The sequence below is a fragment of the Leptodactylus fuscus genome, chromosome 9 (assembly GCF_031893055.1).
Source record: "Leptodactylus fuscus isolate aLepFus1 chromosome 9, aLepFus1.hap2, whole genome shotgun sequence".
Lineage (NCBI taxonomy): Eukaryota > Metazoa > Chordata > Amphibia > Anura > Leptodactylidae > Leptodactylus > Leptodactylus fuscus.
In genome coordinates, this window is record NC_134273.1 from 63194269 (window position 1) to 63338447 (window position 144179).

Below are 144179 nucleotides of genomic sequence, written 5' to 3' on the forward strand. Positions count from 1 at the left end.
CTTTCAATGTGATACGCGCTTGGATGCCTTTCTTGAAGAGAAAAATATTATGGGTTATGGATTCTAGATTTTAAGGACACGTTGATCCAGGGTTTTTATACTGACTGCCAGATTGGAGTCAGGAAGGAATTTTTTCCCTGAATTGGGGCAATTGGCATAAGCCTCATGGGCAGTGGCATAACTAGGAACTAGGCCCCGTGGCGAACTTTTGACATGGGCCCCCCCCCAACCGACATCGAAGACCTCGACCAACCCCCTCCTACGCATTCCTGCGCGTTCTATTATGCCCCATAGTGGCCCCTGCACGCAGTATTATTCCCCATAGTTGCCCCTGCACATAGTATTATACCCCATAGTGGCCCCTGCACACAGTATTATGCCCCAATAGTGTCCCCTGCACACAGTATTGTACCCCAATAGTGGCCCCTGCACACAGTATTGTACCCCAATAGTGGCCCCTGCACACAGTATTGTACCCCAATAGTGGCCCCTGCACACAGTATTGTACCCCAATATGGCCCCTGCACACAGTATTATCCCCCATAGTGGCCCCTGCACACAGTATTATCCCCCATAGTGGACACCCATAAACAATTATTATACTCTGGGGTCTTTTCAGACCCCAGAGTATAATAATCGGAGACCCGGGGGAATAAAAACATGAAAAAAAACACTGTTACTTACCGTATTTTTCGGACTATAAGACGCAGGTTTTAGACCTAGGTTTTAGAGGAGGAAAATAGGGGAAAAAAAATTTGAAGCAAAAACTGGTAAAATATTTAATATATGGGAGTTGTAGTTTTGCAACAGCTGCAAGGCCACATTGACAGGTGACCCTGCAGCTGTACGGGGATGCATAGAGCGTTTTTTTTTGCGGGGCCAGCTGTACTTTTTAGTTATACCATTTTGGGGGATATCTATTGCTTAGATCACCTTGTATTGAAAAAAAAACAGGAGGTGATTTAGAACTTTTATTTATTTCATATTTTTAAAGCTTTTTTTTTTTTTTTTACTATTTTATTCCCCCCCGGGGGCTTGAACCTGCGGTCACTTGATCGCAAGTCCCATAGACGGCAATACAACTGTATTGCCGTCTATGGGACATTCTGTCTATTAGTATTACGGCTGGTCATAGACCCAGCCGCAATACTAATACAGCAGTGACAGGCCCGGGAGCCTCATTAGGCTCCCGGCTGTCACCCGAATAGGTCGGCTCCTGCGATATCGCCGCGCAGGAGCCGGCCTGCAACTTTACAGGTATGGGGCCGGTGGGGACCGGCCCCGGGGGAGAAGGGGCCACCGATACTGACCCGGCATCCGCTGTACTAGAGAGGCAGATGCCGGGGAGGGATAGACGCCGGGGCCTGAGACATCGCTACGATCCTCTGCCCTGCCTGAAGCCAGCGGTGGGGGAAACGGAGGAGCGGAATAGCATCACTCCTCCCGCTGCTGCTGGCTTCATGCAGGGCAGAGGAGCGCAGCGATGTCTCAGGCCCCGGCACCTGTAATGGCGTCTATCACTTGCCGGCTTCCGCCTCTCTATTACAGCGGATGCCAGGCGCCACCTTCAGACTATAAGACGCACCCTTCTTTTCCCCAAAAATTTTGGGGAAAAAAAGTGCGTCTTATAGTCCGAAAAATACGGTACCTGTCCCCCGGCTCCTACGCTGTCTTCTCTGCTGCCGTCCTCCTGCTATGACGTTGGACGTCACATGACCCAGGACGCAGGCCGGGTTCATGTGACGTCAGAGACGTCAGAAAGGATGACAGGAAGGAGGCCTGTCAGGATCGTGGAGAGGTAAGTAACATGTTTTTTATGTTCCCTTACCTTTCCCGGTCTGCCAATCATTATACTCGGGGGTCCGAAAAGACCCCCTAGTATAATGATAGCAGCGGTAGCGGCTGTCACCGGGCCCGTAATGTCCCGGACCCTGTGGCAGCTGCCTCCGCTGCTATGGCGGTAGTTACGCCACTGCTCATGTTTTTTTTTGCCTTCTGGATCAACACTGTAGGGGATTGTAGGGTTCTAGGTTGGACTTGATGGACAGATGTCTTTATCCAACCTCATCTACTATGCAACAATGTAACTATATGTAACTATTTGTGTCAGGAATTAGCACTTGTGGATATCCTGTAATAGAAGTTTTGCATAAGACCCCTTGTTACATTACTGCTGTTTATAGGATTTCTCTAAGCTGGTTGCTGTGTTACAGCGTCCTGGCAATGTGTAGGATAACAAAGTAGAAAGAGAATGTTAAATGACAGGGTGTACGGTTACGACTAAAGAGGCCTCAACAAGCCATGTGAGATGGAGAGCGCAGCCTGTTTTACAATAACATGTAACCTGATGCAGACATTGTCCAAGCAAGAGTGTGTGCTTTATGTGATGTCTCCTCCAGGTAAATGAGGAGGTGAAAGAAGCCGAAAAGGGGAGCCGTATTTAACCGGTAAGCGATCGCTGCCATCTTTACAAGTATTTCTTCAAATATGATCATTTTAAATGATTCTTTATCACTCATCTTGTACCATGGGGGTGCATTAAGTTATTTATATCAAAATATACCACTTTACCCTGAAGAGCTAGTTATGTCACATAGTATAGTGGAGGCCAATTCTTAGCTCAGGTTCATGTGTATATGACATTTATATCAATAGACTCCATAGAAATCGCCGTAGATTAGATATATTGTACTGTCTTTATCATTACTGTTATAATAAGCCAGGTCTTGTCACATGGTTTATTGTCAATGGGTTTGCAATCCATTTTTAAACCAGACTAAGTTGCATTTATTTTTATAGCTTCCATGTGCAGTACAACACAATAATTCTCTAAGGCTAAGGCCGCCATGTAGCAGGCTACAGCAAAAAAGTGCTGCAGGAAAAACCGTAGCGGCGACGCATCAAAGTCCGCAAAGATTTCTTCTATGGACTTTCTGCTTCCATTATACCCATAGGGAATCTGCCAGCGTTTCTATATGTATAATTGACATTGTTGCAATTTCCAAAACCGCAACAGTTTCGGAAATCACATCCACTTTGCAGCGACTGTAAAATGTGCGGCTTTTTGCATTTTGTGTTTACGCAGTCAACAGCCATTGGTAGATGGACACCTTACAGCGCTGACGTCAGAGGAATGAGTGCTGCAAAGCTTAAAATTGCAAAAGAGCTAGAGAATCTTAGGAATAGGAGAGTTTAGTCAGATTTAATCAATTATAGGGAGATTAGTGATAGAGATTATAGATGGGATTGGGGGAGAATATCTGTGCTGTTGTGAGCCTGACTACAGCAGCCTACAATAACACATGGCAGTTAACCCTTTCATTGCCAATAATCTAATTTTGTCAAAATCCACCACTCAGTCAGACATGTCCTGTGGCAAACTTCCGAATCGAAAACTCCAGCATCCAAATTCCTTTGATTAAAACTTAACTTTTATTGTGAAAAGTTTTTTCTGAACATAGAATGTTCAATAAAATATCAACAAGTATTCATAATGGCAGAGTTGGATACAGCAGAACGTCTGACTGACGCGTTTCGGGGCGTTATATTTGCCCCTTCCTCATGTCCTGTGGCATGTCCTGAAGATAAGTCATCAATACAAAGGAATTGGGCAACCCCTTAAAATAGAAGCTAGTGTTCTTCTGAAAGGTTTTTAGGGCAATGCCAAGATTATTTCAATAGTTATACTTAGTGGCGTAACTAGGAACGGCGGGGACCCGTGGCAAACTTTTGACAAGGGGTCCCCCACGACCAACGCCCACCGAAGACCCCGAACAACACCCCCCCCCCCGCCTTCCTGCGCTCTCTATTATACCCCATAGTGGCCCCTGCACACACTATTATGCCCCATAGTGGCCCCTGCACACACTATTATGCCCCATAGTGGCTCCTGCACACACTATTATGCCCCATGGTGGCCGCTGCACACAGTATTATGTCCCATAGTGGCCCCTGTACACACCATTATGCCCCATGGTGGCCCCTGCACACAGTATTATGTCCCATAGCGGCCCCTGTACATACCATTATGCCCCATGGTGGCCCCTGCACACAGTATTATGTCCCATAGTGGCCCCTACACACAATATTATTCCCCACTGTGGACACCCATGAACAATTATTATACTCTGGGGTCTTTTCAGACCCCAGAGTATAATAATCGGAGACCGAAGGGTGGTACCAACATAAAAACACTGTTACTTGCCTATCCCTGGCTCTGGTGCAGTCCTCGGTGGTGTCGGCCATCTTCAATGATGTCCGAGACATCACATGACCCGGGACGCAGGCCCTGGTCATGTGACATCAGGGAGAGTCAACAGAAGTAGGCCTGAACCTGCCCGGAGAGGTAAGTAACACGGTTTTTTATGTTACCTTACCTCCCCTGGACCTCCGATCATTATACTCCATTATACCTCCAAGTATAATAATGATGTTTGTGGGGCCCACGGCGTCACTTACCAATCCTGGCCACTGTCAGGATCGGTATGTAAATATGGCCCATTATCAGCTGGAGTAACTCCAACGGTAACGGCCTATTAAGAGGTTTAAAAACGCAGCTGTAGCAGCTGTCGCCGGGCTCCCTAATGTCCCGGGCCCTGTGGCAGCCGCTACCATTGCTACCCCGGTAGTTACGCCACTGGTTATACTGATAAACGCATAATGAAGAATGTATACTGTAATTTGCCATGATGTACAAGTAAGAAGTGTTGTGTCTTTCAGAAAGCAACCAAGAATTTGTGGTCCCTACTCGAAAGTGCTATATGGAGTATTCTGTAGATGATAACAATGTTTCACAAAAACGTCCAGATGAGCACAGAGATTTACAGCAAGATCATCTGGCCATTGACACCACTGATGATGAGCAGGAAGATCTGCCTTATGATGGAATCCTTGAGTGCTACTTAGTTCCAAGTGTACCGCATTGTAACGTAGATAAATCCGACATCCCTAGTGATTCGCATCAGGCGCTGATCAATATTGAGGAGAGTCAAACTTCTAATAGTCCAATACAAACTGAGACTACAAACGATGATGCTCTTTATTCCTTGGATAGTAGCAAACTATTTAGCTTGTCTGAAACGCTTTCCAATCCCGTAACGGAGTTGAACGAAGATACAGAAGAGGAAAGTGAGAACATATTGACCGTTCCAACAATAATCCCAGATGTTCTTTTACGGCACATTTCTGAAGGAACTCTAGTGAATCCCTCTGAATTTATTGATTATGAGACAATGCCAGAAATGTCCATTTTTGAAAGCAGCGATGAAACAGCGATCGGCAGAAAAATAGAGGAAAACCTGCGTCCTCATGGTGGAGAACAAGAAGATTTTAAAGACGAATACCTGGAATTATATCAGAAAAAAAACAATGAGGTCCAAGAAAACTTGACACATGAGTCAAACTCTGATGTAGATGAAACTTCAGTGAAAGGAAGCGATGCAGAAAATGATCCTGAACTTATTCAGGAGGAAGCGGATGAGTTTCTTCCTGATGAAGTGGATATAGAAAGCAAGCAGCCTATATATGAGCCACATAGGCAACCTTCATATGAAATGAAATATGGTCAGGGACAGGTTCATTACAAGCTGCCAGATTTTTCCAAAGTTCCTCCAAAAGTAAAAATCCCAAAGGGTGATAATGGGGCGGCTAAATCAAAGAAGAAAACGGTCACATCCACCAATTTCATAGGACAATCATTTCTTATTCGAGATATACTTGACTCTATGCAACCTATTAGGCATTCAGAACAAATGAAGGAAGATCGTCCATGTTTAGACCAAAGGAATGAACAGGTGGGTGTGCAATACTCATAGTGTGTTTGGTCCGAAATAGGCCCCTTAGAAGGCCATAGAAATTCTGTAATTGTTTGAGCTATCAGGTGCTGTGATGGTGGATTTGTTGCACATCTAAGAGGGCTGGATCAAAAAAATTTATAGATTCTGATTCTTTTTTTTCTTGATAATGAATCCCGTGGTTTTTTTTGTGTGGTTTTTTTTTTTTTTTTATTGTTTTTGACTACACTGTAGGTTTATAGGTTGGGCTTGAAGGACCAGTGTCTTTCTCCAAATCATCTATTGTATTACTATGTTGCCATGTTTTGATCACATAAAATGAGATTTCTAGTCAAAGTATTTTTTTTTCTGTGTACTTAAATTATATAGTGATACTTTTTTTCTTTGATTTAAGGTTTTAATAGATTCTAATATCAATAGAAATGTTGACCCTGGATCTCCACCGGCTTCGGAATATCAGTTTCTTGGACATGTAGAAAACCAAAGTGCAGTTGTTTACTTTGGACTTCGAGGTATGGTAATATACATATTTTTTTTATAGCAACTTCACAAGAGCATAATAATGAAGAATTTAATAGGTCTTTTCGATGCTGTTAGTTCTGGTGATCAGATCCATAGTGGTGCTGAGTAGAGATGAGCGAGTACTATTCGAAACTCGCGTTTCAAATAGCAGGCACCCATAGGAATGAATGGACGCAGCCGGCAAGCAGGGGGTTAAGCGGCCGGCCGCCGGAAAAGTCTGCGTGCTGGCTGTTTCCATTCATTCCTATGGGTGCGTGCTATTTGAAACGGCCATTTCGAATAGTACTCGCTCATCTCTAGTGCTGAGATTTGCAGACTTAAAGGGAGTCTATCATTGGTGGCAGTGGTTTTGAAATAAAAACATGCCTGGATAGCCTTTAAAAAGGCTATTCTATTACTACCTTCTTTTTTTCGATTCTCCCCATGTTCTGGTGTAATCCTGGTTACTTACTTTATGTAAATGAGCCCACGGAGGACCCTGGACATACCCCAGGGCCTCCAAGCACCCCCCTATGTCATACCTCTTTTCACTCCCCTCCATTGATTGTGCTCCGTTTTCCCTCCTCCTCCCTGGATGTTCTTCTGGCCAGATTGCGCTCCTTCATTTGAAATCTCTGGCATGCGCAGTTCTGCTCCGCAGTCCAAGCGCCATTTTGGTGTAGAGAACTACACAAGCTACACTGCGCATGCACAGCACACTCGTGTAGCTCTCAGGGGAACTGAGCATACTCAGTATACTCAGTTCTCCTGAGAACTACACAATCATACTGCGTATGCGCAGTGCATTCGTGTAGTTCTCCTGAGAACTACATGATTGTACATTGCAGTACATTCGTGTAGTTGGCTACAACAAAATGGCGCTATATTTTTATGTCTGTTTTCTAGCGTAAATCCATTAATAAATCTCACAAATTCTCTAGTATGAAGACAATAAATGATTCTGTGTTTTCTGTAGAAATGGGTCTTAAAATATCTGGTTCAGAAGAAGCAATGATTAATGAGACACAGAAGATGGAGTGTGCACAGATACCAACAGAGGGAGAAAAGATGACCGGACTGCTGGAGGAACAAGCCCAAACACTGAAAATTAAAGTAACAATAAAATATTTTTAGTATATAAGAATAATGATGCTGCTATTAAGATTTGCCGTGCAGAGTCATAACTTGACGTTCCTGGGCCCTAATGCAAAATCATTTTTTAATACAGATATAGAAGGTCCTTTGGGGCCCCTTCGGGGTCCAGAGTCTGGTAGTGACTGCTACCACTGCAACCCATATAGCTAAGACCCTATTGCAGGGTCAGAATGTAGGAGGCTGGAGAGGAGTCATAAGCAACTCCTACCCAATATAGATCTACAAAATAATCCACTCCTCAACATTAAAATTACTAAACCAAGAAGGCAAAGCCTTCCAATTATGGAAATGATCACAGGGTCAAAGATAAAAAACTGGAATAAAAATTTTCAAAACATTTCTGTACTCTGGATTGAATATGAGCGCTATGCCCAGAAATACATGTATTTACATGCCTGAAAATTTTACTTTAGTCTTGCTTTTATGTTCCTACTACATGCCATATATTGGAACTAGGTCAGGGGCAGATCCAGGGCTGGGCAAGCCGGGCAACCGCCCAGTGGGGCCCTGCGCCCAGTGGGGCACCTGCGACGTGGCCCGGACTTAACAAAACGCAGGTCGGGTCGGTCGGTTAGAAGTGCGAGGCCCTTAAAGGGGCTCTATCAGCAAAATCATGCTGATAGAGCCTCACATATGCACATATGCGTGAAGTTATATTAAACTACCCCCCCCCCCCCGTTTTAAAATAAAACCCTAAAACAGAATATGTTCAACTTACCGAACATGCACGGGGCGTGGGCAGTCAGGGTCTGATGTCATCTTCATCCACGCCTCCTCTTCCAGCGATGTCCTCGGATCCCGTCTAACTCGCGAACTGACATTGATAAAAAAAATGGCGTGGGCGCATGCACATGCGCAGTAGTAGACGCAGCATGCTACTGCGCATGCACCCCCCGGTAAGTAGGGCCCCGTCAAAGTCAATTGCCGAGGGCCCCGCAAAGCCTGGATCCGCCACTGAACTAGGTGCTTGAAAATGTGATAATTTTCAGATTTTAACAATACCTGCTTCTCCCTCAATCTGTTTAATCTTCTTATTATACAAATAACATTTGACTCTTAGTATTGGTCTGAAATTGGCCAACCCCAAGATCCATAAACTCATTAACAGGCTAATTTGTATCCGTTAGCTGATAAATGTCATTTTGGTTGTTACTCTGATATTGAGCTTGCAAACACAAAATCATTGTTCTTTTCACAGATGGAAAGCTTTTCTGATAGTCTTTTTAAGAAGGCAATGCCTAGAAAGGAGCAGCTCCGGGTAAAAATTGGATTGCTTTAGTTTGTAGTGTTTGTGCGGTGTACTACAACTATCCAGTTTTTGTAGTGTTTGTCTATAAACACTCATCTCTCCTTGGAAGAATCCATTTCCCTTCCAGATTTTATCTAATGTTACTTTCAGTGTTTGATAAACATTTACTTCCATTACAGAAAATGGCATGATCCTTTTATATGTTGACATAGAAACTAGCCATGTGACATTGAAAGATGCAAATCTGACCTTATATTATACTTATAACTAAGTGTTGTGGTGCAATGGTGCAATCTTATGCCCGGGTCCACCTACTCCTTCTTTACAGAAAATGTTTCATAGTGACGGTTACGGGTGCTGCATCGGTATCTCAGATACTTGAAAGAGATACAACTATAGTACCCACAACCGCATTCATCATGAATACAGTCAGCGAGCAGCACAGTGCCCGGCATGTAAACAATACTGGGAGCTGCATGCTGTGGGAGACAGCAGATCTGCTGGGTCCTGACAGTCTAAGAGATGTAGGAGATCAGTGGTGTCTAATTGCTAATCAACTGTTTAAAGGTACTGTGGTGCATTGCACAGTATCTGTTTTATAATCACCATATGATGTTATTACAGCCTATAATAATAGTGAACTGCTGCTATAAAACAGAGGGCATGTGATAGTTAAGGGGTCCAACACAGTATAATATACTCAACAATGGCCTCACACAGTATTATATGCTCCACAGTGCCCCCCCCCCCCCACAATTTAATATGATCCACAGTAGCTCCCACACTGTATAATATGCTCCAAAGTGGCCCCTCACACTACAATATGCTACTTAGTGGTCCCCACACAGTACAATATGTTGCACAGTGGCCCCCACACAGTATAATATGCTCCACAGTGGCCCACACAATATAATATGCTTCCAAAAGCACCCCTACAGCCACTTCAGGTTAACCACATGAAATTTGCTGAATATTTGTGAGGTTTGGACCTCCACTTCAGTGCTAATATTATACTCTGGGGTTTGCTCAGACCCCAGAGTATAATAAGTAGAGGCCCAGGGAGTGTGATTAAAAATAACACCTCACCTTGCCTCACCTCTGCTGGGCATACTCGTTCCATCTGGCTCTCTTCAGCATCTTCTTTGGTCCTCTCCTATCTCCATCTGAGGTGACAGTCCCCAGACGTCACTGCTGAGAACTGTGATTGGGCTTCATTGGTCACTTGGGGCATGCTGACATCATCAATCATAGGCTGGGAACTGTCAGAAGCCCAGGAGAGGTAAGTATAAGTAATTGTTATTTTTAGTCACCTCCCCTGGGCAGGCATGCTGTCGGAGGGTGCTGTCGCGAGGCGGACGCCAGGGCTGTATCAGCCGCGGAATCCGCCTGAAGAAAGCACAGCTCGCTTCTTTTTTCCGCTAGCAGGAACAAACCGCTAGCGGAAAAAAGAATGTTAGCAGTTTGCATAGGCCTCTATTGTGAGGGGGCGGATTTTGAGAAGGATTCAGCACCAAAATCCGCCCCGTGTGAACGAGCCCCTAGGTTGACAACTCTGCAGACACCCCGATGTACACACCTCTCAAATGTATTAGATTTTTGTATTTCACCATAAAAATAAAAATTCTGAAAAAAAAAAGAAAAAGCAATGGACTACAGAAACGCAGAATGTGTAAGAGAAGGTGAGACAGAGGCGCGGGACGATCCCATGTGGAATACTGACCCATCCTTCTAGTCCTGCTCCTATCTCATTGCCACTAATGTACAGACTAAATGATGACAAAGTCCAAAGCAGCAATGAGAAGAAATCCTGGGAAGTGTGAGAAAAGACTTAATATTGTAAATGTGTTTCCAAGACATCCCAATAATTCTGCAAGAATGTGATGACAAGTCTTGTGTTTGCTTTTTCTGCTTTGCTTTGTAATTCTGTAATTCTGTATTTCTGTTATATCTCATTTCAGAGTAATTGGCGCAATGTCTTCTTCTCACGCACGCTATTATTATGCGCCATTTTTGGCCACTGTGTTATGTTTCTACTATAATTAGTGGCCTGGATATCTAGCAGTGTGTTCTTCTGTATTTCCACTGTGGAAAAAGTTAAACTTACTCTTCCAAAATGTTTCCTGTGGGATTCTATATGTAGTCGGTTGTTTGCATTCACAAGACTGTTCTTCATTATAAATAGATGAAACGCTCATGTTTATGCCATCACATACCTGCGAATGCTCTGTTCTAATTTTTGCTTTGTCTTTTTAATCTTAAGAATGTGCGAGTCCCCGGTCTTCCTATTTATATCTTTATTTATTTTAATGCACAAAGATACAGAATAGTACACTGACTCTGTGTGACAGCTACTTCTGTAGATTCCTAAATGCTCAGCAAAAAAGTACAGTTTAGTGCATAGCAGTGGCGTAACTAGGAACTGAATCTCCCCCCCCCCCCCCCCGCATTAGTGCGCTCTCTATTATGCTCCATAGTGGCCCAGAGTATAATAATCCAAGAATGAAGGGGGGTACCAACATAAAAAACACTGTTACTCACCTATCTCCGCCTCCACTACAGTCCTTGGTGGTGTCGGCCATCTTCCTGGGACATCACATGACTCAGGACGCAGGCCCCAATCATGTGACGTCAGGGAGAGTCACAGAAGTAGGCCTGAACCTGCCCGAAGAGGTAAGTAACAGTGTTTTTTTTATGTTACCTTACCTCTCCTGGACCTCTGATCATTATACTCCGGGGTCTGAAAAGACCCCTGAGTATAATAATGATGTTTGTGGGGCCCATGGCATCACTTACCGACCCCAGCCACTGCCAGGATCGGTAAGTAAATAGGGCCTGTTACCGACTGGAGTAACTCCAGCCGGTAACGGCCTATTAAGAAAAAAAAAAAAAACGCAGCGGTAACGTCTATCGCCGGGCCCCTAATGTCCCGGGCCCTGTGGCAGCCAGCGCCGCACCTCCCATGAGGCGACCTAAAGCGAGTGCTTCAGGCGGCGCTATGTCAGGGCCCCAGGGAGGGCGGCATTTTTGATTACCTAAGCCAGTCCAGGACAAGCTGTCCTGGACTGGCTTAGCACCGAGCGGTGGATTGGGGAGGCCGCTGGAGCAGGACTGCTCCAGCAGCCTCCCCTCACGCTCAGGCAGAGAGCAGGTCATCTCCGTGCCTGCTCTCTGCCTGCGAATGCCGCTAAGCCACACCCCTTCACTTAGCCCCGCCCCTCAGCCAGCCGTGGGGGGGGCGGCTTTCTGTCGTTCGCCTTGGGCGGGGAAAGGGAAGGTTTACCCCTGGTGGCAGCCACTACCCCTGCTACCCCGGTAGTTATGCCACTGGTGCATACAATGGGTGACATCAGTGACCAAATGTTGCACTGTTGCATTTCACAACAAAGTTTATATGTAAAATATTTGAATTTCATTGCAGATTTTGGGAAGGATTTACAATATTAACAATATCATAGAGATTTACTGTGATGGTCTTAATGCCTTATAAACTAATATAAAACTCAAACATAATGGACATCCTACAGTATAAGCATGCTTCTAACAAGACACTGGGAATGGCAGACCACAATCTATCGGTTCTAAAATTATGCTCTAGCTCTACCTTTACTGTGTTGATGTAGGTTTTCCAGAACTTCAAATCATGCTTAGAGACCTTAGAAATGGATTATCTGTCTACTAAAGAGAAGCATCGCAACCTTCAGCTTCAAACATACCGGAGAGGAAGCCAAACAGTAGGAGAGTTTGATAGAGAGAGGTATGATGTATGTTTACTTATGTAAATCTAGTTTCCTGTACAGTGTTGTATGAATTGTTGAGAGCTGCAGAAATGAATACTGGTATGGTCTATTACATGAATATGGCATACAAAATGAATCGCACACAAGCTCCACCTACTGTAACCGCCATTATGCCAGCTGCATGCCTATTGATCACTTCCATCCGCAGTTTTTATCTCTGTATACTTGTAAATTTTTTGGGGGGGATCCTTTGTTGATTTAATATATAGTTACAAACAGACTTGTCATTTCAGTATCACTGATAACATTGATAGGACCACGGAGCAAGGGATAACATTATAATATCTCCCTGTAATATCATGCACGCCATGTCATCACCTTTCTGTGGCATTAAATTTGCTTGTTTTGATGTAATAATTATAAAAAATACAATTCATTAGTTTTATGAATACATGTTGTATCTGGCCTGTTGGAGGAGGTAGGTAACACTGTTGAGGTTTTTCTATTTGTTTAGAAGTCAATGAAAATGTTTGTTTACTAAACATTACAGATTCTATCTATTGTACTCTGCTGTGGCTCTCCCCCACTACCACACCACGCTGACCCCCATAGACTATAATGCGGTCCGCCGGGTGTCCATGCAGGACTTTTCTCATTATGGATTTTCTGTCTATCATCTACTATCTATCTATCTATCTATCTATCTATCTATCTATCTATCTATCATCTATCTGTCTATCTATCTATCTATCTATCTATCTATCTATCTATCTCCTATCTATCTATCTATCTATCTATCTATCTCTTATCTATCTATCTATCTCTTATCTATCTATCTATCTATCTATCTATCTATCTATCTATCTATCTATCTATCTTTATCCTTTGAGCAATACCTAATTAATAATGTAGCCATTAATTACACAGTATTAAATGAAGTTTAAAGAAATATCTTAATGTTTCTAAAACAGAATTGTTGAGTGGTATTTTAGAATTTAGGTTTTGTACCTAGTATTATGTTTAAGATGTTTGATGAGAAAATTCTATATACTGTAGCATCACAAACAACTGAACAGCATAATTATATAGAGTATCTAAAAATACACATTTATTAATACACAACCAGCAATTAAACAGCAATTATAAAGCGCTACAGTGCACAATGATACACGCATATTGGATCACTGCCATGATATGCAATATCCACAGTCCCTAACCAGGCAAAAGAATAGAATGGTACAAAGAAATGACCAATGAATCAAATAATTACAGAGTAAATATTATCCTAATATCCATTTCAATGCATACCTCTGTCCAAAAGGAAAGGCGGATTAGATCTCACGCATATTATTTTTCTTATGTTGATATATAGTTCAGTTGTTTGGTACTTTGGTTGTGTGCTATGACCAGCCAGGAGAGGTGAGCTCCTAAAGGAGGCAAGCCATATCTCTGATCTTCATACCCACCTCATTTATCTAGTACCAGTAGCCTGCCAATAGAATATCTGAAAATCTGCTTAGACATTTTTCATTTCATTATTTGTATATTTTGTTGCATAAAACTATGCCCCGTGTAATCTGTTTGTTCTAGAGAAGTGGAAGGACAGATATTTAGACTGGGCATATTATTGGAAGATATACAAGAACAAATTCAGAAAAGTGAAGACAATGAAACCGAGTCTGTGTCTTCCAACAATTCAGGGGAAGTTCTTGCTTTGTCTCTTGCTCAGGTAAACAGATTACTTCTAATATTATTGCATATTATAGCCTCTTTGATAGTGCTGGTAGTAGGACCATAAGTGTAACAAACCATTACTCACCTCTCCCCAGGCGTTCATATACAGTGCTGGCAGCTTAGTTCACCGGTATACAGTTCCCAGTCTGAGCTCACCAGTGATGCTGTGTTTGTGTGAGGAGACCATTGCATCCAATCATAGGTCGCAAAGGTGACCCCTTCACAAATGGCATGTGACTGCTAGCACATACCATTTGTGAAGAGGTGACTGGTTGCAGCAGTCATCTGTTAAGTTTATATGCAACAAAGAAATATTATTGTTACTTTAATGTGTTATCAATATCAAGTGTTATCAGATGAATTCCTCTATTCCAATCACATACATTACAGACACAATGACCTTAGACAGAAGATTGTTATTAGTGTTATATCTCAGAGCTTTCTTGATCCCCTTAGTAAAGGGAACTTGCTACATGGAGAATGCAATGTAATGAGAAGACATGATATGAGAAGACAGCATGCTAAAGAACAGGAGGAGCCAAGAAAATTGATATATAACTTTGTTGGAAAACTGTCAGTGATTGATCGCTATCTCTGTATTCATAGTGTTACATCGGGTAATGCCAGTAACAATAATAATACATTTTATTTATGTAGCACCAACATATTCCACAGCACTGTACAAATTGTAGGATTCAAGTACAGACAAAAGGAGACATTACAGACTAATAGTCAATTCACACATTAGGACTGAGGGCCCTGCTCGCAAGAGCTTACAATCTATGAGGTAGAGGGGGTTACACAAGAGGAGCAGGGGCGGCATCAGGAGTCACTAAATAGGATCCCCCATAACTAGATGATTTTTATCAGGGATGAAAAGACTAAGTATGTGAGAGAGACTACTAGTTAGAATATAGCTATATACCAATCTGCTTAGTTCCTCCTGTTCTAGAATATTCTGCCTACAGGCCGGACTATGTTTCCCTTGAATGTTTTTGAGTTGGGTGAAATAAGTGATGGCGCTGCCACGCACCACTGGCACTGCTTCAGTCTACCAATAAAACCAATGTTTTCATCGTCCGCTTTACTTGAGTAGATTGACAACTTTGATTCTGGAGAAGACAATCCCAGAGATAGGCCACATTGGATGAAGTCAAACCCACCCAAGTGGCCTCGCAATTTTGAAAATGACAATACTTTTATATTCTCCATTTTGTCCGTGCTATGAAAAATTGACTTGAAGTGGTTTGTGAATAATTTCTCAATATTATATTACATTTTGTATCCAAAATATTCAAAACTGAACATCCAAAGTGTTACATTGTAGCAAAGAAATGCTAAAAATTTTAACCTGGAGTAAGCTAATTGTTGCTTTGCTATGCTTGTTATTTGAAGGAGACTGAAGATATCAATGATTTGGTGCCAAACAACAATACTGACAACACAGTAACATGGTAAGTCTTGGTCAGAGAATATATTGTCTGTTTGTATATGATCTGAGGACCTATTACAATGGAAAGTAGATATAAAACATATATTTATCTGTGGACCAGTCTGAGCCTATATATATATATATATATATATATATATACTATTATATCCTATTATAATATTATAAATGTGAAATGTTTGTGAGTTTGTGGGTTTGTGACTTTGGATGTTCGGATGTTTGGCGGTCAATCACGCAAAACTCGCTCCACCGATTTGGCTGAAATTTTCCACATAGTCACTACACTGGATTGCGCAATAGGCTACTTTTCGTCACAATAGCGCACATACGTTTTTCACAGGACCCCCACAAAACCCAAACTCACATCACTATCTCTGCAATCTCACACACTTTGGACCATAGCAAGTCACAAAATTCATATTACCCTCTACAGCAGAGGTCAGTAACCCCTGGCACACGTGCCAAGAGTGGCACTCCTGCCATATTTCACTGGCACACCAGCAGCACAGGACCTGCAAGAGTTAAATGAAGTCTCTGCTAGAGCTGAGGCATAAGGACACTCCCCTTTGAGAGGGGTGCAGGAAACCCAGGGGGTGGAGCTTAATCGCTCAAGTCTCTGCCTGCTATAGTGATAGCTCCTGCCATCTGCACCCTGCAAACGTTCCGAGGAGGAGAGGAAGCTGCTAGCAAACTGAAAGTAAGAAACACACAGCTCCCTTCCTTTAGTTCCTATTCTCATTAATGTCAGGCATTTGGGGTTATTAGTTTAGTGTTAGTAACTCCATGTGCCTCACATTAATAGGAATAAACCCCATCATGTCCCTCATATTAACCCCTGTGTGCCTCACATTAATAGGCATAAACCCCATCATGTCCCTCATATTAACCCCTGTGTGCCCCATATAAAGATTACTACTATGTGAGACATATGGAGGTACTAATAAAAGACCTCAATAATGAAGATACTTAATTATTACCTCCAAGTCTCTCACATATCAGTAACTAGAGATGAGCAAGTACTGTTCGGATCAGCCGATCCAAACAGCACGCTCCATAGAAATGAATGGATGCACCTGGTACTTCCGCTTGGACGTAGCTGGCGCGCTTAACCCCCCGCGTGCCGGCTACGTCCATTCATTTCTATGCAAGTGTGCTGTTCGGATCGGCTGATCCGAACAGTACTCGCTCATCTCTATCAGTAACTCTTACACAGGGGTTAACGTGAGGGACATTATGGGGTTAATTGCTATAAATAACAGGCACATGGAGTTACTAAACTGTTATGCACAGGGCCAGACTTTATGTTGCTTGCTCAAGAGTATCCTGTACCCAAAACTTACATGTACTGGCGGAAAATAACAAATCATACAATGTCGTATATCCAAGTATATTCACTTGAAATACCTCTGTCCCAAAGACACTATGTACAGTTTCTCAGAACACCGTATAGCAGCTCAAATACAAATTACGTTCAACACAAAAGTCTCACGTATTCTCAGAATTACAGCAAAAACAAGATACACAGTTACATTTTATACCCCATACTTTATACACAGTACGAAAACCTTACCCGCGCCTGTATTTACCCACTTCTACAATCACCGCAGACGAAATCGCGGGTACCAGCTAGTATATATATATATATATATATATATATATATAATTATATGTGTATGAACATGCTTTCAATACTAATGAAGTACGGTACTTACAAGAAATGTATTTTTTGGTCTCATAGTAGTCCTGCAATATCAGAGAGACAGACACCTGAAGATTCATCCGTGGATAAAGAAGCAATTGATAGTCCACATCCGCTGGTGAATATATCTAATAAAACTCATAGGAACTGACTTGTTAAGTCAGAAATGTTAGTGTGCATATTAATGTACTTCTGTATTTAGCCTGATGAGTAAAATAAGAATACAAGATTATATTGCAATATGCATGGAATCAGTAAATGAGGCTGGGCCTAAATGGCCGTCTCATGGTTGTATTAAAATCAATTCGCTTCAGTGGGGCTATGCAGACGGCCATTGTTATGGTGGTCAGTTGTAATGGGCTGTCAGAAGATATGACCTGTCCTATCTTAGCTCATTTTCATGAAATAGTTAATAGACTCAAGTCTATGAGCGGTCTGTGAAAACAGGGGCCACAGAAGAAAATCATCCGTGAAAAATGCATCATGGTTGTGTGAATATGGTCTAATGAATTTATTTGCTATCAGGATACATAGAATAGTGGATGGGATAGAATAGTGGATAGGATAAAACCAGCAGTAGTATCCGTATGAGAAACTGAATATATTCCATTCTATAGGTTTATATATATTATCTATATTTTATTATATATTACATGTGTGAGGGATATAAGGCCCATTCTTTACTCACACTTTACAGACATTTAGACAACATTTGTAGTGCATTACACGCATCTGTATAATACACCAATACTCGGGGTTCTTCTCAGTTAGAAGAACTCCTTGCAGTTGCTCTTCACTTTAATAAATGAGGAAACTATTAATTCGTAATTCACTGAAGGTTTCTAAACCAGATAATTCATATAGGGCTATATATACACACAAACATGTGCATGTTCCAGGTCTACAGTAAATGGCACATGGATGATATTCATTTGCTGCCTTTGCTTCCATGGAGCCATTAATTTCCTATAGTGAGCGTGGTATAGGAACTGTCATGGGTTTTGCCCCAGGCTCATGGCCCCATACACAGACTTGTCATAATACATGGGTGTGTGTATGGGGCCATTAGAATATAATGGCTCAGTGTGTTAGCGATTACACACAGCTAGTACACTGACAAAGCCTACATTTGTGCACACCGTCAAGGGTTAAGTTAAACTTTGCCACATCTGTGTAAAGAAAAGTAATTTTTTTCTACTATTTGTTTTCATTGTTAGTGTTTATATCCTGATACTTCTTCTGAGATCATAGACCACAGCCAAGACCCAATATTCAGTGATCACAGCAGTGTAAATAGGTAAGTGACATTCTTATATTTAGCCACATTGCTAAGCAACTTCTGTAAGGGAACCTATAAGAAAGTTCATGCTGTCCTAACTATGAACAACATGAAATATTCACAAGCTCCATTTTCACAAAGCTCTGTGTTTTATTCTGAAATGCAGCGAGGTTTCAGAGACAGGGGCAGGGAGAAGTGTTCGCTAGGCAGCACCCCACCGGCTTGATTTAAGCAATAGGTCTTTCCCTATTGCCTTGTTCACATCTGTGTTTGGATTCCGTCCAGGGGAGTCCGCATGGGTACCCCCCCCCCCCCTGAACGGAATACCAAACGCAATTGCAAGTGCTGGTGCAGTAAAAGCACACGGACAGCATAGACTATAATGGGGTCCATGTGCTTGCTGCCTGCACGAATCATGAGGACAGGAAAGTAGTTCACTATCTATCTATCTATCTATCTATCTATCTATCTATCTATCTATCTATCTATCTATCTACTTTCCTATCTGCATGATTCGTGCGGACAGTGCGTGGCAAGAACACGGACCCCATTATAGTCTATGGGGTCGTGTGCTTTTACAGCACAGTGCTTGCAATTGCATATGTATTCCATTCGGGGGGTCTCCATACGGATTCTCCCCGGACAGAATACAAAAGCAGATGTGAACCAACCCTATTTGTGTATATGTGTGCTTAATTTTATGCTGTAGATGTGGCTGAAACACCTGAACTTAATAATACTGAGAGGTGTTCACATACTTTTGGCCATGTAATGTGCACTGAATGACCTTCAATAAAACGTTGCTTGTTCTATAATGGAAGGACCCAGCACATAATAAGTATCGGTATGTATAAATGAGAAAATCACCAATATGTGGCAATATTAGTTTAGGAGCTGTAGACACATAATACATTTGTGAGAACTTGATATTTGGGATCGATCTGAAGAAGAGGGATGTTTGCCTTTGTAATCTGGAATAATAAATGATTTATATAAAAAAAAGCCGGAATTGCTGTTTTCCAGTGTCAACCAGATGACTAGAATGGGAGCTACTGTGATCTCCAGTGACATTGTTCCTCTCATGTTAAGTGGTCAACTCTGTAATTCCAAAGGTCAAAGTAAGTTAATAAATATCACATAACTAGCAAGGGTGAATATTTCTGATGTCACAATACACCAATCTGCAAATTGAAATCTTGTGATTTTACTTAAAGAAGACCTTTCATGTCCTCTGACATTGGCAGTATTATATACAGCCAGAAAGCTGAGAGTGCACTGTGCTCTTCCATAGCCTTATACTGTAAGGTGGGTTATTCCTCATAGACTGTAAGGCTCACCCTTCTGACAGTGGAGGGATATGGGTGCTGAAACTAACAACACCAATGTCGCTGGCACTGGGGACGCATACTGGCAAAGCTCACGGTGAGCTGAAATCAGGCATTGTCAGCTCTTTAGTGTTATATAATACCACCGACATCCGAGGACATGAAAGGTTCCCTTTAAAGGGTATCCGAGTTTTTATCAAGAGTAGAAATATCTGCAGGGTGTTGCTGGATAATCTGTTCTCTGGCTCTATAAGCCTTCATACTTAGTGTCCTATCAGTTTTTCTGCTGTTACGAGCCCCTTTATGTACATTTAGCAATGGGGATTTACAGTACAGAACAATCTGTGACCTCTCCCAATCGATTTTTTCCGTGGACACTGGACTCTAAATCCAGGCTATGATGCAGCTAAAAAGATTTCTGACACAAAGAAAGCAAAATCTGAACACAATAGGGAAAGTGTCTTGCTGTTTTTGACTAACATCCTGCTTGCAATAACACAAGTAGCTAGTCAGTAGTAGACAGACTCCTCTTACACATAGATCTGTGTGTAAACAATCAGAGGCTGTGAAGAGACACTTACTTGGTTTCTAATGATGGAACTTCCCTAGTAACAGGAAGTGAATATCAATTTAAGAAGGAAGGAGACACCTAGTGGAAGGAATTTTAGAGTTTTTTTTCAGGCAGAAATCAGCATAATTTTTAAGTAAAGTGCATTACATTTTGGTCCTATTAATGAGACTACATTGTATGAAAAAGTATTGACTATGTAATATTTTTTGACTTGAATATTTTGTCAACCATCACTTAAAGTCACTCGAAATGTGTAATTTTCTAATGGTAAAAAATATTTGTAGATGGTTTTTCCCAGGTGGAGTGTCCAGAAGAGTGGATTGTGGCTGAACACACAAAGCTTGTTGAAGAAAGACAAATGAATAGAAAACTAAAGCAAGATATCAGAGCGTGTCCTGTGTATCTCAGGTATTACTGAGCCATGGTTAGCACAGAAAAAAACCCAAAGCAGAAGTCATAGGTATGGTGACTAGTAGAGACGAGCGAGTAGTATTCAATCAAATACCTCCCCTTCATAGTTATTGGTGTAAAAAAAGCGCCAGGGAAGGTGGAAGGGGAATCAAATTTTTACTGCACTTACCACGTGGTATTCGACCGAGTACACCAATAACTATGCAGGGGAGGTATTTGATCGAATACTACTCACTCATCTCTAGTAACTAGTGATAGATAATCACATTGTGTCATCGTCTGAACAGAGTAACTGGTGACAAATGTGCAGCCAGTCCATTCGATTTTCCATATATCTAGCAGTTGTGTATATTGTGTGATATGCTTCCCGCAGATATGAGGAAGATGAAATGAGAAAAACTCAAAGGCAGTTCAGGAAACCAAGAAATGTGTCAATTTTTGTTCAGGAAGAGTCTGTGGACCTGGATATGTTAAACTGTAAGTTATATGTAGTCATCTTTCTAATATCTTTTAAGAACCACAAAATTTTTCCCCGCAATGTATGGATGAGATTATACAAAATCTCATTCATTTTGCAGGAACTGTAAAACACAGGGTGTTATCCCTTGTTTTTTTGCAATATGTAGCCTTAGGGTGCATTCACACTACTGATACGCTGCCTGATTCTGAACGTTAAAATACGTTCAGAATCAGTGCGTATAAAGCAGTTTCCATTCATTTCAATGGGATCCGACATACGAGCGCTCCCCATTGAAATGAATGGGCTGCTTTTTTCACTACGAGCACTCCCATTGAAGTGAATGGAAAGTGCCCGCGTGTACAGCTAGCTCTGCTCATTCCGAGCCGTACACGCGAGCACTTCCCATTCACTTCAATAGGAGTGGTCGTAGTGAAAAAAGCAGCCCATTCATTTCAATGGGGAGCACTCGTATGCTGGCTCCAATAGAAATGAATGGGATCTGCTTTATACGCCGTGTTTTAACGTTCAGAATCAGGCAGCGTATCAGTAGTGTGAATGCACCCTTTGCCTAAAAGGGGCTTTACCGTTCCTTAAACTCCAAAAGATCAGAATGGTAAAATAGTAAAGTGAATAATACTCATGCTGTTGCTTTTTGGGTCCCCTACCTGTCTCTGCTATGACCTTCAGCAGTGACTTTTTTGTCATTTTTGTTGGAGGTTGAATTGATATAATGTGCACCAAATTTATAAAATATTGCATGATGTTTTGTAAATCTGGTGCATCTTTAGGCAAAGGCCCCATGTAGCAAAACACAGCAACAAAAAATGCTGCGGGAAAAAAAAAAACGCTGCTGAAAACGCATCACGTTTTTTTTCCGCAGAGTTTTTCATTGCACTTTCGCAGGGTTTTCCTCTACGGACTTTCTGCCCCCATTATACCTATATAGAAAATGGCAGCATTTCCTCGGGTATAATTGACACGCTGCGATTTTCAGAAACGCAAGCATTTTTGAAAACGTAGATTTTTTTTGCAGGTGTGTGGATGGGATTAGCCAGAATCCCATCCACATTGTAGGTACTGTTTAACTCTTCTGTCCTGAGATGTTACTCCACTTTGTATCTCAACCAAACTCTGGAATGAGATTTGACAATTTTTGTAACTTTTTTAAGAAGTCACATTTGATAAATCCTTTCATGTCTTGGGCTTTCATGTTTCAGATCATACAAATAAAATTTCCATGCAATGGAAGATCAATCCAATATCATTTGAGTTGGGGTGAGGTACCACTGATGAAATTTATCCCCTATCCACTGGTTTATCCATTGAGTCCTTCTGTTTGAATGAGAAGGCACATGCACGCCACGGCTCTGTTCATCTCTATGGGCCTGTTGCAGTTAGCTGAGCAATGTGATCTCCTCCACTGACCACCATTCCATTCCAGTGGAAGGATTTAGGACCCTTGTCCAAACAGCAAAACTTGACATCACGTTGAATATAGTATCTTCATGAAAATATTATTCTGACTACAACTGCACTGGAGGAAACAATTGTGGACTTTAGCATCTACATGTTTGCTGACTGACGGAAAGAAAACACACCAAAGGCATTGTGCTGACAATGTAGTGTAAGGGTTATCTTACATAGCAAAGGACACATTAGATTACTACCAACTTACTGGATATACGGCTGTTTAATCCTATTGGGCCATAGTCTAACATCTGATCAATAAATAGCACCAGTTTTGGATCAAGAATGTTACACTACATGGGAAATATACAAAGATTTCATCCTGATCCTCATGAAGAGAAGAGACGAGCGGAGCCATGATAAAGGCTTCAAAAGGCTGATCTGTGGATCTAATCCTTAGACTTAGTGCTCCCATATAAAATATTAGGTTTTCCCTTTCTATAGCGTATACAATTCCTCCCTATTTAACTAGTACCAGCAGTGGATAGAGGACTAATGCAGTTTTCCTAGTATACATTTTTGATGTGTTAATAAACTGCTAATGCTCAGTCGTTGGTAGTGTTGAGTTTCTCCATGCTAAATATTGCTCTCTACTGCCCCCTTGTCTTTGATTGACATCTCCAGTACTATCTGCCTTTCTAAATGCCTTAATAGGGCACATACAGGGGTGTAGGTCATCACAGTTGCAACCAGGCCCATAAGCTAGGGTGTCCCATAGTGTTGAGCGAGTAGTTTTCGATTGAATACCTCGCCGGCATAGGAATGTGTGTAATCGGCCGAACACCAAAGGGTTAAACACATCGACTATTCAAAGCGTTTAACCCCTTGGTATTCTGCCGATTACATGCATTCCTATGCCGGAGAGGTATTCGATCGAATACTACTTGCTCAACACTAGCGTCCCACAAGCCCCTGTCACCACACCAAGGCTGACTACTGTTTTGCCATCTTTGATGTCTGACAGTCTGTGTATCCAAACTCCATGTCCCCACCTCTATGCACAAAGATTTATGATACACAGGCAATCCAGCATGAACTCCCACCATGTCAGGAGACTATTAACCTTTGTATGCCAAAAGTAGGAGTAGGTCAGTATACTTGTAGGCAAGGAAAGGCGCATGTGGAGTAAAATGCATGTTGGGAAGTTGCAAGGGTTACAGGATTCTTATGCCTGTATAGAAGAGACTGCTGAGCTATACAGGAGGTTTTTACTCCATCCCCACCATTAGAATCAGGGAAGATGTCAATGGATGTGCACTGAACTTACTTCTCATTGTTTAGATCCTTAAATAGTGATTGTATTATAGAAGTATACTACCATTCATAGAGCTGAGACACTGTATCTAAGCCTGCCATGTTACAAAGTTGTTTAGTAAATATGCTGTATCCAATATATCTATATATTATATATATGTATATTTTGGGGGGACAAGCGAGCACATATGTCATAAACAGTCTATAAACATATGCCTGTGCAGTGAGTCACTTAAAAGATCCAGTGATGCTGCTGAAATGAAAGTGGTCCATGGTTACATACATCATTGTGGTGCTTGTATGACATGTACCAGATAGCAACACTTGTAGACTGATTTAAATAATAACACACTATATATCTATGACTTGGCTTTGTCTCTGTTATCCTGCGCTAGGTCATGAGACACAAGAGTCTTTGAGCTCTGAGTGGTTGGTGTCTTCTCGGTGCAGTTCAAGGAGCCCTATACTAAGTAACAGATCTGATTTGTATGAAGGTACAGTATTATTTTAGATTGTAATATTTAATATTCGGATTACATTGCACATGTAATCTGCATTTTTTTCTGCATTTCATTCTTTCAGTATCATCAAGCACACTTAAGAAGAAATATAGCACTGTAAGAACGCCTACCTCTGAAAGACATAGTAAAGAGCTGAACCCTAACACATTTACCAAGGGTACAATGATTTGGCTACTATTCTTACACTTAGAATCTTGTTTTTAGAACATGGATAAAATGTATAAAACTTGTAATGTGTTTGTTCACAGAATATCCTAAACAGAAGTCATCATGGCCTTCTAGACTTCCACTATGTGCACCGAATCAAAGTAGTCTGTTCAATAGACTAGGCAGCAATGTCGGCCACTATGTGCCATCCAGCAGGTCAGATCTTATTTTTGTAATTCTATGACTTGGGCTTGGTCATGCAATATTATGCATTAGTTACACATCAGTAGCATACCTACATAACCATGAAATTGCATATTTTTCAGATGCAGTGTGCAGTCTTCCGTTTCCAGTCACTCTCAGTTAGCTACATTAACCTTACAAAGACAAAGATGGAAGAATGTTAAGCAGAACAATCTAGATTACAGGGACCACAAGGTAATTGTTTCCTGGACATCTTCTAACCATGGGAACTGGTTGCTTTCACACTTGCGCCTGGTGTCTGGTGTATGCATTCCACCGGGTGTTCGTTCTCAGGCCCGGCGAAACTGGACAGGGGACGGAAACCCGGCAGTCAGCTTTAAAACCCATTCAGACAGGTCGGTGTCCACTTGCGGCCTGTCTGCGGGGAAACCTTGTTTTTTTAACTGGACACAAAGTCCTGCATGTCCGACTTTGTGCCTGGCTATAAAAAAATAAAAAAAAATAAAAAAAGGTTTCCCAACGGACAGGCTGCAGGACCTGTGGTCACCTTTACAAGCCCATTCAAGTGAATGGGTTTCCGTCCCCTGTCCAGTGTCGCCGGGGCTGAGGACAGAAACCTGGCGGAATGGCAAACACTGGACAGGGGCATAATGGATGTGTATAGAAACGTGGTTGCAATATGGTCCCACCACCTTAAGACTAGGGCCCCACGGGCCAGAACCGCCGCGCTAAAGCACTGTGGGAACAACCGCGGCGTGAACGCTTTGCAGTTCTTCCCACAGTGCTTTGAACAGAAAGTTCATTGAGTTTTCCTCCGCAGACTTTCTGTTACAATTATATCTATGGGAAAGCCGCCTGTGTTTCCGTAGATATAATTGACATGCTGCGATTTTCAAAACCGCGACAGTAAGTATGGTAGGTAAGTGTCGGGGTATACTGCTCCTAACTAGCCAGTTGACAACATTTGCCATCAGATACATTGAATTTAATACACTAGGGCTGCTCATGGAAACTTTCCTATTTCCATGGCCAACCCCTTTTAAAATAAAGGCTGCTGCTGTACCCCAGGCCATGAGCTGTCAGCATTACAGGTAGCCATAGCTGGCTCTACATTTCAACCAACCTGCAGTGGTTATTACATATATGGATGCGTCCGGTGGTTCTGCCCTTATTGAGCATATAGAGTGGGGTTACTCTCTATGTCATTTTGGTTTATTTTTTTCAAGTATTTGTTACAGAATTACAATTATAATATATAAAATATATAGACTGTATTATGTTCTCTTGTTATTTTGTGCAGATCTTGAATTACGTTTTGGATAATGCTCTGAGAACAGCCAAGAACATGAAGAGAACTACAGAGAGGATGGTGCAGAAATTGGCGACAGATTCCTATCGTGTCTCATACACCATGTAGATGATCAGCAATGTTCTGTAGGCAGTGCAAAAGAAATAATGAGCCTTTAAAATATGACTATTGCTATCTGTCAGTTTGTCAGCCTGCCAAGCCCCATCATTTCAGGAACTGCCTACTGTGATGTTCTTCTGCACCCAAGAGCATTGCATGCTGGGTCCGAATCCAGAGTTTTATGCCTGAGAGCTCTGAACAGTCTCCTGGTGAGCTTATCATGTCTACGTGACTAAATACTGTTAACCAGAACTTCTGCAATTGGTTAAAGGGGTTGTCCGGGATAAATGAAAACTTTACTCATAAACTAAACCCCCTCCCCCTGCCTAACTTCTAATATACTCCCTTTAAAAAAAAATGTATATTTACCCATATGCCTGGGGGGTCATGTGACTGCCCCAGGAACATTTTCTGGTGACGTCCCGCGTATCACATTGAAAATAAATAAGGAAAAAAGCAGCCCATTCATTTCAATGGGGAGCGCTCGTATGCCGGCTCCCATTGAAATGAATGGGATCTGCTTTGTATGCGCTGATTCTGAACGTGTTTTACGTTCAGAATCAGCTCAGCGTATACTTAGTGTGAATACACCCTAACATAGCCTTGTACTGTAAGAGGGGGTGTGCCTCACAGCCCAATGATGAAATTAACGGCACAATGTCTCCACCACCAGGAAACATAACAGGAAAACCGATAGTGCACTGAATTCAGCGCACTGTTGACTTTCTAGCGGTATATAATACCGCATGTGCCCGAGGACACGAAAAGTCCTGTAGTGGCTCTTTGTTCTTGTTGTAGTGTATCCAGGTGGACACTAGAGGGCAACAATGATTTAGAGACAGGAGTGATTATCTAAGACTCTATTCAGCAATTTTATTAACCCCTTCAGGACATGGTCTAAACACCTTTTCTTAAAAAAAAATAAAAATAAAATTCTGACGTGTCATTTCTATGTTAATAACTTTTGATAATAACAGGATTTTGAAATCGTTTTTTCATGACACATTTTACTTCATATTCGTTGTAAACCTTGCTCAATATGTTTTGGATTTATTTATGGGAAAAAAAAGGAATTTTGTAAAAATCTCAATTTTAAAACTTTTCAAATGGATAGTCATACCACCCCAAATAGTTAATAAATATAATTAACCATATCTCTGCTTTATGTTGGCATCAAACTTTAAACATCCAGTCAAAAATTAGTTTTCCAAATCTTGAAGAAAAATTCCAAAACCAATTATTTAATTGGGGACCAGTTCTGAGGTGCTTTGAAAGACCCTTGTACTAAAAACCTCCATAAATTACCCCATTTAAAAAAAAATAAAAAAATCTGCACCTCTGAATTTAGGAAGGTTAACTATTTAAAGGGATCCTATCAGTCAGAAATTTTTTTGTAGGTACCACGTCGGAATAGCCTTAAGAAAGGCTATTCGTCTCCTACCTTTCGTTGTCTTCTCCACGCCGCCGTTCGCCTACAATCCTCTAAAGATTTTTCTGGCCAGGGGTATATGAAGATGTGAGAAGGTACTGAGAGTCGTGTCCCACATGCCAGATAAGTCCCCCAACATCACACTTTTCCATAGCCCCTTGGTGCCACTTTCTATCATCGAAGTGCCATTTGATAGTATTGCAATGGACCTGGTGGGGCCCATAGTCAAATCTGCTAGGGAACAATACATTCTGGTGGTATTGGACTATGTCACCCACTACCCGGAGGCAGTACTCTTAAGAAACATGGTATCTAAGAATTTTGCTCAGGAGTTGTTTTACATGTTCTCTCACACAGTGATCCCTAAAGAAATCCTTACTGACCAGGGTACACCCTTTATGTCAAAGGTCATGAAAGAGCTGTGCAAATTGTTTTAAATTAGACACATCCGGACATCAGTGAACCACCCCCAAATGGGGTTTCACTTAGGGGTGTACTCACTTTTGTTGCAAAACGTTTAGCCATGACTGCGAGTTGAGTGATTTTGATGGCACACTAACTTCACTGACTACTTTACATTGTAGCAATGTGTCATATCTTCAGTGTTGTCCCATGAAAATATATAATGAAATGATTACAAAAATGTGAGGGGTGTACTCACTTCTGTCGGATACTGCGCTCAATATGCTCTCTGGTAGCAAAACCCAAGCAACCACAGCAGAAGAAGCAATGGGATATGGACATTTAGGTAAAAGATCTTTTATTTTATATGTAATACTTAGATATATCTTTAGTAAACCACTTTTTGTTTACTACACACACAACCAGGTTTTCCCTTTTTCATCAGTGTATGGTTAAACATAAAATAAATCCATGTGCCTTACTCTAGGTTCTCAGGTTACTGCATGGCGAACATGAATGGTGTAAGATGTGGTGAGCAGATCATACAGACATAGGCCTGCCGGGAATGGCAGGTAGTGGAACACATGGGAGGGGTGAATGGCGGCAGCAACTGGAAAATCATTTATACAATTCAACCCTAATCTATTATGTGTCAGTCATGGAACGTATGGAATTGCACAGTATATCCATAATTATCAGAAACAATATACATACATATACATCATATATTATAGGCAAATCTCAAAGCAATAAAACACATCTTGAGCTGTACAAGGTTATACTTCAGTGCTGAGATATCAGTGGTTAGTTTGTAAGAAAAATGTATTTTGGGTGAAATTTTCTCTCTCTCATAACTTCCAGTTTGTAGGTATAAATGATGAGGCCAAGGAGCTGCTGGACAGTCTGACATTTATATACATGTACAGCTCAATGTGCAGGCAGGTCACCCTGTAAGAAATGGTCTGAAACAGCAAATAAGTTACAGTTTAGCCCACTATGGTAAAAACTTCTTTTGGGACATGAGGTTTCGTGAGATTCTTTACATCATCCAGCATTTTCTTGGGAGTTATAATATGAGTGGAACCTAGAGAGGCACAAGAAACAAAAACTTGTAAGTGTCTTGAAGAAATAAAATGAAAAGATTTTGTATGCGAGTATCTTCGAGACTTCCAGATTGATACAGAACAGCAAGATCAGTCTACTCCGATCCACAATGAACATGACCAGTCCATGGTCATGTGATATACAGTCCATGGTCATGTGATATACAGTCCATGGTCATGTGATATACAGTCCATGGTCATGTGATATACAGTCCATGGTCATGTGATAGAAAATGTGCCAGATAACAGTGGAGGACTCTAACTCCACTGCTAGTACGTGTCACCTATATGATCGATAGGCCATCAATGTTACATAGTCCAGGAGAAACACAGATTACTTTGAAGTCTGTTGTACATGTAACTCAGATTTAGGGCAGTGATGGGGACCTGTATCTCCATTCTACTGACCAAGGGTGGGTCTAAGTGATCTACGTGGTGCAAGTCTATGAAGACTAACATTAGTAATGCTGGACTTTCCATGCATTGTGCTTACTCCCAATGGATAAAAATCAATCCATGGTAATGTGATATACAGTCCATGGTCATGTGATGAGCACACAGGCAGGTTTCTTGTTACCAGGCAGATGTCGGATTACTGAGCTGTGACTGTAACTAGCTGTGCATCTGTACGTCCATCACATGACCATGGCCTGTACATCGCATGACCATGGGCTGTACATCACATGACCATGGGCTGTACATCGCATGACCATGGGCTGTACATTGCATGACCATGGGCTGTACATTGCATGACCATGGGCTGTACATAGCATGACCATGGGCTGTACATCGCATGACCATGGCCTGTACATCGCATGACCATGGCCTGTACATCACATGACCATGGCCTGTACATCGCATGACCATGGCCTGTACATCGCATGACCATGGGCTGTACATCGCATGACCATGGGCTGTACATCGCATGACCATGGGCTGTACATCGCATGACCATGGGCTGTACATCGCATGACCATGGGCTGTACATCGCATGACCATGGGCTGTACATCGCATGACCATGGGCTGTACATCGCATGACCATGAGCTATACATCGCATGACCATGGGCTGTACATCGCATGACCATGGGCTGTACATCGCATGACCATGAGCTATACATCGCATGACCATGGGCTGTACATCGCATGACCATGAGCTGTACTTCGCATGACCATGGGCTGTACTTCGCATGACCATGGGCTGTATATCACATGACCATGGACTGATTTTTATCCATTGGGAGTAAGCGCAATGAATGACAGCAAGCAGAGATCTCAAGAACCATGAGATATTGATACAGAAAGTATACTGGAAAATTGTACAACTTTTTATCATACATACAATAACATTGGTCTGAAAGTGGCCAACCCCTTTAACAATTTGTCAAGCCAGACATAAGACTCTATAATACTACACTAAAGAGGTCATGCTACAATAATCCTTACTACAATTGTGGTATACTTACCGATAATAACTTGCACAAACTTGTTGGCTTGTGACACTTCATAAGCGCTACGTATTTCAGAGTACGTGATCCCACCAATAACAAAAATAATCAGCTTGGAAACAGTTTTCCGGTCCTCTCGGCTCAGTGTATTGTGCTTTTGTCGAGCACTGATTTTTTAGGAAGAAATAAAACTACAGTAAGGTTCAGTTCACACAGTTGGGTTAGTTCATTTGTGGAAGCTATGTATAAGGCATGGTATCAATGTATGCTTTAAAAAAGTATAGCTGATGGCCCCATAATGCGTACATGGGAGGAATGGGCAGCAGCGTCATAGGGTTTACTTTGCCTTCCTCTGTAACAAGGCTATATGTTGGACTTGAAGGAACTGTCTTCATCCTACTTCATCTATCATGTTACTATGTAGATTAATAGATGGCTTGAGTATACTCATAAAGGGGAGTTCCATGCAATGGATCTCTGTCTGACATCTATATGCCTTTGTCATTGCAGGTTAATGAGTTTAAGTGTCACTTTTAAGGTTCTTACAAATTTCTTGACTGACCTGACAGCCCCAGAACCATTCCATGCAGCAGGACACTCAGAACAGTAAGGCCACTCCCGGGAATCCAGTTTGTTTTCTATATTGTCCTTCAAACATTCAACCAGAAAATACGTTAAGCAGCATCACAGTGTTAGGCAAGGATATCACACAGAGAAATACTTTGATGATTTATAGCTCGCTCTGTGCAGGACTTCTATCTAATTCTCAGTTCTCCCCGAGCTGGTGGGCGGAAATTAGTGGCTATGATGTCACCCACAGACACCTGAGATACTGCTACTTTCACTCTCCCAGCAGCAGCATGGAAGACATTATACAGCACTACTGAACTACTCACTAGGACTATGGATTTATGCAAACTTTGTTGGAAGTACAGTGACAAGATATTTACAAGAAGGGAAAATTAAAACAAGATTAGAAAGTGTTATTTTTATAACCTATTGCGCTACATTTTAAATTGTACACCGCTTTCATTTCCCTAATACAAAATCATGTCTATGGCGGTATCTCAGCTTACCTCAATGATATCTTTTATTACAGGGGTCCATCTAGACAGTTGAAAGGTTTCTTCCCTTGATCGGTCCCTTCTGGGTGCTTTACGTTGTGTAGACTGGAAAACGAAATGTTGACTTTTTTTTATTTTTTACAAACTAAACGATTGTAATAATTCTTAATATTTGCATAGAGAACAGTACATCATCATATCACCGCATTTTCTAGTATCATCTTATTAAAGGGACCCTAGTCTAAACCAGACAAACTATATAACAAAGGACTGAAATACACATAAATCGCGGTTATTGCCACTGGTGGGCCTCACAGATCAAAGTGTCAATTCAAGAAGTTCAGTAAGATGGCCTTTTTTTGTAGCCAAATGAACATACATCTTTCTTTGGTTTCCCATTTTCATATTGTGGATAGGGTTCAGCGATCGGGATCGGAAATGTTCGGATTCCGATCGGCGATCGAGTGAATTTCACAATCGCGATCGGAATTCCGATCCCGATCTTTTCTGGTGGGATCGAGGTCGGAGGTTATTTCCCACAATGCTTGGCTACTGGCCAATCATTGTGGGAAAAGCTATAGTATCAAATGAGCGAGTACTATTCAATACTCCCGTATCGAATAGCACGCAACCATAGGAATGAATGGAAGCGGCCGGCATGCAGACTTTGCCCGCGTCCGGCTACGTCCATTCATTCCTATGGATTTATCGCAGCCTGCCTCGCTTCTGCTTCATCCCTGTTTTACCGTATACTCAGCTCTGCTACATCTGAGGTGTAGCAGAGTCCAGTATATGGCACAGCAGGGAGGAAATGGAAGAGTAGATAGATACTATCTACTCACGCACTTTGCTCAACTTACCTGCACAGAAGTCCTACCACTCCTCATTCTTCTCGCTCCTCTTCCCTCTCATTGACATGCCTTCAGAGCACCCTGCGTGCCCCCACCTCCCTAGACTAGTGTTGGAGATGCTGGGAGAAGGCGGGGCTTGTGGCTTAGGAGAGTGTGGGCGGGTACTGGGAGGGGAGACGTGAGTGATGCACTCACGTCTCCCCACCCACACTCTCCTAAGCCCCACCTACTCCCATCATCTCTTAACACTAGCCTGGGAGGTGGGGGCGAGCACAGCGCTCTGAAGGCATGTCAATGAGAGAGGACCGGACTGAGAAGAACAGGGAGCGTCAGCGGATCTGTGCAGGTAAGTGGACACCAGGGGGGCTAAGTAGTCAGGGGATTTTTTTTTTCTTTATCACTACACAGCGTGGAGTCCAAAAATTGAAACAATTTTTGGATTCCATGCTGTGTAGTGAATAGGATCGTTTTTAAAATCCGATCTTCAATTAAAAAAAATCCCATTGACTTGCACTGGGATCGGAATTGGAATCGGGTTCGAATGGAAAATGATTGGAAATCGGATTTAAAAATGATCCTGAAATTTCAAGATCGGCTCAACCCTAATTGTGGACAGTGTTACAAGGCAAGTGACACAATTTCCTTGCAGCAGCTATCAACCATTGAGGATAGCGCTTGGGGGTACAAAGTTATCACTTAGCCCATGTAAAAGTGATAACTTGTTAACTTTGAATTCCAAGCAAAGTTATAGAAAGCATTTATAACTAGAGATGAGCGAACACTGTTCGGATCAGCCGATCCGAACAGCACGCACCCATAGAAATGAATGGAAGCACCTGTGATGCCGGCCGGCCACCGGCAAAGTCAGCGTCACAGGTGCTTCCATTCATTTCTATGGGTGCGTGCTGTTCGGATCGGCTGATCCGAACAGTGTTCGCTCATCTCTGTTTATAACATTAACATAATGCAAAATGGTAATGAGTATGTAAGACAATAAATTATAACATAGCAGAAGGTGACAACAAACATGCAATTGCCAACCGGCTACACGTGACAACATTACCAATGATCAGAATGGTTTTGTGAACAGCCAAAACGTCGTGGCCCAGAATAACTAAATAGAGTGCTAAAACTGTGAACAAGATACTAACAAACAAAACGGTCAGTGTGATGATGGCCAAGTGCCCTAAAACGCTGTTCACATTTCTGTTTGAGAAATGACTGCAGCATGGTGTGCTACTTGGCAGACACCAGGACTGAAACCTAATGGATCCATCCGATAATGTATGTAACATAGTGTAGGACACACATACATGATAAATGCTCAAGATGAAAAGAAATGGAAATGAAAATGCTGAGAAGTGGAACACACAGTCCATGTATAACTGACCTGCATCCCCATAACAGAAAGTCTTAGAAGAAATAAAGAAAAGGGTTAGTACAAAGAGATAGGCAAAATAAGGGCAGGCGGCAATAACAGGCTTGTAAAAGAAGGTGTCCATGCATTTCAGTCCAGACTAAGAGGCCACAAATAGCCATGGAGTAAAATATTAGCCAATGGAACAGAGCTGCGGCCATACGCATAGAGCATATTGACACCTCAGATTCAATAACCTTATGATCAGTGTCGACATTTGAGACCTCGACTAACAGAGAGAAGGGACAGGGACACCGCAGCAAAACTCCATTAAAGTAAATGAGGCCAGCAGCAATTCCCTGTACAGCCAGGTGGTCACCAGCGCAAGGGAAAACAGGGATTTGATCTCAGAATCAGTGAGGTGGGGGGGGGGGGTCCCATAAACTGGACCCCCACTGATCATCAAGTGATCGCACAATCTAGCAATATGTCATTGAATATTGCTGTATCAACTGAATAAAGGTTGCAGTTTTGGAAGAAACTGGATCCTCTCCATAGGCAAAGAAAAGCAGTTAAAGGTTATTGGAGTTCCCATGTGTAGCCAATAAGATCTTACCTTGGGAACTACTGGTACTCCAATGTATTTCCAGTTTTTCAGCACATCACCATCGCTCTCGATCTTGGCATGTTGTATAAGTCGGTCTAAGTTTTCCTGAGTTGTTCCTTAAAATGGAGAAACGTTAGAAAGGCAACCTAAAGGGAGACATCTTACACTATAGCTACATAAAACCGCTCGATACGCCGTGTAGTATATAAGACACAATGGAACGAGTTGCACCAAAGTGATTAAGCGGTGCATGCCTCGGAGTAATTCTGGCACATCACAGGAGGTCCCTGTGGGACTGGTAAAGATGCCCGCCTGCATTTGTGCCTGTTTTTTGCTAGAAATAAAGTTTTATCTGTTGGGTTATGACGCCTCATCTCCTTTTCCACCCAAGCACACACATTTTCCTAATACAAATGAAGGGGGGGGGGGGGGAATTACAATTTTTGGTGTGTGGACGACCGGTATAAAAAATATACGATAAATTTAACCCTTTATTGATCTTGGCATTAGTGAGATTGCCAGCATGTCCTACTGATAAGAAAAACCTTTTAGAAGACTTGACTCCTTCTGTAAGGATGGCACAATATTCATAATAAAAAGCCCCGGAGATGGCACTGGGCACATGTTAAGCAATGCGGCCTATCTAGCAGATCCTCAGGTCTGAAGAGGAAATATTTTACTACACAACAGTGGGATGAAGAAGAACCACACATAGGCTTCAGTTTCTCCATCACTGCTCTAAAATCTGGGTGCATTTAGCATAGAGTAACATTATAACCCATTACAGCCACTGACTGGTTATAATGGCCACACGTCCCCATGTCCGCACATCGTTGTTACAGTAGAACATATTTTTTTTTCCAAATGGACAAACAATTTGAGTTGTAATTTCATTCACATAACATAGTCACTGAGTGCACCACGTTGTCCCTGTCACCTACCATTTTCCACAAAGATGTACAGAAGAATAGCTCGGATTTTATCATAATTATCAGAGTCTTTATTGAGCAACACCGGCAGCAGGACCCGCATATGTTCCTTCACCTTCTGCCCCTCTGCATCGGTACCCAACGCAAGATCCTAAAATCAAAGGTCCAGCATGAATTACAGTACGCTATACACCACAGGGATGGTAACATTGGTCACTATGGTTAAAAAAAACCTAATAAATAAAAATCAGCCTCACTATGAATAGACGCTTTGTCCATTTCAATTCTATGCACTGCTGACAAATAGTAGTTTTGGCTACATGCAGCTTATGGATTAACAAAACTCCATGAACAAAATTATATTCTTCTAGTAGAGGGACAAGCAGATAGTAAAAAATAGAAATTCCTTTTTTAACATTAAATATGTTTTTAATATATGTGTATAGTTTGCCTTTAGGCTGATGCAACACCTGTAAGTCCCAGCATTGTGTCCAGCTATTCTGAGATAGGACTGAGCCTAAGACTAATAATTTATAATAAAAAAAAAATAAAAAATTAACGTTTAAGATTTTACATTATAATTTCCAATACAGTATAAGGGAAATGTTGTTTTTGTACCGTGTTAGCCAGTGGGTAGGAAATATAAAAAAAAAACAAAAAAAAAAAAAAAAACTTGAAAGTCTTCAGTAGATGATACCTTTTTTAATGGCTAACTCATATGAGTTAGCCATTAAAAAAGGTATCATCTACTGAAGAATTTCACGTTTTTTTTTTTGTTTGTTTTTTAAATTTCCAATCCAATCCACTGCAATACTCCTTCAATGTATTAGGCCTCAACAGGGTAGTGATACTATGATAGACATAGTAATGGCAGGTCTGGGGCCTGCCATGGCAATCCAGATCAGCATCAAAATGGTTAAACAGCATGTACCAGTTTGATCTTCGCTTCCTGGCTGTTGTAATATGAGGTCAGTCATATAATATATTTACCGCACATTATAGAAAGTGCCTCTGGCTCATACCCTAAATGTACAGAGCAGGAATGAGGTCCCATATACTAAATGTTTGCTTACTTGTTCAACCTTGCAAAGCTTCTCCAGGCTTCCTCTGAACTTCTGCATACAATCCTCAGCAAGACTAAGATGTAAAGCTTGCTGAAAATGCAAAACACATTGTCATGTTCTGGATACAGAATATTTGAAGTCATCCATCAGAACAATTACTAGCTGAAAGCTGCGGCATAATGCTATGATACTCGAATACTGGATGGTGAGTCAGTAAAAGTAACAAACCAGTATAAGCTTGTAATATAGCTGTAGCTGTATTTATACTTAGAAATGGCTTCTTACCTTGCTGATTTGTTTTCGGATATGCGGCATTTTTTTCATAAAGTTGGATAAGCTGCTGATACTTAGCTGTGTAAAAGGAACCATAAAACCCATGAGTGATATTGCTTATGGAAAGAACTATTTAGAAAGCTTCTTAAATGGTCGATAACATTTCAAACGTTCTCATTTAATAGCAAGAGACATCAATTGCAAATAATTCTAAAAATTTGGCAGTCTTATTTGTGAATTCTGGCCACATTATCTTCTGTCCACTTTCTGCTGCTAGGTCCAGTCCATCTCAAGCAGCTGAGAGGCCGAGGCGGACTACAGGAAGTCACTGTCAGTCCCTATCTGCTCAGAAAGCTTCGGCTTCCAAAATCAGTATCTTTGCAGTTTGGCTAGTAAATGCATTACTGATTCCTTTTGTAATCTTTTTAGGATTACTGCCGGCTTGGCTTATTCTTCCAGAGTGTGAAGTCTTTTGTGGGACTGTAAGTAGCGTTCATATGCTTGTGTAATGTATATCACCATCACTGTGCTGGATTGATCTCAGTCTTATATAGGCCACATGTGGTCACTGTTAGTCTTGTAGAGCATTGTCACTATTGGCATAACACATACAGTGACAGTACAAAGCCCACATACTGCTGCAGATATCAATCACACATACAGCCAACACATAACAGAAGTGAAGTGAAGTTCAACAATGAATACAATTTAAGACATTCTTTATATGAAATACCTTTCCTTCTGTTTCTTTTTTACTTGAAGATGTTTCTTTAACAAGTTTGGGGATTTCTCTGTAACATAAATATAGAAGACATTAGAACTGATAGAAATAGAGGTGTCCCTATATAAATGGTTTGCCCAGGAAACAATGTATAGGATAAAGAATCAGTGAGTGTTTACCTGCCGGGACTCCAACAGGTAACAATAATGGGGTTCTTGTACACCTGAGTAGAGTGATATAGTCATACAGATACACGCTGCCACTCTATTTATTGGTATGGGACTGCCAGATATAGCAGAGCACAATGCTCAGGTATCTCCATCAGTACCATAAAGATGAATGGAGAAGCAGTGAGACTGTTGCTCCTTTCATCACCATCGCTCTGTTCCTTTATTCATAAGGGGTACAAGAGATCCCTGCTCTTGTGATCAGGAGTACCAGCAATGAGGCGACTACTGGTCTATAACTTATTCCTTATGTTGTGTATAGTGAAGAAATTGCCTTCATTGGCAAACCCCTATAAAGCTCCAATTAACACAAAACACATTTGCCTTTTTAAAGGCATTGTCCAGGATATTTTATTTTTACAGCAGGAGGCCGGGGTAAGGTGAAAAGAAAAACAAGCCCCCCCCAAAAAAAAACAAAAAAAAAAAAACAAGCCCCAAAAATCCCACAGTATCCTAAGGGAAGGATATAGAATGTCACACACAGTGGGGACTTTTCCCTTGGGAAGTGAACAGCGACACGGGACACTGGGGACATAAGAGTATGTTTTGCGGTTTTCTGGGTTTTTTTTTCCACCTTCCCCGACCTCCCTCTGCAATAAAATATCCTGGACAATCCCTTTAAGCTTCTTTGAGAGGTTCCAGTATTTTTTGACAGCAAGAACAGTGCAATTTGCAATACTATTCCTGTTGTAAAATTTACTGGAACCCCAAAGCAAACCTGTAGGACAGCTTATGAGTCAATTTGGTAAATCAGGATAATCCCTTAGAAAACACATCCTCCATAGATTCTGAATGACAGCCTTAAGGCTAATGTGAAGAGTGAATTTTTTTCCTTTCCTGGTGACTATTATGACCTCTTTTCCTTGATCACTAGGATTCCGAAATTGCAGTTATTAGTCTGTAATTACACTAATCTATAGATCTTACGTCAGGCCTTTGCAATGCAGCATCTGCTTGCAGACAAAGACATCGCTACTTACCTCTTGGAGCAATGGCAACACTACTCCAATGAACTTACTTGCACGCTGACAAAAACAGCGATATCTCTGCAACTGAGCCACCAATTCACACGGGGACATCAGTTGAGTCAGAAAACCCTAAACCTATCAAATGGATTGATATGTTGGGTCCCGGGGTACATTGGCAAGTCAATAAAAAAATAAAAAGTATATGGTTGACAAAATTCAGAGCAGAAACAAAAGAAGCAAATGGGTTAAAAGTAGAGATGAAGGAGTGCTATTCGAAACTCCCGTTTCGAATAGCACGCACCCATAGGAATGAATGGACGCAGCCAGCACGCAGGAGGCTAAGTGGCTGGCAAAGTCTGTGTGCCAGCCTCTTCCATTCATTCTTATGGGTGCGTGCGATTCGAAACGGCCGTTTCGAATAGTACTCGCTTATCTCTAGTTAAAAGCAAATGAATCTATAAAAAAAAAAAAAAAAAAAAAAAAAAAAAAGACAAATCTGCTTTAGTGACAGAGCAGGCGGTCTTCAAAGAGTTTCCAGGACACCTAGGAGCCCATAGTCCAGCAGTAGTGGTGTCGGATGCTTTCAATTCTCAGGTCCGTGATGTCATGCTCATTCATTAAATGGCCTGTGTGCAGCTCAGTCCCATTCAAATGTAATCTTACTCAAAATATGGTGCTGTGCTTGATATTCAGTGAATAGACCACAGAGCGCACCAAATGCTTCAGTCTCTACAGATAGATGACCTGTGAGGGTCCTGAGATCATATATTGATGAACTATTCTAAGGACAGGTCATCAATATACAAGTCCTGGAAAATCCCTTTAGACCTTTATAGATGCACAGAGATTATACTATTGTACGTACTCTAAGACGTCAGCAATGTGTCTGTGACGGATCTTCACCCACACTTCATCAGACTCATCTAAGCGACCTTCCTTCTCTTTTGAAGCGGGGCCATCTGGTTTATACCTATCAGAAAACAGAATGTAAATCATGGACAAGCAAGCTCTTCTGTACAAGCATTCAGAAGACACAAGTCGCTGTCAAAGCCCCTGCACATGGCTCTAGGGGTGAAGCTGAAGACCTTTTGTGGACCAATGACAATGGAAATTGTGAACATTATGATCCAGCATTAAAGCCACTCTTATCGGTCACTTGATCCCAGAATCACAGACACCACAGTCAGCACTACAGGACTGAACTTTCCTCCAGCACGTGTTTATGGCCAAGTCCCATTTATCACCCTTATTTAGTTCTTGGATATTATTCTTGGAAATGTAATATTCATTTTACTTACCGTAGTTCATTGATATGTTGTTTAACCCCTTCCCGCGACGGCATATTCCGATTTTCGTTTTTGACTCCCCTCCTTCTAAATCCCATAACTTTTTTATTTCTCCACTCCCAGAGCCTTATGAGGTCTTAATCTTTGCGGGACAAATTGTTTTTCATGATGCTACCATTAATTATTCTGTATAATGTACTGGGAAGCTGGAAAAAAATTCAGAATGGGGTGGATTTGAAGAAAAAGTGCATTTCTGCGACTTTCTTACAGGGTTCGGTTTTACGGCGTTCACTGTGCAGCCAAAATGACATGTCATCTGTATTCTAGGTTTCGGGACGATTCCGGGGATACCAAATTTATATGGTTTTATTTACCTTTTAACGCCTTTAAAAAAAAAAAATCCATAAGGCTCCTGGCTGTCATAGCAATGTGACGCCGGAGCTTACTCCGGGTGCCAACGATCACAGCAAAAATGGCGTCTCGGTCAGCTTTGACCGAGGCGCCAGAAGGGTTAATGTCCCCAATCGGTTCGGGCACCAACAGGGGGCATTACCGCTGGTTGTCTACTGTATAAAACAGTAGACACCCGGCAGCTATGGAGGCCGCCCGGCATGCGCCGTGCCAGTACGGCGGATGTCGGGAAGGGGTTAATAAAATCTATTATGAAAATTCTTTTATGAATATAGAAGAATATCTATTTTCAGCATCAGGTGCAGACTTTCCAATAATGATTTGTGATTAGAAGTTGTGGTCGCAGCACACTAGGGGGCGCAGTGAAACTCCATTCACCAACATTAGTGAAGGAATCGCAAGGCGATCTAGTATCTATGGTCACATAACTGGGTTTGAGGCCAAAATCATTGTGCAGCCCGAGCTCAAAGGTCTGAAATCCCGCTACATCTGGCAAGAACAGGTGAGTGGTAGTGAAGCACTTACTTGTAAACATCATCCTCAATAGGTAAAACATCATAGATCATGGCTTGGAAAGTCAGTTCGTGCAGAACTGTAGACACCGGATCAAACCCTCGGTCAAGAATAAGTAACTGAGATTGAGACTTCTCCTGCATGTGGAAACAACGGGTATTAAAGTTTGAAAACGTTACGTGAAATCATCATACAATTTTTGTCACCCTTACATGCAGGGCTCTCAAAGGGCTATATCGACGTATGTTACAAGTAGATGTAATGATGCCAGCAAAATTTAATGTGTCCTTTATTAAAATTCTAGTGAGGTTATAGATCATCAATATGTGTCTCTTGCTGCCTGGGGTGGCCAAACATGACACTTCCATGTAGTTTTCATAATTCCCAAAGAAGGAAATAAGTCTGTTTCTGTAAATCCACGCTTTTTGATCAGGACTAAAAAGAACCCTTTACCACCTCCAATAAGTTCAGTTCTTTACTAGAGTTGAGCGAGTACTGTTCGGATCAGCCGATCTGAACAGCACGCACGCATTGAAATCAATGCACGCAGCCGGCACGCGGGGGGTTAAGCGGCCGGCTGCCGTCAAACTGGAAGCACCAGGTGCTTCCATTCATTTCAATGCGTGCGTGCTGTTCGGATCGGCTGATCCGAACAGTACTCGCTCAACTCTATTCTTTACATCAATTAATAGTTGCTGCTCCACTGATTCTGGCACAGTTGAAATTTCTTTTCTAGTCCCCACCACTCCCGAGCAATCAACGCTGTTAGTTTTGGTGCCTGATATGCTATTTAATCTCTGTACTGTCAGGAGCAGGGAAGGGTGTGATTCTGAGCTCTGACACCGGCTGCCTCTGATTGGACCTCTGAGTCACGCCTCCTGCCTGATACCGCCCACCTGAAATTACAGTCACCAAAACTAACTGCGCTTGTTACTCAAGAATGGTGGGGGATAGAGACAAAATTCCAACTGCTCTGCAATCAGTGGAGCAGTATGTATTAACAGATGCAGAACTGGAATTGGTGGAGGTAGTGAAAGGTCCTCTTTAAAGCAGTGTACTCCCATCTCAGCCATGACTGCATTAGATAAAAAATATCCTTTTAAGCCAACAACAGGGTGAAATATTCAGAGATAAAATTTACCGAGAGGGTTTTCTTAACTACCTGACTGCCTACTGACTTCATACCTCTGCCGAGCCACTCTTGACAGTGCAAGGATGAAAATATACATAGTCATGTAGCTGTAGAAGCAGGGGGCTCGGCTGTTACTAAAGCTGCACCAAGGAAAAGACACATGTACATCCCTTCACGCAAATACACTTCATGGCTACAGCAGGGTTTGAGGGAACATTGTATGATGCCAATACTTTGGCATCTGCATTTAAATCTACGTGTTATGTCCTGACTAGACATAACAGTGTATAGGTCCTGCTCCTTTATTACTATATTGATATGGATGGACATGTAGATTTATGACTTGTTATTAGATATCTGCACTCAATTTTTCTATTAAAAAAAACTGAATACTGAGCTCCATACAATTCCAGAGAGAGACCTGGCTATACGGTAAGCAGGGCTTCTAACCTTGTGTCTCACTGCTTGTCCCCAAAACCTACTCTCGTCAATCCCTTGATCCCGGAGGGTCTACACTCCAATATCACACAAATCTGGACAACTACAGATGTCTTTCATTCCGTTGACAATGTTGATATCCTATTACATGGACTCTGCATCTCCAACATTCCCTCCCACCTCAAACATTACCAATACATCCAGATCCACCACTACAGGTCATGTACTTTCCACTTCACCCACATATCCCCTCCACCTCTCTTGAGAGACTCTGCTGTGCGAGCACATCCACTAAGGGCCTCATATCAGCTATTTATTGCATTCCTCAAAACCCAGTCGCCTTGGCCCTACCTACTCAAAGTATAAGATGAGGTGGCAGAATATTATATTCCCTTGCAATTGTGGCAGGTGACTTAGTCTAAAGCAGCTAAAACATCTATTTGCACCATGTACAAAGAAAACCAATACAAAATTCTCATGTTTTGCTATCACGCCCATGACCTTTTACATAAATTAAATTCTGCCATTCCTTCAGTCTGCTGGAGGTGTCAACAGGACCTGGGTACATTACAGCACATCTTTTGGACCTGCAACCATTTTGAAGACAGGTGAAAGGGATGATATATAGAGATGAGTGAACAGTGAAATATTCGAGATTCGATATTCGTTTCGAGTAGAGCCTCAATATTCGACTACTCGATTGAATATCGAATCTCATTATAGTCTATGGGAAAAAATGCTCATTTCAGGGAAAACCACTATTCGACTAAAGGAGAGTCACCAAGTCCACGAGTAGCAGGAGGAGAGTGTTTAGGAGGAGCGCTGTGCAGTTAAAGCACACGGACCCCATTATAGTCTATGGGGTCCGTGCGCTTTAACTGCACAGCGCTTGCAGTTGCGCTGATAAAAAGTAAGCTCCCTCGTAATAGCAAGCTGCCAGCTCTCCCGACTAGAAAAGACGAGCCTGCGGCAAATCAACACTGGTTCTGCAGCAGGCTTGTCCTTGCTAGTCGGGAGAGCTGGCAGCTTGCCATTACGAGGGAGCTGACTTTTTTGTCAAAGGAATGCATTGACCCAGCGTTGATTGGCCAGTGTACAGCATTCGGCCAATCAAAGCTGGTTCTGCCAGAGGCTCGTCTGTGAGGAGGCGGAGTCTAAGATCGGACCACAATGGAGACTGCTGTGGTCTGATCTTAGACTCCGCCTCCTCACAGACGAGCCTCCGGCAGAACCAGCATTGATTGGCCGATTGCTGTACACTGGGCAATCAACGCTGGTCAATGCATTCCTATGAGAAAAAGTAGCTCCCTCGTAACAGTAAGCTGCCAGCTCTCCCGACTAGCAAGGACGAGCCTGCTGCAGAACCAGCACTGATTTGCCGAATGCTATACACTGTATAGCATTTGGCCAATCAGCGCTGGTTCTGAATCGAATATTTACTGCGAATAGCTAGTAATATTCGATCGAGGATGAGTATTTTGAATACCGTAGTATTCGATCGAATACCTACTTGATCGAATACTACTCGCTTATCTCTAATGATACATGATCTTCTGTCCAACAATGTCCCGTTAGATCTTCTCCAGAATCTGCTGAATGTGTCCCATAGAAACATGAAAAAGTGGGCAGCCAGGTTGTTCCAGCATAGGCCAAAACCTTGGCTAAGCCATTGGAAATAAACATTGCCCCCACCACTCCATGATCTCTTAGCTAGATTGAGAGATGTACGTGTGATGGAACACCTCACTGCATCTCTCAATGACTCCTTGGAACAATTTAAGTTGATCTGGAACCCCTGGGATGTGTATAGGCAACCTCAAATCTCATGAGATATATTACAGACATGTCTAACAAGAAGAAATATCCTACCCCACCTACTACTAGTTCTCCCATTCTCCTGCTTCCCCCTCTATTATTAGATGGTTTGTTTGGATATCCATAATTTCGCTTTGACCGCTCATTGCAGGACCTCCTATGACAGTGCAACATTGCTATTGCATTTATCTATTTCTCTTTTTGCTTCAAAGTATTTTGCACATATATGTTTAGTGGATTGTAAATTAAATAAATGTACAGTTACAACAAAAAAAATAAAATTCACAAATTCTTTTTTTTTTTTAAATGCCATTAAATATAAACCACATTACCTTACACTGATTTCGTTCATCCATCTTGTAATACTGGACAAGTTTTTCTTCCACCAAGTTGGCTAAATCTTCTGCATTGTCCAAGGGTTCCCTACACAGATGTATCATAGTGATGAAGCGATTCATAGTATTATACTACAGGACAAAGCATGTTCAGTATATCAGTGGGGAGAAACCTTTCGGGAAGTTACCTCTTGTAGCGGACACCGGGGTTCTCGTCCAGGGTTGCACAGAGCGTTACTATCTGCTGAGCAATGGATTGCATTGCAGATTCTTTATCCACAGACTTATCTGGACTATACAGCAGATGGAAAGCATCAGGGACATTCAACAGAAACACCTAGCAAGAACAAGAAAGCTCGTCTAAGTAATTACCTACGGCCAATATACAGAAATGAACGGGAGGGGGTTTAATAAGAATGAAGCTTATTTGTAGGGGTTACCTGAGACTCTTTAGGAAAAAAGGAAATATTGATCTCTTTGCATCTTTTTATAGTTTTGGGCTGGCAGGTTTTGAGCTTTTCGAATAGGCTGTCTGGACATACTAAAAAACAAAAGTATGTGAATACAAATCAGAAAACAGTAGTTTACAGAACAGATGGTGTCCAAACACTGGAAACAGCACAAGTGCATAAATAAAATAGAAAGCAAGACCCGAGCTGACGCTTGCTATATGGTAATGCTCTGAAAATTGTACTGTACTCACAATTCCATTGCAGTGTACTATATAACATGGGGATGTAGCAGGAAAATTCTGATGGATATATAAGCATTAGAGATGAGCGAGTAGTATTCGATCGAATACCTCACTGCCATAGGAATGCGTGTAAGCGGCCGAACACCAAGGGGTTAATCGCATCGAATATTCACTGTGCTTAACCCCTTGGTGTTCGGCCACTTACACGGATTCCTATGGCAGCGAGGTATTCGATCGAATACCACTCGCTCATCTCTAGTAAGCACGCGCAGGCTCTTGTGAGTAAATCTCTTGGGTTATCTCCAGTTTAATGTTTTGGCACTCTGTGACAATTCCGCACACAAGGTCAGTTCAGGGTGTTAACCCTGAAATGACCATGTGTGAAAACCAAACATGGAAAAAAAAAGTCCAAATGTAAAAGTAGATTCAGACTTGAAAGATTTCCAGTGTGGCTTGCACAATACAAAACTGCAAAGATTTACACTACAGCTCACATGGACACAGCTTTCAAAGTACTCTCCGTTAAACTTCTGAAGTTTTCCAGGGGTGCTGCAGATTCTCCAAGTTAGAGCCTACCCTTTATAATGAATTGTCTCAGACTTTTACTATGGATGTAAAGGTTGAGTTCTGCATCTGTGTATCCGCCGCACAGCCAGTACTGATACTAATCCACTGCAAGTCAGCCATGACGGTGTCTACAGAATGACTGCAACTACTAATGCATACGAGATATTACAACTTCACTCACTTGCTGACAACTGTAATATAAAACATGATCTCAGTTAGAACCCCCAAAAACCTATCGGTGTTAGAACAGCCAAGTTATAAGATATTTTCTCCTGCTATACTTACCATCACTGAAGTAGATGTAGGCAGCTTTATACTTGCAAGGTTTGGGACTGAAGTCCATCACGACACGGTCCACAGACTAAAATAACCACACAAACATAGTACATTAATAAAGTAAGCTGTACTCAGCAGGGCAGATGCAAATAAGATATCAACAGATCAGGTCACAAAATATGGCTTTCTTTGCTTTCACAGATCAGCAACCTATGAATTACAGAGTCGCATATGTTATTTAGAAGCAGCACAGAACCTATGTAACGGAATGATGATCCATTTGTAAATGATAGAAGTAGATCAGGTTTTCTTCACGTTGATACACAATTCTACTCTGCTCTTTTCTAATCTACTATACTTATACCACATTAATATGAAGATTGTTAAAGGGGTTGTCTGGGCCCAAATTTTTTTTATATTTCTTTTAAAAAGAAAAAAAAAAACCTTCTCACCTGTCCCTTGTGCTCCGGTGCGGTCTGGTCCTGATGGTTCATTGTTGTCTTCTGGTGGAAGTCCCTGGCGCATGTAACTGCTAAGGCCAATCTGCAGAAGTGACCTGAAGTGACCTGAGACGTCACAGCCGGCGAGGAATTTCACTTTAAGAAGAAAGTGAAGCAGTAGGATTGGACTGCGCTGGGAGGATACTGGAGCACCAGGGAGAGAGTATGATTTTATTTTTTTTATGTAGATTGTGAGCCCCACATAGAGCTCACAATGTACATTTTTTCCCTGTCTTTTTGGAACATGGGATGGAAATCCATGCAAACATGGGGAGAACACACAAACTCCTTGCAGATGGTTTTTTGCCCTTGGCGCGATTTGAACACCAGGACTCCAGCGCTGCAGTGCTAACCACTGAGCCACCGTGTGGCCCCTGAGTATGATTATTTTTTCCACCTCACCTTTTTAAAAAATAACATTTTTGCCCGGACAACCTCTTTAAGACTATCTATTCTAACATACACCATTTATTAGCTGGCTTAAAAGTTCTTGGTACATGTTTTGGAGAACAGACGGTCGCAACTTAGGCCATGCCACTTCCCTGGACAAATTCTGGCATCTCTTGCTTAATAAGTTTCTCTCCTTGTGTATGGAACGGATTCTCCTTGACAATACTCAGTTAAAGAGTTGCTAAAAAGAGACTTCACAGTCAATATTCTCCTATAGTAAGTTAATTAAACACCCCCCTTCCAAAATATCAAGGTAAAGGAGGAGATAAAAAGGAAAAAAGATCTAAGATCTGTGTTTAGCGTTCCTTTATTATCTGCTGATGTCTTTCTGCCTTACTTTCTGCCTGACGTACAAGTGAGATATTTCATTAATACAGTAAAGACAAGACAAGACTTTATACAAATGACCTTTAGGTTCTCCCATTATTTTATAGTTAACCATTTGGTGCCGTGAACTTTTTAGAACTTTAATATGTATTACAACAGATTTATAAGGCAATACTTCTGTACCAACCACGGAAGGGGTTACATCAGAATAGTCTTCCTGTTTTATTGAAGAGAAGAACCCAAAGGTGGGAAGTCCTGAAGTATAACCAGACACATCAACAAGACACTTCACTAGACATGATGTATAGCAATTAGAGTTGAGAGAGTACTGTTCGGATCAGCTGATCCGAACAGCACGCACGCATTGAAGTCAATGCACGCAGCCAGCACGCAGCGGGTTAAGCGGCCGGCTGCCGTCAAACCAGAAGCACCAGGTGCTTCCATTCATTTCAATGCGTGCGTGCTGTTCGGATCGGCTGATCCGAACAGTACTCGCTCAACTCTAATAGCAATACATAGGCCTAGGACCCTTACATAAGCAAAATGCTGCTGCATAGCCAGGGCTAACCAGGTCTGAACTTAGAAATATAAAAGATTACAGTTAAATCTCCTACCTGTGACCCTAGATCCAGTGACCAAACATGTGTATGTATAGATTAAGCTGCCTGACTATTCTAAGTGAGGATTATAATTTCAGAATGCAATTTTAATCATGCATTATAGACAGTAAAAGAAATCTTTCACCTCTTTATATATAGATATATACAGCTGTGCTTAAAGGTTTACATACCCCCAGCAGATTTATAGGGTTTTTTTGGTCTTTTTTCAGAGAATATGAATGGTTAGTGGTTGGTTGAAGCCATTTATTGTCAAACTTCTGTGTTTCCTCTTTTTAAAGGGGCTCTATCAGCAGATTTACGGGTTATGAGCTAAAGATATGCCTGAATAGCCTTTAAAAAGGCTATTCAGGTGCTGCTATTAGTTTGTAAAAAGACCCCCCGTTTTTGTTAATTACCTTGGTAATCGATATGTAAATGAGCTTGATCATGCACGGTAGGAGTGTCGTGCACTCCTTAGCTTCATAGCTTCTGGACGCCCACGCACATGCGTATGCAGTAGCGCTCCCAACGGTGTGCTACTGCGCATGCTCCAGCTTGCAATGTTCTCAATGGGAAAATGGCGCTGGAGCGTGCACAGTAGCGCGCCGACATGCCCACTGTGCACAATTAAGCTCATTTACATATCGATTACCAAGGTAATTAACAGAAACGGGGTGGGGGGTCTTTTTAAAAACTAATAGCAGCACCTGATTAGCCTTTTTAAAGGATATTCAGACATATCTTTAGCTCATAACCCGTAAATCTGGTGATAGAGCCCCTTTAAATCATAATGATAACCAAAAACATCAAAATGAAAAAAGATGCTAAAAACAAACAAACAACCCCCCCCAAAAAAAAAACAAAAACCAAAAACAAAAAACCCCCCATTAAATAAAGCCCTGTGTAGCAACAGAAAAGATGCAAACATTATTGGAATAACCTGAGCGGAACCCCAAAAATGCGTCTGGTCTTGAACCAGGGTAAATAGCCTGGTAGTGAAGTTGAATCAAGAGTTGAATCAGATAATGAATCAAAAGATGAATTAATACAAACCTTTTCGTTGGGCGATATGAAATATATAGCTTTTAAATCCTCAACTGGTTGTCTTTCTTTATTGAGGTCTTCCACAACTAGATTGAAAAAAAACACATTTTTTAATTTTGTGAAATATTGTGAAAATATAAATTTCCTACAGCTAAATCAGGTCCACGCCACTTGGTATGGAGCAGTCTGAATTATACTTTCTATGCTTCCTGGAGAAACTGTGGGGGAATTTATTAAAGCTGGTGATCCTTCCTCCAGTCTTCATTTATTCCCCAATAAACGCACGACTCTAGAGTTACTAAGAGGCTCCAGCAATTCTAGCGCATGTAGATGCACCTAGTCACTGAACTATACCAGCCAGGGATGGTATAGATTTCGGTATAATTTATGCCAAATTTCTGGCACGAGTAAGGCCCCATTCCCACGGAGTAACGTGGTGCTCATTCTGACACGTAAACACGTGTCAGAGTGAGCACTTCATAACAGAATCCCATTGACTTCAATGGGTTCCGTTTAACACGCGTAACACATTGAAATCAATGGGTTAAAAAGCCTCTCATTGATTTCAATGTGTAGCGCGCATAATTTTTGACACTTTTTTTCCCCACTGTCCCACAATGTAATATGAACATAGAATTACTTGATCTCCTGTATAATGGCTAGTTCACACGGAGTTAACATGCGCACATTCTGGCAGGTATACACATGTCAGAATGTGAGCGCTCAAAACAGATCACATTCATTTCAATGTGTCGTTACGGACGCATAATTTTGCGTGCCAGAATGCGCGCCCGTTAACTCTGTGTGAACTAGCCCTAATACTTCTGTATTGAAGCATGCTGTCCAGTATTGCAACAATTGTATGGCACGATGTAGAAAGGAATTAAGAATGTAGGATTGTATTTCATGGAAAACATATGAACTATAGAAAATGTATTATTTAGTATAATATTTCTGAAGGTCGAATAAAAACTACACCGATTCTCAGAACAATAGACGTGTTTATTTCGCCTCATGTTACCTGTAATACCCTCCTGAAGGAGATCTGTCATCTTGCAACATGCTGTAAGCAGCTTGGTTGTAAATGCGTCTAAGAGTAGAATCTGAATGGGACACATAAAATGCAACAATGTAATTGATTAATTATTAAAGTTATTAATACATTTGTGCTATTAGATGACTTTAACACCTGTGAAGAAAAGTGACCATGCAGAGACAGGACAGCCCAAAAAGACAATGGGCTACAAACTGTGACAAAGTGCCCTTCTTATAATACATACCAGGTTAAAATTGTGGCTCAGAAGCGCGACATAGGGGTGAGAAAGCATAGAGCCTATAGACACGGCAAGGGAAACCTGCTAACACTGACTTCTATACGAACAGGTGCATCTTTAACGCCATGAGCACAGATGCAACTATAGATGCCATGTCTGCTCTCTCTGTGGATCGCCTTGTTTAAGTCGCTCTCAGCACAAACATGTTCAGTGTATGTCCACGTGGGAATATGTAAGTTCACATGGTGGAAAGGCTTTTAACACAGATAACAGAACACAGCTGGTTACCGGGTCTCCCGGCAGTACTATCCTATGATCTGCCAGACTTAGGAGGATCTATGATCAGAAAAGGGGTTTTCCAAATGCAGAACGAAGAAGACAATAAGATGGCAGAACATACCAAATGAGATTATATTACATACAGTTATGGGTGGGGTCCTTCTCATATTTCTCATTATGTAGGCCACTTATATTATGGCTAGTTTCTCTGGTGTCCTACTATTCTGCAGATGGCTGAATGCATTTGTCATAGTGTCAGTGTTACCATTTCCTTTTTCCACGCTTCACCCATATGTATATGACAATCTAGATGTGAACATAGCCATAGATTATGCAAAAACTATGTTCCTGATCAGTACTGTCAGAACACATAGACGTATGGAAACAATACTATTGTGGAGGTGTTCCATCCCTCATCATCACTGCCATATTGTTTATATGTGTCTATGCAAAAAATTGTTAGAGGACCTTTCACGCCCTCGAGCACTGCTAGAAAGCTGACACTGCGATGAATTCAGCGTATTATCAGCTTTCCCGTTCTGTGATCCCGCTGAAGAGTTTTCGGTGCCATTACCATAGTTCATCAGTGTCGGAATGGCGTTTCTAACAGTCAGTCAGGAATGCCCCTCCTCACGGTAGCGTCTATTGCGCTGTACTGTGAGAGGGGGCGTTCCTTACCGCCCAGCGATGACGCTAAGAAGTGAGTAACACCCTCTCCCCTCCTGACAGTATTCCTCCATAGACGAGTACTGGGGGCGTTCCTCACCGCTTAGCGTCATGGCTGGGCAGTAAGGAACGCCCCCTCTCACAGTACAGCGCAATAGACGCTACCGTGAGGAGGGGTGTTCCTGACTCACTATTTGAAACGCCCTTCTGACACTAATGAACTACGGTAATGGCACCGATAACTCTTCAGCGGCGGCACAGAACGGGAAAGCTGTTGGCTTTCTAGCGGTATATTACACCGCATGTGCCCTGAGGACGTGAAAGGTCTTCTTTAAAAACTAGATGTACGGAGGTGCAGGCCTCAGGAAACCACAATCTTTCACAGGTATCTAAAAAAAATCCATGAGAAAAACTCTGGTGTGATATATAAAGGCAAAAGATAGAATTTTATTTTCATAAAGAAATTACCTTCCATTCGCCTTCCTTCCTACAGTCATCCAGCACTTCTGTTTTGATCTCTAAAACACATAAAGAACAAATGTAATAAACGCACCGCTGTTACAAGTCTCTGTAAGGCAGTGAAGAAAGTAACACTTTGCTGAACCCCTCCAGGACTGAGCCAATTTCCGTTTTGGCTTATTGTTTGCGAATCAAATTGTACTTTGTAATGGCGGCATTCAATATCCTGCCCAGTGTACTGGCAAGCTGGAAAAAAAAATTCAAAAGAGGTGGAATTGGATGAAAAAACACATATGCACCAATTTCTTATGGGTAAATGATGATACCTGTATTCTGTGGGTCCGTACGATCACAGCGATGCCAGATTTACATGGGATTTGTAATGTTATGACACTGTTTAAAAAATGGAAAATTTTGCCAAACAGAAAAATTTCTTGTTGTAGCTTTATTGTGACACCCGTAACTTTTCATGTATAGAGCTGTATATGGCATCTTTAATGCTCGACAAGATGGTGTTTTTATTGATACCATTTTGAGGAAGGTCTGATTGTTTGATCTCTTTTTATTACATTTTTTCAATTAAAAAAAAGTGTTGAAGAAAAAGCATCCATTTGGTGATTTCGATTTTTTCCCCCTCGCTATGGCATTCACTGTTAGCGGCGGGTGCTGGGTGTATTATACAGCTCCTGAGACCTCACCATACAGCCCTTCACGCATAATCATGTACATGTATGTGATTTTGCGTGAAGGGGTTAAAGGAGAACTCTTAATGCAGACATGAAGGGTCCAATAGATCCACCTGCCTTATAGTGTAGATAGGGGTTTGTGGAACATATGTGTAATATACTTTACTAACCTACTGTACCTTCTTTTAGCAGAAAGCAAGTTCTAAAGTTCTCCTTAGCAATGCCAAAGAGATCCGTCCCATATTCACCTGTGTTGCCAGTAATCTTTATGGGGATTGGGGAGGGGGATCCCCAACCTAACTGAAAAGACAAAAGCCTGCAGATAGCCAATGGTCCCCGAGGTGGAACCTGCCTCTATCGGAATTGTATGGAATATCCTGTAAATATAACATAACTCTTTCATTTGCCATATCAACTCTATATGTCCAGGCACTATCCACATGTTAAAGGACACGACTGGTGACGGCTCATAAAGTTTTATGTTTGTGTAATGTCAGTCACCTCTATTACAAAATTATGTGACCCCCTGTATAAGCAATGCCGGCCCTGCTACCTCATAGATTGTAAGCTCTTGCGAGCAGGGCCCTCAGTCCCATTGTCTCTTTGTAATGTATCTTTTTGTCTGTACTTGAACCCTACCAATTGTACAGAATATGTGCGGAACATGTTGGCGCTGTATAAATAACATGTATTATTATTTGCTACAGATATATCTCATTCCTACTGGCAAGTACGTGCTGCTATAAAAGCGGACACTTGAGATACATCCTGGATACAAATTTAATAGAACTAATCTGTGTGAGTTCAAGTGATGGCTGCACCGAGCTAATCCCAAAAGGTGTTGGATAATGTATCCTGATGAGTGGAGACAGGTATTGTAGCAGTAGTGGTTCTAACAGCCCGAGTCGGGACGCGAAGAAATGAAAATGTATGACCAATTAGGAACACGTTACCGGAGTAAGGGTAAACCCAAAATGTACACTGTGCTTGACCTCGTGACTTATGGTGAAGTGCTTTATTGAAGACACGTATAAACACACAATCTGTGTGAGTTGTGGGGATAACGTCTATTCTTAGGGAGAGACCACCTTCTCAGGTGTGTGGAGACTTATAGCCATAGTTGCTCCACTGCAAAGGAACATGGGAAGAATATGCAAATCTGTCTCCCAGGATGTAAACAGGGAGACAGTGCCTCTGTTATGCTGCCCTCTATAGCAAGCAACCCTGAACAACATGCCCGACTTCCCAGAAGCCTTTATCTTGTGTGAGTGGCAGAGAGCGCCCGCTTTGTGAATGTGCTTTTAGTTTGGTAGTACCGTAGCTGTTTGGGAGGGGGGTCTGCAGGTAAAGGTCAGATGTAGAGTATGGTTTTAGCTGCAGCTGACTTGGGTGGTATCTACAAACCTTGCACACCTTCACTATTATTTTACAATGTATTATTATCTGCACAAGTCTCTGCAGGCTCTAGTCATGAACACGACTCCATGCACTTTTTGTTAAGCTGCATTAAAGGCGTTTGACAAGATATTTATTCTGATGACCTATCTTTAGAATAGGCTTTTAATAACAGATAGGGGAGGGTCTGACTCAGCTAACTTGGCTAGTGCTCAGGTCTCTTCATCGTATACCAGGCACGTCACTGTATGTTGTATAGCAGCTCTATTTGGTGCTATATATCTCAGCTACGCTGGGTTCACACTAGCGTTCGGCACTCCGTTCTCAGGTTTCCGTCTTCTGCATGCAGAAGACGGAAACCTGTCATGCCGAGTCCGGCCGTAAGCGCCGGTGAGCGTTTTATGGTCTCCACGGCGAAACCGTTTTTTTTTTAAAACCGGACACAGAGTACTGCATGTCCGACTCTGTGAACGATTTTTAAAAAAACGGTTTCGCCGCAGAGAGCATAAAACGCTCACTGGCGCTCACGGCTGGACACTTTTCAATCCCATTCAAATGAATGTGCAGGAAAAAGAAACCTGCAGAACGGACTCCCGGGCGCAGATGTGAACCAGCCCTTACATTCACTTGAATGGGAATGAACAGCAGAAGACCCAAGTGACTGGTAGACATGATGTCAGTCACAAAGAAGAGGCGACAGTCCCTTCACCCAGTTGGCACGGTGACCAAAACATAATAATTTATACACTATGGTATTTATTTTTTATAGCAATAAACATTAGATTTGGAAAGTTCAGAGGGTATGTTCACAGTTTTTTGCAGGCGGATTTTGACGCAGAATCCGCCTCAAAATCCACCTGCAAAAATGGCTCCTATTGACTTCAATGGGAGACGCTCGCTTTTATTTTCCGCTCGCTAGTAGTGGGAAAAAAGAAGCGACGTGACCTATCTTGCCGCAGATTTCGGGGCTGAGTCAGCAGCGGCATCCGTGTCTCGAGACATGTCCCTGTTTAGGCCCATTCATTCATGCCTAATCAGGAGCGGCATCCCGTTGCAGCTAGCCGCGCCAGAAAAAAAAAACAAAAAACACACACACAGCGGAAAGGGTTTCCACAGTGTGAACGAGCCCTTATATGGTCACAGCAATATGATGACTTTCATTCATTATTTATTTATACATATTATTACTATTTTTTTTTTTACAGTCCCACAACAGTGTTTGTCATATGCTCAGTGTGACGCAACAGTACCGCACAAAAAAGGATAGGTTTTAAGGACCTATCCTTCTGTACATTGGTGGGGGTCTCACATACAGCGAGCCTATGGATCAGCTGTAATTAGTAACTGGAACACTATTATTACACAGAGCAGGGGGCAGGCAGCTCCATCCACTGTGTAGTGTCAGTGACTACTGCAACTCAGCAACAAAGCAGTAGAAGCTGAGCTGCAGTAATCACTGACTGCCACTACACAGGGGATGGAGCTGTCTGCCTCCAGCTGTGTGCACTGTGTTTTAACAGCATTGTGACTTTTGATCTCATCTAATAGGTAGGGCTGCAGAGTGTCAGACCTCTCCACCAGTCTGAGGATAGGTCATAAAGCATTTTTGCCTGGTAAACACCTTTAGGCTGAAGCCCCATGCTGTGGTACACTCTTTTTTTTTTTTCTTTTTTGCAGAGTCTGTTGTGCTGGTCTGTGTGGGCACCCAGTGTCAGACACTAAGGGCTAGTTCACTCGGGGCAAGAAGGAGGCAGATTTTGGCACGGAATCCACCTCAAAATCCGCCCCCTCAATCTTTTTTCCGCAAGTGGTTTGTTCCCGCTCACGTAAAAAATAAGCGAGCTGCCCTTTCTTGAGGCAGACACCGCGGCGGAAATCGCCACGTCAAGACAATCCCTCTGAACTAAGCCCATTCCTTTGGGCCTACTCTGGAGCAGGAAGCCATGATTGTCGGAAGCCGCGACAGTCGCAGCTAACCGCGGCAGGCGCATTTTGGTCCTGATTCTGACGCGCTTCCCGCCTCAAAATCAGGACCAAAATACACGGTCACTAGCCCCGTGTGAACTAGCCTTAAGAGATCAAATACTGAGGACGTACCCTGTATATAGATCATCAGTATGAAATCTTTTTGGAGCTGGACATCTCCTTTAATGGTACGATTACACCTGGTGTCAAAGGTTCGGTGCAGAGATTGTTTAAAGTTGTGGATGAAAAAGTCCTCTGGAAATGTCAGAGAGAAGCAATGGCTAGCAGGCCGATTGCCTAATTTTCAGTGGGTTTCCTCAGGATCAATCGTTGTCAGTCATAGAATGAATAAACTTTATTGTTTAATCCATGACAGAAGAGAGGACTGGATTAAACAACGCAGATGTGACGCACCCTTGGATCCATGGAGGTGGCGCAGCAGTCTGACCTTCACTCACATGCGATGGCGTGATACAGCAGTGTACAGTCACTTAGGACAACATATGTACATACGTGTTACATGTTGTTGCAAAAACATAAAAAAATCTCTTATTTCTCTGCAACAGGACCAGATTTTTGTGACAACTTTCCCTTATTAGCAGCAGGATATCTGTGTAATTACAAAGCCCAGCTAGTGATCAGTCCATAATGTGGTAGTATAGCCAGTGCACTCCACCTACATGTATGGCCTCTGCCCCTGCACACGTGCACCAGAATTCTGCATAATGCACTGCATGCTGGGAGTTGTAGTCCTCCAACAGGTGAACAACCACACAAAGCAACAAGTCACGTCTATATAGGAAATGTCCCCAGCACAAGACTATACTAGAGACTGAGCCCACCCGACACTACGTCACTGCTGTCTGACAAGGAGCAGTATGTAGGGGAAAGAGCCAGTGTGCAGTGACGTCCTGTGGCGTCACCAGAGCGCAGTCTATAGTCAGTGACAGGGCGTCCATGTACTCACTCTGCCACACCGTGTGCTTCAGTCCCTTATCAGTCGTCATGTTTATTACCAGACGGTCCGTCCCCGGCACTGGGCTCTGATCTGGAACCGCTCCTGGGCCTGCGGGAAGGAACTGAAGTGACGGCCAGATACGTCACTTTCTCAGCCTTTAGGTAGCCGCTTCGTTGGCTGTCTGCAAATAGGTCTACTAGAAAATGGCGGCTTCCAGTATCCGCCCACAACTCGGCGTCACCGCTTCCCATAGTGGATAACTGTGTACTGCGGTGTCAGTGTGTAGTCTGCGGTGGTCACTGCTTCAGCTTGTTTGTGGCTTGTGACTGTCTCCTATATATAAGTCCAAACCCGCAGGACACCTAAATATAAGCCAGGCTTCTCATGTGAGAAAATACGGAGTGCAGAGCATTGTATTCCCCAGGCCATCACAGCCAGGCACATACTGCTCTGACAGGAAAACCCCATGACTTTTAGCATGACCCACCTTTGTTTTTGTGTCTGTTTTATGCCTCTTTATAGGGTATTCTACATTCACACAACCGAGGTGCAAAATGGCCATGGGATGGGATTAGTAAAATGGCCATTTTTCACGGCTGTCTTGCACCTGGGGCTCCTGTTTTCATGGATCCCCATACATGTGAGGCCCCATTCACATCCGTGTTCGGGTTCCCGTTGGGGAAGTCCGCGTCTTGGAGACCCCCTGAATGGAAAACTATCCACATTAAAAAGTTGTTACCTGGAAAACCCACGGACCCCATAGACTGTAATGGGGTCCGTGTGGTTTCCGCTCAGTTTCCACACGAAAAGTCCTGAAAGCAGAACTTTACTCTTCTCATGTTTCATGCGGAAACCACACAGAGCCCATTATAGCTATATAAATTAAAAAAACCTAAATTTCAATCCAACCCCCTTTTCCTAGATTTGAAATAAAGACACGGTCATGTGTACGGGCTGACAGTCCGGGCCACAAAATATAGAACAGATCCTATTCCTATCCTAGTTTGTGGCCCTTGCTTCCGTGGATCCTGTTCATTTATTGAAAGGGGCTGCGGAAGGACTGCTAGTGCACAGGCGGCACATGGGTGACATCCGCGTGTCTACTAGGTGCCGACCGTGCCTTTAACCCCTTCCCGATTTTTATTTTTGACTTCCCGCCTCCAAAAACTTGTAGTGTTTTTTTATTTTTCTGTTCCCAGAGCCATTTGAAGACTTAATGTTTGCGGGACTAATTGTTCTTCATAATTGTACCATTTATTATTCTGTACAATGTACTGGGAAGCTGAAAAAAATTCAGAATGGGGAGGATTTGAAGAAAAAGTGCATTTGTGCGACTTTCTTATGAGCTTCGTTTTTACGGCGTTCATTCTGCAGTCAAAATTACATGTCACCTGTATTCTGTGTTTCGGTACGATTCCAGGGATACCAAATATATACATTTGGTTTTTTATGCTAACTCCTTAACAAAAATCTAAAACATAGCAAAAAACATTTTTATTTTTTTTTAAAAGTCACCATATTCTAATACTCGTAACATTTTTGTATTTCTGTGTATGGGGTGTCATTATTTGCGGGGCCAGATGTACTTTATAGTGATACCATTTTGGGGAATGTCTATCGCATTGATCAATATTTATTCAAATTTTTAGCAGTGGTGAAACAGCGAAAAAAGTGTTGTTCTGCACTTGATTTTTTTTCCTGCTATGGCGTTCACTGTATGGAAAAAATATTTTTATAAGTTTGAAGACCGGGCATTTTCAGACACAGGTATACCTGATGTGTATGTGTTTCACAGTAATATATTACTTGTATTCTAGGGAAAGGGGAGTGATTTAAACTTTTAGGTTTTTTTTTTTTTAATTAGTTCTGGGTCTCTGCTGTACATTACAGCGGAGAGACAATAGCTATGGTAACCACTATGCAGCAGTGCGGCCACCATCTTTAAAGACCCGTCATGTGCCATACTGTTGGCCGGCCAGAAGCACACAGTCGTGTGCAACCGGCGTTAGGCTGAGGTCCTATGTTGCAGAAACAAAGCAGAATAAAACCATTTGAGACTAAGGCCCCACGGGATGATCTGCAGCACTAAAGCACTGCGGGAAAAACTGTGGCGGGAATGCATCGCGGGTCTTCCAGCAACGCTTTGAACAGAAAGTTCACAGAGTTTTCCTCCGCGGACTTTCTGTTATCATTATTTCTATGGGGAAGCCGCTTGCATTTCCGTAGATATAATTGACATGCTGCGTTTTCCAAAACTGCGCCGGTTTTGGAAATTGCAGCGTGTCCGCAAAGTGGGCATGGGATTTGTATGAATCTCATCCATTTTGCAGTTACTATAAAACGATGCGATTTTTTGGCGGCATTTCCAGCCTGTAGGGTCCCGGCCTTACAGTACCAGGTAATTGAATGAGATTCTGAATAATGTCATGAACTAATTGCAGTAGAAAGAGCTGCGAAAATTCAGCATTTTTGAAAGGCGCAGCATATCCATTTTAGCTATGCAAAGGCAAGCGTTTTCCTTATACATACATTTATTAAAGGAATTCTACCATTAAAATCGATTTTTTTTCTTGTTGACACGTAGGAATAGCCTTAATAAAGGCTATTCTTCTCCTATCTTTAGATGTCTTCTCTGCGCCGCCGTTCGGTATAAATACCGGTTTTCGTCGGTATGCAAATGAGTTCTCTCGCAGCACTGGGGGCGTCCCCAATGCTGCGAGAGAACTCTCCAGCGCCGCCTCCATCTTCTTCAGGAACGGCCGCTTCACGTGTCTTCTTCTGGCACGGGCAGTCAAACTTCTAGGCTTCGGGCCTAGGGCAGAGCCGATTGCGCATGCCCACAGGCCACAAGAAAATGGCCGTTTACTTACTTTGTAAGTGGCCATTTTTCTTGTGGTCGCAGGCATGCGCATTCACTCTGCCCGAGGCCTAGAAGTTTGACCGCCTGCACCGGTAGAAGACGCATAAAGAGGCCGTTCCTGAAGAAGATGGAGGCGGCACTGGAGATTTCCCTTGCAGCATTGGGGACGACCCCAGTGCTGTTTGAGCGCTGGGACCCACCCCAGTGCTGCGAGAGAACTCATTTGCATACCGACAAAAACCGGGATTTATATTGAACAGCGGCGCGGAGAAGACATCTAAAGGTAGGAGAAGAATAGCCTTTCTTAAGGCTATTCTGACATGGTACCAAGAAAAAAAATTCGATTTTAATGGTAGAATCCCTTTAAGGGAAAAAAGACATAAAAAAAAAGCAATGAAAAACGCTTCAGAAAAAAAAAATAAAAATATATATATATATATATATGTTTTTCCTGCTTTTTTTCTGCAGCATTTTTTAGCTGCAACTCACTACACTGGGCATTAGCCTACAGGATATCTTTAGTGCAGATACGGATATTACTTTTCAACAATTTGCATTACAATTAAATAATGCAACTGTAAAATTAGGAGAAATCATCCCGTCCCTTAAAATCCATAAAGATGCTTTGATTCATCTAGCTGGATTTTTATCGAGGTTTTCTGACAATGTATGTCTTTTGTGTCCATGATGTTGAACATCGGAGTGTGGATACTTCTCTTTTTCTCACACAATAGCTTGACTTTCTCTTCAAAAGAGGTCTGTTCACCTTAGGATACAGTATCCCCCGGTATATACCTTTGCAGCCTCCACCCACATTCTATCATCATCCTTAGAGCAGGATCTGAGACTTAGAGAACATTCTTTATAGCAGCTGTGAGCAGTGTTTTATGAAGGAATAGATGCAATAGAAGTCAGAAAATGCTAACAAGAACCTTACCTTATCTTTCCCTCCTTCATCTTCTGCTCTATGTATCTACAGCCGTAAGTAACAACCTTTATACGTGTCTGACTGTTATATTCTCTTTTAGTCTATTGTAAAGAGTCACGATTCACAAGATAAAAATCATTAATATAACGTTACATTTGCTACAAAATGTTGCAGCCGCATGTAAAAAGTCTATAAAAGTATTCTAGGATACAAAGATTTAACTATTTCATTCACCTAAATGCATTACAGGATGTGAAATATGTCAAACTCAGTGCTAATAACTATGTACATTGTAGTTACTGTGTACTTTAAGTGCAAATAAATATATTTGTAAGACAATAGACTAGGCAGCAATCTTTTCCTATATATAGTGTGGTTTATACGGTATGCTGTAGATAAATTGTATATTTAGATTGATGACAAGGACTTTGTATTATTAACGTTGGACCACTTGCTGTAACTTTTCTTTGTGTCTTCCTATACTACTTATTGGGGCTTGCATGCTATAGTTGAGTATATAAAAGATACATTGATTTCCTAAAAGATTTGTGGATCACACATAAGATCAGGAGCAGTGCAAAACACACGGACCCAACTATACCTAGTCAGATAAGATCAGGAACAGTGCAGAACACACAGACCCAACTATACCTAGTCAGGTATTACCAAGAGAGAACAGTAGTTGCAAAAGAATTTTAGATACTTTACAACTAGAACCTTCCTATTGTCGGCAGTACGTACACTTAGACTGGCCCACAGGGGAGCAGGTATATCCCCTGCTAGGGCTCTGACCCAGGGGGCTAGTGGGCCCCTAGCCCCCAAACCCCTGCAAGAGTGATGCAGAGCATAGTATACTCACTGTATACAGATACGCAGCATACAGCATCTCACGCAGCCTCTGGGTAGAATATTTAATCATTGATGCATTGGGGACTGAGATGATATCTAGGCACAGAGGCAGATTGACCACTATCCTCCTTCCTGGGCCCTGTCCTACTGTCCCTCTGGGGTCCCCAATATCAATCATCTTACTTGCAAAGTTAAGGGGGCCCTAATGTAAGGCAAGTGTGAGATAGCAGGGTAACACTGAAAATAGTGGGAGACATTTTGCATTTATCTATATACCAGGTATAATTCCACTGGTGGTTCCTAGCCGCCCCGGTCCGGCACTGACAGTGTGAGGTATTACCTGCATTAACTTTAGTTCTATTAGCAGATGTTGCGACACAGCACATTTGGGATGTATTCTCTAGTCTTCACCTTTTCCAAGCAATAAGTGCATTTAGTTTTGGTGCCTCCTATGCTATTTAGGCTCTGTACTGTCAGGTCAGTGGTGTCAGGCATAAGCTGAAAAGGGGACATGGTTCATAGCTCCAATCAGAAGGGGACAGTGTCAAAACTCAGAGTCCCCTTTCCTGCTCCTGCCTGACACTGCCCAATTGACAGTATGAGTGTAAATAGCATGTAAAGTACCAAAACTATCAGCACTTATTGCTCAGTAATGGTGGAGGATGGAGAAAAAATTTCAGCTGTGTTGGAATCAATGGAGGTGCACCTATTAAATGATGCAAAGCTGAGGACTTGGTGGAGGTGGTAAAAGGTCCTCTTTAAAACCACGGTTAGCTAGATTATCTTCTTAAAGGACTTGTCCAAGGAATTTTATTTTAATTCCTTCATTTTTTCCTTTCCATGCTGGGCTTGTTCTGACCTGGGATACATGACACTGGGGTCCTTCCACCTCCTCAGATACCTGTGCTATGGGGCTGGCTTTATTATAGTCTGATACCCCCTTACCACAGGTAATTATCTAAGAAAACATGAAAAATGGGGGGAAATGAAGCAATTCCAGGGCTGGTTTGTACCATTCATGCACCAAGGGGAGAGAACGGGTCCAGAACCTCCAGTTGCAGCATGAAAATAAAACTGGAAAGGCAAGTAAAATAAATCCCCATGGGCTACCCCTTTAAAACGCAATTTTTTCTAGGTACCACATCGGAATAGCCCTAAGAAAGGCTATTCTTCTCCTACCTTTCATTGCCTTCCCCGCGCCGCCGTTCGCCTGTAATCCCGGTGTTTGTCAGTATGCAAATGAGTTCTCAAACAGCACTGGGGGCGTCCGCAATGTCTTCTTCCAGCACAGGCTTTGAAACTTGTAGGCCTCGGGCAGAGCGTACCCAATGCTGCGAGAGAACTCTCCAGCGACGCCTCCATCTTCTTCAGGAACCCACTTCTCTGCGCGTCTTCTTCCGTCCTGGGTTCTCAAATTCCTAGAAAGAAGATGGAGGCGTCGCTGGAGAGTTCTCTCGCAGCATTGGGGACACCCCCAGTGCTGTTTGAGCTCTGGGGCCCGCCTCCAGTGCTGCGAGAGAACTCATTTGCATACCAACAAAAACCGGGATTACAGGCGAACGGCGGCGCGGGGAAGACAACGAAAGGTAGGAGAAGAATAGCCTTTCTTAAGGCTATTCCGATGTGGTACCTAGAGCAAATTGCTTTTCAATGATAGGATCCCTTCAAAGACACTGAGGGGCAACACGGTAGCTCAGTGGTTGGCACTGCAGCCTTGCAGTGCTGAAGTCCTGGGTTCGAATCCCGCCAGGAACAACATCTGCAATGAGTTTGTATGTTCTCCCCATGTTTGCGTAGATTTCCTCCCATTCTACAAAGACATTCTTAAATGAAAGAAAAAATATTTAAAAAAAATGTACATTGTGATCCCTATATGGGGCTCACAATCTACATTAAAAAAAATGTAACCACTTCCGGACCGCCCATAGACTGTATACGTCCGGTAAGTGGTTGCCTTGTTCTGACAGGATGTACCTGTACATCCAGTCAGAACACAGCAGCTGCACGGAGATCGTGCAGCTGCATTCACTAGGAGCCGCCTGTAACTTCAGCCAGAGCTCCCAGAGAGATGGCAGGGAAGATTTATTCCCTTCCCTGCCATCTCAATCGCTGTGTATACAGCGCTCAATGAGCGCTGTATACACAGCTATGGACGCTGCCATAATTCAGCTGCCCTCTGACCCGGCGGACACGTGATCCGCTGGGAGCAGAGTCTTGCAAAAGCTGCTGAGTCCTACAAGACCCCAGATCAGCTCAGTAAGCTGTATATACAGCGTGGAGGAGGCTGGATTTCTCCTGCAACTGGGGTTAAATGTACCAGCCCCAGTTATAGGAGAAATCAGCCTCCAGTACAAAATAATAAGTGATCAGATGTCCCCAAAGGTCTCTTATCACCTTATGGGGACACAATCTGGAAAAAAAAATAAAAATATAATAAGAAAGATTTTAAAAAATGTAAATAAAGTAATAATAATAAATAAATAAATAATACGCTAATAAAACATAGTTATTAAAGGTTATAGCCCCACCCCCGACGACACCATACAAAATAAAAATTACCGTAACGGAGAGGAAAAACTATATTATAAAGTTTTTCAGTGACACTTTGTGTTATTAAATAAAAAAAAAAAAAATTGAAAACCAGACACAATTTCCCTCCTATTATGTTTGTATTTTCCTGGATATAAAAAAATTAAAACACATTTGAAAATAAAAATAACATAAAAATAAAGCCCTATGTGTCCCCGAAAAAAGACGTAAAAATTAGTTGACTGAGACATACGAGAAAAATTTTACAGACCTCAAAACCGCACATACAAAATAAACCTAAAATGTGTCTGGTCCTGGACCACAAATTGGCCCGGTACTGAAGTGGTTAAAGACACCTATGGCAGTATTGCTGTACCCTCACTCTATTGTCATGTTCATCCAAATTGTACCTTAACCTTTACTGGAATGCAACTGTTGTAAGGCAGCATTTTGCTACTGATATTATCTATGTGATAAATTTTATTTTATGTGGTCACTGGAGGAATACCCAGAACCATACAGATTAACATGAACATATGATAAAATGATAGTCAGAAAAAAACTTCAAACAAAATTCAGAGGCTGCATTTAGGCAATTATGTGCGTACCTAACTTATGTCAGTTTATGTATCATGTGCAGAAGTGATAAAAGGCAGCGTACCTACAATATTATCCATTCAAACGTCTCTTTTGTTGGCAGAATTTCATTAAGGCCAAATGTTCTGAATATTAAGGGTGAAGAAAGATTTGCAAGGAATTCTAGTTATCCTAAAGGAGAGATTATCTATACAGTTCTTCTGAATGAATAAACTATGTTTGTACAGTCTCCAGCTTCTCCCAAGTGATGAGACTAATCTTAATGAATAATATATATATATATATATATATATATATATATTATATATATTGATTTATTTATTTATATATGTGACCTATATATCCTTGTCCATATAATAGTGGAGGAGAGAAACTCTATTTCATACCTTCACAGATCAAAACTGGCTGTATTGAAGGTATTAGTGAATATCAAGGCTGCATTTGTTAAAAAGTACAGTAGGAAGGTGGAAAGGTCATTTGCTAATACTGAGCCAAATCTGCATTATCTAGTCTGTCACCAGATAGGAACGTTCTCGATTTCATGAATGAGCAGATTCAGAAAATGACTGTGCAGCGGAAATATTTATTCAGTACCTTGTCTACCTCTTACCCAAGCGGCAGAGATTTGCCAGTTCTGGCAGTAGTGTTGGCATTACTCAGCTGAAGGTCTTGCAGGATCTTGAAAAGCAAATTACACACATATACACAGTGATAATAAAAAGCTGTATTCATATATAACTGTGCACAGCTATCAAATGGATAAAATTGTATTAGGGACACAAATTCCAAAATTCCATCCACTAAGTACTCCTAAAGTGACAGTAGGGGAGTCCGAAGAGAATGAGCCCACTCCTCTCAATGAGTCAGACTCTGCTGAATGACTGAGCAGCAGGAGAGGGATCTATAGGGATACATAGGAGAGGATATGTGTGACAAGTGGCTATTTGGTGACGTGCAACGGCTTCCTCTATTTTAGCGTGATTAGATTCACAATCTATCTTCCTCTCCGCATGTTCAGTGCAGAGATCGCGCAGCAAGCACACAGACCCCATTATAGTCTATGGGGTCCGTGTGCTTTTACTGCACAGCGCTCTCAAATGCGCCCCATGTGGACTCTCCCAAACGGAATACCAAACGCAGATGTGAACGAGGTGTTAGTTCATAGTCATGTGATGAGCACAAAGGTGTATGACTTGTTACAAGACAGAGCCCTGATATGTTGAGTTGTGAACCTGTGTCCATCACATGACCATGAACTGTATATCACATGACCATGGACTGTGCATCACATGACCATGGACTCATTTCTATCCACTGGAAGTAAACAGATTGACAGCCAGCAGAGATACAGAAATTATATTAGAAAATTGTAGAACTTTTAATTTTACATTTATTTGATGAAACTGAACAACTGTTTACAATAAAGTATCTGCTTATATATATTCTATATAATACTGTAATACTGTAGTCAGAATGTTCAAAATGTTCTGCTGTTAATAATTGAGAAGGCAATAAAACATTCTCTGATAACAGTCTATTGAGTTTTTTTTATATTTCTTTTCAGATGGCTTCTGACGCAGGTAAATCTATTATCTATCTATCTATCTATCTATCTATCATCTATCTATCTATCTATCTATCTATCTATCTGTCTATCTCCTATCTATCTATCTATCTATCTATCTATTATCTATCTATCTATCTATCTATCATCTATCTATCTGTCTATCTATCTATCTATCTATCTATCTATCTATCTATCTATCATCTATCTATCTGTCTATCTCCTATCTATCTATCTATCTATCTATCTATCTATTTATCTATCTATCTATATCCTATCTATCTATCTATCTATCTATCTATATCCTATCTATCTATCTATCTATCTATCTATCTATCTATCTATCATCTTCTATCCATCTTTATGTATATTCTTATATCTATCTCTGTCTTTGTTTTCTGTCTATTATTTTTGTATTATCTTTTTTGTATATTGTATGACTATATATCTATGATTTTTTTTTTTAGGTAACCTCTCTATTTCTTTTACTTAAATTAAAAAAGAACACTTTCACTCCATTTTGTGTATTCCTTTAGTCTGTGTTGGTTGATATATCTATTTTGTTGTATAGTACATCTGATTTGAAAAAAACCTTATAACATGCAATATCGCTGACCAGATGGCTGATCACATGGATACACTGCACAGAAAGGGCCACAGCAGGCTCTACCTGCTCAGGAGGCTGAGGGCCTTCGGAGTCCAGGGGCCACTTCTTAGGGCCTTTTTCAACTCTGTAATGGCATCAGCCATCTTCTTTGCAGTGGCCTGCTTGGGGGAGCAGTATATCAACAAGGGATAGGAATAGACTCGATAGGCTGATGAGAAGGGCCAGCTCTGTCCTGGGGAGTCCCCTGGACCCAGAATAGGTGGTGGGTGACAGAAGGATACTGTCCGTGGTGAGCTCCATGCTGGTGAATAACTCCCACCCCATGTATGAGACCGTGATAGTCAGTGACCGACTGCTTCACCCTAAGTGTGAGAAGGAGCACTATTGGAAGACACATTTTCTAATGTGCAAGACCATGCAACAATTTTTAGCATTAAAGGGGTTATCCAGTTTCCAAAAATTATCTGGAAATACTTCCATATCAGTGGAAGCAACACCCCCGGAACCAATGTCCAGGTCCAAAGTTCCCAGAGATCTGGCGGTCAGCTCAGTTTGGTTACCGATTCTGTTCAGTCCAATGCCACCATGCAACAAGGCCAGCAAAAAGACAGAGAACAATCTCAGCAGCAACAAATTCTCATCCAATATATTCTCATCCATATAAGAACCTTTCCTAATCATCCATATTGGCAAATAACACAAATTAATAGAAGATATAATCCCTATGAAGTGTCAGCAGTCACTGCCAGTGTAAGGTGCTATTCTGTGATAACTGTTCTGCATGACAATCATAACCACCGCTGAAATTTACTTTTTACTCTATAGTACAACACACTAGTTCTCCAGGAGTCTTTATGATCATCTACATTATCTACAAAAGTGTTTGACTTAAAAAAATGAAGCAAGTGTGAAGTCTTGTGGGATGTGAAACTTCAAGTACAATTTTGGCACCAATTTACCATCTTGCAGAACCTTGATAGATTGATAGCATAGGAAAACCTTCATAAAACTATGTTGTCTCCTAAATTGGTGTTTCCATTGCAGAGATATAGTTGTTTTCGGCAAGGTGCAAATGAGCTCTTTGAAGCAACAAAAACACTGCTGTTACCTCTTTGGACCAACAGCAACACCCTTGTTGCTTCAAAGAACTCGTTTGCATATTGACCAGAATAACTATTGTGATTGTGAGCCCCATATGGGGACCATAATGTACATCCGATCAGTATGTCTTTGTAGAATGGGAGGAAACCCACGCAAACACAGGGAGAACATACAAACTCCTCTCAGATGTTGTTCCTGGCAGGATTCAAACCCAGGACTCCAGTGGTTCAAGGCTGCAGTACTGACCACTGAGCCAAAGTGTTGCCCCTGAACACCTATATATCTGCAGTGGAGACACCAATTTACAGGACAACACATTTTGATGCAGGTTATACTAAGCTATCTATTCACTAGGTTGATACGGTGGATTTTTAGAGACAGACTCCTTTGTACTTATTCCTGTTTATCTTTTCATAGAGAAACAATAGACAGCAGTAAATTGAGAGCATGACATGCAGACTGTGATTCTATTTAGACATCTATATTGTTTTTGCAGATTTTTCAATATCCACATATGATGTCACATCAAGAAGTATATATGTTAAATGGACAAAGGTTGCTGGTGCCACATCATATGGAATTACAGCATCCCCTTACATGTCAGTGGCACAGTCTGCTTTTGCAGTGTTTAACCCGGCCACCATTATAGGAACTGTAAACACTTTGCTTCCTAACACCAATTATACAGTAACTGTAGAAGCCATGGATATAGATGGTAATACCCTGGCTCAGGCTCAGACTCTGCAGCTTACAGGTTAGTATGTTATTTACCTGTATTTCTCCCTATCAAGTGTATATTTGCTGACTTCCTAAACTGTTTTTGGTTCCCATTTCATGCAGCTCCAGATGTTCCCATTATTGAACAAGCCTATTCTAAGCTGAGTAATAGTATCACAGTGGAATGGACTGAGGTGTCAGGAGCTACAGGTTACCAGGTCATTGCTCAGTCTGGGCAGTTGTTCTTTGATTCTTTTGTTACCAGTTCCCCAGGAACAGTCACTGGTTTGCAAGCTGCTACATCCTATAAAATCACTGTGAGATCCATCAATTTGGCTGGAAAGAGTCAACCTTCTCCTCCTACGTGGGCAACAACAGGTAATTCATGACTGTACAGGCAAAATAACAGTAATAATGTTTGGGAAAGGGGATTGTGTCATAATCATAATCTGATGCAGCATGAAATAAATGTAACTGTATATTAGGGGGTGTTGATTTGTACTGAAATGTTATAGGGTACCTCCAGTTATAAAGATCTATTCATAAATGAATAGTGTGGGTGAATGTTAGAAGCTTTATTATGTATCTTATTACGGAGATCGGTTTCCTTCTCCACTTATTAAGTTACTTTCCTCTTCCTTATCTGCAGTCTGACTGCTTCCTTACATAATATTCATCTTGAACCCTATGGAGACGGGAGGTGGATTGAAAGGAGCTGGCGGCTAGTTAATATATTTATTGCCGAATTCTGTGCAGTTGTAGCCTCTTATCTACAAACCTAGCAGTGCTAAAGAGCAGCAATTATTTGAGTGTCTCTTCTAGCAGCCATCCATTCTCAATAATCTAATATGTAGAAAGTAACTGAGCCTGAAAAGTGAAGAAGAAAATATATTTCTTTGATAAGATATAATACTTATTATTATATTATTTTTATATTCATCCATACTAGTATACAAAACAGCTCAAAAATTCATTATTATACCAGACACATAAAAGATCTGTTATTTTGGAGCCTATGTACTAACTAAGACTCAACAACAAATAACATCTCAGCAGTTTGCTAGATGTTCATTGCTAATGGAGGTTATGACATGCCTCTATTACACTTGAGTCTCCTTTCAATATTTCTAAAAACAGGTTTTTAAGGAAAATGGTGTATCTATTGGACTATATCTGAAACTATGATGGTGCTCAACATAACATTCATTGCAGTGGCTTGTTTAAAAGTTTTTCCTGGTGACAAAATCACTTTAATACAAAAGGAAAAGTACAATTTTGTATGCATGGAAAGTTTCATTAAGGTGTGAAACGTATACCGTACTTCCCTTAGAGACTAAAAATCTAGTTGGGTGAATAAAGTAGTTTCTTATCTGCCCATTGTCACAAGGTTAGCTTCAAACAATTCCCTATATTTGTGTTTCCAGGACCCCTGTGATTGTAACTGTTATAAAATTGCCTCTAAAATTTCTAAAAATACAGAAACTGATAACAGATAGGAAAGAGCAGTAGAACAGGCTACTTAAATCTAAGATTACCCTGGCTTAAGGCAACCCAGAGGTCTTCACCAGAGACCGCTGCAAGGCCAGATGTTCTTGGTTGAACCTGGACCCAGGTTATCAGACCAGTAGCTGGTATAGAAGATAGGTGCAACTGCAGACTAAAATCAGACCAGTGAACTATAGCAAAAAAACTAACAGGACTGGTCAAGATCGGAGAGCAACATAAATTCCAAATCAAAACCAAAGGAATAACAAGCCATGTCCAAGCCAAGGTCAAATTCAAGAGTTAACAGCCAAAACCAAATGAATAGGCAAGTGGATAGCCAGTAAAACAAGTCCTAAAAGGACCAATCTAGTTTCTCAAATTCTGTGCAAGAACATGATGAATACCAGGAAGTGTAGGGGAGAGGAGACAGGAGGACAGCTGAAATCCTGAGATGAGAAAACAACTTTAAGGAGCTACATCTATATTAGTCGCTGTAATACTATGCAATCTGAATCTACTAGTGGTGCAGCTTTTTAGCTTTTTCTGTAGGTGTTTACATGTTTTTCACTTGGAAATAAGTTACTTTGTCATCACTCACTAAAATGTTTTCCTAATAACCTAGTGCTCGTGTCTCCATCTGTCACCGTGGAATCTTCAAGCAGCGACTCTCTCAGTGTTAGCTGGCAGCCAGTGCCTTCAGCTGTTTTATACTCAGTTTCTGTGATGAGATCAGATGGATCTGGCAGCAGATGGGACCAAAACACCACCGCTCTCTCCCTCAACTTTACCTCTTTGGATCCAGGCACTATATATACTATTAAAGTTCATGCATGGGATGCCAATGGGACTCCAGGAGATGATATCACCTACAACCAGATAACACGTAAGGGCAATCATACCATCATTTTTGTCTGATATTTTATCTTAGGTAACTCATACATCGTAGTTTACGTATCTTAAAATGACGTATCTTAAAATATTACCATGGTATCTGTTATAGGTCCGCTTACTCCATCTGATGTACAAATAACATTCAACAGTGGAGCTTTGGAGGCCACGTTTTCTGTACCTGGAGCTGAATCCACCACCAGCTACACAGTGCTGCTCTACAATGGAGCAACTGCAGAGGCCAGTGCTAACTGCACAATGTCAGTGACTCCCTGTACAATCTCCTCCTTGCACTGTGGGATAGAATATACAGTGGCTTTGTTAGCAAGCAATGAAGCAGGTTCTACTCCGTCTGCAAAGACCTGGAGTCTTATGTCAGGTATGTTTTTGTTTCCTGAATGCAAATGACATGAATGGATGAGAAAACATGACCTCTTCCCAGCTCTGCCTTTAAAGACTATCCGTCAGATCTACTTCTTAGTATACATGAGTTGTATTTGCAGTGCTTTGAAATGACATATTTCAGGCTTAAACCAAGTCCTGTGTGATATAAAAAATGACAAAGAACTTGGTCTGGGCACAAAACACATTGCAAATAAAACTCTAATTCAATGAAAAGTGTAACTTCAGGTTATTTTTGAGAGGCAGTTATGGGAAGAAGTCAGCCTTTGATCCAATTGTCCACTGTCTGACACCAGAACACCATTGACAATGTATGACTTGCAGCCTCAGAAACAAGATAAAAAAAATGAAGACTTTTATGAGTATTGTGCCTCATCACACAACCAAGGTCCTTATAAAATTTCCAAACATGGTTCCAGTTTCTCCCTGACTGGCCATCTAGACACCAGACACATTTTGTACATCACTTTAATGACCACTTTTGTGTTTTCTTGGTCTTTAATGCAAATACTTTGTGCAACTGATCTCTGCTTTTAGTTCCATGTGCACCAAGTGGAATCTCTGTTGTGGAAGAAAACCCGGGCAACCTCACAGTGTCGTGGTCTAGTGGAAATCTCTCAGACTATTACGTGGTGTTCGTGAAGAGTGATGACGGCTTTGAGGTTCACTGCAATACATCGCAGTCACCATGCTACTTTCCAGCTGAATGTGGATTTACCTACTTTATGAGTGTCTTTGCCTATAATAAGGCAGGACAAAGCCCACTGGGTGAGATCCTAAACTACACAACAGGTGAGTAATTGTAACAAACATATACACAAAGTCAGATCATCCCCAGTTTAAAAGCAAAATATTATACATTTCATCACATGTATCAAAAAAACTCCATATATATTACATAAAGAGGATTTTTCACCACCTCCACCAATTCGTATTCTTAATATCTGCCAGCATAGTTGGAATTTTCTTTCTAGCCTCCACCATTCCTGAACTACAAGTGCAGTTAGTTTTGGTGCCTGATGTCCTAATTAAGCTCTGTAATGTCAGAAGGGCGGTGTCAGGCAGGGGGCGTGATTCAGAGATCCAACCAAAGGCAGCCAGTGTCAGAGCTCAGAATCACACTCCTTTGATGGTTTGCTCGAGAAAGGTGGGAGCTAGAGAAAAAATTCCAACTGTGCTGGAATCAGTGGAGCAGCACCTAGTAATTGATGTAAAGAACTGGAGTTCTTGGAGGTTGTAAAGGCCCTCTTTAAATGCCAAAATGTGGTATAGCATGACCTTTTGATTCAAAGAACATCCCATATAGAATCTCTATGTACATCCTCGTGAGCTATGCAGTTTTTGCAGCATTATTTTAGATAATGTAGAGGTATCAAACAAAGATACAATATATAAACTAAACATAGATTCACTGAAGAGGTTGATCAGACCTCAAAATCAGACCTTTTATCCTATTTTGAGGTCTGATCAACCTCTTCAGTGAATCTATTTATATAAATAGGAACATTCCATAAGGTTTTGGAGCTGTGAAAAATATAAACTAAACATAGTTGACTTATATTGTGCCTTTATGCAGTTGTATGCTTCCTAGAGAAATGCTTAATCCATAATGTACATGATTTAAGATTTCTGAATGTTCATGTTTCACTACAGCACCCTGCTGCCCCAGTGATTTCAGCACAGCTTATGTGTCAAGTGATACGCTGGAGATCGTCTGGTCTGCTGTGCGAGGTGCAGAAATGTATGAGACCAAGGCTGATGACGGGACCAAAGTTATTCTCTGTAATGACACAGCTACTGTGTGTGCGCTGTCTGGTCTGCAGTGTAACACAGAGTACAATGTCACTGTGTTTTCATATAGCGAAAATAGGGGAAGCAACACCTCATGCTCATCAAAGTACATGAAGACAGGTATGTAGATGAAATGATATAGGTAGTATACTGTCTGACAGTGGCTCTCTGTTCTGGCTAGAGGGGAGTGGGAGATCACCTTTGCAATCTCCATTAATTATAGTAGAGCATTTGGAAATTGGATGTCTTTTTGAGATTTCTTTGGTTTTGAAATCTTTGATAAGATTTTACGTCCTGTAGATATTGGTGGAACCAACTTGTGATGACCTGAGTCAAGAGTTCCTCTTGAGGAAAGTGTTTGGATCCCATATTTCTTTAAATAGATCTTATCATTAAAACTCAATTTTTTTTCCCTAACATGTAACATCTCTCGCCGCCAGTGCTGCGAGAGAACTCATTTGCATACCAACGAAAACGGGATTTATACCGAACGGCGGCGCAAAGAAGACATCTACAGGTAGGAAAAGAATAGCCTTTCTTAAGGCTATACCTACATGTTAGCGACAAAAAAAATTGAGTTTTAATGATAGAATCCCTTCAAGTCTGTTTGGTTATGTTGAAAAACCCAATGATATGATGGTTCAGAATGCAATAATGTTTAGTTTTTTTGTATTTTTTTTGTTCCTCCCTCTGGAATTATCTTTGGTCAGAACTGATTAAATCCAAAAAGGTTTGATCACTTTCTACAGTTATGGAGTCATTGTGGGTGCCAATCTTAATAAAGCAACAGAAGTTTTGAAGCACCACTTTGTATTACCTAAAATTGATATCTAAGAACAATAATATATTTATATAAATCAAGTCAATGTATAAAAATGTACAGAAAGTCTGCATCCGTTAAATATAAACTGAACTATTTTCTAACATTATTTGTCTTACTTTTATTCACGTATTTTATTTTCATCTATTTTATGTTCTTGTCTGTTAAAAAAAAGCCAGTTAACTACGTGTATACTTCCAGCCCCCTGTAGTCCTGAAATCACCAATATCACAACAATCGATACAAGCACGTATATGATACATTGGGATCCCAAGAACTTTGATGCCGAGTATACAGTGACTGTCAGAGGGGAAAGTAGATTATGGAATTGTACCAGCTTGGGCACTTTTTGTACTCTGGAAAGCCTTCCATGTGGGTCCATGTATATGGCCAGTGTCTTGGCATTTACAGCTGAAGGAATAAGCCTGCCCAGTTACAGTGTGCCTTTAGAAACAGGTAATATATTCCGCTATATTATATATATACTACAAAATGATACTGAATATTTATTAAATTTGAGCATAACATTTATTCTTATGTCTTCCTGTTTCTCTTAAAGCTCCTTGCTGTCCAGAAAACCTTAACGTTGTCCAAGTCACACAGTCTGTGACCAATGTAAGCTGGTCCACAGCCACAGGAGCTCAGACATATACTACAGTGCTGGAATCACCAAAGGGACAGGCCAAGTGTCACACGTTAGAGGAGCACTGCCTACTGGGATGTATTACGTGTGGAACAAGTTACTCTGTATCCCTGGAAGCAGTGAGTGAGACAGGCCTTGTGTCGCAGTGTGCCTATCATGGATACTCATCCAGTAAGTCAGACCACTTCTATTTCTACAGTACACTATTACTGTTATAGAACGTCGTTTTGACTATTACAATAATTCACAATGGAACCTACTAATATTGATGCCCATCAGAATTGAGGATTTTTTGACTGCAAGAACAATTCTAGGGACTAGGCTATTTTTCTGTAACGTTACAGCAAACACAAATCTGAACAAAGCCTTTATTTAAAATGCTGTGTGTGGAGGATGTAGCTGGTAAGCTGACTATAGATTAATCTCAGGCAAACCTGCCAATATTGGTGGGACCAATGGATCAACTAGCATGTATGGCAGATGTTGGAGAAGAAAGGGATTGGACTGTTAGATTTCGACATGTACAATCCTTTTGTTCTTGGGTAGATAAGCTTGAAGTATCTTGGAACTTATTCATCTGACAGCTATTTCAATCAGAACATCCCCCTCAAACATATGCGGTCATGTTTACATGTATGTGGGGTTCAGGGGGGACAGCAGCTCATTCCATTCACCTGACAGCTTTAGGTTGGAGAACATAGAATTTCACCATCACAGCAGATACTTAAAAGCATTGTCCAGATTCAGCAAATAAATGTTATTGTTTGTACTGTAAAATGAAAAGTTGTACAATTTTCCAATATACTTTCCGTATCAATTCCTCACAGTTTTCCTGATTTCTGCTCACTGTCATTCTTAGTTTATTTTCAACCACCAGTGTTAGAGAGAGGGAGGGTATACTAGATCATTAGTTAGAGAGAGAGGGTATACTAGGTCATTAGTTAGAGAGAGAGGGTATACTAGGTCATTAGTTAGAGAGAGAGAGAGGGTATACTAGGTCATTAGTTAGAGAGAGGGAGGGTATACTAGATCATTAGTTAGAGAGAGAGGGTATACTAGGTCATTAGTTAGAGAGAGAGAGGGTATACTAGGTCATTAGTTAGAGAGAGAGGGTATACTAGGTCATTAGTTAGAGAGAGAGAGGGTATACTAGGTCATTAGTTAGAGAGAGAGGGTATACTAGGTCATTAGTTAGAGAGAGGGAGAGCATATACTAGGTCATTAGTTAGAGAGAGAGGGTATACTAGGTTATTAGTTAGAGAGAGAGGGTATACTAGGTCATTAGTTAGAGAGAGAGGGTATACTAGGTCATTAGTTAGAGAGGGTATACTAGGTCATTAGTTAGAGAGAGGGAGAGCATATACTAGGTCATTAGTAAGAGAGAGAGGGTATACTAGGTCATTAGTTAGAGAGAGAGAGGGTATACTAGGTCATTAGTTAGAGAGAGAGGGTATACTAGGTCATTAGAGAGAGAGAGGGGGTATACTAGGTCAGTATACTAGGTCATTAGTTAGAGAGAGAGGGTATGCTAGGTCATTAGTTAGAGAGAGGGTATACTAGGTCATTAGTTAGAGAGAGAGAGAGCATATACTAGGTCATTAGTTAGAGAGAGAGGGTATACTAGGTTATTAGTTAGAGAGAGAGGGTACACTAGGTCATTAGTTAGAGAGAGAGAGAGCATATACTAGGTCATTAGTTAGAGAGAGAGGGTATACTAGGTCATTAGTTAGAGAGAGGGTATACTAGGTCATTAGTTAGAGAGAGAGCGTATACTAGGTCATTAGTTAGAGAGAGAGGGTATACTAGCTCATTAGTTGCTTGTTTCAACCAGTAAATCCCCTTCTCTTTTCTGATAAATAGTAGTGGATATCCCTAATTATTTAAGGATCCCACTCCAAATGTAGAGGTGGGTATATATGTAGAACACTGACCTCGTTTGACACTGAGTACTGGCTCCCACCACCGGAGGTCGGGAAATGCGGTTATAACCGCAGGATTGCATCTATCTTATAGATATCTATCATAATATCCTCTCCTGATGAGATAACCTTATCGAAATGCGTTGAGAGAGTTTTGTGTTTTATCATTATCCGTCACTGCTCAACGGGACTTAAACAGTGAATGGATAAATAGACTATAGGTGTACAGCTCGAAGTGTTCATCACATGACCATGGACCGTATATCACATGACCATGGACTGTATATGATATGACTATGGACTGATTTTTATCCACTGGAAGTAAGCAGAATGAATGACAGAAAACAGAGGTGTAGAAAATTGCCAGGATAATGCAAAAAGTATATTGTACAAATTGTATAACTTTTCACTATACAAACAATAAAATTCCTTTGTTCAAAATGGACAACCCCTTTAAATAGTTAACACTATTCATTTCCATTGACTGGTTCTTTAACTTAGACTGAATCTTAAACATTTTTATTCAGGTAATATTGAGAACCAATGACTTTAAAGGGAGTCTATCATTAGATTTAGCCCCCTGTTCTCCATGTAGAGAATTTGCATATCAGAATAAAGTCTTTATTTCAAAAACGGTGTTGCTGCAGAAAAGATAAAGAAAGGTAGGGCTAGAGTTGGCTTCTAGAGGTTATTCTGACATGTTGTTTGGGAAATTTGGCTAAATCTAATGATAGGCTCCCTTTAAGGTCATTGGGTCACAAACCTGGATAAAAATGTTTAAGATTCCGTCTAAGTTACGAAACCAGTCAATGGAACCAGTCAATTTCCCAAACATGTCGTTTGGGAAATTTGGCTAAATCTAATGATAGGCTCTAGTGTTGAGTGAGTAGTATTCAATCGAATACCTCGCCAGCATAGGAATGCGTGTAATTGGCCGAACACCAAGGGGATAAACGCATCGAATATTCGAAGCGTTTAACCCCTTGGTGTTCGGCCGATTACATGCATTCCTATGCCGGCGAGGTATTTGATCGAATACTACTCACTCAACACTAATAGGCTCCCTTTAATTATTTTGCTTATTATGTATAATTATGTGTCAGTATATTGTCTCATTGCAAACAGGTTAAGCTGGAAAGGAAATAGACTTCACAAATGTACATATACTAGTATAACAATAGTTTCTTTGTATTCTGCAGGTGCTTGCTGTCCATCGGGAGTGAAGCTCTATAGACTGTCTAACACTGGCATCCGAGTTACTTGGCGAGCATCAGCCACTCCAGATAACTACACAGTCAATATCTATGGGACGAAAGGAAATTTTACCTGTCGTCCAAGCAGCAGCTTCAGTTACTGTGACATCACCGAAATACCTTGTGGCGATGTGTATACTGTTGTGGTTTCCCCTGTCAGCGAAGAAAACGACCAAATTTTATTCTGCCCACAAAAAATATATTCTGGTAAGACAGATATTTAGTGACGGGCCTCTGCAGCAGAGATTTCTTAGTATGGTCTTTGTACATGGTGAATGGCACAGTAGGGAATACGTTTAGTATTGTCAAGTATGTTTTACATTTTTACACTGCCCTCCCCACTTTTTAAAAGGTGTATGGCTCAATAAGTTTGGGGCAAATTACTCTAGTGCACAGCTCAACACTGGAATATGGAACACCCCTGCTCCTTACTACTTACTATTAGTACTAGGTAGTAGAGATGAGCGAACACTAAAATGTTCGAGGTTCGAAATTCGATTCGAACAGCCGCTCAATGTTCGTGTGTTCGAACGGGTTTCGAACCCCATTATAGTCTATGGGGAACAGATACTCGTTAAGGGGGAAACCCAAATCCGTGTCTGGAGGGTCACCAAGTCCACTATGACACCCCAGGAAATGATGCCAACACCTCTGGAATGACACTGGGACAGCAGGGGAAGCATGTCTGGGGGCATCTAACACACCAAAGACCCTCTATTACCCCAACATCACAGCCTAACAACTACACACTTTACACACTCAATACCACCTCTCTGACAGTAGGAAAACACCTTGAAACATGTGTATTTGGCACTTGCAGTGAGGAGAGCTTGTCACCAGCAGTGAATTTGGCCCTTGTAGTAAGTTGAGGTTGGCACCAACATTTGTTTTGAAAATCAGGGTGGATTGAGCCTCTAACCAGCAGAGTTTGGGCAAATTCATGGTGGAGGGAGCCTCTAAAAACCCCAGTTTGGACCAATTCATGGTGGAGGGAGCCTCTAACCAGCCCAGTTTGGGCAAATTCATGGTGGAGGGAGCCTCTAAAAAACCCAGTTTGGACCAATTCATGGTGGAGGGAGCCTCTAACCAGCCCAGTTTGGGCAAATTCATGGTGGAGGGAGCCTCTAACCAGCCCAGTTTGGACCAATTAATGGTGGAGGGAGCCTCTAACCAGCCCAGTTTGGACCAATTAATGGTGGAGGGAGCCTCTAAAAAACCCAGTTTGGACCAATTCATGGTGGAGGGAGCCTCTAAACAGCCCAGTTTGGGCAAATTCATGGTGGAGGGAGCCTCTAAAAAACCCAGTTTGGACCAATTCATGGTGGAGGGAGCCTCTAACCAGCCCAGTTTGGACCAATTAATGGTGGAGGGAGCCTCTAAACAGCCAAGTTTGGACCAATTCATGGTGGAGGGAGCCTCTAAAAAACCCAGTTTGGACCAATTCATGGTGGAGGGAGCCTCTAAACAGCCCAGTTTGGGCAAATTCATGGTGGAGGGAGCCTCTAAAAAACCCAGTTTGGACCAATTCATGGTGGAGGGAGCCTCTAACCAGCCCAGTTTGGACCAATTAATGGTGGAGGGAGCCTCTAAACAGCCAAGTTTGGACCAATTCATGGTGGAGGGAGCCTCTAAAAACCCCAGTTTGGACCAATTCATGGTGGAGGGAGCCTCTAACCAGCCCAGTTTGGACCAATTAATGGTGGAGGGAGCCTCTAACCACCCCAGTTTGGACCAATTCATGGTGGAGGGAGCCTCTAACCAGCCCAGTTTGGGCAAATTCATGGTGGAGGGAGCCTCTAAACAGCCCAGTTTGGGCAAATTCATGGTGGAGGGAGCCTCTAACCAGCCCAGTTTGGACCAATTAATGGTGGAGGGAGCCTCTAACCAGCCCAGTTTGGACCAATTAATGGTGGAGGGAGCCTCTAACCACCCCAGTTTGGACCAATTCATGGTGGAGGGAGCCTCTAAACAGCCAAGTTTGGACCAATTCATGGTGGAGGGAGCCTCTAAAAACCCCAGTTTGGACCAATTCATGGTGGAGGGAGCCTCTAACCAGCCCAGTTTGGGCAAATTCATGGTGGAGGGAGCCTCTAAACAGCCCAGTTTGGGCAAATTCATGGTGGAGGGAGCCTCTAACCAGCCCAGTTTGGACCAATTAATGGTGGAGGGAGCCTCTAACCAGCCCAGTTTGGACCAATTAATGGTGGAGGGAGCCTCTAACCACCCCAGTTTGGACCAATTCATGGTGGAGGGAGCCTCTAAAAACCCCAGTTTGGACCAATTCATGGTGGAGGGAGCCTCTAACCAGCCCAGTTTGGGCAAATTCATGGTGGAGGGAGCCTCTAAACAGCCCAGTTTGGGCAAATTCATGGTGGAGGGAGCCTCTAACCAGCCCAGTTTGGACCAATTAATGGTGGAGGGAGCCTCTAACCAGCCCAGTTTGGACCAATTAATGGTGGAGGGAGCCTCTAACCACCCCAGTTTGGACCAATTCATGGTGGAGGGAGCCTCTAAACAGCCAAGTTTGGACCAATTCATGGTGGAGGGAGCCTCTAAAAACCCCAGTTTGGACCAATTCATGGTGGAGGGAGCCTCTAACCAGCCCAGTTTGGGCAAATTCATGGTGGAGGGAGCCTCTAAACAGCCCAGTTTGGGCAAATTCATGGTGGAGGGAGCCTCTAACCAGCCCAGTTTGGACCAATTAATGGTGGAGGGAGCCTCTAACCAGCCCAGTTTGGACCAATTAATGGTGGAGGGAGCCTCTAAAAAACCCAGTTTGGACCAATTCATGGTGGAGGGAGCCTCTAAACAGCCCAGTTTGGGCAAATTCATGGTGGAGGGAGCCTCTAAAAAACCCAGTTTGGACCAATTCATGGTGGAGGGAGCCTCTAACCAGCCCAGTTTGGACCAATTAATGGTGGAGGGAGCCTCTAAACAGCCAAGTTTGGACCAATTCATGGTGGAGGGAGCCTCTAAAAAACCCAGTTTGGACCAATTCATGGTGGAGGGAGCCTCTAAACAGCCCAGTTTGGGCAAATTCATGGTGGAGGGAGCCTCTAACCAGCCCAGTTTGGACCAATTAATGGTGGAGGGAGCCTCTAACCAGCCCAGTTTGGACCAATTCATGGTGGAGGGAGCCTCTAAACAGCCCAGTTTGGGCAAATTCATGGTGGAAGGAGCCTCTAACCAGCAGAGTTGTGGGAAAGCAGGGTGGAGGGAGCCTCTAACCAGCAGAGTTGGTGGAAATCAGGGTGGAGGGAGCCTCTAACCAGCAGAGTTGGGGGAAATCATGTTGGAGGGAGCCTAGTATTAGCAGAATTGTGCAACGCTTATGGTGGATGAGTATGAGGATGCGGAGGAATTGGAGAGGTTGAGTACAGACATGGAGTTTCATGTTGGGGTGCTTTACACAGGTGGGCACAAAAATGAAGGCTCTATCCAGTGGTGGTTCATTTTTATCAAAGTGAGCCGGTCGGCACTCTCAGCTGACAGACGGGTGCGCTTGTCAGTGATGATGCCACCGGCTGCACTGAACACCCTCTCAGATAGGACGCTGGCGGCAGGACAGGACAGCACCTCCAAGGCATATAGGGCAAGTTCAAGCCACAGGTCCAACTTCGACACCCAATACGTGTAGGGCGCAGAGGGGTCGGAGAGGACAGGGCTGTGGTCGGAAAGGTATTCCCGCAACATGCGCCTATACTTCTCACGCCTGGTGACACTAGGACCCTCCGTGGCGGCACTTTGGCGAGGGGGTGCCATCAAGGTGTCCCAGACCTTAGACAGTGTGCCCCTCGTTTGTGTGGACCGGTGAGAACTTGGTTGCCTACTGGAGGAACTGCCCTCCCTGCCGCCACTGTCACATGCTGGAAACATCTCCATCATATTCTGCACCAATTGCCTGTGGCAAGCATTGATGCGATTGGCCCTCCCCTCTACCGGAATAAAAGACGAGATGTTGTTTTTATACCGGGGGTCAAGGATAGCAAAGATCCAGTACTGGTTGTCCTCCATGATTTTGACAATACGCTTGTCGGTTGTAAAGCACCCCAACATGAACTCAGCCATGTCTGCCACAGTGTTAGTTGGCATGACTCCTCTGGCCCCACCGGAAAGTTCAATCTCCATTTCCTCCTCATCCTCCATGTCTACCCATCCGCGCTGCAACAATGGGACGATTCGAAGTTGCCCGGAAGCCTCCTGTATCACCATCACATCATCGGACAACTCTTCTTCCTCCTCCTCCTCCTCCTCCTCCATTAAACGCAGTGAAGCGGACAGATGTGTGGACCTACTCTCCAGCTGTGACGGATCGGATGCTATCCCTAACTCCTCTGTGTGATCTGAGTTATCCCTGATGTCAATCAGGGATTCTCTCAGAACACACAAGAGCGGGATTGTAAGGCTCACCATCGCATCCTCAGAGCTCACCCTCCTTGTGGACTCCTCAAAGACCCGTAGGATGTCACAAAGGTCTCTCATCCATGGCCACTCATGGATGTGAAACTGAGGCAGCTGACTTTGTGGCACCCTAGGGTTTTGTAGCTGGTATTCCATCAAAGGTCTCTGCTGCTCAACCACTCTATTCAACATCTGAAACGTTGAGTTCCAGCGTGTGGGGACGTCGCACAAAAGCCGGTGTTGTGGCACATGCAGGCGTTGCTGGAGAGATTTTAAGCTAGCAGCGGCTACTGTCGACTTGCGAAAGTGGGCGCACATGCGCCGCACTTTCACCAGTAGCTCTGGAACATTGGGGTAGCTCTTTAGGAAACGTTGCACCACTAGGTTGAAGACGTGGGCCAGGCATGGAACATGTTGGAGTCCGGCAAGCTCCAGAGCTGCTACCAGGTTCCGGCCGTTATCACAAACGACCATGCCTGGGCCCAGGTGCAGCGGCTCAAACCATATTGCCGTCTCATCGAGGAGGGCATCCCTCACCTCGGAGGCAGTGTGCTGTCTGTCCCCCAAGCTGATCAGCTTCAGCACAGCCTGCTGACGTCTACCAACGCCAGTGCTGCAACGTTTCCAACTCGTAGCTGGGGTCAATCTAACAGCGGAGGAGGAGGCGGTGGCGGAGGAGGAGGCGGTGGCGGAGGAGGAGGCGGTAGAGGAGGAGGAGGAGGGGGGTGTTCTTCTCGTGTCCCTGCCAGGAATGTTAGGCGGGGAGACGAGGTACACCGGGCCAGTTTGGGAAGCAGTCCCAGCCTCAACTACATTCACCCAGTGTGCCGTCAGTGAAATGTAGCGTCCCTGTCCGCATGCACTTGTCCACGCGTCGGTGGTCAAGTGGACCTTTGTGCAAAGCGCGGAACTAAGGGCCCGCCTGATGTTGAGTGACACGTGCTGGTGCAAGGCGGGGACGGCACACCGGGAGAAGTAGTGACGGCTAGGGACGGCATAGCGAGGTGCCGCAGTTGCCATCAGGTCCAGGAAGGCGGGAGTTTCAACAAGCCGGAACGCCAACATCTCCTGGGCCAGCAGTTTAGCGATGTTGGCGTTCAAGGCTTGCGCGTGTGGGTGGTTAGCAGTGTATTTCTGCCGCCGCTCCAATGTCTGAGAGATGGTGGGTTGTTGTAAAGAAACGCCTGATGGTGCCTTTGATGGTGCAGGAGAAGGAGATAAGACAGGACCAGGGGAGGATGAGGTAGAAGTCAACAAAGTGGCGGAGGCAGATGAAGTGGTGTCCTGGCTCGTCCTCTGGAGTGCATCGCCAGCACAGTCAGCAGTGGCAGTGGCAGAGGCAGAGGCAGAGGCAGTGGCAGTGGCGTGAACGGCAGGCGGCCTTTGTCCTGCCGTTGCTGCCTGCCACTGATTCCAGTGCTTGGATTCCAAATGACGGCGCATTGAAGTGGTGGACAGGTTGCTCTTCTCAGAGCCCCTAATCAATTTCGAGAGGCAAATTGTGCAGACAACACTATATCTGTCCTCGGCGCATTCCTTGAAAAAACTCCACACCTTCGAGAAACGTGCCCTCGAGGTGGGAGTTTTTCGGGGCTGGGTACGAACTGGAACATCTTGGGAGATTCCGGGTGTGGCCTGGCTTCGCCTAAGCTGCTGACCTCTGCCTCTGCCTCTAGCTACCCTTTTTGGTGCTGCACCTGCCTCAACATCCACACTACTTTCCCCGCTTGACATCCCCCCTGTCCAGGTCGGGTCAGTGTCCTCATCATCCACCACTTCCTCTTCCAACTCCTGTCTCATCTCCTCCTCCCGCACAATGCGCCAGTCAACTGGATGCCCTGACGGCAACTGCGTCACATCATCGTCGATGAGGGTGGGTTGCTGGTCATCCACCACCAAATCGAACGGAGATGGAGGAGACTCTAGTGTTTGAGCATCTGGACACAGATGCTCCTCTGTTAGGTTCGTGGAATCGTGACGTGGAGAGGCAGGTTGAGGGACAATGAAAGGAGCGGAGAACAGCTCTGGGGAGCAGGGACAGTTTGGGTTATTGTTCTGTAAAGCTTCGGAATTTTGGGAGGAAGGAAGACAAGACTGTTGGGTAATAGGAGGAGAGGAGGCAGAGTCTGACTGGCTGCTGGACAATGTGCTGTAAGCGTTCTCTGACAGCCATTGCAAGACCTGTTCCTGGTTCTCGGGCCTACTAAGGTTTGTACCCTGCAGTTTAGTTAATGTGGCAAGCAACCCTGGCACTGTGGAGTGGCGCAATGCTTGCTGCCCCACAGGAGTAGGCACGGGACGCCCTGTGGCTTCACTGCTACCTTGCTCCCCAGAACCATTCCCCCGACCTCGCCCACGGCCTCGTCCACGTCCCTTTCCGGGAGCCTTGCGCATTTTGAATTCCTAGTTAGAAATTGGCACTGTATACCAGTAGTAAAAATTGTGGGTGCACGTAACCCCAATATATTCTTTGAATTCCCAGTCAGACACTGGCACTATATGGCAGTAGCAAGAAATGAGGGTATTTGTATTCCCAATATACTCTTTGAATTCCCAGTCAGACAATGGCACTGTATACCAGTAGTAAAAATTGTGGGTGCACGTAACCCCAATATATTCTTTGAATTACCAGTCAGAAACTGGCACTATATGGCAGTAGCAAGAAATGAGGGTATTTGTATTCCCAATATATTCTTTGAATTCCCAGTCAGACAATGGCACTGTATACCAGTAGTAAAAATTGAGGGTGCACGTAACCCCAATATATTCTTTGAATTACCAGTCAGAAACTGGCACTATATGGCAGTAGCAAGAAATGAGGGTATTTATAACCCCAATATATTCTTTGAATTCCCAGTCAGACAATGGCACTGTATACCAGTAGTAAAAATTGTGGGTGCACGTAACCCCAATATATTCTTTGAATTCCCAGTCAGACACTGGCACTATATGGCAGTAGCAAGAAATGAGGGTATTTGTATTCCCAATATACTCTTTGAATTCCCAGTCAGACAATGGCACTGTATACCAGTAGTAAAAATTGTGGGTGCACGTAACCCCAATATATTCTTTGAATTACCAGTCAGAAACTGGCACTATATGGCAGTAGCAAGAAATGAGGGTATTTATAACCCCAATATATTCTTTGAATTCCCAGTCAGACAATGGCACTGTATACCAGTAGTAAAAATTGTGGGTGCACGTAACCCCAATATATTCTTTGAATTCCCAGTCAGACACTGGCACTATATGGCAGTAGCAAGAAATGAGGGTATTTGTATTCCCAATATATTCTTTGAATTCCCAGTCAGACAATGGCACTGTATACCAGTAGTAAAAATTGTGGGTGCACGTAACCCCAATATATTCTTTGAATTACCAGTCAGAAACTGGCACTATATGGCAGTAGCAAGAAATGAGGGTATTTATAACCCCAATATATTCTTTGAATTCCCAGTCAGACAATGGCACTGTATACCAGTAGTAAAAATTGTGGGTGCACGTAACCCCAATATATTCTTTGAATTACCAGTCAGAAACTGGCACTATATGGCAGTAGCAAGAAATGAGGGTATTTGTATTCCCAATATACTCTTTGAATTCCCAGTCAGACAATGGCACTGTATACCAGTAGTAAAAATTGTGGGTGCACGTAACCCCAATATATTCTTTGAATTCCCAGTCAGAAACTGGCACTATATGGCAGTAGCAAGAAATGAGGGTATTTGTATTCCCAATATATTCTTTGAATTCCCAGTCAGACAATGGCACTGTATACCAGTAGTAAAAATTGTGGGTGCACGTAACCCCAATATATTCTTTGAATTACCAGTCAGAAACTGGCACTATATGGCAGTAGCAAGAAATGAGGGTATTTATAACCCCAATATATTCTTTGAATTCCCAGTCAGACAATGGCACTGTATACCAGTAGTAAAAATTGTGGGTGCACGTAACCCCAATATATTCTTTGAATTCCCAGTCAGAAACTGGCACTATATGGCAGTAGCAAGAAATGAGGGTATTTGTATTCCCAATATATTCTTTGAATTCCCAGTCAGACAATGGCACTGTATACCAGTAGTAAAAATTGTGGGTGCACGTAACCCCAATATATTCTTTGAATTACCAGTCAGAAACTGGCACTATATGGCAGTAGCAAGAAATGAGGGTATTTATAACCCCAATATATTCTTTGAATTCCCAGTCAGACAATGGCACTGTATACCAGTAGTAAAAATTGTGGGTGCACGTAACCCCAATATATTCTTTGAATTACCAGTCAGAAACTGGCACTATATGGCAGTAGCAAGAAATGAGGGTATTTGTATTCCCAATATACTCTTTGAATTCCCAGTCAGACAATGGCACTGTATACCAGTAGTAAAAATTGTGGGTGCACGTAACCCCAATATATTCTTTGAATTCCCAGTCAGAAACTGGCACTATATGGCAGTAGCAAGAAATGAGGGTATTTGTATTCCCAATATATTCTTTGAATTCCCAGTCAGACAATGGCACTGTATACCAGTAGTAAAAATTGTGGGTGCACGTAACCCCAATATATTCTTTGAATTACCAGTCAGAAACTGGCACTATATGGCAGTAGCAAGAAATGAGGGTATTTATAACCCCAATATATTCTTTGAATTCCCAGTCAGACAATGGCACTGTATACCAGTAGTAAAAATTGTGGGTGCACGTAACCCCAATATATTCTTTGAATTACCAGTCAGAAACTGGCACTATATGGCAGTAGCAAGAAATGAGGGTATTTGTATTCCCAATATACTCTTTGAATTCCCAGTCAGACAATGGCACTGTATACCAGTAGTAAAAATTGTGGGTGCACGTAACCCCAATATATTCTTTGAATTCCAAGTCAGAAACTGGCACTATATGGCAGTAGCAAGAAATGAGGGTATTTGTATTCCCAATATATTCTTTGAATTCCCAGTCAGACAATGGCACTGTATACCAGTAGTAAAAATTGTGGGTGCACGTAACCCCAATATATTCTTTGAATTACCAGTCAGACACTGGCACTATATGGCAGTAGCAAGAAATGAGGGTATTTGTATTCCCAATATATTCTTTGAATTCCCAGTCAGACAATGGCACTGTATACCAGTAGTAAAAATTGTGGGTGCACGTAACCCCAATATATTCTTTGAATTACCAGTCAGAAACTGGCACTATATGGCAGTAGCAAGAAATGAGGGTATTTGTATTCCCAATATATTCTTTGAATTCCCAGTCAGACAATGGCACTGTATACCAGTAGTAAAAATTGTGGGTGTATATAGCCCCAATTCTATTGCTAGGGGACTTGCAGGGTATTTCTGGGGTGAAGGTGGGGGGGCACACCGTTGGAACGGGTATCGGGGTATATATCGGGTATACGGGAATACACTGACAGTGTATTCCATTCAGGATCCTGGGAAAGCTGGGTTGCGGCGATTGAGCCCGTCAGTGCCACGTTACACTGACAAGCTTCTCCCTGGAATTTAGCTCTTACAAGAGCTGTTGGTTGTCTTCTCCTTCCTATCCTAGCCTGTCCCTGCCTACCCAGAATCTAAGCCCTAGCTAGCTGGACGGAAACCTCCGTCCTCGGTGAATTGCAAGCTCAGAATGACGCGAAGCTGGGCGTCGCTGTTCTTTTAAATTAGAGGTCACATGTTTTCGGCAGCCAATGGGTTTTGCCTACTTTTTTCAACGTCACCGGTGTCGTAGTTCCTGTCCCACCTACCCTGCGCTGTTATTGGAGCAAAAAAGGCGCCAGGGAAGGTGGGAGGGGAATCGAGTAATGGCGCACTTTACCACGCGGTGTTCGATTCGATTCGAACATGCCGAACAGCCTAATATCCGATCGAACATGAGTTCGATAGAACACTGTTCGCTCATCTCTACTAGGTAGCAATATTCTGTGCAAAGAGACAGATATACAGATCACTGCCAGTTCGCTTTCTATGTTATTTTCCTTAATAAAAATGATGTCTGCCAAAGGCATTGGGGTGTGCGGTAGTATTGAAAATCACTCAGTATGTGATCACTTAGTATACTGACACTTTACTCTTGCAGTGTTTTTTTTTTTTTTGGTTCTGTTACTTACCAGTGGATACAGGGATGGGCACTGTGGTTGAATGGCAGTGAGAAAATTGTCTAAAATACATTTCATATTGCATTGGCTGAATTTATACACCGCTAGAAAGCCGACAGTGCTCTGAATTCAGTGCACTATCGGCTTTCCCGTTCTGTGCCCCTGGTGAAGATCTATCAGTGCCGGTACCGTAGCTCTTCACTGTCAGAAGGGCGTTTCTGACAGTCAGTCAGGAACGCCCTTCCTCACGCAGTATCTATAGCACTGTACTGTGAGAGCGGTGAGGAACGTGTCCCTCTTGTCCTGATAGTACTCGTCCATAGACGTGGGGGGGCGTTTCTCCCTACTCTCACAGTACAGCGCTATAGATGCTGCTGTGAGGATGGGCGTTCCTGACTGACTGTCAGAAACGCCCTTCTGACAGTGAAGGGCTACGGTACCGGCACTGATAGCTCTTCACCCAGGGGCACAGAACGGGAAAGCCGACAGTGCACTGAATTCAGCGCACTGTCAGCTTTCTAGCGGTGTATTACACCGCATGTGCCCCAGGAGGTGAAAGGTCCTCTTTAAACTGTAGACTAAAGCATAGTTACCAGATATTATACAATGGGTTGGCTGGTGATGGTAGTGGATGTAAACTTTGTTCTTAGTAACTTAATTTCAGTAATTATTTGATATTTTTGGGTAACTGGGATCAACTGAAATTTGTGATGCAAATGGTAAAATGATAGCGTCTGTGGCAGGATAGTAGAAGGCCTTTGTACTTATTATATAGCAGCTCCTCATAGCTCTCTAGCAAGTCTTATCTAAAGTGCCAATCTCCCTTGTGAGCTACAATACTCCAGTAATTGTTAGTAATAGGGAAACATTGGTCAAACCTTTACATGCGGTCTTAATGGCAATAGAAGGCGGCACACATTTACATATATCCACATAGAGACATGCATTTATTAATATTTTTTATATATATTTTTGTATTACAGTTACATGTTCTGGCAGTTCTCTTGGAATGGGTAAGACATTTTAAAAAATATTTTTGTAGAATGTTCAGCATCAAAAATTTTTCTGTGAATTATCCGCTATTTTAGCTACATTCAGCTTTCTTTTTGGGGTGAGTTTTTACTCATAATATCACATTGCCCTTAACAATCAATTGGAAAAATGCGCCGATTTGCCTTAAAATTGCATGTTGACAGGACGTGATTCCATACATGTAAATGTTTTTGTTTTTTTAATGTAGATTGTGAGCCCCATATAGGGATCACAATGGACATTTTTTTTCCTATCAGTATGTCTTTGTAGAATGGGAGGAAATCCACACAAACACGGGGAGGACATACAAACTCCTTACGGATGTTGTTCCGAACCCAGGACTCCAGCACTGCAAGGCTGCAGTTCTAACCACTGAGCCACCGTGTTGCCCCCATAAATGGTTTTGTTTCTGTCTGTGATTTTTACAAAGCCTATTCCGATGTATTGAACGGTCACAGAAATTTCTACATCATAGATTTGCCATATGTAAACATACCCTAAAATCTCTGCTTTTCTTCCATTTAAACTGCAGCGAATATCTTCATGCACACGACTGTCATCATAGATAGTTGATAGATTCACTTCTATGGTCCTATATCATATTTTTTATTGATTGGTGTCCGGACCGTAGAAAACAGCCACAAAATATGGAGCAGGTCTTACTGCTGCACACTTTTGCGGCTTGGTCTTGTCTATTCTATTGATAGGATCAGTGGAAAACACAAACTGCAGACAGATACTGTCCATATGTAGGCTTACGTTTTCCACGGAGCTGCACAAGACTACGGTCATGTACATAAAGGGAATATACTTAGTACATTAAATTATTTTTTACTCTATTATTATGTGCATGTATTTTTATTATTATTATTATTATTATTATTATTATTATTATTATTTAATTATTATATTGTGCATGATTTTCCTAGTCATCTATAGAGGAAAGAGAAGCATCACATAATATATTGGACATTCTCCATATTGGTAAGTAAATTACATTTTAATTTTTGAGACCACTAAGGTCACCACAGATCACCAAAACTGGGTTCCATGGAAAATGCACTTATTAATAGTTCCTGAAGCCATATTTTTTTACTACATCCATTTTAAATGTAATGGTTGTATGGCATTGGGACTATTTTGTTGGATAGTGGACCAGGAACACTTTTTGGCTTCAGATAGTTGTAGTATATACAGTGGATTGTGCTCACCATTATTCTGTTTATGTGGTTGAGGGATCTCACCTGTCTTATTGGTAGCTCTTGATCAGGGGCATAACTACCGGGGTAGCAGCTGCCACATGGCCCGGGACATTAGGGGGCCCAGCGACAGCCGCTAACCGCTATCGCTGCGTTTTTTAATTTTTTTAATAGGCCGTTACCAGCAGGGGCCGAGATCGGTAAGTGACGCCGCGAGCCCCACAAACACTATTATACTCAGGCGTCTTTTCGGACCACTGAGTATAATGATCGGAGGCCCAGGAGAGGTAAGGAACATAAAAAACAGTGTTACTTATCTCTTCGAGCAGGCTTCGGGCCTACTTGCATGATGTCCCTTGACGTCACATGACCGAGACGTGAGTCCATATGTCATTGAAGATGGGGATAGGTAAGTAACCGTGGTTTTTTATGTTTTTATCCCCCCTGAATCTCCGATTAATATACTCTGGGGTCTGAAAAGACTCCCAGAGTATAATAATTGTTCATGGGTGTCCACAATGGGGCATAATACTGTGTACAGGGGCCACTATGGGACATAATATTGTGCGCTGAAATGCATGGGGAGGGTAAGTTGGTCGAGGTCTTTGGTGTGGGTTGGGGGGAGGGGCCATGTCAAAAGTTCGTCACTGGGCCCCGCCATTCCTACTTACGCCACTGCTTTTGATAACTACCGTATGTGGTTTGTTGGCCGATGGCTTCTTCACTTGTTTCCTCGATTACAAGGCCGGCTCCAGATATTTGTGGGTGCATTTTTTTTTATCCAACTTGCTTACCCATTAAATAAATAAATTGTATATCACAAAAATATATGTGTGTGTATCTAATGGTATATATTTACAGAGAGAAAGAAAATTAATCCAGGCAGATACATTTAACATTGTGTATATAATAATGTTACTAATCTGATCTACTAATATCTTGTTTTTTTCTTCTGTCTAGATCTTCCAATATTTCCCTTATAGAATTCAGGACTACAATTAATAATGGACAAAGCTGGAAATAACAGAACAAATACATGTACACAACAGTATGGATAAATGTGCATAGATGACATAGCAAGATGTTCAAGATTTGTTAGCTCAACATCACATTGCTCCTTCATAATGCTATGTAACTGTAGATGGTTACAAGTTCATTGTGAGCTGGTGACCACTGGATCCATGCTGAATAGTATAGTAGAAAGATATTGGTGATACAATAGAAGAGCCTTGATCTGGCTGCTAAGACATAGTTGGAGCTTTGTAGGATACAGCAGAAAATCTGCATCTGGATTCTCATCCATTATATGTTTTTAGGTTACAAAAGGCCCATTAAAGTCCAGAAATGACCACAAAACATGGCACTATAGCTAATCCATCAATTCTCTTCAAAGTGATAGTAAATATTCATAAATATACAAACATATACCGTCATATCTTATAGACAAATAAGAACAAGCCATTCACATTTTCTAATTGTTATAAGAAGGATTGTAGGTTCATATAGGCTGTGTTTTTTTTTTAGATATTGTAAGACTAGTGTTGAGCAATCGGGATTGGAAAAGATCCGATTCCGATCGGCAATCGAGTAAATTTCACGATTGCGATCGGAATTCCAATCCCATTCTTTTCCAGCAGGATCGAGGTTGGAGATTATTTCAAGATTGGCTCAACCCTATTTATCTATATATCATTAATAAGGTTGAGCAATCGGGATCGGGAAAGATCGGATCCCGATCGGCGATTAAGCAAATTTCACGATTGAGACCGGGATCAGCTGGAAAATGATCGAAAATCGGATTTTAAAATCGATCCTGAAATCTCAAGATTGGCTCAACCCGATGTAAGACATAACTTGGTGGCTGCAATTATTGAACATAAAGGGAGTCTTATGTCCAAAATGTCTCCCATCCAAGAGCCTTTGATAGGAGCAGAAACATACCTTTGTGGCCACAAATCGATGACACAATGGAGAGTGAATCATATTTTTGTGGATATGAAAATCAGTCTGCAAGAGCATCATGGATGGCCTGACTTAACAGATTTTCCTACAATTCCCAAGGTCTCTCATTTAGTTATGGTTGATATTTTCAGCCTCTGTTTGCATCACAGTTGCCTAGAAGTAAATCTGGTAAATCATACCCCGCCCCTAATGCACTTGTAAGCTCATTAAGGAATAATTAAGGTGCAATAAAAATGTTACATTGTTTAGAGTACCAGCTTGGTCTTCTTTAAATTGATTTTCCATCCCAAACAAATGTATTAAAGAAAACTGCGGAGAAAGGCATATACTAACATTGCCTATTCCGCAGGGTTTCTGCCCCAAAAAATGGAGAGAAAAGACCTGCTTGTTTTTATTGAGAAATATTGAGTTTAGATACAAACAAAACATATGGTTATCTTTGCAAGCCTATAACAGCAGTTAGTTTCTGAGCGGTTTTCCAATACATTTCTCCAGTCTGGAGGACCCCTTTAAATTGTTCATCTTTTCCATGTTTCATATCACTGGAACTTGATCCCACTCTATATGTTCTTTACAATCCCACATCTGTCTTATTATTAGCCATGTCTTAATATGCTGTTAATGCACATTTATACCTCATTTCTTATTCAGCAAACCATGAAGATGCAAATAAAGCCTCATTTCAAGTTTGTTCAGAGTTTTATTGGAAATTTTCTAGAATTGTCTTGTAGTTTGTAGAAATAAACCTAACTGCATAATGTCATATTTGTGTTGTCTTTGTTATTATAGAGGAGACCAGCAAATACCAGTAATGGGGTAGGACATGAGGAATATCTTCTTTCGGGTGTGCTTTATTTGTTCTCTAAAGGAAGGGACATTTCTATGAAGTTTGAAGTTTCAAATATAGGTCACTAAGGTAGTAAAATGTTCTAGTAACACATCTAAACAATGGCACGATACTCTGTGTCCTAAGTACAGGAAGCACCTGGGGTGATTTCCCACATAACACAAGCTTCAGTCATTTCCCATTGATATTGTGATATCCTCATGATACTGTATACTAAAATGCTCAGGACTCATATATCACTCTTGAATAAACAGAATACTGGAGGACGTGTATTACCTCCATCTGCACCAGTTTTTTGGCGTAGATGCGTACTAATGTGGCATGAGGCCTTCTTGTGCCAAATGTGGGCCACATCCCCCATTCTGAACCACGTTCATCACTTTCCTTGAGTGGGGGAGGGGTGGAGAACAGGATTGGCAGGGTCTGGGTAAGGGGCGTCTCAGCCTCACACATTTATGATAACTCACGCCAGTTTTCTAGTTCCCATACAGCCTACAGCATGCCAAAAATGGCAATGGAGAAGTACGATATTATATATAGTGGAAATACAAAATAATAATCTATAGCTATATTGTATCCAGTGCATTTACTGCAAAAATACATAGAATGCCAAGAACAGTGCAGGTGCCTAATGCTACTAGACATAAATGTTCCCACCAAGCATATGCCATTTAAAATATTTAAAATATAAAATATTGGAGCTTTTTTATGGCTGGCTCTTACGCTCATACTGACTGTTTCTAGTTTCAGCAGTCATTGGTCCATATCTACTATTGTGGTTACGACTAGACACTGGCATACATATGGCGCATATGTAGCACATCTTTAGCTCATCTACACTCACCGGCCACTTTATTAGGTACACCTGTCCAACTGCTCGTTAACACTTAATTGCTAATCAGCCAATCACATGGCGGCAACTCAGTGCATTTAGGCATGTAGACATGGTCAAGACAATCTCCTGCAGTTCAAACCGAGCATCAGTATGGGGAAGAAAGGTGATTTGAGTGCCTTTGAACGTGGCATGGTTGTTGGTGCCAGAAGGGCTGGTCTGAGTATTTCAGAAACTGCTGATCTACTGGGATTTTCACGCACAACCATCTCTAGGGTTTACAGAGAATGATCCGAAAAAGAAAAAACATCCAGTGAGCGGCAGTTCTGTGGGCGGAAATGCGTTGTTGATGCCAGAGGTCAGAGGAGAATGGCCAGACTGGTTCGAGCTGATAGAAAGGCAACAGTGACTCAAATAGCCACCCGTTACAACCAAGGTAGCCAGAAGAGCATCTCTGAACGCACAGTACGTCGAACTTTGAGGCAGATGGGCTACAGCAGCAGAAGACCACACCGGGTGCCACTCCTTTCAGCTAAGAACAGGAAACTGAGGCTACAATTTGCACAAGCTCATTGAAATTGGACAATTGAAGATTGGAAAAACGTTGCCTGGTCTGATGAGTCTCTATTTCTGCTGCAACATTCGGATGGTAGGGTCAGAATTTGGCGTCAACAACATGAAAGCATGGATCCATCCTGCCTTGTATCAACGGTTCAGGCTGGTGGTGGTGGTGTCATGGTGTGGGGAATATTTTCTTGGCACTCTTTGGGCCCCTTGGTACCAATTGAGCATCGTTGCAACGCCAAAGCCTACCTGAGTATTGTTGCTGACCATGTCCATCCCTTTATGACCACAATGTACCCAACATCTGATGGCTACTTTCAGCAGGATAATGCGCCATGTCATAAAGCTGGAATCATCTCAGACTGGTTTCTTGAACATGACAATGAGTTCACTGTACTCCAATGGCCTCCGCAGTCACCAGATCTCAATCCAATAGAGCATCTTTGGGATGTGGTGGAACGGGAGATTCGCATCATGGGTGTGCAGCCGACAAATCTGCGGCAACTGTGTGATGCCATCATGTCAATATGGACCAAAATCTCTGAGGAATGCTTCCAGCACCTTGTTGTATCTATGCCACGAAGAATTGAGGCAGTTCTAAAGGCAAAAGGGGGTCCAACCCGTTACTAGCATGGTGTACCTAATAAAGTGGCCGGTGAGTGTAGTTTGGGCAAAAAATTTGCTAGATGTGCAGGTGTGGATTCTCAGAAAAAGGGGACATTGCATAAAATTTTGGCTCAAGTCAGCCAACTAAAAGGTGTCATACAGTGGTTCGCAAAACCTTAAACTTTTTCGCATTTTGTCTCCTTACAACCACAAACTTAAATGTATGTTATATGTATTGAGATTTAAAGTGATAGACCAACACAAAGTAGCCGATAATTGTGAAGTGGAACAAAAATGACACATGGGTTTCAAAATGTTAATCAAATAAAAATCTGAAACTGTGACGTGCAAAAGTATTCAGCCTCCTGTGCTCTGATACCCCTAAATAATAACCAATGCAATCAATTATCTTCAGAAGTCACTTAATTAGATAATAGAGTCCTGTATTGAATTTAGTCTCAGTATAAATACACCTGTTCTGTGAAGGCCTCAGTAGTTTCTTAGCCAATGCTAGTGACCAAATAGTATCATGAAGACCAAGGAACTCAACAGATAATTGTTGATCAAATATTTTTTATTAAGGTTTTCAAGTATAAAAATAACAACATTAGACAAAACCAGTCCCAACTACTCCCCCCAAATCCCAGCCCCTTTGATCAGAAATAGTCTTTAACCATACAAACATGTCATCCATGTAAGGTTCCATCTTGTCTGCTATCAGCACCACCCGCACCATGGGTTTAATTATAGCAATCGCAAGCAGGATCAGTGACGGGATAACCCTGTCGTGATCTTCCAAACAAGGAGAACGATGCCAAGAGGAGTCCATTCGCCCTTACCCAACCTGAGGGGACACATAAAGGAAGAAGACTCACTTGATAAACCTAGCTGCCAAGCCCAAGCAGTGCAGAGTAGACAACAGGTAAGAACAATCCATTCTGTCAAAGACTTTGCAGTGTCAAGAGATGCCACTGCACAGGGAGTCTCCCCCTCTGGGGGGATTTGTAAGTTAAATTAACAGTCTGTGGAGATACACTTGTTACAAGCAAACTCAGTTCTGAACTTCAGGCTGGCTAGGTAGCTCAAAAAACAGGTACAGAGGAGTGGAATAGTAAAATGGTCCCCAGAACACAGCGCCCCTCCACAGGGCAAGGTCTGGCCTCTAGACGTTTTTGCTAGAGCCCCTAGTGGTGGGGATGGACTTGGTGGCCTCTCCATGGTCTTTCATCGCTCTTTTTCTTCCCTTTCCTCTTATTGTTCCCCAATACTGTACATGCTTTGTCTTACGTCTTAGGTTCTGTTTGTCTCTGCTCGGTTTGTTTTTTGTTGATTATCCAATCTATGTTGTTTTATAATTCACTTTGTATATTAAAACTTAATAAAAACTACAGTTATAAAAAAAAGAAAACAATTACAATGGCCTTCATTCATCTGGGAATCATGGGATAAACCTAAATTGATATCTTATTCAGCCACAGCTTTTGAAGGTGTATGTGACCTACTAGACCCTCTAACAGCTTACAGCTATTTAGCATATAAGATAAGATAAGATAATCCTTTAATAGTCCCACCATGGGGAAATTATTATTATTATTATTGTTTATTTATATTGCACCATTAATTCCATGGTGCTGTACATTTGGGAGTTTACATACAGTACACAAAAAATTCAGTGTGTTATAGCAGCATAGATAATACAATAATAATCTAAGAATATAACATACGAAAAGCTCAGATAAAAGATAGAGGAAAGAAGATAGCAGGAGGTATATCACAACTTCAGGATTAGTTATACAGATACTTGACATGTGACTGCATTGTTACTACTTTGCTCCTGGTGGTGAAAAAAAATCTTTTTCTTCTTGTATACTACACATTACAACCTGTTCTCACATTCCCTAATAACTCAGTGTGATATAAGGTTGGTTCCCAAGTGAAAGGTCACTGGTTCAAATCAAGGATCAGCTATGAAGAAGTTTTCCCAAGAAAAGAGAAATAGCATCATCCAGTCTCATTGCAGTCTCTCAGCTAAGAATATTGGCAAACTGCATCATGTGATGGTAGTTTCATGTTCAAAGCTGTAGTGGATGGTGATATATGGAGCCTGGAGTTAACAGAGATGAGCGAGTAGTATTCGATGGAATACCTCCCCCTGCATAGTTAACCCCTTCCCGCCGATGGCATTTTTTGATTTTCGTTTTTCGTTTTTGACTCCCCTCCTTCTAAACCCCATAACTTTTTTATTTCTCCGCTCCCAGAGTCATATGAGGTCCTAATTTTTGCGGGACAATTTTTTCTTCATGATGCCACCATTAATTATTCTATATAATGTACTGGGAAGCAGGAAAAAAATTCAGAATGGGGTGTATTTGAAGAAAAAATGCATTTCTGCGACTTTCTTACGGGCTTTGGTTTTACGGCGTTCACTGTGCAGCCAAAATGACCTGTCCCCTATATTCTGTGTTTCGGTACGGTTCCAGGGATACCAAATTTATATGGTTTTATTTACATTTTGACCCCTAAAAAAAATTCCAAAACGGTGTTAAAAAATTTTTTTTCTAAAAGTCGCCATATTCCGACGGCCGTAACTTTTTTATACATAGGTGTACGGGGATGTATAGGGCGTCTTTTTTTGCGGGGCTGGGTGTACTTTTTAGTTCTACCATTTTCGGGAAATGTTATTGCTTTGATCACTTTTTATTCAAATTTTTATCAGAATTAAAACAGTGAAAAAACGGCAGTTTGGCACTTTTGAATATTTTTCCTGCTACGGCGTTTACCGAACAGGAAAAATATTTTTATAGATTTGTAGAGCAGGCGATTTCGGACGCGGGGATACCTAACATGTATATGTTTCACAGTTTTTAACTACTTTTATATGTGTTCTAGGGAAAGGGGGGTGATTTGAACTTTTAATTCTTTTTATATTTTTTAATATTGTTTTTAACTTTCTTTTTTATTTTTTTTTTGCATTTATTAGACCCCCTAGGGGTGTTGAACCCCAGGGGGTCTGATCACTAATGCAATGCATTAAAATGCTAATGCATTGCAATGCATTGCAAAAAATCATCATCTCTTTTGCAGGCTGTATACACCAGCCTGCAAAAGAGAGAATTTGCAGACCGGCTGGGAGCCTTTAACAAGGCTCCCGGCTGTCATGGCAACGGGGGGTCGGCCCTGGAGCATGCTCCAGGAGCCGGCGATCCCTGCCAAAATGGCGGCGCCCATGCGCCGCCGGGAAAATGGCGCCTCCGGCGCCTTTCACAGCGGCGCCGGAGGGGTTAATGCCTCCGATCGGTCCGGGGACCGATCGGAGGCATCAGAGCCGGTTGTCTACTGCTTAAAGCAGTAGACACCCGGCGGCTATGACGGCCGCCCGGCTCCCGGGCGGTCGCCATAGTTACAGACCCGACACGCGCCGTACTATTACGGCGCATGTCGGGAAGGGGTTAATGGTGTAAAAAAAGCGCCAGGGAAGGTGGGAGGGGCATCGAATATTTCCTGCGTTTACCACGTGGTATTTAACACCAATAACTATGCAGGGGAGGTATTCGATCGAATACTACTCGCTCATCTCTAATTGTTCATTCACAGCACCATTTTCCTCTGTGTGAATGCACCCTAAGAGATAATAATCTCCTTTTTCACATGACACCAGAATCAGTTTCTACATTTCACAATGTCTGAGATATAACTGATTGAATTGACCCTCTCTCATCCTCATTTTCTTGTTGTTATATGCATAAGCCCTTCTTTTCCTGCCAGCAATTTTTTTCAGCTAGGGTGAAAAAGAAGTGACATGCCCTATCTTCCCGTGGATTCTGTAGCTAAGAAATCTGCGGCGTCGGTGGCGTGAGACTCACTCCCGATTAGGCCCCTTCATTCGGGCCTAATCAGGAGCGGGATGCCACGACGGGATGCCGGTGCACCGCATCAGCATCCCGTCACAGTGAGGGCTCGTTCACATCTGTGCCCGATTTCCGTTCTGCATGTTTCCGTTTCCTGCACAAAACAGAGGCAGGAGACGGAAAGCTGCAGGACTCTTTCAAATCCATTCATTTGAATGGGTTTGAAAGATGTCCGGCCGTGAGCGGCGGTGATCGTTTTATGTTCTCCGGACACAGAGTTGGACATGCAGTACTCTGTGTCCGATTTTTAAAAAAAACGGTTTTGAGGAGGAGAGCAAAAAACGCTCACCACCGCTCACGGCCGGACCCGATCTGAAAGGTTTCCGTCTTCTGCATGCAGAAGACGGAAATCACAGAACGGGCTGCTGAACGCTAGTGTGAACCTAGCGTTAGCTGCGCAGAGAATTCACACGGCGGAAAAGGTTTCCGCCATGTGAACATACCCTTATATGGCAGTAAAGTGTAGTGCACAGGGAATAATGATAGTAGTAAAGATTAGAGATGAGCGAACACTAAAATGTTCGAGGTTCGAAATTCGATTCGAACAGCCGCTCACTGTTCGAGTGTTCGAATGGGTTTCGAACCCCATTATAGTCTATGGGGAACATAAACTCGTTAAGGGGGAAACCCAAATTTGTGTCTGGAGGGTCACCAAGTCCACTATGACACCCCAGGAAATGATACCAACACCCTGGAATGACACTGGGACAGCAGGGGAAGCATGTCTGGGGGCATAAAAGTCACTTTATTTCATGGAAATCCCTGTCAGTTTGCGATTTTCGCAAGCTAACTTTTCCCCATAGAAATGCATTGGCCAGTGCTGATTGGCCAGAGTACGGAACTCGACCAATCAGCGCTGGCTCTGCTGGAGGAGGCGGAGTCTAAGATAGCTCCACACCAGTCTCCATTCAGGTCCGACCTTAGACTCCGCCTCCTCCGGCAGAGCCAGCGCTGATTGGCCGAAGGCTGGCCAATGCATTCCTATGCGAATGCAGACTTAGCAGTGCTGAGTCAGTTTTGCTCAACTACACATCTGATGCACACTCGGCACTGCTACATCAGATGTAGCAATCTGATGTAGCAGAGCCGAGGGTGCACTAGAACCCCTGTGCAAACTCAGTTCACGCTAATAGAATGCATTGGCCAGCGCTGATTGGCCAATGCATTCTATTAGCCCGATGAAGTAGAGCTGAATGTGTGTGCTAAGCACACACATTCAGCACTGCTTCATCAAGCCAATACAATGCATTAGCCAGTGCTGATTGGCCAGAGTACGGAATTCGGCCAATCAGCGCTGGCTCTGCTGGAGGAGGCGGAGTCTAAGGTCGGACCTGAATGGAGACTGGTGTGGAGCGATCTTAGACTCCGCCTCCTCCAGCAGAGCCAGCGCTGATTGGCCGAATTCCGTACTCTGGCCAATCAGCACTGGCTAATGCATTGTATTGGCGTGATGAAGCAGTGCTGAATGTGTGTGCTTAGCACACACATTCAGCTCTACTTCATCGGGCTAATAGAATGCATTGGCCAGCGCTGATTGGCCGAATTCCGTACTCTGGCCAATCAGTGCTGGCCAATGCATTCTATTAGCTTGATGAAGCAGAGTGTGCACAAGGGTTCAAGCGCACCCTCGGCTCTGATGTAGCAGAGCCGAGGCTGCACAAGGGTTCAAGCGCACCCTCGGCTCTGATGTAGGAGAGCCGAGGGTGCACTTGAACCCTTGTGCAGCCTCGGCTCTGCTACATCAGAGCCGAGGGTGCGCTTGAACCCTTGTGCACACTCTGCTTCATCAAGCTAATAGAATGCATTGGCCAGCGTTGATTGGCCAATGTATTCTATTAGCCTGATGAAGTAGAGCTGAATGTGTGTGCTAAGCACACACATTCAGCTCTACTTCATCGGGCTAATAGAATGCATTGGCCAGCGCTGATTGGCCAGAGTACGGAACTCGACCAATCAGCGCTGGCTCTGCTGGAGGAGGCGGAGTCTAAGATCGCTCCACACCAGTCTCCATTCAGGTCCGACCTTAGACTCCGCCTCCTCCAGCAGAGCCAGCGCTGATTGGCCGAATTCCGTACTCTGGCCAATCAGCACTGGCTAATGCATTGTATTGGCTTGATGAAGCAGTGCTGAATGTGTGTGCTTAGCACACACATTCAGCTCTACTTCATCGGGCTAATAGAATGCATTGGCCAATCAGCGCTGGCCAATGCATTCTATTAGCGTGAACTGAGTTTGCACAGGGGTTCTAGTGCACCCTCGGCTCTGCTACATCAGATTGCTACATCTGATGTAGCAGTGCCGAGTGTGCATCAGATGTGTAGTTGAGCAAAACTGACTCAGCACTGCTAAGTCTCTGCATTCGCATAGGAATGCATTGGCCAGCCTTCGGCCAATCAGCGCTGGCTCTGCCGGAGGAGGCGGAGTCTAAGGTCGGACCTGAATGGAGACTGGTGTGGAGCGATCTTAGACTCCGCCTCCTCCAGCAGAGCCAGCGCTGATTGGTCGAGTTCCGTACTCTGGCCAATCAGCGCTGGCCAATGCATTCTATTAGCCCGATGAAGTAGAGCTGAATGTGTGTGCTTAGCACACACATTCAGCTCTACTTCATCAGGCTAATAGAATACATTGGCCAATCAGCGCTGGCCAATGCATTCTATTAGCTTGATGAAGCAGAGTGTGCACAAGGGTTCAAGCGCACCCTCGGCTCTGATGTAGCAGAGCTGAGGGTGCACAAGGGTTCAAGTGCACCCTCGGCTCTCCTACATCAGAGCCGAGGGTGCGCTTGAACCCTTGTGCAGCCTCGGCTCTGCTACATCAGAGCCGAGGGTGCGCTTGAACCCTTGTGCACACTCTGCTTCATCAAGCTAATAGAATGCATTGGCCAGCACTGATTGGCCAGAGTACGGAATTCGGCCAATCAGCGCTGGCCAATGCATCCCTATGGGAAAAAGTTTATCTCACAAAAATCACAATTACACACCCGATAGAGCCCCAAAAAGTTATTTTTAATAACATTCCCCCCTAAATAAAGGTTATCCCTAGCTATCCCTGCCTGTACAGCTATCCCTGTCTCATAGTCACAAAGTTCACATTCTCATATGACCCGGATTTGAAATCCACTATTTGTCTAAAATGGAGGTCACCTGATTTCGGCAGCCAATGACTTTTTCCAATTTTTTTCAATGCCCCCAGTGTCGTAGTTCCTGTCCCACCTCCCCTGCGCTGTTATTGGTGCAAAAAAGGCGCCAGGGAAGGTGGGAGGGGAATCGAATTTTGGCGCACTTTACCATGTGGTGTTCGATTCGATTCGAACATTGCGAACACCCTGATATCCGATCGAACATGTGTTCGATAGAACACTGTTCGCTCATCTCTAGTAAAGATGTCATCTCTGCTTTATTATGTTACAAAAAGAAACTCATTACTTGTAATAAAAGGATAAAAAAAGATCATTAAATGTATCAAATGGACACGAAATGTATAGCTATATATTTCATGTACCTATATTGTTACAGAATAATGAAATCTATTTGCATAAGGTATAATAGGGGAAAATGAGATCATGTCCCACAAGCTAAAAATTCCCAGCGTCATTCTGATAATTCCTCGGTAAGTATTAGAACTCTGTCACACTCCTGAAACAAAAAGTATTTATTTCACTTAGAATGTGTACTATGGCTGGGAATCTGCCTTTCTATCTAACCTCTGCCCTCTTGTACCGACATAAATTTCTGCCCCGTTCAATGCCTTTTTGTTTCTGACAGTTGATAATCTTTTATATTCCTTGCATCACAATACCCCAGACCACAATGACAGTCCTGCCACCTAGATTTTCATTGTTGGAACGGATAGCGTCCTCCGCCCGGTATCTTCTTACAGTGTTCTATCATTTAGGATCGGCCCATATCAACCAATAAACATAACACTCTTTAAAGCTATGTCGTTCGTCTGAAAACAGCTACTAATGTGTCTATTCGAGAACTCTCAAGTAATATTTGAAGAATATAAGAAATGAACAGCTTATGGATTTTATGTATTTTGCTCCCAATTTCTGCTTTATTTCAGGTATGTTGAAGTCAATGTTTTTAAGGTTTATTTCATTGGATAGTGAGATATTTGTATCTAAGTCCATCAGATAACACATATGTTAGTTTAGTTTGCAGTCTAATGTTTCTTATTTGTATCACAGATTGGTGAAGGATTACTAGGGGGATGTATAGTATATATTGTTTCACATGAAATCATGTATCACAAAGTTGTTTCTGCAATGTAGCCATAAATCCACTTCAGTGTGGATGTTGTACTTGGTCTTCTCTTTATTCTTCCATGTATAGAGCTAGATATGTATTTGTATATTTTTATTACTTGAAAGTACAGATATGTAATTCACAAATAATACGGAATGTATTTCTGTCTTGGGTGAACATGAACAATGAAATATTGGAGGAATTCCAATATTTCAGTCTTTATTTCTGCGTATTGTATCTGTGGCATGTTTAGTTTACTACACGCACAGATTTAGTTCATGTAAAAGATAATATATATCTAAGCTAAAGGGGTTTTCTATCTCAGCAACCTATCCCCTAGTCCAGCGATTCTCAACGGAGATGCCTTAGAAACCCGCTGTGGCACTCTGGTTGGGGGATGAATCTATGCCTTCACAGAACATTATTTGTACCCTTAGGACAATTTGATGTCTTATGTAAAAATTATTTGTTGGGGTTCTCCCGGTAAAGGTTGGGTAACATTGCCCTGTGCTGAGGATAATGGATAAGGTGTAGATTGCGAATTGGGCTGTTTTGCTCCCCAGTGTGAATGGAGCAGTGGTGGGACAGGCTCGTCCCTACACCCTTCACTTTGGCTATCTCTGGGTCCAAATCAAATGGAGTCCTGGATTCAAAGGACAACATCTGCAAGAAGAATATACACTCTCCCCGTGTCTGCGTGGGTTTCGTCCCACACTCAAAAGACATACTGATAGGGATTGTACAGTAGATTGTAAGCTCTATATGGGACAGCGATTGACAAGTACTATATAAAGAAACAAAATAAATAAATTAAAATTTCTCCCTAACCACAGTAGTGTCAGTCGGGGGCTTGATGGTTGAATTAACCTGCAACTCAGATTCCTAGACAGATCTCCTTTAAGACATACGATAAAACTATAGCGAATGCCGAGGGTACAGATGTTCTCAGTTCTACTTTGAGTCCAAAGACTCTTGGACAAATAATAGGAAACAGCAACATGGTATAAGATAATGAATATTCTAACAATTGTAGCCATAGTTCCACCACATGACAAGCAAACACTTCACTTGTACAATGTATAGAGACCTCAGATAGTGTATGTCATTTGCTTGTATATAACATTGTGTCTTTTAATCCGTTGCAAGGAGTTGTTCACCAGACTAGTTATGTTCATTAAAAAAAATACTTCGGAAGGGGGTGCCAGCTTCTCTACACCTGCTTCAATCACACCATCAAAATAAAGATCAAGAAGCCACAATCTCAGTACAATATCTCAGAGGTTACCTTCTTCTCTGGCAGCTAGGACTCTAAGCAGACTGATGCTAAACTCGCAATAAGCCATCATAAGCATAAGAAGGCACATGTATCCCAAGCAGTGTTCTGGGATATAAAGTTGAAAGTTTCTTAGCTCCCACACAGCATAGTTCCCCATTTAAAGAGATTCTATCACTAAAATTGAATTTTTTGTAACTAACACGTAGGAATAGCCTTAAGAAAGGCTATTCTTCTCCTACCTTTAGATGTCTTCTCCACGCCGCCGTTTGGTAGAAATCACGGTTTTCGACGGTATGCAAATGAGTTCTCTTGCAGCAGTGGGGGCAGGCTTCAGCGCTCAAACAGCACTAGGGGCGTCCCAAATGCTGCAAGAGAACTCTCCAGCACCGCCTCCATCTTCTTCAGGAACGGCCTCTTCACACGTCTTGTTCTGGCGCTGGGGGTCAAACTTCTAGGCCTCGGCCAGAGCCGACTGCGCATGTCCGTGGCAATTTTCCTTTAATTAATCTATTCAATTTCCTGAAATACTGGATCCTCCAGAGTCAAAGTTGCTCTTCCTAGCATCATGGATGGAGGTCCTCAATGGGTGCCCTCTTTATAGGCTCCCAATCTACAAACACATCATTTACTTGGTTTTCTAAATTGACAAGGCATTGCTATGGTGTAATATTGAGAAATAATGAGAAAGCTCTATGTCTAAGCATTATAATACATGTCCAGACCAATATATTGGGTTAAAAGTAATTTTTGGTCTAATAAATTCTATATTTTTCTTTTCTAGATTTCATCTGGACTAGGTAATGCAGTTCATTTATTAATATTCATTGTACTTGTATTTTCTCATTTCAGCTTCAGAAATATTTATTATGGTTAATATAGGACACAGCGAATGCAGTACAGTAGATAAACGCCTAGCAATGGAAAATTGTGTGTTTTCTCATTTTCTTGTATATTAATGGAGCTTTGGTCTCTTATACTTTATGTTAGGAACTTAATTGTCATACATTTGGCCATAGCCGTGCAAATATAGCACAGTTAAAGGGGTATTCCTACCTCAGCGATAAATCCAAGGATCAATCTTCCATCCGCAAGGTTGTGGGTTATTGGGTTGTGGGTTGGAAAAGGCCAACTGAGCTGTTCTATGCTGTTTCTATAGCTTCTATTTAACTCTATAGGATGAATTATGAAATTAATGAAAACAGTGTTAAACAGCTGATATAACTCAGAGAAGCTGATATAACCTGATATACTATATAGGCTGGAAAAATGCTTTAATATTACAGTTTTAAGATATTTTTTTAAATGTAGATCTCGGCTCATAATCTTGGTTAATACAGCTTTTGCATAGTGTGCATATAGTGACAGGTAGTGTATGTAAAGTACTGTACAATATATGACGTGTTCATCATAATACAGTATATACCTTAACATGCAACTGATATAAACTTTTCATTCCTTCAAGACCTGCAGATCACTAATATTACAAGTACAACCTCTGCTCAACTTCTGGTGTCATGGAGCTCCAGCTCTACCATGGTGTCCTACTTCATGCTAGATCTTCGAGTGGTGAACAATGCGACCATCGCTCCTATCACTGCCATTGCTAGTGTTTCTACCCGATCCAAGTTAATTCAAGGTCTACGAGCAGGGACGTTTTATAATATAACACTGAGATCATATCAATCTAATGGAGGAGTGATTGCAACAACCTGGGCGCAGTCCCAGACAGGTCAGTATATGTTTTACTATGGAGGACAAGCACAGATTGGCCTAACAGACCTCATGTAAAAGGATAAGGAATTGGTTGGGTCACTTTCAATCAGCTATATCACAGGCATTTAAAACCTAGTACAGCTGCTTTCATATGCCCCAAAATGTAAAGCACCATGGAATTAATGGTGCTATATAAATAAATAATAATAATAATAATAATAATAATAATAATAATATGCCACCAAGATCACAGTTCTACCTGTACTGATTCCGGAGATATTAGCAGTTGAAAAATAAATCTTTCCTATTCTATATTATTCTAGGTTTTGCAATGCTTGAGATGCCTGTTTGGAGTGACCCCCTCTCCCCTCAGTCTCAGCTTTTCTGTATTGTACAAGAGCCCCCCACCTGCACTCACAATGAGAAGCAGTTGAAGGATTTCTGCTGGCAATAAGGAAATAGGAAGAATAGAGAAAAGATAGAAAGTGTATTTCAGTGCAGGATATATTTGGAAAAGAAATCAAATCTGCTAATAAAGTAAATTACACGTTTTATTAATGACACAAATACTGAAAGAAACGCCACAGTTGTTTAGGCATGCTTTAACCCTGTATGTTCTCATGATCCTGTTATCTGAGAAGCAGGATATAAGTGTATTATAAAGGTACATTATAAATGTTTGTTAAGGAAAGATTACAATTGTATCTTATATATGGGTTTCTGGTCTTGGCTCCTATGCTATACCCTGCTTATTATCATTGCCTAAAGTGATTCTGTTACCTCTTAGCATTCTGTTTCTTACCCCATTCAACTCTGTGGTTGCCTCAGCCATCTTTTTCGGTGTGGCCTGCTGGGGAAGCAGTATATCAACCAGGGACAGAAATAGACTTGACAGGCTGATCAGGAGGGCCAGCTCTGTCCTGGGGAGCCCCTTGGATCCAGTACAGGTGGTGGGTGACAGAAGGATACTGTCTGTGGTGACCTACATGCGGGAGAACAAATCCCACCCCATGTATGGGACCTTGATGGCACTTGGCAGCACTGTAAATGACCGTCTGCTTCACCCCAAGTGTGAGAAGGAGCTATCGCAAGCCCTTCCTTCCAACCGCGACCAGGCTGTATAATCTACATCAGACCAAACGAAGATCACTCCGCACAGAGAACTAAATGGTTATGACGATGACCATGAGGTCTTCCTCTTTCTCTTCTGTTTTTCCTTAGCTGCCATGGACTCCTAGTATATCTTCTCTTCTCAGCTTATCTATGTCTACGTCTGTAATATATTACTCTGTATTATCCTGTATCTGTATTACTATGCTGCTGTAACACGCTGAAATTTCCCCAATGTGGGACTATTAAAGGATTATCTTATCTTATCTTCTTCATATGTTTTTCTTTCTTTCTAAGTGCCTGCAACACCACAGATTACAACATCAAGTGGCATATCCAGCACCGAAATCACAGTTGGATGGTCATCTCAAATTGGAGTAGATTATTACTTTCTTACAGTGACACTTGGTACTGAAAATATTAACCGGACATTCAGTGCCTTGAACTGCAGCATTGGTGGACTTCAGCCATCGTCCCTCTACAGTCTTACATTATATGCAGTTAATTCTGCTGGACCTAGTGTAGCAAGCAAGCGCATCACAGTTCTTACCTGTAAGTATCTCTGTATTCCAAATTAAAATATTTCTTAGGCTGAAGCCCCACATTTTTACAGTACCTGCAAATTGATTTATGGTGATTCTGGCTAATTCCATTCACACACTGCAGAAAAGAATCCACTGTGGAAAAGCTGCATTTTCAAAAACGCCTGCAATCTTCTATAATATAGTGGAACAGTATAACTTTTTGTTACATAAGATTCCTGTACTATATCTGCAAGGGAATTGCTAAAAGTGAAATTCTAGAGTAGTTGCTGATGAACCCTGGGAAGAGGGGCATGACATGACAGTGAGTCCTAATCTGAACTCTCCCCTGTCCCTGATTACTTGCCTCACTATTAGAGATGAGCGAACAGTGTTCTATCGAACACATGTTCGATCGGATATCAGGGTGTTCGCCATGTTCGAATCGAATCGAACACCACGTGGTAAAGTGCGCCAAAATTCGATTCCCCTCCCACCTTCCCTGGCGCCTTTTTTGCACCAATAACAGCGCAGGGGAGGTGGGACAGGAACTACGACACTGGGGGCATTGAAAAAAATTGGAAAAAGTCATTGGCTGCCGAAATCAGGTGACCTCCATTTTAGACGAATAGTGGATTTCAAATCCGGGTCATATGAGAATGTGAACTTTGTGACTATGAGACAGGGATAGCTGTACAGGCAGGGATAGCTAGGGATAACCTTTATTTAGGGGGGAATGTTATTAAAAATAACTTTTTGGGGCTCTATCGGGTGTGTAATTGTGATTTTTGTGAGATAAACTTTTTCCCATAGGGATGCATTGGCCAGCGCTGATTGGCCGAATTCCGTACTCTGGCCAATCAGTGCTGGCCAATGCATTCTATTAGCTTGATGAAGCAGAGTGTGCACAAGGGTTCAAGCGCACCCTCGGCTCTGATGTAGCAGAGCCGAGGCTGCACAAGGGTTCAAGCGCACCCTCGGCTCTGATGTAGGAGAGCCGAGGGTGCACTTGAACCCTTGTGCACCCTCAGCTCTGCTACATCAGAGCCGAGGGTGCGCTTGAACCCTTGTGCACACTCTGCTTCATCAAGCTAATAGAATGCATTGGCCAGCGCTGATTGGCCAATGTATTCTATTAGCCTGATGAAGTAGAGCTGAATGTGTGTGCTAAGCACACACATTCAGCTCTACTTCATCGGGCTAATAGAATGCATTGGCCAGCGCTGATTGGCCAGAGTACGGAACTCGACCAATCAGCGCTGGCTCTGCTGGAGGAGGCGGAGTCTAAGATCGCTCCACACCAGTCTCCATTCAGGTCCGACCTTAGACTCCGCCTCCTCCGGCAGAGCCAGCGCTGATTGGCCGAAGGCTGGCCAATGCATTCCTATGCGAATGCAGAGACTTAGCAGTGCTGAGTCAGTTTTGCTCAACTACACATCTGATGCACACTCGGCACTGCTACATCAGATGTAGCAATCTGATGTAGCAGAGCCGAGGGTGCACTAGAACCCCTGTGCAAACTCAGTTCACGCTAATAGAATGCATTGGCCAGCGCTGATTGGCCAATGCATTCTATTAGCCCGATGAAGTAGAGCTGAATGTGTGTGCTAAGCACACACATTCAGCACTGCTTCATCAAGCCAATACAATGCATTAGCCAGTGCTGATTGGCCAGAGTACGGAATTCGGCCAATCAGCGCTGGCTCTGCTGGAGGAGGCGGAGTCTAAGGTCGCTCCACACCAGTCTCCATTCAGGTCCGACCTTAGACTCCGCCTCCTCCGGCAGAGCCAGCGCTGATTGGCCGAAGGCTGGCCAATGCATTCCTATGCGAATGCATACTTAGCAGTGCTGAGTCAGTTTTGCTCAACTACACATCTGATGCACACTCGGCACTGCTACATCAGATGTAGCAATCTGATGTAGCAGAGCCGAGGGTGCACTAGAACCCCTGTGCAAACTCAGTTCACGCTAATAGAATGCATTGGCCAGCGCTGATTGGCCAATGCATTCTATTAGCCCGATGAAGTAGAGCTGAATGTGTGTGCTAAGCACACACATTCAGCACTGCTTCATCAAGCCAATACAATGCATTAGCCAGTGTTGATTGGCCAGAGTACGGAATTCGGCCAATCAGCGCTGGCTCTGCTGGAGGAGGCGGAGTCTAAGGTCGGACCTGAATGGAGACTGGTGTGGAGCGATCTTAGACTCCGCCTCCTCCAGCAGAGCCAGCGCTGATTGGTCGAGTTCCGTACTCTGGCCAATCAGCGCTGGCCAATGCATTCTATTAGCCCGATGAAGTAGAGCTGAATGTGTGTGCTTAGCACACACATTCAGCTCTACTTCATCAGGCTAATAGAATACATTGGCCAATCAGCGCTGGCCAATGCATTCTATTAGCTTGATGAAGCAGAGTGTGCACAAGGGTTCAAGCGCACCCTCGGCTCTGATGTAGCAGAGCTGAGGGTGCACAAGGGTTCAAGTGCACCCTCGGCTCTCCTACATCAGAGCCGAGGGTGCGCTTGAACCCTTGTGCACACTCTGCTTCATCAAGCTAATAGAATGCATTGGCCAGCACTGATTGGCCAGAGTACGGAATTCGGCCAATCAGCGCTGGCCAATGCATTCTATTAGCCCGATGAAGTAGAGCTGAATGTGTGTGCTAAGCACACACATTCAGCACTGCTTCATCACGCCAATACAATGCATTAGCCAGTGCTGATTGGCCAGAGTACGGAATTCGGCCAATCAGCGCTGGCTCTGCTGGAGGAGGCGGAGTCTAAGATCGCTCCACACCAGTCTCCATTCAGGTCCGACCTTAGACTCCGCCTCCTCCAGCAGAGCCAGCGCTGATTGGTCGAGTTCCGTACTCTGGCCAATCAGCGCTGGCCAATGCATTCTATTAGCCCGATGAAGTAGAGCTGAATGTGTGTGCTTAGCACACACATTCAGCTCTACTTCATCGGGCTAATAGAATGCATTGGCCAGCGCTGATTGGCCGAATTCCGTACTCTGGCCAATCAGCACTGGCTAATGCATTGTATTGGCTTGATGAAGCAGTGCTGAATGTGTGTGCTTAGCACACACATTCAGCTCTACTTCATCGGGCTAATAGAATGCATTGGCCAATCAGCGCTGGCCAATGCATTCTATTAGCGTGAACTGAGTTTGCACAGGGGTTCTAGTGCACCCTCGGCTCTGCTACATCAGATTGCTACATCTGATGTAGCAGTGCCGAGTGTGCATCAGATGTGTAGTTGAGCAAAACTGACTCAGCACTGCTAAGTCTGCATTCGCATAGGAATGCATTGGCCAGCCTTCGGCCAATCAGCGCTGGCTCTGCCGGAGGAGGCGGAGTCTAAGGTCGGACCTGAATGGAGACTGGTGTGGAGCGACCTTAGACTCCGCCTCCTCCAGCAGAGCCAGCGCTGATTGGCCGAATTCCGTACTCTGGCCAATCAGCACTGGCTAATGCATTGTATTGGCTTGATGAAGCAGTGCTGAATGTGTGTGCTTAGCACACACATTCAGCTCTACTTCATCGGGCTAATAGAATGCATTGGCCAGCGCTGATTGGCCGAATTCCGTACTCTGGCCAATCAGCACTGGCTAATGCATTGTATTGGCTTGATGAAGCAGTGCTGAATGTGTGTGCTTAGCACACACATTCAGCTCTACTTCATCGGGCTAATAGAATGCATTGGCCAATCAGCGCTGGCCAATGCATTCTATTAGCGTGAACTGAGTTTGCACAGGGGTTCTAGTGCACCCTCGGCTCTGCTACATCAGATTGCTACATCTGATGTAGCAGTGCCGAGTGTGCATCAGATGTGTAGTTGAGCAAAACTGACTCAGCACTGCTAAGTCTGCATTCGCATAGGAATGCATTGGCCAGCCTTCGGCCAATCAGCGCTGGCTCTGCCGGAGGAGGCGGAGTCTAAGGTCGGACCTGAATGGAGACTGGTGTGGAGCTATCTTAGACTCCGCCTCCTCCAGCAGAGCCAGCGCTGATTGGTCGAGTTCCGTACTCTGGCCAATCAGCACTGGCCAATGCATTTCTATGGGGAAAAGTTAGCTTGCGAAAATCGCAAACTGACAGGGATTTCCATGAAATAAAGTGACTTTTATGCCCCCAGACATGCTTCCCCTGCTGTCCCAGTGTCATTCCAGGGTGTTGGTATCATTTCCTGGGGTGTCATAGTGGACTTGGTGACCCTCCAGACACGAATTTGGGTTTCCCCCTTAACGAGTTTATGTTCCCCATAGACTATAATGGGGTTCGAAACCCATTCGAACACTCGAACAGTGAGCGGCTGTTCGAATCGAATTTCGAACCTCGAACATTTTAGTGTTCGCTCATCTCTACTCACTATCCTAGGCGAAGACACTATCCTAAGAAGACAACTGGGTAACAGTCCCTTCTTAGATATAAGTGATGAACGCAGACAAGAAAAACAATGAAAAGTGTCAGCTAGCCAAGGGGTTGATACCAGTTGAGCAGTGCAGTACAGAATCAAAATCCAAGAGAATAGTCACAAGAAAAGCCAGAGGTCAGAAATATATATAGAGATAACAAACAAAGAAAGCCAGCATGCACAAAAGGCAATAGCAAGTGCCAAGGTGAAAGTTAGCAAACAATAAATAGGAAGCAAGAACCTGCTCCAGACTTGATAAGGGTAAAGCTAAGATTAAGACCCGTGCAGCCCATGCTTTTAAATAAGGCAGGCCGGTTGCAGCACGGCTGTCTGCAACTGGCCCGCCATTATTTAAAAGCACGGGCTGCACATTGGAGAAATGTGGCTTTCCCGGGGCATGGGCTGTGCTTCCGCAGCTCCTTTCATTAAATGAATAGGAGCCACGGAAGCAGAGGCCTCAAAATAGGACTTCAAAGGGACATGTCCTATCTGCCACAGCCTGGACTGTCAGCCTGCACACGGTCGTATGTATGGGCCCATAAAAAAGAATGGATCAGTTTGCTCTCCATGAAGTACATGGAAAGCACACTGACCCGCAGCACTGTTGTCTGCAACCAGCTGTACTATTAGAGGAGCAAAGGGAAACCAAAGGTGAGGAAATAGGACAATGTTCAGACAGTACAAGAAGAACCAATGCAAGGAATCATAGCCAGACACGCCACCTGCGCCGTAGCATGCAGCTGGAGGATAACACTGAAGCCTGAACGGGATGTTACTATAGCTGGTTTATATAATACATGTAAGCATGGTACCAAGAGAGATTTCTCTGTAGGGGTTTGTACTTCCTTTCATTTTATATACTACATTATAAACTAACATTTCAGTATTGTTGCTAGAATAGTTCATTATCTCTGGTATAGAATGATATAGACATGGATGCTAGATATTCCATCATCCTTTATGTTTCATTATGTTTAATCTGATATTACGTATATTTTAGTAACTCCACCACCAATGGATGCCATTGTGACTTCCGTTTCAAGTTACTCTGTAACATTATCTTGGTCAAGTGTTGACAAGGCGCTACTTTATGGGATTTTTGTGTATGAAGATGGACCAACAGCAAATTTGGTTTTTATCAGGAAAACAACTTCCACCACGATCTTGTTGGATAATCTTCTTCCATGTACTAAATATATTTTTGGTCTTACGTCTTATAACTGGTTTTATACAGCTGGGGAGGAGAAGCAGGTTTTTCAGGAGACGGGAAGTAAGTGATTTTCATGTCTGTCAAGCTTCTTCCATTCATTACTCCATTTTATCATTTAGGATGATAACAATAACATAATAAAATTCAGAATATAAAAAGATACACTACATGTTATATAAGTTCTAGATGACTACATCATAGCCTGTCTCCTAATAGTCCAATTGATGGAGGATAATCCAAAAGCATTGTAAGGGTAACCACTTCTTAAGAAGGGTTGTACTACGGTAGATATTTCTGACAAACTCTTATATATGAGCTCCGCTCTCCTGGTTTGGGTTTACAGAAACAGCTGATCCCACTGAGCCACGCTGTTTCTGTAATTCGCACAGAAGTGAATGGGAGTTATAGAAATGGTGTAGCGCCCTTGGAGCCACCCTATTTCCATATCTCACCTGCCGCAAAAAGAACATATCTCACTGTGATAATATTTTTCTGTAACTCACATAGAAGGGAATAGGAGTTATGGAAACAGTGTAGTTCGGTTAGCCCAGCTGTTTCCATAAACCTGACTACCAAATTGAGGCTGTCAGTGGAACTGATATAAGTTGGGGTGGGGTTTGCAGGGTCAGATTTAGAGATAGATACAGGTCCCAGAGATGAGATTCACATCTATTAGACATTCACGCCATATCCGGTGGCTAAGCCCCAAATGTCCATAGTGGTACAACCTCTTTTTAGGTTTTTCCAGCCCCAATTTCATTTTTCATACCGATGACCACACAGTTCCGGCTTCTGGAGATTTTTGAAGGAATCATTAATATGAAAAATCTCAATTTGGAGTTCCATAATTAAAATACGGACCATTTGTCATATCAAGAGCTACTCAGAACATTGTTGGGAAGGATTTTTTTGTCTTTTTTTGTGATGTTGGAGGACCAAAACAATGTACACCCAGACCACTAACACAGTGGACACTAAAGGTGACCATCAGATCCTTTCACTATAAAGGGATCCGTAGGGTGTCTGTTGCTTTAAACTGAATCCGCCGGACAAAGAAATCAGACATGTAGCACCCTTTAGTCCAGCAATTTCTGGTGGTCACTGCAATGGAGTCTTCGAATTGAGATTCCAATGAAGATGTGAACTCAGCTTTACCGTACAGTACAAAAACTAAATATTTTATCTGTTCTTAACCAGGACTGGATTCTCCTCAGAATGTCACTATCCAGTACAACAGCAATATGGGAAGTGCTTTATTATCCTGGACACCAAGTATTGGAGCTAGTTCATATATGGCTTCTGCAAAATCAAAAACCGGCCAAGAGACATTGTGTACATCCAGTTCTAGCAGTTGTGAAATACAGAAGCTTCTGTGTGAACAGACGTATACAGTGAGCATCATAGCTCTCAGTAATAGTTGTACCAGCAACAACAGTGCAATGGTGACCCTAGAAACAGGTAACTAAACCTTGAATACTTTTAAGCAGTAGCATCGCTGGACTCATGAGGGACATGTTCCTTGAGTATTGGTGGTCCGTCTACAAGTCTCATCCAGGATTAGAAAACTTGTCTTCTGTATTTCGGAGAGAGTTCCACTGAAATGTTACTCTTGCATATGTGGGGTCTCTTATCACTACAAATACCCAGTGTTGAGATCCGTGAATTATATCTTAGTTTTAGTCTCTACATTTTATAGTTCATGCCATAATAGGGGACATGTGAAGGATTTGTCTGATAACAGCCAATCCCTTAATTTTTTAGCCAGATTTTTCTAGCAATTTGAATGATACACCTATATAGCAACAATAAATTGGTGATGGCCACATGGTTGGCAGTGCCATGAGTTCGGGGTACAATGAAAGTGAACAATAGAAAGTAGTACAGTGGGAAATTGGAAGAGGTAATAACTAGGGTTGAGCGATCGGAAAAGATCGGATTCCGATTGGCGATTGAGTAAATTTCATGATCGCGATCGTAATTCTGATCCCAATCTTTTCCAGCGGGATTGAGGTCAGAGTTATCTCAACATCGGCTCAACCCTAAAAGTGACTTTTCCATAGAAAAGAATTGATTAGGGTTGAGGATTGGGATCGGAAAAGGTCAGATTCCGATCGCAATCGAGCAAATTTCATGATCGCGATCGAGATCAGCTGGAAAATGATCGGAAATCAGATTTTAAAATCGATCTTGAAATCTCAAGATTGGCTTAACCCTAGTAATAACGCATTTAGAACAGTTTTCTGGTGCAGACAGGCGTAATTGTGACACATTTTTGGTACACTGCTCTTTCTTGCACCAAAAATGTACCACATTGTTCCTTTTGCACCCCACTTGCTGTTTTTTTGTGGTGTAATGGGAAAACAAGAAGGACCAAGGTGGATTAATTCTTTCAGGGCTTGGACATCGCATCTTGTGCTAGCTGCAAAGTTGAGACTGCCATACACAACACTTTTCTATAGTTAATGGATTTTTTTCTGAATTACAGCTCCATGTGCTCCGCAAAACGTAACCGTAATCCGTGAATGCCAGATAAATACTGTCACCCTTTACTGGAACCCGATACTAAATGCCACTAAATACACTGCAAATGCCTTTGCCCCAGATGGCAGCAAAGAAGAATGTGTGAACAGGGATACCTACTGCTTCTTCATGAACCTGCTATGTGGAACAGAGTATGAGATGAGTGTATTTGCTTTCAATGGTAAAGTAAATGGTTCTAGGAGCCAAGGAATTAAAGTAAGGACAGGTGAGAAGACTAAAGCAATGGAACTTTTCAATTCACTAGTAGCAGGAGACAATATGTGTAATATATTAATATTGTGTACATTTATGCTCACATGATTTTTATTACTTTCCAATTCAAGCTCCTTGTGACCCACAAAATGTGGAAGCCATTACTCAATGCACAGACAATACGGTAGTGGTGTCATGGAGTCCATCAAATGGGGCGCTGACCTACACAGCATCAGCTGTGGGAAGCAGCGACATTTCCTACAACTGTTCTTCAGTTAACACCAGCTGTCAAATCAAAGGGCTACAATGTGGAGAAAGTCTGTCCTTGTCTGTGACCGCCTATGACGTCGAGTGCGCCAGCATGAGTAGTGCTCCAGTGACTGTAGTAACAGGTATATAAACATTGACAAAAAAGATGAAGGATTTTTGTGGTTGAGTTTGGAAAAAGTAATTCACACAATTGAAATCTGCATACTATAAGCATTACAAGGTATTGTATATAGCATAGTGTAAAAGTATATATGCTGCAGAACAACAGATGGATAAAATCGCACCATGGAGATGTATTTATAAAAGTACTGATTATTCATCTATGTACCCCATAAAAAGAAATGCAGGGTCGGTCCTCTCTGCTGCGGCTCATGATACTTGTTCTTTAGGATTAAATCACTATCAACTAGGAACACCTAATCCTTTGGTGCTACATTAAGGGTAAGTTCACACGGGATTTTTGGTCCGGAACCTCAGGCGGAGGCCGCCTCAGGTTCCAGACCAATAGCTGGGTAGCCGTGACTGAAAGCCGGTGCACTGCACAGACATCCAGCCTCGCACTCCGCTCTGGATTAGGCCCAATGAATGGACCTAGTCCAGAGGAGGGTGTGTCTTCAGGCTGAATCGCGAGGCAAAACGGCCTGAAGAATGAGCTCCTCGCTTCTATTTTCCAGGAGCTGGAAGAAACGGCTCCCGGAAAAAACTCTTGAGCGGCTCCCATTGAAATCAAGGGGAGCCGTCTTTTTGCTCAGGATTTTGAGGCGGATACAGCCTCAAAATCCGGACCAAAAATCTCTGTGTGAACTTACCCTAATGGTTTCAAATAAATGTAACTAAACAGAAAAAGTAAATTTATTTAATGTATAATATATGTATTCAAGTAGTATTATATGGAATATATTATTATTACTAATTCAGCCAATAAACAGTGACAAATACTTAGGCTACTTAGGATCATCATGGAAGACAAAAAAATTACAAAAAGTACTACGTAAACACTTAAAGAGGTCCTTTTATGTCCTCATCAATGTGCGGTTTTATATATTACTAGAAAACCAGCAGTGTGATGAATTCATCACACTGTCATCTCCAGCAACGGGGTACATACCAGGAAAGCTATCAGTACCGATATCACCCCACTGTCAGAAGGCCGGGCCTTACAACCTAGCGTCATCACTGAGCTGTGAGGAAAACCCTCCCCCAGTACAAGTCTATGGAAGAGTATTACCAGGGGGGTGTTTCTCACAGCCCAGTGATGACGCTAGGCTGTAAGGCCCACCCTTCTGACAGTGGGGAGACATCGGTGCCGAAATGAACGGCACCAATATCTCCAGCACCAAGGCGCACACCAGGAAAGCCTGAATTCAGCACACTGTCAGCTTTCTAGCGGTATATAAACCCGCACATTGATGAGGACATGAAAAATCCTATTCAAGAGTACATAGTAAGGGCAATTAAATGGTGTCAAGAAGGTAAATGGCATAAATGTGTAAATACAATAGAAAAGGCTGAGAGGGTGCAGGAATTATTTTGATGACAATCCAGGAATTATTAAGGATTATTTAAGAATTGGAAGAAAGTTATTCAGCAAAACCTCGTAATAAAAACCAAATGTACAAAACACAGTGTTATATCAGGCTAATAATATGGCATATTTCTTATTTATCTGTTTGCCTTTTAGTTCCATGCGCACCCAGAAACATTTTAGGCAAAACTGACTGTGGAACCCATTCTACGCTCATTCAATGGGATTACAGTGAAGGGGCAGTTCAGTACATTGCACATGCAATAGCAAGTGATGGCTCAGAATATTCCTGCGACTCCTTTCTCCTAAACTGTTACTTACATGAATTACCATGTAGTCAGACTTACACAGTATATGTCACTGCCGACAACTTCCAGTGCTTGAGCCCACACAGTCCAACAATGAAGGTGAAAGCAGGTGAGCAATCCTACCTATTAACCAAGAGGTAATGTAAATTTAATGCAAGTATAAAGGGGATGTCTTGATGTACTGGTGAGTTCACCATTTATTATACTGAAACTGACCTCACTATACTGACCTGAACTCAGAATACCTTACTGAACAGCTAGTATTGGTATGTGAAATGATGGCCGGGAAAAAGTAAGAGCTGCTTGTTCTCATGGCACATAGAATGGGGTCATCAGCCAAGGACCCTTTCCATTTATATGCCCCGTTGGTCATACATTAAGAACGCCATAACAAGGCCACCCCACTTCAAACCTTCCCTCTATAAGTTAGACATGAGTGGTGCTCTATAGAGGTGCTTATTTATGTATTACATAAAAGGCTTTTCACCTGAATGGCCACCATTTAAGGTTGGGGTCCCACAGGATGGAAATGCCGCGATTTGCCTGGAGTGGAAACTCCATGGGAAAAATCATGGGGTTCTAGTGAATCCCATGCCCACTATGTGGTAAAAATCGCCGTACGGACAGCACGGTTTTGGAAATCGCAAGTCATTTATACCTATGGAAATGCTGGCGGTTTCCCCATAGGTATAATTGTAACAGAAAGTCCGTGGAGGAAAACTCAGCGAATTTTCTATTTAAAACGCTGCAAGAAGATCCGCGATGCGTTCCCACCATGATTTATTGCTGCAGGATGTCCCATGAGGCCTAAAGCCGGGTTCATACTGGGTTTTTTGATCGGGATTTTGATGCAAAATCTGTGTCAAAATCAGGCTCAAAAAACTGCCACCCACTGAATTCAATGGGTTCCTTTTTCTGCAAGCGGAAAAAAGAAGCGACATACCCTTTCTTGAGGTGGATTCCATGGCAGAATCACCTGTAGAGTCCGACACCTCACTCCCGACTAGGCCCATTCATTTGGGCCTAATCTGGAGCAGAATGTTGTGACTGGATGCCGGTGTACTGTACGCACTGCATCGGCATCTAGTCGCGGCTAGCCGTTATTTGGACCGGATACTGAGGTGGCCTCCGCATCAAAATCCGGTCCAAAAACCCCCATGTGAACCCCGCTTTAGCCTTATAGAACATTTCCCTGTACTGGCTCAATCATAACAAATGCCTGGATGGCCACAACCCCAAGCAAAATCCACCCCTAGCCAGGAGGTGCCGGGAGCAGAACTCAGGACAATAAGCTGATCACCAATGGTCCACATTTTAAGAAGAGTCATCTCAGAAGACACATCCCTTTTAACAATTACTTGGTCAGTTAAGTTTTTTGTTACATGACCCTCAATCATTTCTAGCCCCTTACTCTAGTTAAAGCAGTTTTCCCACTAACAACAGGCCGAGCATGTACACCACCATTCGTTTGCATTGGCCATTTGTGGATCCTTTTCTCCTGATCATTGGGGGTCCCAGTGGTAGAACTCCAGCGATAATGTTAAGTTCACACAGCGATTTTTGGACTGGAACAAAAACCGGGTAGCCGCGACTGAAAGTCGGTGCACTGCATCGGCATCCAGCTGTGCACTCTGCTCCGAATTAGGCCCAATGAATGGGCTAAGTCCGGAGGAGGGAGTGTCTTTAGGCCGAATCGCAAGGGGATCGCAAGGGGACTCGACCTGAAGAATGAGCACCTCGCTTCTTTTTTCCGGGAGGCTGTAGAAACGGCTCCTGGAAAATAGACCTGAGCGGCTCCCATTGATTACAATGGGAGCCGTCTTTTTGGTCAGGGTTTTGAGGCGAATAAGGCCTCAAAACTCTGACCAAAAAACTCTGTGTCAACTTACCCTAAGACATTTATCTTAAGGATTGTCAATAAGTGTATATAGTTGAAATACTCCATTAGTATAAATACGTTTCATATTTTTAATGTCATATATTACTATATATTCCATCTACTGGCTCATGTATACTGTGCTGCTGTGATTCATTTGTGCTATTCATTTCAGTACCTGTGATATAAGTGTCAGATACAACAGAATATTTTTGTTATTGCCCTTTTTATTTCCATTGCCTGATAAAATACACGGAACAACTTGTAATAGAACTTTTGTGCTTGCAGTTCCTTGTATCCCACAGATTGTTGATACCGAATACAATTGCAATCAAAACTCGATATACGTCACATGGACAGAGGACACTGAAAATGTCACATTCAATGCTATTGCATGGGGTAATGCAGCTCATCACAACTGCTCGACCCAAGAAAATCATTGTGATATCAGTAATATTAGCTGCGGACAATTGTATACCGTTTCCGTTGATGCCAGTAATGGTCAGTGTGTCACTTCTTCCAATCACAGTGCACCGTTATATTCAGGTATTGTTCTTTTCTTCTGGTTTCAACATTTTGCCTAAAATTGTTTTTTAAATTATATGAACCATACAAGTCCAGAACACCTGTACATTTTCTATGGCCTCATAGACAGTGGTAACAGGTGTAACCATTAACCCCTTCCAGCCGCGGGCATTTTTCGATTTTCGTTTTCGATTCCCTTCTTGCAAATCCTAACTTTTTATTTTTCCACTCTCAAAGCCATATGAAGTCTTAATGTTTGCGGGCCAAATTTTTTTTTTATAGATATTTTTATAGATTTGTAGAGTGAGCGTTTTCAGATACAGGGATACCTAGTGTGTACGTGTTTCACAGTATTTAAGTACTTTTATATGTGTTCTAGGGAAAGGGGGGTGATTTGAACTGTTATTTTGTATTTTTTATATATTTTTTTTACTTTTTTTTTTTTAATTTATGCATTTATTAGACCCTTAGGGGTCTTGAACCCAAAGGGGTCTGGTCACTAATGCAATGCATTGCAAAAGAACCTGCAATAGAACCCGTTGAATGACAGGCTTGGGAGCTCTCACAAGGCTCCCGGCTGTCATGACAATGGGATCCTGGCCCAGGAGTTTGCTCTGAGTACCTGTGATCGCTGGGAAAATGGTGTCAAAGCTGACCGAGGCGACACAGGGGTTAATGCCGCCACTATAATGAAGAGTGACCAGTTTTCTGACTAAACTGAGGAAGGGGAAAAGTAACCCTATTCATGAGATTGTTAGGGTAAGTTCACATGGGTTTTTTTGGTCAGGATTTTGAGGCTGTATCCGTCTCAAAATCCTGAACAAAAAGACGTCTCCAATTGACATGCTCATTCTTCAGGCTGTTTTGCTTCGTGATTCGGCCTGAAGACACTCCCTCCTCCCAACTAGGCCCATTCATTGGGCCTAATCTGGAGCGGAGTGCGCAGCTGGATTCCGGTGCATTGCACCAGCATTCAGTCGCGGCTACCCGTTTTTTGGTCCGAAACCTGAGGCGGCCTCCACCTCAGGTTCAGGACCAAAAAACCCTGTGTGAACCTACCCTTACGGTACCTCATTTATCTGATTCTTATGTCATAGTCATCCTATGACAGTCAACTGTAAAGGTTAATTGCCAACCATTATGGGAGCAGATTCATCAAAATCATATGCAACTTTTGTGGCATAAAAAAGTGGCAACTTTTTGAATGGCACTTGTAACAAAAGTAGCTTTTAAGCCAACCTCACCTCTTTCATGAAAAGACGGTATGGCGAGTGTGTGTTTTGGGAGACCATCAGATCTGCTGGTTTTATCATTGTGCACAACAATTGTCTTTTGTAAATGATGCCTGAAACTTATACCACCTATGAGCAGACATAAATCCCCCCCCCATAATTTTGAACAACCTCTTTCATTAAAGGATAACATACTTGCCTATAGGCAGTTCCAGAACCCCCAAACCATTTAACAATATTGTTTTATCTACAGCTCCTTGTAAACCAACAGACGTGTCTGCTAAAAGTATCTGTGCCAATGGTAGCACTCAGATATCCTGGACCAATAGTTCTGGAGATGGTGTAGATACCTATGTGGCGGAAATGCAAAGCAGTGATGGTCTGACTCTGATGTGCCAGTCTTCAAGAGGAACATGTATGATCGAGGGCGCTAAGTGCGGAGAAGCCTATACAGCGACAGTCGCTGCAGTGGGTAACAGCTGCCAGACCCTGTCTAGTGCATTGTCAGTGGAACCAGGTACCAGCAACCATATCAATTATATTTATTGTGTCAAATATACAGATAGAATTTCTAGCCAGGTTACATCTAAATTCATGGAAAAATGTCATAGCACGTAGCATGTATGCTAAAATGACAGATGACCTTTGACTCCTGTTTGCCATTTTTATATAGTTAAAAGTTACATAAAAAGTTGACAAACTTTGCTAATACCAAAGAGGTTCCCTGCAACTTAGGGACTGGCCATGAGACAGTTGTGATAAAGCCGCAACCCTAAGGCTGGGATCAGACGGGGTTTTTTGTTCCGCATCAAAATCCGACTCAAAAAAACGCCTCCCATTGAAATCAATGGGTTCCTTTTTCTGTGAGCGGTTTGTTCCCACTCACGGAAAATTCCGCTAGTGGAAAAAAATTGAAGTCAATGGGAGGCTTTTTTTCCAGCGTTGAAAATTCAGCAACAAAAAAAAGCGCCATTTTCCTCAGTGTGAATGGACCCTTACAGGAGGGAGTCACATAAATGAAGTGCAACCAGACCAGTGGTACTGTGGAAGGAGTATTTGGTACACAATGTCCTTGACTCTCTATGACTCATGATTTTTCTTCTCCGTGCTTTCAAGTGGCAACGCCTGTTTTATACAATTAACCTGAAGCAAACCTCAAAATTGTCAGATTCAGTGGAATCTAAAACTTTTTAAGAGTAAGTTCACACGGTGGATACGCCCTCAAAATCCTGACCAAAAAGATGGCTCCCATTGATTTCAGGAGTGTTTTTCCGGGAGCCATTTCTTCTGTCTCCTGGAAAAAAACAAAACAGAGGTGCTCATTCTTCAGGCCGAGTCACCTTGCGATTCATTGGGCCTAATCCAGAGCGGAGTGCGCAGCTGGATGCCGATGCAGTGCACTGGCTTTCAGTTGCGGCTACCCGGCTGTGTGAACTTACCTTAAAAATTCAGGTTGACTGGCTCATTAAGAAAAGATTGGTTTATTTCTAGTCTTGAGATTGTTATACATGAAAACCCCACAAGGTTGGCCGTTATTAGCCCGGGCCACTGATTTCCAAGGCTCATTCAAAGTCACTTAGATTGCTCAATTTTTCCAATCTAATGCAGAAAAGTCCATAAACTGATCCACAGAAAACATGCTGACTTGATGTTATGCTGCACCCAGGGGTCATGTGTTCAATTTCCTTACAAGGAAGTTACAATTGTGAAAGGGTAGGTCTCGCTAATAAAATGGACCCTTCAGTATAGATTCCCTTTCTTCTCATATAAAGTATCGTCACAGCCTTACGTGGCATGTGATCTTATATGTTGGAAGCCCATATACTGATCTCAGATGGTTTACTGCTTAATACCCTCCTCCTGTTCTCCACTGACTAAGTTACCAGTCCCTAAAGCTATTATAGCATACACAAGTAGGGCACAGGTAGGGAACCATGTTACCTTTCCTCAATCCCTGCACCTTTGTTGCTCAGTGGTTATGCTGTAGATACCAGGCTCACCACAGTGGTCAAGAGTAGGTGAATGGCTTGTCAAAGACAGTAAAGACTGGTGGGGACCACCATGGCAACTCATCTGGATTGGTATTGGATTTATCTGGGGAGTCAGGGTTCCTTTTTGCAATTTCTTTCCGTTAGCCCATATTTTTCAATCCTAGAAAACCCCTTTAACAGAACATGACTAACCACCAAGTAAAAAGTTCTGAAGAACAGCAGGGATTCCTTCTAAGAGAGAGTTTATAGAGCGTGAAAATGTGTAAATGGTTCTCATTATATCCTACAATGTATAACTTTACAAGTAACATTTCATGCTTTGTTATCAGTACCCTGCACCCCGACAAGCCTAGGTTCCCAGGTTGGTCCTGAAGTTGTGGATGTGTCCTGGTCAAACTCAGCTGGAGCTGTCAATTACACCAGTGTCATAACAGGAGGCGATGGCGCCAAATATGAGTGTCACACTACAAACACAAGCTGCTCGGTGACAGAACTTACGTGTGGCTCCCAGTATAGTATGGCTGTGACAGCGAATGGCCAGTACTGCAGCAGTAACAGTAGTTACTCTCAAGCTTTTCAGACAGGTGAGACTGTCCCGATCCTATAATAGAAATAATGAGCGAGTACTGTTCGGATCAGCCGATCCGAACAGCACGCACGCATTGAAATGAATGGACGTAGCCGGCACGCGAGGGGTTAAGCGGCCGGCCGGCGTCAAAGCGGAAGTACCAGGTGCTTCCATTCATTTCAATGCGTGCGTGCTGTTCGGATCGGCTGATCCGAACAGTACTCGCTCATCTCTAGAAATAATCTTTCTGTATCATGCTGCAGTGGAGCCCTGTTCATTAGAAATGACAAATTGCTCCAGAAGAATTGTGCTTGAAAACATGGTTTATTAGTCGTAACTCGTAACTTGTATTGTTGAAAATAAATCTAGTAATAATGATAATTCTAATAGTTGAATTTTTTTTATAATTTTGAATTTTTTTGAAGAACACGTATACAATATATAATATTGATAGGTAATTCATAGATACTAGAAATCTATATTTTTATTCCCTACCAGCTGGCTAAAGCTTCACTGACTATTCCTTACAATTCTCTGTGTGTTTTATTATCTACAGCACCGTGTACTATACAGAATGTGACTACTAGAGTGGATTGTATGGCTAACAGAGTAACTGTATCCTGGGACAAGAGCATCGGAGCAGAGAGTTACACCGCTTTGGCCATTACTGCAGATGGGGATCGTTCTGGTTGCCATTCCGCTACTACATCCTGTGACATTGTGGGGTTAATGTGTGGTCGGACCTATAAAATAACCATTACAGCAGCTAATAACTACAGTGACAGTACACCAAGCCAACCACTAGAATTGCTTATTGGTGAGTATCTTCTAAGATTTCACATCAGGAATCATAGGTTCTGATGGAGACGTCTCCACAAGGTCAGGCATGAAGATAAAACTATCTGTTATAGTATGATATTATAATGATTTATATTCTACAGTATATGGATAGTACTATTGTGATAAGCAATAACTGTTTACATTAGCTTATACACTAACAAAATTATTAAAGGGATTGTCCAGTTTCAGGAAAAAAAAATGTTTTTTTTTGTACGATGAAAAGTTTGACAATTTTTGCAATATACTTTCTGTGTTAGTTCTCACGATTTTCTAGATGGCCACTTCTTGTCATTCATTCTGCTTACTACCAGTGGGTAAAAATCAGTCCATGGTCATGTGATATAAAGTTCATGGTCATGTGATGGACACACAGGTGCACAGCTCGTTACCAGGCAGATGTCTGATTACTTGCAGCGCTTGAGTCCTGGGTTCGAATCCCGCCAGGAACAACATCTGCAAGGAGTTTGTATGTTCTCCCCGTGTTTGTGTGGAATTCCTCCCATTCTACAAAGACATACTTAAAATGAAAAAGAGGGGAAAAAAAGTACATTGTGATATGGGGCTCACAATCTACAGAAAAAAAAAAGTTGTGTCCATCACATGACCATGAATTGTATATCACATGACCATGAACTGATTTTTATCCACTGGGAGTAAGCAGAATGAATGACAAAAATCAGAGATTAGAAGCCCGCATGGATGCAGGAAGTATTTTAGAAAAACTTTTAACTTTTCATCATAGGAACAATACCATTTATTTGCTGAAACTGGACAACCCCTTTAAGACATGTTTGCTTGTTCCTTCCAGGGTCTAGTGTTATTGATAACAAGAACTCCATAGTGTACAGTGATATTCTTGCTGTCAGAACACACTAGAACTTCAGTATAGCCAATTAAAAGACCGGACTAATTGAGATACCTGTGGAAATGGATTTTAACCACAGGTATAATTTGAAACCCCTGTCCCCCATACATAATTTATAACAATGTCCCCTACCTATAATATTGTCATTGTTTCATGTGGCTGGAGGGCTTTTGGACCCCTTAGGTCCAACTGATACTTTCTCACCCCCAATAGTTACACTATGCCCATTGTCAAACCTAACACACTTTCACTCATTTAGAGGTATAAGAGGTGTTCTCGCTTTATCTAAATTGACTGAATGCTTTTGTTGCAGCCCCTTGCACCCCCACTAACATGGAGACCCTGATTGGTCCTGAAGTTGTGGATGTGTCCTGGTCAAGCTCAGCTGGAGCTGTCAATTACACCAGTGTCATAACAGGAGGCGATGGAGCCAAATATGAGTGTCACACAACCAACACAAGCTGCTCGGTGACAGAACTTACGTGTGGCTCCCAGTATAGTATGACTGTGATGGCGAATGGCCAGTACTGCAGCAGTAACAGTAGTTACCCACAAACCTTTGAAACAGGTAAGAATATTATACATTGAGAATTTATAGAAATCTGTCACTGGACAGTGAAAAGTAGTCATTATGTCATTGGGAGTCAGACGTATTGTATTGCCATTGTCCAGCTGCCGCCGACAGTTTCACTCCACCCAAAGAAAAGTCTGTACCAAAACTTTGACCTTGTCATGACCTTAAGTGAAATGTATCCCACATCTAATGCTTTTTGGAACATGGCATGAAGATGAATCCAATGATACCAAATAGTCCTAGTTTCAGGCATGTTAATGATTAAATCAGCGGTGCACAAAAATTGGGGTAGGCTCTTTATATATAGATTTTTGTAATGCCACTGATGACATACTAAGGCCCAAGAGTTCACCCAATTTCTTGAATGAAGAGATAGAACTGTACTAATATACTATAAATAAGGTAAATTTCATTTCATTTGGTATCTGATCATTTAGAAATTCTGCAATCATACAAAATACAGAATAGAACTCTCTAGTAAGTTCACCTGGACATTATTTTTAATGACTAAGACATCTTTTATTTTTGGTTTTTCCTCTCTGTCTTCCAAGAACCATAACTTTCTTTTTACTGTTCGCAAAGCCATATGAGAGCAGGACAGATTGCACTTGGTAATGGCACCATTTAATATCCTGTGCAATAGATTGGAAGATAAAAAAAATTTCAGAATGGGGTGGAATTGGGAAAAAATGCATTTGCTCCATAGCAACCCATGATCTCCCATGATGGCTCCCACGATCTCCGTTCAGTCCCTGATTGGAACCCCTCAGCTTCTACGGTCACATTTGACTATAGCATCTGCCAACAAGTTCACTTATTATATAGTTTTCCTTTCACTGTTTCATCATTAAGGGGTTAAATGTGTATATTTATTTTCCTTGACCACTTGACCAGAGTCCACACTATAGATCCTGTGTATATGACATGTCATTTAGAAGGTGGTCGATAACTTCTAACCACTTCTTACAGCAGATATCTCTTTCTTATTACCTGTGTACTTGCTTCCCAGCTCCTTGTACCCCACACAATGTGACTGTAAACTTGGATTGTGTGACAAATATTGCAACTATTGTATGGAGCCCCAGCCCAGGAGCAGAAAATTACACCGCTTTGGCAATGACTCCAGATGGGGGAAGTTATGTCTGCCATTCCATATCAACATCCTGTGACATTGAGGGGTTAACATGCGGACTGAAATACCTAATAACTGTCTCAGCGGCCAATAAGGCGAGCAGAAGTAATGCAAGCCCGTCCATAGACTTGATAACTGGTGAGTGCACTTAGTCATACAAACTGGATTTATAAGTGACCGAAAGGTCTATAGGAGAGGTAACAAAAAAAATCCACTGAATGTAGATAATGGAATCAGTCATATCCCTATTTATATGTTACATTACATAGTAGATGAGGTTGGATGAAGACATCAGTCCATCAAGTCCAACCTATAACCCTACAGTCCCTACAGTGTTGATCCAGAAGAAGGCAAAAAAAAACCATGAGGCTTATGCCAATTGTCCCATTTCAGGGGAAAAAATTCCTTCCTAACTCCGATGTTAATAAATAGAGATGAGCGAACAGTAAAATGTTCGATATTCGTTTCGAGAAGCCGCTCAATATTCGACTACTCAAATCAAATATCGAATCCTATTATAGTCTATGGGGGGAAAATGCTCGTTTCAGGGATAGGCAACGTTCGATCAAATTACACTTACCAAGTCCACGAGTGAGGGTCGGGCTGGATCCTCCGAGAAGTCTTCTCCATGCAGCGTCCCCGCGGCATCTTCCAGCTCTGAATTTACTCTGCCAGGCATTGGGCCTGGGCAAAGCCGACTGCGCATGCCCGCACTACAAGCGGACATGCGCAGTCGGCTCTGCCCAGGCCCGATGCCTGGCAGAGTGAATTCAGAGCCAGAAGACGCCGCGGGGAAGCTGCACGGAGAAGACTTCTAAAGGTAGAAGAAGAACCAGTGTTGATTGGCTGACTGTATAGCATTCGGCCAATCAATTCTGGTTCTGCATTGAACTTTTCCATTCGAATAGCGAGTGGTACTCGATCGAGTACGAGTATTTTGAATACCGTAGTATTCGATCGAATACCTACTCAAACAAATACTACTCGCTCATCTCTATTAATAAAATAAAACTGAAATACATTATCATTAACCAGTATAGTCATAAATTGTAGTTTATAAGAAATGTTCTATAGGTATATGTAACAGGAATACTATAATAATATTGTTTTTTCCAGCTCCTTGTGTTCCCGTACAGGAGACACCGCAGCTCAGCTGTTACAACAACTCAGTTTCGCTGTCTTGGGCCCCGTCTTCTGGTGCTACCAGCTATATCGCCAATGTGTCCAGCTCAGAAGGAGACATGCTTTCCTGCCACACAACAGACACAAGCTGTCTTATCAGTCAGCTAAAGTGCGGACAGTCATACAATGCTACTGTTACTGCGGTCAATGAGCAATGTACCGGACCAGCTGCCATCCCAGCTGTAATCACAACCGGTAAGTTGCTTGTGTTCACCCACAAGTAATATAACTCATGAGCCATGTGTATTTCACAGACATGTGCATAAACGATTCTGAATATTTCCCACTTACATGATACTCACTATGTCATTGCAGCCCCCTGTCAGCCTCAAAATGTAGTTGCAGATATAAATTGCTCCAGTTCAGTGGTGAAGTTGAGCTGGAATGAATCCCTTGGAGCCCAGAGTTATTATTCAGAGCTGAGGACACTGGAAAACCAATATCTTTTGTGTAACACTACTGAGCCAGGCTGTGAGATCCGTGATCTTCCATGTGGTCAGACCTATGATGTGATAGTGACAGCCGTCAATGACCATTGTAAGAGTGCACCCAGCTTTCCAACAGCGTTATATACAGGTAAGTTGGATGTTTATTCATTCAATTAGGTTTATCTTCATATATGGAAATCATATTGGTTGAAAAACATTCAGACAATCAGACCAGATATTGATGACTGGAATTAGAATTCTAGAATAATAGTTTATAAAATGTATAGCTGCATTATCAGTGACCGATCATTGTCTAAAGGAAGGCAGACTAAGGTGCAGGAGTTTCACTCTGAGAAAGACAGAGGCCCAGGAAGTGCTTTAAACAGGGGCAACATGGTGGCTCAGTGGTTAGCACTCATGCCTTGCAGTGCTGGAGTCCTGCGTTTGAATCCTGCCTAGGAAAGCATTTGCAAGGAGTTTGTATGTTCTACCCGTGTTTGCATGGACTTCCTCCCATACTCCAAAGACTTACTGAGAGGGGAACAATGTAGACTGTGAGCCCTATATGGGTGCATTAAAACAAAAATTCAAAAATTAAAGTCGAGATAAACAATGCTACATACCCAATTAATAAACAAAAAAATGGAGATAGGTAGGTAACTATCAGGGACGTATTAAAATTTCACTTTTATTGATATGTATTAAAAGCTATACTTAACACAAGACAACATAACAAAAATATGGTATAAAATACCCCAAAATTCACAAAGGTAATGATTATGTGCAATCACCTAGCCTGTGGGGGAGTAGGACACACAGTCCTCCACAGTCGTTTATTTACCCCACTATTGTTACACTTCTTATCTTTGTTGTGGATAATGGGATCAAGAGCAGGGCTGGAAAAACGTGTGCTATACACTCACCGGCCACTTTATTAGGTACACCTGTCCAACTGCTCGTTAACACTTAATTTCTAATCAGCCAATCACATGGCGGCAACTCAGTGCATTTAGGCATGTAGACATGGTCAAGACAATCTCCTGCAGTTCAAACCGAGCATCAGTATGGGGAAGAAAGGTGATTTGAGTGCCTTTGAACGTTGGCATGGTTGTTGGTGCCAGAAGGGCTGGTCTGAGTATTTCAGAAACTGCTGATCTACTGGGATTTTCACGCACAACCATCTCTAGGGTTTACAGAGAATGGTCCGAAAAAGAAAAAACATCCAGTGAGCGGCAGTTCTGTGGGCAGAAATGCGTTGTTGATGCCAGAGGTCAGAGGAGAATGGCCAGACTGGTTCGAGCTGATAGAAAGGCAACAGTGACTCAAATAGCCACCCGTTACAACCAAGGTAGCCAGAAGAGCATCTCTGAACGCACAGTACGTCGAACTTTGAGGCAGATGGGCTACAGCAGCAGAAGACCACACCGGGTGCCACTCCTTTCAGCTAAGAACAGGAAACTGAGGCTACAATTTGCACAAGCTCATCGAAATTGGACAATTGAGGATTGGAAAAACGTTGCCTGGTCTGATGAGTCTCGATTTCTGCTGCGACATTCGGATGGTAGGGTCAGAATTTGGCGTCAACAACATGAAAGCATGGATCCATCCTGCCTTGTATCAACGGTTCAGGCTGGTGGTGGTGGTGTCATGGTGTGGGGAATATTTTCTTGGCACTCTTTGGGCTCCTTGGTACCAATTGAGCATCGTTGCAACGCCAAAGCCTATCTGAGTATTGTTGCTGACCATGTCCATCCCTTTATGACCACAATGTACCCAACATCTGATGGCTACTTTCAGCAGGATAATGCGCCATGTCATAAAGCTGGAATCATCTCAGACTGGTTTCTTGAACATGACAATGAGTTCACTGTACTCCAATGGCCTCCACAGTCACCAGATCTCAATCCAATAGAGCATCTTTGGGATGTGGTGGAACGGGAGATTCGCATCATGGACGTGCAGCCAACAAATCTGCGGAAACTGTGTGATGCCATCATGTCAATATGGACCAAAATCTCTGAGGAATGCTTCCAGCACCTTGTTGAATCTATGCCACGAAGAATTGAGGCAGTTCTGAAGGAAAAAGGGGGTCCAACCCGTTACTAGCATGGTGTACCTAATAAAGTGGCCGGTGAGTGTAGCTGCCTTTGTTTTCTATAGAGTACTGGCAGGCAAATAACTCCACTGCTATAGATTTTTCCTTCCCATAAGCTGGAGCTACAGTTAGTAATTCATTTTGGTAAAGCACTGAAGCTCTCTGCTGTGCATTAAAATGACTACAAAAGAGGACTTGTTAGCAGGCTAGTATACAGGGTAACCCGATACTAACACCTATCTATAGGCTAAAGTGATTATCCGGGTAGAGCTGCTCTGCTGCAGATAAATCACAGGCAGCTCAGACAGCTCAATTCCCCTTGCCTGCTTTAGGGCTAAAACAATAGCCGAGATTATCTTAATCTTTGCCTAAGGCAAAGGCAAAGGCAAAGATTAAGATAATCTCGGCTATTGTTTTAGCCCTAAAGCAGGCGAGGGGAATTGAGCTGTCTGAGCTGCCTGTGATTTATCTGCAGCAGAGCAGCTCTACCCGGATAATCACTTTAGCCTATAGATAGGTGTTAGATCGGGTTACCCTGTATACTAGCCTGCTAACAAGTCCTCTTTTGTAGGCATTTCAATGCACAGCAGAGAGCTTCAGTGCTTTACCAAAATGAATTACTAACTGTAGCTCCAGCTTATGGGAAGGAAAAATCTATAGCAGTGGAGTTATTTGCCTGCCAGTACTCTATAGAAAACAAAGGCAGCTATAGCACACGTTTTTCCAGCCCTGCTCTTGATCCCATTATCCACAACAAAGATAAGAAGTGTAACAACAGTGGGGTAAATAAACGACTGTGGAGGACTGTGTGTCCTATTCCCATTAAAACAAAAACCAGTAAACAGATCCTTTTACTGCCACAAGGAATGATGCAACAATGGTGGCTCTACTTGACTCTTTAAGAAGGTAGTGATGACTCTCTTTCTTGTCCTCTACACAGCCAGTAGTGCCTCCATAAGGCCAGCAAGACACTGAGGTCTCTCTCTCACAGCTGTTGTAGGACAGAAACATGTAGAACCACCATAGATTTATAAGACTAGCGCAATTCTCCATATACACAGCCTTGTATCTGTCTCACAGTCATAGGTCATCACTAACAGCTTATATATGCCCAACATTCTTTGGCGGGAAGGCACTACCATGTCAGAAGCTAGTCCGAGTGAGAAACACAACACACTTATACCCATGTGTTCTGATGATTGTGTAGACCAACCGCCATGTGCCTCCCCACCAGGTATGACGAATGTGGCCAGACTTTCCCACTCCCTGGTTGGATGCTTGGGGGAACCTACCTACCATGGGGGACCCTACTCAATATAAATTAATCTAGACATTGTAAAATCAAATGTATAGAGGACAAGTCATCAAAATCTTACCTTTACAAGGATCATTTTCAAGGTTTATAATGATCATGTCTCTAGTTAATGTAGTCATTCCAAATTATCAAGCAATGAAGTCTAAATAGTAGAGTAGGTGAAGCTAATTTAGAATGCCAATATTTCAGTCACTGGGACATTTGCACGGACTTTTATGATGCTCATGTGAAAAAAATATACTAACACCTATGAATTTATTTTTGCACAAAAATCATTAAAATGTTAAATACTAAATACTGTCAGCTTTAGGTATAGAGTATCAGGGACTATGGCTTCAAGTTCTGCCATGTATTCCACATAGTTATTACTGACTGTGCTTTGTTACATTGTGTCTGAATCCTTTACATTTGTTGAACCTATAGACTAGGATAGCACTTCAATGAACAGTGGACAGATATCATAGTTCCATATTAGTTAGAGGGTGAGCTCTTGCGCCTTGATACTGCTGGGAGATGTCTCATTTAGTATTTTTAGTCCTTCTATAAGTACATGTCCTAATATTCCTTCTGTTGTGCAGTTCCTTGTGTGCCAAGTCAAGTTCAAGCTGATATAAATTGTGAGTCCAATGTAGTGACCCTATCATGGGCGCGGGCGGCAGGAGCGGTGAATTATACTACAGTCGCTACTGGACCTCAAGGAGAGCAGCATTACTGCCTATCCAGCAACACGTCCTGCCGCTACACACAGCTTTCCTGTGGTCTGAAATTTGATGCTTCCGTTGTCGCAGTGGGAAAGACTTGTCAAAGTGATTTCAGTACAGCCGTTGCATTTGACACAGGTTTGTGCTTAAAATGGAAATTCGTTGACTATTTCTAATTTCAGTGTTTTTGTGCACACATACAGAATATGACAATTCCTGCCTCACAGATAAGTCTGCTTATTCACATTACGTTTAATTCTCAAAATAAGAGCGGTTAAGGTCTCAGGCCTGGGAGAAAGCTATGGGTGCTATGTCTGTATAGCATCTCTGTGGATCCATACCAGGGAGCCATAACCACATTGTGCCAACATATGTTGTGATAAGCAAAGTGAGTTTTTGGCCTCTGATAATACTCATATAATGTGCCCAAGCATAAAAATAACTAAGCGATATATTATGAAACGTAACTTCAAGCTCCTGGGCCCTAATGCAAGACCTGTAATAAGGCTGTCACCTATCATGCACCATACTGGTGTCTGATATGGTAGAAAGGGGGTTTGGGTCAACTCAAGTACATTGGCCCAGTTGTAATTATTGTCTCTAGTTACCTGAAAATAGGTATTAAACATATACTATATAAAGAGTTATAGAAATAATTATGGTTACTTTCTTTCAGCTCCCTGTGCGGTAAGAAATATCCATGTACAGCTCCAGTGTGGCAGTGACTATGCTGATGTCACCTGGGAGAAAACCCCAGGAGGGGTCACATACATGGCTATGCTCAGCGATGCCAATGGACGGGGAATTACATGCAACACTTCAGATGCCAGCTGTGTTGTTTATGGCCTAAAATGTGGCCAGCAATATTCAATCATGGTAGAAACATTTGGCCCAAGTTGTAACAGCAAAGCCAACTCTACAGAGTATGTCCTCACAGGTAATTTCATCCATATCAGATTAATACACAGACTCCACTGACTAGTCTATATTCTACTATCTTGTTGTATACCGCCATTCCCATAACACTGAGTATGTTACTTTGCCTGTAGTCTCTATCCATCCTCTATTATCAATCCCAAATACTTTATCCATTACATCCAATGGGGCATACAACAATGTATTTCGGTCAGAATTATATGATATTTCACAGAAAAAATTGCTACCCCTTATACATACCATATACTAAGTGGGTGCCAAATTATGGCCCTTGGTGGGTGGACTGAGTAATAATATATGATGTATTTACGTGCTCACAAAAGCTTACACTCTATGGGCTATACTAAAAGGCAAAATTGTTTTCTTGGTGTATCTTTTATAAAAGAAAATAGTACAATACACTGTTCTTCCACTGGAGAGCCCTGCTTTCTATGTCTGACCTCTAAAAATGTCCCCCTATTCCAAAACACCATTATTACACCCATTACCTGTAAAAAAACTTCATAAACATGTATCAGTTCAGAATGCATATGTACTATATGTTACACAGACCAATCATATGTACTATACGTTACACAGACCAATCATATGTACTATACGTTACACAGACCAATCATATGTACTATACGTTACATAGGACCAATCATATGTAGTATATGTTACACAGGACCAGTCATATGTACTATACGTTACACAGGACCAATCATATGTAGTATATGTTACACAGGACCAATCAAATGTACTATATGTTACACAGGACCAATCATATGTAGTATATGTTACACAGGACCAATCATATGTACTATACGTTACACAGGACCAATCATATGTAGTATATGTTACACAGGACCAATCATATGTACTATACGTTACACATGACCAATCAAATGTACTATATGTTACACAGGACCAATCATATGTAGTATATGTTACACAGGACCAATCATATGTACTATACGTTACACAGGACCAATAATATGTACTATACGTTACACAGGACCAATCATATGTAGTATATGTTACACAGGACCAATCATATGTACTATACATTACACAGGACCAATAATATGTACTATACGTTACACAGGACCAATAATATGTAGTATATGTTACACAGGGCCAATCATATGTACTATACATTACACAGGACCAATCATATGTACTATATGTTATACATGACCAATCATATGTACTATATGTTACACAGGACCAATCATATGTACTATATGTTACACAGGACCAATCACATGTACTATACGTTACACAGGACCAATCATATGTACTATATGTTACACAGGACCAATCACATGTACTATACGTTACACAGGACCAATCATATGTACTATACGTTACACAGGACCAATCATATATACTATATGTTACACATGACCAATCATATGTACTATACGTTACACAGGACCAATCATATGTACTATACGTTACACAGGATCAATCATATGTACTATATGTTACACAGGACCAATCATATGTACTATACGTTACACAGGACCAATCATATGTACTATACGTTACACTGGACCAATCACATGTACTATATGTTACACAGGACCAATCACATGTACTATACGTTACACAGGACCAATCATATGTACTATATGTTACACAGGACCAATCACATGTACTATACGTTACACAGGACCAATCATATGTACTATACGTTACACAGGACCAATCACATGTACTATATGTTACACAGGACCAATCATATGTAGTATATGTTACACAGGGCCAATCATATGTACTATACATTACACAGGACCAATCATATGTACTATATGTTATACATGACCAATCATATGTACTATATGTTACACAGGACCAATCATATGTACTATATGTTACACAGGACCAATCACATGTACTATACGTTACACAGGACCAATCATATGTACTATATGTTACACAGGACCAATCACATGTACTATACGTTACACAGGACCAATCATATGTACTATACGTTACACAGGACCAATCATATATACTATATGTTACACATGACCAATCATATGTACTATACGTTACACAGGACCAATCATATGTACTATACGTTACACAGGATCAATCATATGTACTATATGTTACACAGGACCAATCATATGTACTATACGTTACACAGGACCAATCATATGTACTATACGTTACACTGGACCAATCACATGTACTATATGTTACACAGGACCAATCACATGTACTATACGTTACACAGGACCAATCATATGTACTATACGTTACACAGGACCAATCACATGTACTATATGTTACACAGGACCAATCATATGTACAGTACTATCCGTTTGTTGTCTGGCTGGATGTTCGTACATACTGCCATTATTTTACATCATTTGCCTATAAATGTACAAGCAATCTTTTCTTCTTCTCTCCCAGCGCCCTGCACACCACAGAACGTCACTGCAGACGTTGACTGTCAGACTAACCGGGCGGCTTTGTCTTGGAGCAGTACACCAGGGGCTGCCAATTATTCAGCATCTATTGTAGGACCACAAGTAGACGGCCCGACCTGTCACACAACATCCACTACCTGTAACATCGATCACCTAAACTGTGGACTCACATATGACTTTATTGTCACAGCATTCAATGCACAATGTGGAGGTGAAAGCAGCATTGTCACACAACTTGTCACAGGTACAAGCATAATGGAGCCGGCCTACTGTTTCTGGAAACGATATACTGTCTAGAAAGTTTCCACCAACTATATGTTAGGATTGTTAGCAGGAGTTGAATTCTTTTTTTTTTTTTTTTACAAGTTTCATTCCATTAAATTTCATTGCTCCTGTTGCATTATATATTTCATGTCTTAAATTTGCTATGTTCCATATGTTTTGGTTTCTTCTGCTTTGTATAGAAATGCAGCGTTTTACATTCTAGCATAGTAAATGTCCTGTATATGCAAACAGAACACTATGTAAAAGCATAGATGAACTGCCCATTGTAATGCAACAACCATGACAACGTCTTTGACAATGGCAACAGTACCATTATAATGCCCACTGGCACCTTTGCAACTTAAGGGTCAGTGCACTGTGCACAGGACTGTGCATATACTAAGCAGGGAATGCTTATGTTGTAGAGGGGGGATGTTGCTTATATCTCCGCCATTTTTATGGATATCCATTTCTGTCTTTTCAAGCTCCTTGTCCTCCTGACCATACTGTGATAGAAATGTATTGTGATATCGGATCCTTGGTTCTGTCTTGGAATCGGATGACTGATATTGAAAATTTCACCTCAAACTTAATTGGATTCGATGGGGTTAATAGAACTTGCAAATCCACAGAAACAAATTGTACCTTCCATAATCTTCCGTGTGGAGAAGAATACACTGCATCTGTGTATGCTACAAACAAATACTGTGATGGGCCAAGAAGTCAAAATGTTAGGACTGATTCTGGTAAGACGGTAGAGTTCATTTAGATCTTGCAGTGCTGTTTTGTACTTATTATATTTGCTATAGTTGTATAAGAATTATTAATTAAATTTAACAATAAATGAATTAATTAAAAAAATATACAATTCAAAAATACTGTAGCTGGATACAAAATGGATATTACTGTGTCATGAGATTGTCTTAAATGGACTGGTCAGATGAGGCCTGGTTCACATCTGCATTTGGTATTCCGTTTGGGGGGTCTCCAAGTGGACAGGCATTGTCAAGCGGTGAGCCTATAATGGGGTCCATGTGTTTTCCAAGCGGTCTCCGGATGAGTCATGTGGAGACAAAAGTAGTTCATGAACTACTTTCCTCTCCGCATGACTTGTATGGACACTGTGCAGAAAACACACAGACCCCATTATAATCTATGGGGTTCATGTGCTTCATTGCTCACCGCTTGTCACCGCTTGCAGAAGTGAACCAGGCCTCAGCTATATTACTGCATCTAATGCTGAACATAATGACTTTAATGAATCACTTTCACCTTTTCTTACATTATGTCAATTGTAATCTCCAGCGCCTTGTGCCCCCGAGGATGTACATACTTCCTTAAACTGTATAGATAACTCAGTACAGGTATCTTGGGGCCCTTCACCCAGTGCCTTTAATTATACATTGTCAATGATCAACTCGTACGGAAACATTCACAACTACAGCAGCGACTCCACAATGTATCAAGTACAGGATTTGGTATGTGGCGAAATCTACACTGTAGCTGTCACTGCGCACAATGATGTTTGTAGCAGTAAGGAAAGCAGTATCGTTGAGCTTCTAACAGGTGAGAATACATTATTATTGACATACGTAACAGTGTTACCAAGGTTTGTAGAAAACAAATACTTTATTATATAATAGGACACAATATACATAGATGCAAATACAAGTAATGGTGCATAAATGAAGAGTATTATTATAGAATTACGTTTCCACTGCTGCTGGTTTTGGTGGCAGCTGCTACATGTATTTTTTTTGGATATTAAATGTCAAATCGATGGCATGCTGCAAGATCTGCAAACAGATATTTAGCCATAGGAGAGCAGACACATATAGGAACTCTCTGTACTCACATGAAATGACATCACCAGTTCATTTGGCAAAATTGAATTGGCAGTGCCACCATGTGAGCAAGACCATACTATTCTTTCTAGCCCTTAGTAGGCAGGCCACATCCACACCAAGCACATGGTCATTCTAATTATCATTAACATCTCCATCTGCTTCCCCTTCTTCTCCTCCATGCCCATGTCAGTCATCATCCATAAAGGTATGTCCAGTAAACAGCAATCTGTGCCCAGTCATCCAGCGGGTCTGCAACTATAATTCCCACCTGGTCAAATTACTGGCGGTGCAGTTGTTTCACTAACTGATGGCGTGTGCATAGTCTCAATGCGGAATACCTAGCCACCATTATTTGTATAGCAAAGCTGTCCCTGCTTGATTTCCTTGGAAATGTCCATGTGGAAAAGATAGTGTGTCACAAATCTTTCTTGAAATTCTGTAAATTGTCACTTCCCATGATGTTGATGTGGCGTGTGCTCTCGTATAGGGATAACCAGGGATAATCCAGATTCTTATCTGCCCCCAAGTGTTGTTTTCAGGGTCACAATAGTTTTGGTGGCTTTTTTAAGCTGTCAATCCTTTACTGCTTTACTTTTCAAGTGCCAGGCAAAAATTGACACCTAAAGAATTTTTTATATCAAACGGGGGTGGTGAAAAAACTTTTAAAAACTCATATTCACCCTTCCCGTTGTTCCAGTGCCTCCCTGCCTCATCCAGTCCTGCAGCTCTGTTGTTGTTTTCCGGTGACATGTGAAAGCTGAGGCCGCAGATTGGGAACCAGGATGTCACAGCCAGCAAGAAATTCCACAGCAAGGGCTAGTTTACATGGAGTTTTTTTGCAGACGGTTTTTGACATGGAATCCGCCTCAAAATCCGCCTGCAAAAAAAGCTCTCATTCATTTCAATGGGAGCCTCTCGCTTCTTTTTCCTGCTAGGGAAAAAGAAGCAACATGCCCTTTCTTCCTGCGGATCCTGCAGCACAAGACTCACTCCAGATTAGGCTCATTCATTTGCACTGCATCGGCATCTCGTCGCGGCTAGCCGCATGGAGAGTTCACACAGTAGAAAAGGTTTCTGCCGTGTGAACATACCCCAAGAAGGTAGCTGATCTGCAGGACCGAATCGTGCTGGGAGGACACCGAAGCACCGGGGATAGGTGAGTATGATTTACTTTTATTTTTCCCCTCCCCCATCCTATTTTAAACATTATTTATTTGCTCAGACCATCTCTTTAACAATCATGTTTCTATAGACATACATGTCATTTTCACTTTGACATAACTTCTTCTAGAGAGCTAGAATTTGGATAGATAGTTTGGATGTGCAATTCAGCTCTTTGGAGCAATGATGGATGTTGCCACTTACCACTTTGGAGCAAAGACCACACCATAATTGTTCCAAAGAGCTGATCTGCATACTGACAAAAACAGTAATATCTCAGCAATGGATACATTGATTCACAAGAGGTAAACACTATCCCTAACCTAGGGCTTGGTGAGTATGCTGGGTTCTGGTGACAGAGTCCGTTACAAACCACGCAAAAAGTTAATGCTATGGATGTCTTGCAAGAAATGTAATTGAGAAAATTCCGACTTTACAATGCATTACTATATATATATAGTCTTAATGATATAATAATCAGTTAATTGATGAATTGTGCATTTGCTCACCTTTTAGCTCCATGCTCTCCAGTGAATTTACAAGCTTACATCACTCCTAACATGGTTACTCTGTCCTGGGGAGAAGCACAAGGTGCTTTGAATTACAGCACAAAAGTAGCAGGCACAGATGGAGATACGTACATTTGTCATTCGTCCAATACTTCATGCGAAATGACAGACCTCGTGTGTGGCCGTCAGTACGCTATGTCAGTAACAGCTATTGGACCCCATTGCAGTACAGTCAGTCATCGCTATACTTTCCAAACAGGTAAGAAAAATTCATTCATATATTATTTCGTTTCCTAGAGGTTGCTTTCATGAAAAATTAAATCTTGTGTACAGCACATTTGTGAAATCTTTCCCTTCAAAGTTCAGCAGTTCGCACCACAAACTGCTTTTTCCTATTATTTTCACTGATTTTCATTGGTTTTCCAAAATAAACATATAGACAAGAACAAACAAAAAAGAATATAAAATCTCAAGAGATACAAACATGTTAAGAGCAATAATACAAGAAAACACCATGAAAACATTTCCAATTGCCAAATTGATGATCCTCACTGCTACCCTCTTCCCTGATGCTACACTCTTGTGGTCAACCCCCTATGTTTTTTAAATGGCTTTCAATTCACTTTTTAAGTAAGGCCTGGTTCACATGTGTGTTCGGTATTCTGTTCAGGGAGTCCGCAATGGAATACCGAATGCATTGACAAGCGGTGAGCAATGAAAGCACATGGACGCCATAGACTATAATGGGGTCTGTGTGTTTTCCGCGCGGTGTCCGCACACAGCATGCAGAGAGAAAAGTAGATCATGAACTACTTTCCTCTCTGCATGATTCATGCGGACACCGCGTGACCAGCACACGGACCCCATTATAGTCTATGGCGTCCACATGCTTTCATTGCTCACCGCTTGTCAATGCGTCCAGTATTCCATTCGGGGGTCCCCATACACACTCCCCGAACGGAATACCGAACGCAGATGTAAACCAGGCCTAAGCCATTGATGTTATGGTTACAATCTATCTGCTTCTCCAGCTGACTACTGACTGTAAATCAAATTTGTTACTACTTCGTTCCATATTGAAATAAAGTGAACAGTCTGCAAATGAGTAAAGCTGCCGCACAGTGTTCCTGACCACAGCATGGCTGTACTCTGGGCTGTTGGGGGACATCCGCGTGTCCGCCGCGTGCCGCCCATGCTTTTAATTCACAGTCGGACAGAAACACACGGTCGTCTGCAGCTGGCCTAAATCATTGCAGCTATGCTTTAACCAGTTCCTGCCTGGTGACTATTACATTTTAAAATGATTTTAGTTTGTTAGGTATATGTTAAAGCTATACTATTTCCATTTTGTTTTGGCATATCAGTAATATATCGTCCATATTCTTTTTTTCTTAAAGCTCCTTGCCGTCCTCAGAATGTATTAACAGACCTGAACTGTACAAGTGATGTAGTAAGAGTTTCATGGAACATAAGTTCAGGTTCTAACAGTTACCAATCTGAAGCTGTTGCGACACATGGAGATAAAGCTTTCTGTAACTCCACAAATACATATTGTGACTTCACGGACTTGGCATGTGGGACTTTATACCTGGTTACTGTTACAGCAAGCAATGAAGCGAGCAATAGTGAGCCGAGTTTACCTATTGAATTTATTACTGGTAAGTTATCAAGGGTTTACTACTAACGAACTAGACATTGCTAATTATTTTGTGAGCCGGGCAGTTGTAAGACTGATGTTAAAGAGGTTATCATGAATATGATATATGATAGAAGATAGATAATAGTTATCCTCTATCCTGATTGGTGGGGGTCTTACCTCTGAGACCTCCACCCGTTCTTTATTTTTGCTGATTCTTGATATTTTGTGGAGGAGAAGTCCTGGAAGTGATGATATGGCCCCAACAGAATCCTGATCTCAACATCATCCAGTCTGTCTGGGATTACACAATGAGACAGACAGATTTGATTAACCTTACATCCACAGAAGTTCTGTGCTTAGTTTTCCAGCATCCTTAGAACAACGTCCCTGCCAAGTTCCTTCAAAGATTGTGTGTAAGTGTACCTAGAAGAAGTGATGGTGTTTGTAAGGCAAAGGTTGGTCACACCAAATAGAGATACGATTTAGATCAGTGTTACTCAACCTTTTCAAGCCAAGTATTCCCTTGGGCAAAAGTTGCAACAGAGTACACCCAGTAGATACTGTGGCGTCTTCAGATCCTGTAGATGAGACCCACCCCTTTAACCCTGAACCAATGTCTTCTGATGCCTACCTCTGCTTGGCAGTCACTAGGCCTCAGTATTTGTGGTGGGTGGTTTTTTTGCACTAGCACACTTAGAACCTGAGCACCCACTAAATCGTCCGCTTGCAGAACATTGGTTTCCAGCCATGGTGCATACCTCATGAGACTGCGCGCTGTACCCCCTGGAGTACCACAAGTTGGGAATGATTGACTTAGATTTCTCTTTTGTACATTCATATCGTTCTTACGTTGCAGAATTTTTACGTTTTGCACGGTACTTTATCACCAACAGCTGTCAGCCAAATGCTTGTTTCCTATGGCTATTTTGTTATCTGTTTCAGCACCCTGTATCCCGGAACTGAATGCACCCCAACTAAATTGCTACAACAACTCTGCTGTCCTGTTTTGGAATCAGACTGCCGGTGCCATCAGTTATGTCGCTAATGTGACGGGTCCTGGAGAAGAGATCTACTCCTGTCAAACAGAAGACATTGGATGCACAATCGATGAGTTGAAATGTGGTCAGACATACAGTGTAACAGTGACTGCTATCGATAACCAATGCCATGGTCTGGCATCTGCCCCGGCCACACTTACAACTGGTAACACTTAATGACATCTGGTTTTCATGATAACTTTTGGTATTGGTAATAATTCAATATCTAACAGATACCGATTATTACAGGTCCATGCCAACCTCAGAATGTCATCTCCAACTTCGATTGTTTAAATTCCTCAATGCTTGTGACCTGGGATCAGACCCCTGGAGCTCTGAGATATGTATCCAGTTTGGTATCACTTGGTGCAATATATTCTGAGTATAATAATACGGATACCATCTGTGAATTCACTGGCTTGGTGTGTGGACAG

The 144179-nt window shown here is 42.3% G+C and overlaps 2 protein-coding genes across 2 annotated transcripts; one reads left to right on the forward strand and one right to left on the reverse strand.

The window, feature by feature from the left end:
- Window positions 1-28562: 28562 nt before the first annotated feature.
- STXBP3 (syntaxin binding protein 3) lies at window positions 28563-57030 on the reverse strand. Its single transcript, XM_075286737.1, has 19 exons — window positions 56885-57030; window positions 51881-51930; window positions 50215-50296; window positions 49203-49279; window positions 46283-46358; window positions 45177-45277; window positions 44925-45073; window positions 44734-44824; window positions 41029-41153; window positions 39672-39776; window positions 37624-37681; window positions 36903-36968; window positions 36627-36707; window positions 35566-35704; window positions 34634-34740; window positions 31822-31914; window positions 31308-31393; window positions 30764-30912; window positions 28563-29279 (listed from the first exon to the last, which is right to left on the reverse strand). Exons 1-19 carry the CDS (start codon window positions 56922-56924, stop codon window positions 29182-29184), a joined length of 1773 nt encoding a protein of 590 aa, XP_075142838.1. The 5' UTR covers window positions 56925-57030; the 3' UTR covers window positions 28563-29181.
- Window positions 57031-65179: 8149 nt separating this feature from the next.
- Window positions 65180-106023, forward strand: FNDC7 (fibronectin type III domain containing 7). The gene is made up of 13 exons (XM_075286174.1): window positions 65180-65278; window positions 66203-66218; window positions 68407-68664; window positions 68751-69005; window positions 70735-70995; window positions 71113-71379; window positions 71940-72194; window positions 73056-73313; window positions 74215-74469; window positions 74573-74827; window positions 77775-78035; window positions 105584-105599; window positions 105978-106023. Exons 1-13 carry the CDS (start codon window positions 65180-65182, stop codon window positions 106021-106023), a joined length of 2502 nt encoding a protein of 833 aa, XP_075142275.1.
- The last annotated feature ends 38156 nt before the right edge of the window (window positions 106024-144179 follow it).

Coding starts and splice junctions, on each gene's coding strand:
- STXBP3 (XM_075286737.1), bottom strand. CDS start 56,924: ATGACGACTGATAAGGGACTGAAGCACACGGTGTGGCAGA. Junction 46,359..49,202: donor TCATATCGCCCAACGAAAAG/GTTTGTATTAAT, acceptor TGGTTATTTTAG/TCTGTGGACCGTGTCGTGAT. Junction 35,705..36,626: donor AGCTTTGCAAGGTTGAACAA/GTAAGCAAACAT, acceptor CTTTGATTTTAG/GATCTTGCGTTGGGTACCGA.
- FNDC7 (XM_075286174.1), top strand. CDS start 65,180: ATGAATGAGCAGATTCAGAAAATGACTGTGCAGCGGAAATATTTATTC. Junction 72,195..73,055: donor GATCCTAAACTACACAACAG/GTGAGTAATTGT, acceptor GTTTCACTACAG/CACCCTGCTGCCCCAGTGAT. Junction 74,470..74,572: donor CAGTGTGCCTTTAGAAACAG/GTAATATATTCC, acceptor TTTCTCTTAAAG/CTCCTTGCTGTCCAGAAAAC.